Source organism: Dipodomys spectabilis, unplaced genomic scaffold, assembly GCF_019054845.1.
Source record: "Dipodomys spectabilis isolate Male_0828 unplaced genomic scaffold, ASM1905484v1 ptg000001l, whole genome shotgun sequence".
Lineage (NCBI taxonomy): Eukaryota > Metazoa > Chordata > Mammalia > Rodentia > Heteromyidae > Dipodomys > Dipodomys spectabilis.
The window spans coordinates 3773170-3917348 of record NW_024870678.1 but is presented as its reverse complement, the minus strand read 5'-3'; the positions used below and the strand labels follow the sequence as shown (position 1 = coordinate 3917348).

General features: G+C 37.3%; 3 protein-coding genes and 1 pseudogene across 5 annotated transcripts in view; 3 read left to right on the top strand and 1 right to left on the bottom strand.

The window, feature by feature from the left end:
- Nucleotides 1–25450, top strand: part of Mettl24 (methyltransferase like 24) — a 95729-nt gene extending 70279 nt beyond the window's left edge. The window contains exon 5 of the mRNA XM_042687352.1: nucleotides 24392–25450. Within this exon, the coding sequence (XP_042543286.1) occupies nucleotides 24392–24706 (315 nt within the window). The 3' untranslated portion in view covers nucleotides 24707–25450. The remainder of the gene's footprint in view (nucleotides 1–24391) is intronic.
- Nucleotides 25451–28799: 3349 nt separating this feature from the next.
- Nucleotides 28800–72283, bottom strand: Cdc40 (cell division cycle 40). Of its 2 annotated transcripts, XM_042687229.1 has the most exons (16): nucleotides 71948–72035; nucleotides 68586–68732; nucleotides 64221–64307; nucleotides 55356–55485; nucleotides 50514–50597; nucleotides 48627–48766; nucleotides 47483–47579; nucleotides 45777–45916; nucleotides 44552–44626; nucleotides 42676–42721; nucleotides 40626–40727; nucleotides 38255–38370; nucleotides 37911–38044; nucleotides 33871–33947; nucleotides 32365–32509; nucleotides 28800–30692 (listed from the first exon to the last, which is right to left on the bottom strand). In XM_042687229.1, exons 2-16 carry the CDS (start codon nucleotides 68592–68594, stop codon nucleotides 30515–30517), a joined length of 1560 nt encoding a protein of 519 aa, XP_042543163.1. In that variant the 5' UTR covers nucleotides 68595–68732; nucleotides 71948–72035; the 3' UTR covers nucleotides 28800–30514. The 2 variants fall into 2 exon arrangements, with proteins under 2 accessions (XP_042543163.1, XP_042543103.1); XM_042687169.1 differs by lacking the exon at nucleotides 68586–68732 and having other exon boundaries at nucleotides 71948–72283.
- Nucleotides 45233–45471, top strand: LOC122114343 (annotated as a pseudogene).
- A 687-nt stretch (nucleotides 72284–72970) lies between the features above and the next one.
- Nucleotides 72971–115588, top strand: Wasf1 (WASP family member 1). 2 transcript variants are annotated; one of them, XM_042692479.1, is made up of 9 exons: nucleotides 72971–73140; nucleotides 99685–99845; nucleotides 106289–106423; nucleotides 107297–107450; nucleotides 108537–108654; nucleotides 110023–110192; nucleotides 112220–112399; nucleotides 113490–114118; nucleotides 114764–115588. In XM_042692479.1, the coding sequence occupies exons 2-9, from the start codon at nucleotides 99713–99715 to the stop codon at nucleotides 114919–114921; spliced, it is 1677 nt and encodes a 558-aa protein (XP_042548413.1). In that variant the 5' UTR covers nucleotides 72971–73140; nucleotides 99685–99712; the 3' UTR covers nucleotides 114922–115588. The 2 variants fall into 2 exon arrangements, with proteins under 2 accessions (XP_042548413.1, XP_042548350.1); XM_042692416.1 differs by having other exon boundaries at nucleotides 110020–110192.
- Nucleotides 115589–144179: the final 28591 nt, after the last annotated feature.

Sequence of the window (144179 nt, the reverse complement as noted above, 5' to 3'; positions counted from 1 at the left end):
TAACCAGGCCACAGAACTAAGCAATAGTGACTACTTCAGGTTTCTTCTTAATAATTGGTTATTACATGTTTGTTTTGCTCTATTGGCTTTTGGTGACAGACAATTAATAAACACTGATGAGTTTTGTCATATGGGAAATTACCCTGATGCAATGTAACCTCTACATACATGACTAAGTAAGCTATCTATATCCAAGATTATAGATGCTTGAATTACATGCTTTATTGAATTAATTGAAAACACATAGTGGGAAGGAAAGACAGGTGTTTGTGGAGGGTGACACTTAATAAGCTGGTCATTCTCCCTCTCCCTTTTTCCTTTCCCTACTCCTTTCCTCTCCCTCCCTTCTCTTTTCCTTCCCCTTTAATTTCTTGTTTCTCTTTCTACCTCTTACTAGCACTCTCTGCTTATGGTGGAGCTTGAGGATCAGAATTAAGGCTTGGAGCGAGAAGACTCAAATGGAGCAATGGAGGGACAGGTGCTAGGAATGGCTATGAATTTTATCTAGTACAGTATCCATGGAGTAGGATAGATCTCAGTGATGGTTGGCAACTGAGAATCTCATGAATATTGAGTGACTTATATTCCTCATGCATATTTAATGCTTAGTAACCACTTCAGTGCTCAATCAACATTTCTATCCCTTTCTACACTTAGCACTCATGGACTGCTTATTTTATATACCTAGTACATCTCATGTATTACTCATTTGCCTATACTTACCACATTCTGTAAACGTCACATGTCTCATTTGCTTTCTCATACAGAATGAAATATTCCCAAATACAACAGATGCACATTGCTAATTCAAAACTTAACATTGATAAGTTTGTACAGAGAGTAGCTTTGTTTTCACTATTAATCCACTTGTGTATTTAATCACAGTGAACCTAAAGCTCTTATTGGTTAGAGCTGACATGAATAAAACAGAGAAAGTAGGTGGAGAGTTTGGTAATCTGGTACAATCATTCTGAAATTTACTCATATGGTGCAGTAATAGTTGGGCAACACAGGACAGGATGTACCTCCATCCAAGAACTTCCCTGGAAATTGTCTCTCCTTTCCTTCCTCCCCCCACCTTCCTCCTTTCTCTGTTCCCTCTCTTCCTCCCTTCAGAGAGTCATTCTATGTATCTTAGGTTGGCCTCAACTCACTATGTAGCCTAGGCTAGTTTTAGGCTCTCCTGTCTCTGCCTCCCAGGTAACTGGAATTACATGCATGTGCCACTATGCCTAGCTGTCCTCATTTTTTTTTAAATGAAGTTTATTGTGTGAATCTGTCCTCATAATTAAATTTCCTTGAAACGGACTTGCAGAAAAGTATTTTGGCATTGTTAGGACTTCAGCACCGTATGTTAGGACAATGGAGGAGAAGGGAAGGAAACAGACTGGATATCTGGAGATCTTCACACGCAAGGGCTGCTTATTGAGATAGAACTGCGAGGGACACAGCCTTCCCATGGGCTTGGAGACTGTAAAGGAGCTATGACAGAAGCTGACTTTTATGAGGTCTGAGCAAGGAGGCAGAGGTTAATGAAAAAGCTATTAGGTCTAGGGAGTTGGTGGCTTTTCTGTTTGGCCTACAGTGGAATGTTTACAACTAGGCTTAGATAGATTGCACTGCCTGCCCATGAAGCATATCCGTGCATAGTTGGGGTTTTGCCTGGTGTCTATATGTGCCTGGGACAATAGGGTGGAGCTCAATCCTTCAGTGCCCAACACAGTGTTGTGACAAGTAAGAATTTTATTCTTGTGATTCAATTCTAGTTAATGGAAATTTAGAGAGCTTCTACCAGAGGACTTGTGGGCTTGAGGTACAAACTCTCCAGTCTCAGGCATAGTAGAGCTAAACTCTCAACACTTCCTAGAAAATTATACTCACTCAAATCACCTAGTATGGAGCTGGGAAGGTGGCTCAGTGGTAGAGTGCTTGACTTGCATGCATGAGGTCCTGGGTTTGACTCCTCAGCACCACATAAGCAGAAAAAGCCAGAAGTGGCACTGTGGCTCAAGCAGTAGAGCACTAGCCTTGAGCTGAAGAGCTGAGAGACAGTGCCCAGGCCCAGAGTTCAGGCCCCATGACTGGGGAAACAAAAAAATCACCTAGTACTCCTTCTTCAATTACTGATCTCAGTTTCTTTCCTCAGTCTAGATTTTAATACAAGCTATTTCCAAAAGGAAAGAATAGACCTAAAGTTTTCCACCTATCAGCTTCCTTGTAGAAAGTGATAAGATGAAGCCAGGTGTTGGTAATCCTCTAGCTACTTAGGAGGCTGAGATCTGAGGATTGCAGTTCAAAGCCAGTCTGGGCAGGAAAGTCCATGAGACTTTTTTCTTCAGTTAACCATCAGAAAACCAGAAGTGGAGCTGTGGTTCAAAGTGCTAGAGCACTAGCCTTGACGAAGGGCTCAGAGATAGCCCCAGGCCCTGAGTTTAAGCCCCACAACAGTCCAAAAAATAAACAAATAAATAAATAAAACATAAAAGAAGAATGAAGAAAGTGATAAGATGTAAAAAAAAAAAAAAGCCAAACCCATCACTGAGGAATGGAAACAGGAAGTATATCTCCCAGGTGAGGGGGATGCCCTCACTCACTAAACACAGGGGACCAGAAACAAATGACTCAGCATGCCCAGGAAAGGAGTACATGGCCTGAGAGAATGATAGAAACAGAAAGGACAGGAATTTGGCCAGTAATATGACTTCTAGACAACAAACCCAAACCCCCAATCATGTGCTAATTATCATTGATAGCACTTCCAAGAAATAAACTTCTCTCTCATGTTGAGCTTACCATAATCAAAAGTTAAAGAGTATTTTCATGTGTAAAAAAATTTAGATACCAAACCCTTGCTTTCACTGTATTTGATGTTGGTATAATTTGTGGAGGGGAAGGGCAAAAACAAATCATTTAACTAGGGATACAGGTGGACTCATTGCAACAATGAGATGTACAAGTTGTTATGTCAAAAAATGAACTTTACAACTTTGGTGTGTGAGGGGAATCGGGTGGGGGGAGGTGGGAGGAGTATGGGAAGGGATGGGAGGGGGAAACAAAAAGGAGGCAACAATGCTTGATAAGACAAGTACTCGTTACCTTGCCCATGTAATTGTAACTCCTCTGTAAGGTATTCTCATACACAAAAAAAACTTAGATACCATTTTGTTTTGCTCCCTGTATGCTCTTTTTGATAATACTCTTTTCTTGAATGTCTGGAGGCAAGTCAGAATAATTCTACATGGTTTCATTCAGGCTAGAACATTCCTATTGATATATTTTTTTTACATGATAAGTGTTTTTAATCAAGACCAATTCATTTATTTATAAGAAGACTCCACATTCAGGAATTAAAATGAAGGATAAGATAACATGCCTGAGAAAACCTCCAGTCCAAGTAGAAGGCAAATTTATTAAGGCAGAAAAAGATATTAGAAGAGCGTTAGCTTTCTGTATCATTTTCTGGACAAAGTTTCCCTTACTATAACTTAAACTGCATTTTTGGAAGGGCTTTTCCACTTAGAGTGGATTTAAGAGCAATAGATATAATACAGGATAGCAATTTCCAAGAAATTATTGGACAGCAAAGGATAAATGGATCCTGTTCCCTAGGCAACCACATGGAAGGGATAACATCGCTCAAGCTCCTAAAGTAAAGTGTAAGGTTGCTACTATTTTTGGTTTCAGCTTCCTCTAAAAATGGTTTTTATTCTTGAAATTATTCTTTTGTGTAATGAAACCTGAGCCCTTTCCAACTCTTCTGCCTATAATATTAGTCTTGTATGTAGCTCCATCCTTGATCTCAGCATGTGTGGCTATGAGAGGAATAATCACCCTGGCAAGCAGGTCAAATTGAGGCCTAAAACTCATGAGAAACGAGGGCAGAGCCAAAGCATTTCCAGGCTTGTTGGGTTTTTGTGATTTCATAAGGAAAAGTCCTTGGAGTTTTCTGATGGAAGCAATCTTTTCTGAATTGTTTTTCCCATTTTCTTCCAGCTGGTGTGAGATGAGCACTCAGCTTTAGATTAAAGCCATTTTAATAGAAAAAAATGCTAAAATGAGTGTATTTCTGATTATTTCAGTAGGCTTTCTGTGCCAATACCAAGGGCCATCTATTTGAGTGTGGAATCTTCTATGTGGTTTCCCACCGAATTGCCATCCTTTCTCATCTGACACAATTCCCTCAGCTTTTTAAAATCTCCTATTCTCTTCGCTCTGTTTCCATTTATCTTTTAGTGATTACCCGCCCCCCCCCCCCACACACACACAGGAATTCAGTGACACATATACTAAGCAATTTGATCTTCAGAGCATTTTCCCCATCCCTGACCCCCTAGGAATCCTGCAACCTTTCTGTGTGAGTTCTGGTTACTGATCCCATCTCTCTGCCATGCTGGGGCTGGTGGTATCTTTGACCCAGAAAGTCCCAGGGATGTTTAGAAGGCCTCCCATAAGCATATCTCTCTAGTGTATTCTACTGGTTAGATTATTTGTTAATTAGCACTATTTGAAAAAAAAAGTTCCTCTCTGGAGAATGTGCTTTTTTCCTGCCTGAATATCAATCACTTGTTTTAAATCATATCATCTAATAGATGTCTCATGTAGGTGTTTTAGGACACTTGGCTAAAAGGGATGGAAATTGGCCAAGGTGGACAAAGAGAAATGTTTGTATGTGGCTTATTGTATATGCTATAATAAGAACCTTTGAGCAGCCAGCAGGGCATCTGATGGTGAATGCTGTGCGTGCAAAGTCAGGAGATTGGGGGAAAAAAATACAGTAGCAGGTAGAATCATTTATCTTCTTCGCAATTTCATTGGAACTACAGAAATTCCCCTAGTAGAATATTTTTCCTCCATGAGCTAGTCGTAAGTCAGAAATGCTTGACTACTATCAAATATGTTTCACTGTGTGCTATAGAGGAAGAAGAGAGACTAAACCTCATTATTGTGTGATTTTGCTGAGCAATATTACAACTACTTAGTATTCTTTAAACCCTTTTTAAAGATCTCCTGTGCACCATGAACTCAGCCAAGGACAGGGGGTCAGTGCTAAAGATTCTTGCCCTTAAAGTCATGATAGGGAGAGATGAACAGTTATACAAAAATTTTGTATTTGGTACCTCACAAAGAAGCCATTTTTCTTATGGAGTTCAGGAAGGACAGGGGCACAAAGAGATTATGAGTTTTTATTTGAGATGGCTCTTACCAGTTAAATAGGAGTTTACCAAAGGTAGAAGGAAGAAGCCGTAGCATAGAAGTGAGAAAGAGGAAGTTGAATTGTGGGAGAGGGAAACGCTTCAGCATGGTTGGCACAATGGGTGATTTGAGAAAGGAGCCAGGACGCAGGGCAAGAAAGGGAGGTTGGGTCTAGGTTTAGAGGGAGCTGGGGAGTCCTAGGGAAAGAGTTTCATTCTGGAAGTTAGTAGAGGCCCTTAAACAGGGAACTTAAATAATTAGGTTTAAATTCAGACAAATTCTGGAAGCATGGTAGAAGATGCACAGTTCAAGACTAAGATCTTGAGAGAGTAATTATTAAAAATCACTGGGCAGCATCAACTGCACTGGACATTGATGAAAGTGAACGAAGCAACTCAAGGGCAGTGATGGGAGGGGAGGAGTGAGAGAGAAATGCGGGACATCTGATACTAAGCAAAAGGAGAGAAATGTACATAGCACCTGACCTGAAAGAAATAGTTTTATTGTAACTGTTCGTAGAGTTAAACTTTTTTTTTTTTTTTTTGGGTCCGGTCATGGGGCCTGAACTCTGGGCCTGGGCGCTGTCCCTCAGCTCTTCAGCTCAAGGCTAGCACTCTACCACTTGAGCCACAGCACCACTTCTGGCTTTTTTCTTTTTGCTTATGTGGTGCTGAGGAATTGAACCCAGGGCCTCAGGCATGCAAGGCAAGCGCTCTACCACTGAGCCAGCTTCCCAGCCCCTAAACTTTTTTCTTATGTAAAACTTGTTTTGTGCTTTTCCTTATTCATTAGCTTTGTAGATTAGAATGATAGTGCTTATCATTGTGAATGTTAAAATGTGTTTGTGACTTTAACTAAGTATAAATATGCCATGGTACTGTGAAATTCATGTAATTACTTAATCTCAATAAAGAAATCTTTGGGAAAAAATCACTGGGCAGGGCTGGGAATGTGGCTTAGTGGTAGAGTGCTTGCCTACCATGCATGAAGCACTGGGTTTGATTCCCCAGTACCACATAAACAGAAGAAGCCGGAAGTAGTGCTGTGGCTCAAGTGGTTGAATGCTAGCCTTGAGCAAAAGCTCAGGGACAGTGCTAGGCCCTTAGTTCAAGCTCTAGTTAAAAAAAAAAAAATCACTGGATACAGCAAACAGTGAAAAGATTCATACTAGTCACTGTTGAAGGAGATGACGTAAGTTGAGCTTGGCATTTTTGTAAAAGCTGTCATATCTGTCATTAGGCCCCAAATGTGGCAGGCATGGTATTTCTTAGTATTATTTTTATAACCAATTTTAATAGTAATAAGTTTATTTTTGAAAAAGAGAAAATCAAATCTCAATGCAATAAAATTAAAGCTACAGCCTGAAACTTTTTAAAGCTTTATTTAATAATTCAAGTAATATTTCAAAAAGAAATATTTATTCCTAAAAAATTAAATTCCTGTAAGAATTGCTATGAACAAATTTTAAGTGTTGTTTGTTTGTTTTAAATCTATGAAGAAAACAAAGATATGTCACATTGCTCAGAAATAATGAAAACTGTCTTTGCCCTATCCATTTCCTCCAGGGATCCTATTAATATAAACTACACAAAACACCAAATTAATATTTGATATTTAGCTATGAACTCTGTACATGTAAGTGCTTTTGTAAATGGGTTTGGAAATCACAAGAGATAACTAAGAGTTTGTTTCTCTTCAGAATGTAAGTTAAATAATTGTGAGGTTTTATTGTTTGTTTTTGAGACAGGGTCATCTTACTATATAACCAGGCTGGCCTGGAACTCTGCATGTATCCTGGGGTGGTCTTCATCTTTCCCAGTGCTGGGATTATAGATATGTGCCACCATGTCCAATATTAATAGATATTTTATTTATTTATTTAATTTATTATTTGTTTATTTTGCCAATCTTGGGTCTTGAACATAGGGTTTGGGCACTGTCTCTGTGTTTCTTCTGCTCAAGGCTAGCACTCTACCACTTTAGCCACAGCTCCATTCTTTTTTTTTTTTTTTTTGGTTGTTAATTGGTTGTAGGAGTCTCACAGATTTTCCTGCCTGGGTTGGCTTTAAACCATAATCCTCAGATCTCACCTTCCTGATTAGCTAGGATTATAGGTATCATATACCAGCACCTGGCTGTTGATTTTAATATGTACTATAGGCACATTTTTTGTCACTACTTCCCTGGGAACTATTTTTTTCTAGTTCAAATGTATATCTAGGTGAAAATTTCTAGCACATAGATTAATAATCTCACAATTGATATAGGTAGTCCACACACTTAATTTTTTTTTGAGACAACAAATTGAAAACATATTCTTTTGAGAATATCAGAAGCAGAATTCAGCTTGAAGTTAGTAAACATCCAAGTCATGAAATTAAGTTACCAAATTTATAGCAACTGCACTTTAGAAGATCCAAGAGGATGTTGTTTTCCCTCCCCTCGTGCAGGATAAGGCAATTAGAATATTAGGATACAATTGTCTTCTCAAAGTCACACTGGTTTGAGAATCATTAGTAACTTGAATTTGGAGTAACTTGCATTGCTAGTGTATGTTACACCAGCAACTTGGCAATTCTTCTAGAGAAGAAAGAGGAATAAGAGGAACTTCAAATGCTGTTATGATACCTAGGAAAAAAAGCTATTAAATTTGTAACAATTCTTATTTTATTCAAGCTAATTTTATTTAGAACTATCCTGGGAGCCTGAATAATGTCTGCCTGAAACCACTCATTCTTTGGAATCTAGAGTGTACATTTTGCTTTGAGGAGGTATTCATGGCAACAAGCTAACAATCGGCAGACTGCTGAGCTACATAAATGGTGTCTGCATGTTGGGGCATCTGCATTCTACCCTATGCTTCCATTGTTAAAATACCACTTGGAAAACTCCTCGAGCTCTAAATCATACTGCATTACCTCATGTTTGAAACCTCCAGGCATCAGCAATTCTTCTGAAGAAGGAAAATGAATAAGAGGATAAGAGAAGAGAATCCTGGGAAGTTCAATTAAAAAAATTTACAGTACCACTACCACTGAAATAAAGCAAGATGATGATGTTCTTGGCTGAAAACCCATAAAACTTTGATGATTACCTCCACTCTCTCTGTTCTGCGCCAACACACATCCTTTAAAAAAGCCCATTATACATATTGATCTTTTTGATTCAGTTAGAAGAGTGAATTTTTGGATCATTTTCAAAAGGAGGTTTATTTGCCAAAACTCCCTCATGTCAGTTCATATCAAACAAAGCTATGAGTACTAGGCACTGGTGGCTCACATCTTTAATCCTACCTGCTTAGGAGTCTGAGAGATGAGGGTCTCATTCCAAGCCAGCCAGGCAGGAAAGTCCCTAAACTCTTATCTCCAGCTAACCAACAAAAAAGTCAGAGTTGTGGCTCAAGGTGTACAGTGCCAGTCTTGATGAAAAACCAAATGAGAGTATGAGGCCCTGAGTTCAAGCCCCAGTACTGGCACAGAAACAAAACAAAACAAAACAAAAACCAAACCAAAACAGTGCATGCATCTTTTCACTTTCATGACTCTGCTAGCACCTATCCTACTATTTTCCTTGCTGAGGAAGGAGAAAGGTCTCAGGCAGCCAGAGAGAAGAATTTGAAATTCAAGTTCCCATACAGCATTCTTACCCTCCTCCTCCTTTTTGTTCGCATCCAATTCTTCTACCTCCCTCTTATCAAACAAACGAGGCTCCTCTGCATGTATTGCAATCTCTCCTTGCTTTTCAATTTGCAATTTTTTTCTGCTTGTACAGTTCAACAATTGCCAGGCACAAAGCAGTAGAGATTGTGAAACATGAAAAAATAAAAAATTCTCATTCAATTCAAATTGGCAGGACAATACAGTAACAGCCACATTTTTTTCAGGAAGGCCAGCTCCCATGTTGCCACAAGGGTGGTGGGGGTTAAATGGTGGGGGAACATCTTCACCACTACAGGACAGAAAAGTCCCCGGACAGCTTACTAGATGACGCTTATGAGAATCTCAGACTGACCGCACAAGTCTTCCAGACTGCTCAAGTCAAGAGGCTCAAATGATCTGTGCCTAAAATATAAAGGAACTCTTCATGAGGATTAACTAGATGACCCCCAAAGGGTGAACCAATTCAGCAGTGAAATCCCCTAGACACTATTTTGGAAATGAATTATATGACTTGGAGGGAGGGAAGTCGGGAGGAGGAAAACTGGGAGAGACTGAGGCTGAAGGGTGACACTGTTCAAAAGGAAAAGTACTCATAACTTGATTTTACAATAATTTCTAAAAAACTTAAAAACTGGAAGTGGCACTGTGGCTCAAGTGGTAGAGCACTAGCCTTGAGCACAGGGACAGTGTCTAGGCTCTGAGTTCAAGTCCACAATAGACAAAAAGAGGAGGAGGAGGAGGAGAAGCAGGAGGAAGAGGAGGAGGAGGAGGAGGAGGAGGAGGAGAAGGAAGAGGAGGAGGAGGAAAAGAAGAAAAGATAGCAAAACATTAACAGAAGGAAAACACTGACCAGAGACTGACTTCAGAATTATAAAGACTATATGATCCCAATTATTTTCTAGTAAAAAGGTATTGCAAGAAGTAACAAGTTTGATAAGAAAAGTACTTACCTGACTTATGTAACTGTAACCCTCTGTATATCACCTTGATAATAAAAAAAAAGAACAGCAGTCATTTCTCCTTGGAAGAGGAAGGTTAAGTAATCAAAAATATTTATTGTTAAGGTGATGTACAGAGGGGTTACAGATTCACAAGTAAGGTAATGATTACATTTCTTATCTAAGTTGTTACCCCTTTCCCTCATTTTTCTTCCTCTTTCCCTCTCCTTCTCCAATCCTCCCCCTGCTCCAGTTGTACTGATCATTTCCAACATATTGTTTGTATCAATGTTGCATTGGTTCCCTCTTTGTCCTTTGTCTCACCATTTTGTTGTTCCCCTCCTCTTCCCTAATTCAGATAAACATATATACAATAGCCAGAGTACCAAAATCGAATACAGTGGCAACAGGGGATAAACCATGGGAGGGGGAGGGGAAACTCAAAAGAAAAAGAAATCATGGAGTACATTGAGAACAATAGCGACAAAAACCTCTTATGTCAAGAAATTTTTCTTCTCCCCTCTGCCTTTTTAAAAATTTTCCTAATTTAAAAAATACTATGCCTGGCCGGGCGCCGGTGGTTCACGCCTGTAATCCTAGCTACTCAGGAGGCTGAGATCTGAGGATCGTGGTTCAAAGCCAGCCCGGGCAGGAAAGACTGTGAGACTCTTATCTCTAATAAACCACCAGAAAACCCGAAGTAGTGCTGTAGCTCAAGTGGTAGAGCGCTCGCCTTGAGCTGAAGAGCTGAGGGACAGCGCCCAGGCCCAGAGTTCAAGCCCCACGACCGACAAAAAAAAATAAATAAAAAAAATACTATGCCTTATTTTTAGGAACAGAAACAAATGTACAGCTTCCCAAATTGTCCCTTTCTTTTCTTTTTGGTGCTGCTCCTGGGTCTTGAACTCAGGGCCATGGCACGGTCCCTGAGCTTTTGTGCTCAAAGTTAGTGCTCTACCCCCTTGAGCCACAGCTCTACTTCTTAGCTCTTTGGTGACTAATTGGAGATGAGAGTCCCCTAGACTTTCCTACCTGGGTTAGTTTTGAATTGCAATCTCAGCCTCCTAAATAGCTGGGATTGCAGGCATGACCCACTGCCCCCTTGCTCTTTTGTCATTTTCTAACGATGGAGAGTCCCAGAGTAGGGTTAGGATGTCACTGAGAGTTTCTTGGCAAATTAGGTCTCAAGTAATGTTTTCTTTTTGACAAATTAATGTGCCTTCCAGTTAGACCTCAACCTGAATTTAGGAATTGAAGCGAACAACACAATCCATTTTTAGAGGATGTGGAGGAGGATGAATGAGTGGAAAGAAACATTCTGTAGCAGGAAAAGGGGCTTTGTGGCAGTCATCTGGGCTTCTATCCATGAAACTTTCTTCCTATTAGGTAACCACATCAATGTACATGGAACCTTACAAAACATAAAGTATCAAAGAAAATGGTTCAAACTCCAAAATGTCATCTGGTCACTAAGAAACCATGAAATTAATATGGAAAAGGAAAAAAAAAGTACAAGGAGCAAGGAAGTCAGGGGCAATAGCTCCAATGATAAAGTAAGCTACAAGTGTGATGAATTGTGGGTCTTGACTACAGCCAGGCCCGATTGCTGCCTTTCACCCCCAGAGAAGGCAGAGAATGAGCCATGCATGTTGGGACCCTAGCAGGACTTGTTAATAAATACTTCACATTTGCTTTTGTCTAGAAAGACAAAAGAAACTGAGAAATCAGAAATCCTCAGTACTGTGATACTTTGTATTTGAGTCCATTAGTACTGAGAAGGTGTAAGAATGTCAGTTTTGATGTAGGATCCTGTGAAATTCCTGACTTGGCCACTGAATGACCAATCTTGGATAGCTGTTTGGCAACTTTGAATCTCAGGTTTCTCTGGAATTGTTTTTTTTTTTACTTTGTAATTTTACTTGGATTTTTTTTCCCCTCTAGTACTGATGCTTGAACTCAGGGTGCTGTGCATTTGCTTGGCTTTATTGCTCAAGACTGGTGTTCTACCATGGAAGCCACACCTCCACTTCTGGCTTTTTGCTGGTTCGTTGGAAACAAGATATCTGGGATTTGTCTGCTTGACTTCAAATTGAGATCCTTAGATTTTAGCCTCCTGAGTAGCAGGGATTACATGGATGAGCCACCAGTGCGAGGTTCCAATACTATCTCACAGCCATCAATGGTTTAATTAATTACCACCAGCTGAAGACCAGACTTTCACCAAATGAGCCACAAGTATGGGGGAATATACCATACTTAAACTACAGTATTCTACCATTCTCCAAAAGGATTGTTTTCCTTATAATGAAACACTATTTTCACAATAAAAAATTATGTAAAAAAAATCAGTACGAAAGGGGGAAAAAAAAGAAAAATGCAGTCTATCTCCAAGGGTCCCCCCATCTCCACATTTTCATCATTGCTCAAAAGTCCAAGTTCAAAGCTACTTCTGAGACTTGATTAGAAATCTCGTAATGGTAGGCTACTCTATACGCTTTCCCATTCCAGAAGAGAGGAATAGAAAAATAGCGATGAGGACTTGGCCTACAGGAAGAATGCAATCCTGCATGGCAGAAATTAAATCCTATAGCTCCATGTCTGGCATCCACAGCATGTGGTAATGGGATATGGATACCAAAAGCTGTAGGCAGCCCTATCCCGATGACCTTGCCTGCTGTAACCCAAAGGCCTTTCCCTGAGTTGACTACTTATTGCTTATGGTTTTCCTCAGCAGATATGTCTCATTCCTGGCATCTTTAACTTCATGGGTCTTTATTATAGTTTCAGCTCCATTCTTACAGATTCACACATCACCCTTTTAGAGGCTGTCTGCAGGGATCTTGACCCTAGACATATATTGCTCAGCCTCTCTGCCTTTGAAATCTGGGTGGAATCCTCTAGGATTACAACAACTCTTATCTTCAGGAATGGGAGGAGGGGCAGGGAGAAAGAGAGAAAGACAGAGAAAGAGAGAACATGGATATGTGGGCAAGCAACATCTATGCTATATATCCTTAAAATAAAAATTATAAATTATTTTCCCATTTTATAAAATATGTCTTAGTGTGTGTTTTATGGGCTCGGAATTTTATTAATGTACAAGCTTGTATTGACCAGAAATAAATTTGGAAAATACCAGATTGTGCTTTTCTTTGTGCTTCTGGTGTAAAGAGATTCTTGACAGGGAGGGTAGGAGGGAAGGGGAGAGAGAGTGAGCGAGCGACAGAGAGAGAGAGAGAGAGAGAGAAAGAGAGAGAGAGGAGGATGGGTGTTGAAGTACCTCTGTATACCTGTATCAAATTTTAATTTTGCCTCTGAGCTATCTTCCACACATAGCTGCTATGATGTCTATAAAGCACATTTTGATGTCAGCCTAAGTCAGACACTCTTAATGTTTTTTGGATCATAGACATCAGGGAGGAAGAACTGGCAGAAGTAAGAGCCAACACTGATGGAGCTTAGTCTGTGCCAGGTTCTTTCATGTAGATGCAATGTGCGTTGTGAATATTCTTTCTGTTACTTTCCCTCCGAATCACTAAGTGGAATGACAACCTGCCTTAGACCCTTTGGTGGGATAATTTGCCCCGACCCAAGGCCTTTAACCCTCTTACTGTTCTTAAAAAAAGTCTGTATGCACAAATGACACACTTGTATTCCAGGGAATCTGACTCTTGCTGAAATTTTGGCATTGTATTTAGGAAACCGACCATAATTAAGAGAAAAAAAAAATCAGCCTCTTTAGAAAACCACCATAGACTCTCCAAGGCCAATGATCACCAACATGAGGAAACTGGCTGCATCTCATCTGCTGATGACAAGGGGGCGAAACCAGCCTGAGCTGAAGCTGAGTGTCCGGGACACACACAGTATCCTGAGCCAAGTACAGGGATTCTCAAGGTGTGGTTCTTGGACCAAGTCACTAGGCTTCTTTAGAAATACAAGTACTCAGGGCCACTCTAGATTTATCTGCCTATCCATGGATCAATCATTATCTATCTATCTATCTATCTATCTATCTATCTATCTATCTATCTATCTATCTATCTATCTATCTACCTATCTACCTATCATCTGTCATCTGTCTGTTTTTCAAGCCCTCCGGGTGATTTAGATGCACATGGTCCTGAGCAGCACTAGCCAGTGGACCTTTAAGTCAAGACTTCTCTACCCCATCCTCTGTGATAGTCACTGGCCACATGTAGCTACTGAGCACTTGAAATGTGGTGCATGAACTGTAATTTAATCTCATTACTTTAAGTGGCACATGGTGAGTGGCTACCATGTAAAGGATGAGTATTATTCTTCATACACCCAGGCCTTCACATCCAAAGAGTTGACTGTCTTAGATGCTCACAGCGAAGCAAAACAAGAATATTTGGAGAATTATATATTAATGACATATATTTCCTTATTCAGTATTGATATCATTTAATCTGAAAATATTTGAGATGAGAGTCTTGCAGGTTAATAAAGTATTCCATAACAGAAAACTAACTCATATGTATTTCCAAGGACTGTGAGCACTTTATTGTAAGTTGTACTTTCTTAGATAATTGCCCATGCCTTAAATCCTGAGGAAAAGAGCTTTAGAATAACATAACAACTCAATTTTTTCTTTAAAAAAATAAAACCCAGCCTGTACTTGAAGGAGAGTTGTGGGATTCTGTTTGTTGGTGGAGAGGAGAGATGGCCAACAGGACTGTTTGGTTTGGCACACAATGAGGATGGCACAAAAGAAGGAAAATTCATGGCATCTTGAGGAGTAGCAAGTTACATTTGGCTAGGCTCAGGTGGGTAATAGTGCTGGAAACCAAGACCCTGGTGCATATGTGTGCCTAGTGGAAGAGTAAGTTCCATTACTGATCTCTCTCCTAACTTCTAGCCTTTGACTTTCTATCTCCTTTCTTTCAGTCTGTGAGGTCTGAAGTAAGGTCCCCCTGAGTACAAAGTGAAAGATGGAGGGAAGAGCCAGACTGAGAGGTTATACAGACAGATTATTAATTATTATAATTAGGCAGGTTATGGACAGGGCAGATCCATTGCAGGCTAGGAACTCTGGTAGGAATTTGATACCCAAAGGAGAACTAGGAGTTCTTTCCCCAAAGGAGCTTACAGCTCATATGAGAGAAAAGAGTGAGAACCAAGCTACCTGATTCTTTAAAAGTCTGTACAGTGTTCAGAAATGGATGGTGTCAAGGTGATGCTGGCTTAGTTGTTGAGATGGCATTGACTATAGTCCTAGCATTCATGTCTTATACGGTCAGGAGGGAAGGAAAATTCAGGGCTTTGAGCCATGAAGGAAGATTTGCTGGGGTCATACTGAGTTATGCTGGTGAAAACAATTTCTTACTTTTTTTTAACTTAAGCATTCTTCACGTGTGTGTGTGTGTGTGTGTGTGTGTGTGTGTGCATGTGTGTGGCATATACAATGTGAGTGCCCACATTCTAAGACCTCTTCATGTTTCTTCATCTTTTCTCACTTATGGTTTCTAACATTTGATCTTGTTTATTACTGAGATCTTTTCCTCACTTTTTATCGAAAGGACAGCTCAGCTGTTCTTTTCACTTAGATTTCACAATAGCTTTTACAAAGACAAAAAATGTCCATGATCAAATTAGTTTATTTTATGTCCCTCTAAATTAGTACTTTCCTTTTGGGCCATGTTGCACACACACACACACACACACACACACACACACACACACACACACACGTGTGCTAAGTCACATGACTGGCCCCAGCACACTCTAGGATTGATCCAGACTTACCATAAAAAGTTCAAAAGTATCCAGGAGAGAGAACATGTTTCTCTGAAATGCACTTGATTTGGATGTTCACTTGATTATTTATTTGTTTATACACCTGTACATTTGGATTCTTTGGAGAAGCTGGATATGTGGCCCCCAAATGCTTTGCAAATGTTTTCCCTCATGCCCTTTTAAATCATTTAAGTTCTGTTCCATAAGTGTATATGTTTTAGGACTCATTTCCTTCCCAGAAATACTTTACAATGTTTGCATAAGCAGTATAGGACAAGAAAACCAATGAACCAGGTGATGTAGCTCTATCTGTCAGAGGCAGACTTGTTTTCAGCTGTTTCTATCCCAGAGGTGGGATAGAAAGCTCAAAACAGCTGGTTGGTGCTGTCCTTGGTCCTGCCACTGACTTTCCACCCAATTTTGTCTTTGGTCAGGTCCCTCACTGCAACCTGGATCTTATGTTGCTTGGTACCTTATAGTTGCATATTACCAATGACCCTCTTAGTGGCTGACTTCTTCACCTGTCAGCCTGGGTCTGACATGAGTGCATCACCTGACTCAGCTCTGAAGCCAGCAGCCGTAGGTCAGATTCTTTGATCAAGTTGGTTATTTGGTTAGAAAAAAAAAGTCCCCATAAATGTTTTCCTCATTTTCTTTTAAATTCATTTGCAGAATGTTGTTCCCTGCAGAGGTCATTTCTGAGAGCTGATTACTGCATGAAAAATATTTTCCTTTATTATTAGTTCAGGATTGCTTTTAGATTATCTCGGAGTGATTCCCCCATGCTTCTCATAATGCGTGGGGCAAATCTCATCTCCTTCCCTGGTGGTAGCAGATGTTTTGTAACATTACATTTCTGCCAGTTCACAGTGATAATTGAACCTGATTTAGTGTGCTTAGTGTCTAAGGCTCTCCAAGAGACTTTTAATCCTCTTGTTCATTCGAGGTAGATTAATTCTATTTTTCTATGATACTTCCTTGATACCATATTTAGCTTTTAGTTTGTAGGTGCAGATATAAATTTGACATAAGGAAGTTTAGATGTACTTTATCATTAAATAATAACTTTTCTTAATTAAGCCTAAAAGCAAGAAGCAGCAATTGTTTTAAAATTATGATTGAATTTTGACCCAAACTGTGCCAAATATAGAGAATGATGACTTGATTTGCTGGATGGTACATAATTGATGATAATTAATTTTTTTAAAAGTACTTATAAAGAACTGCACTAATGAATCAAATAAACATTTAAAATATAAGTTCAATTACATCAAAACTCAATTTACATACAACCTTTTCTTTCTTCCTTTTTTTTTTTTTTTGTCGGTTGTGGGGTTGAACTCTGGGCCTGGGTGCTGTCCCTCAGCTCTTCAGCTCAAGGTGAGCGCTCTACCACTCGAGTCACAGTGCCACTTCTGGTTTTCTGAGTAGTTTATAGGAGATAAGTCTCATGGCCTTTCCTGCCCGGGCTGGCTTTGACCCAGGACCCTCAGATCTCAGCCTCCTGAGTAGCTAGGATTACAGGCGTGAGCCACTGGCACCCAGCCATACTACCTTTTCTTTCTTTCCTTTTTTTTTTTTGTTCTGAGACTGGGACCTGAATTTGGTACCCAATGTTTTCACTTATTGGCTAGTGCTCTACTAACTGAGTCACATTTTCAACTTCTACATGCTGATTTTTATGGAATTTATCTCTTACGAATGTAAGTACATCTGCAAAAGTCTTATGTATGGTTGTGGCCTCCAGTACAGACAGCTGATATTGAGGTGAGCAGTGTTGTTTCCAGTTCAAGTAGAACCCAAGTGGAAAAATCTCTCATTCTAAGATAGGTAATTGAATGTGCTGTATGGTGTTACTTATATAGCTTCAGTTGTTAGCTCCAGATTTTGATTGATGTGATGGTTAATTATCTTTATAATTATCTTTGTAATTGCTGGTAATAGTCACTAACAAGTTGTAATATATAATTTCCAGAGAGGAAAAAAGAGTCTGTATTTATTTAAAGATTCACTATAGAGCAATTGAAGCATTTGTTATTAAAATAATTTAAATCACAAATTATATAAAAATGACTTAGCATGTATGTAGTTTACCTACGCTATTTTGCTTGCTCTTTCTAAACAGGGCATGCAGGTTTTTGTATAACCCAGTGGATCTTTCAGACTAAAGGCACAGGTGTGTTTAGAATGCTCTAGAGTAGGGCTTGGCGTACAACTCAGTGATAGAATGTAAAACATGTTAAAACATGTTAAACCAAACAACAGAACCAAGTCAGGCTCTAATGGCACATGTTTCTCATTCTAGATATTAGGAGGCTGAGATTTGAGGACTGACATTCAAATCCAGCCTAGGTGGACAAATCTGGGAGACTGTCATCTCCAAATAACCAGCAAAAAGCCAGAAATGGGGACATGGCTCAAGTGGTAGTGTGTCTGCTCACATATACATTTCATACAGGTATGAAATAAAAGTGAATTGGGTAGAGAATTTGAACCTTATCTACTTGATACAATTACTCCTTTACCAAATTCCTGTGAAAGCTTTTGGAGACTCTGCTTAGAAGACATGACAGATAAACATGTATTGTCATGGAAAGATATTATGATCTGTTACATTGAAAAGTAAATTTAAGATGAGAGGTGTAGCTCGATGGTAGAGCATTTGATGTTTAATATATGAGCCCAGATTTCAATCCCCAGAACAGGAAAAACAGCAAATAAACAACAAATATTTGGAAACATTGTAATTTCAGGTTTATAAAAATATATGGTCAATTGTATCAATATATGTTGTGATGTGTATTATGTGTATGTTTGCACAGAAAAATGTGCTTAGGTGCTCAAGAGAAAACTTTTCAAACTGGATTATAGGTTTTTAAATTCTTTCTCTTTTTGCTTATTATAGGCTTAATTTTAAAATAATGACCATTTATTACTTTACAATATATACTTTGGTAAGTATATATTAATTTCTAGATGTTGCGATTTTGTATTCCACAGTATTTGACACAATGCGAACAACTTCTAACTTATTTACTTGGTACCATGATGGTTTGAACTCAGGACCTCATGCTTATCAAGCAAATATTCATCATTTGAGTAGTCATACCCCTAGTTTTAAATCTGTGTGTGTATGTGTGTGTGTGTATGTGTGTGTGTGTGTGAGAGAGAGAGAGAGAGTTGGTCACATTTTTTAAATAAGGTTTAGAGTTATGCTCAGGCTACCCTGGACTATAATCCTCCTATCTGTGCTTCCTTCAATCAGTGGGAATGATGGACAAGTACCACTGAGTCCAGCCTTTGTGCTTTCCCGGTTGCTGGGGTGAAAGCCATTGGTTGGAGTCTTGTGAAGTTTTTTGGCCTAAAGCTTCAGTCATTTGACTCCATCTCCCAAGTAGCTAGGATTACAGGCTTGAGCCACTATAGCCCTAACTTAGCCCTTAAAAAGAAGTTTTGTGGGCTGGGAAGGTGGCTCAGTGGTAGAGTGCTTGCCTTGCATGCCTGAGGCCCTGGGTTCGATTCCTCAGCACCACATAAGCAAAAAGAAAAAAGCCGGAAGTGATGCTGTGGCTCAAGTGGTAGAGCACTAGCCTTGAGCTGAAGGGTTGAGGGACAGCGCCCAGGCCCAGAGTTCAGGCCCCACAACCGGACCCCCCCCCCAAAAAAAAAAAAAGAAGTTTTGCATGAATAGCATTTTGTTTCTATTCTTTTTGGTGTCTATTGTTGTGTAAGTGAATCAGCCCCTAGCCTTAACTTTTAAGAGAATAATAATTGGCCATTTGTTCTCTCATAGTTTCCATGGGCTGGTTTTAGAAAGGCTCTGTTGGATGGTTCTGACTTAGGGTCTGTGGCTAGGTGTTGCCAGGGTTTTTCACTCACTCTTTCTTGTCCTCTCCCTTTCCCTCCCCTCTCCCTCTTCCTCTTCCTCTTTGAAACAGGGTCTTGTATGTGCTTGGGCTTTCTTGGAATCCTCTATGAAGGTCAGGCTGCTTTCAAAATTGCACTTCTCCTGTTTCAGTTACCAGTGTGCTGATAACAGGGGTAGGTACCATCATGCCTGAACGTAGTATTTTCCTTATTAGTTATCCTAGTCCATCAGATAGCCCAGGTTCTCTGTCAGTTTCCAAGGAAAACTAATCTACTAGCAAATGCATGTTTTAATTATGGTCCCTCTCTCCTTTGTGTGGGGTGGTGTGTGTATGTGTGTGTCTGTGTGTGTGTGTGTACGTGTGTGCACGTGGCATGCACGCATGCTCCAGTTCTGGGGCTTGAATTCAGGGCCTAGGTGCAGTTTCTGAGCTCAAGGCTAGTTCTCTATCACTTAAGCCACACCTCTGAGATAAGAGTCTCCTGGACATTGTTGCTCTGAATAGCTTTGAACTTTGATCCTCAGAGCTCAGCCTTCTGAGTAGCTAGTCTTACACAAGTGAGCCATTGACATCCAGCAGTGGTCCCTTCTTTGATAACATTTTGATGAATATTATTCATTTTTCCTGAGCATTGCTTACACCCAGAAAAGACTGATTGATTTGGCCAATTTTCTGAAAAGATGGCCATGAACAAGTTCCTCACCCAACTAACTCTGTGCATGCCATCCTCAATGGCTAGAACTTATTTTGCCTCCCTTTGGAATCTAGGTTGACTTTATGATTTGCTTTCACCAATAGAATGGAATGAGTGATGCTTTATCATGCCCAGACTTGCTCTTACTTGAAAGGTACTGTGGAGATTATTTCTTCTGTCCTTGAAAGCCAGCCAGCTTATAATGGCAAAATCTGCCATGCCGTAGGAAAGCCTGCTAAGGGAAACATTTTAGGTAGAGCTTAGCAGTAGAGCTAAGGGTGTGGAGTACCTGAGGGGATTCAAGAGGGAAAGGAAGGAGGTAAATAGAGAGTGGAAAAGATCAGAAATCCAGACTCTGGCTGCACCTGCTGGGCCAGGTTGAATGGCTGAGAATGAAGTAAAGAGATTTTTGCATTGGTGGTTTCAATTGGCCTAGGGGGCTTGTTGACTTGCTCTGAGTCTGGCACTTAGCAAGGTTGTAGTTGCCAGTGTTGGCTGATAAGGGGACTAGCAGAGCCACATCAGTAATTGCCTCTGACAGTCTCAGACCTTGGATTCCTTTAACAAAACACTTCCGAAGCACTGGCTCTCGAAGTTGGCTCCTGAACACACACTGCCTTCCAAAAGTCCTATTTTGATGGTTGCCTTGAACGTTGTTAGTGATTCAACTGAGTCCTTCCTCTATCCCCCATATGAATATGTTTCAGAGCAAACCTCTAGTGACTCAGAAGGTAGCTTTATTTGGAAAGATGGTCATTATAGATATACTTACTGAAAATGAAGTCATCATGGAGTACACCAGATTCTAATCCAATATGACTGATGTCAGTATAAAATGGGGAAATTTGGACACAAACATGGTCATACAGAAAACAGCATATGAAGATGGAGGTGATGTGGGAGCCAGGAAATGGCAAAGATTACCAGAAAACACCCAAAGCTGTCTCCAGGAAGAAATGGGCTTCTAGACTTAACAACTGTGAGACAATACATTTGTTTTATTTTGGTTTTTGTGCCAGTGCGGGAACTTGAACGCAGGCTGTTCTTGAGCTTTCTTAAGGCTAGTGCTCTACCACTTGAGCCACAGCTGTACTTCTACTTTTTGGTGGTTAATTGAGGTAAGAGTCACAGACTTTCCTGCCTGGGCTAGCTTCACACCAATATCCTCAGATCTCAGCTTCTTGAGTAGCTAGGATTATAGGTATGAGCCACCTGTACCTTGCTAATATAATTCATCATATTCAGTGTCACCCCTTCTGTTATTCCTAGCCATCGCCCCCAACCTTACCCGTCTCCTCAACTTACCTGGTTCCATTTTCATAAATGTACATTGAATATTGTGATTATATTCTCTTTCTGTCTCCATTTGTCTGCCTGAGGAAGATCCCTTTGAAATCATACCAGATGGCTTGTTTCATCTACCATCTTTGAGACTCTACTACTCATGAATATGTTGTCTTTTATCCCAAAGTTTGTAGGAAATTAACAGTTCCTTGATTTCCTCTAGAAACTTGTTTGTATTAGGATTGGCACATTTTTATTCCAATATGATCATTTGCATGATTTTTAGGATCATAATAGTGGAGAGCTCATATTAAAATCTTAAAAGTGGCACATCTCATTTAGAAATGTTTAGTACTTTTTAATAATACTGATATTGGCTGCATTATGCGATAATAATGAAAATCACATTTGCAAAGTAGTAAATGGTAATGGGGCATTCTGAAATGCAAGAAACAGAAAATGTACCAAAAGAGAGGGAAACATGTTTTATTCACAGCTTTCTGGGTGTCCATGTTCTTGGGTCACAACATAAGGAAGAGATTAACTATAGTGTAACTAGGTGTCATAGTACCCCTAGGGTGAATGATTTTGATCAACCTATACAATTCTAGTCAAAGAAGGAGATTTTTTTTTTTCAGTCATCCAAATCTAAGAGGATGGAGGTGTAATATTTAAAATAGTTTTTCTTTTAGACTATATTTGAATTATGTATATTAAAACTGGATCTCTATACCTTAGAGGTATACCTTAGAGTATACAACTCCAGGGCCTATCTCAAAAACAAGCTATGTCTATGGTGGCTCATACCTATAGTCTCAACTACTAGGCAAGTGGAGATAGGAGGATTGTAGTCTGAGGTTGATTCAGGCAAAAGTAGAAAACTAAAGCAAGGGCAGGAGATATGGCCCAGATGAAAGAGAAGAGTGTCTGACTGTAAACCTCAGTACTACAAACAAAACAGATTTCTAAAGCAAGCCAACTGTATTTACTATAATTTAACTTAATAATTTTGTTCTCTTCTGTTTATAATTTGATTGATAATTTACCTAAAGTCTATTTGGAAACAATAGAGTATGACTCCTCCATCTTACCAGTGCAGTTTTAAATCAATTTTAAGCTAACTAAATTTACCTTTGTGTTTTCCTTCATCTCTCCTACCCTCTTGCTATCCTCTTTTTTTTTTTTTCCTTTTTCTTTTTGTTGCTGGGGATTAAACTCAGGGCCTCACACTTGCTAAGCAAATGTCTACCACTGAGCTACATCCTCAACTCTACCCTGCCCCTTTAGTATTTTGCCTCAGGACCCTCACATGCAAGCCCACAGAAAACTGGTGGATGTTGATCTGTAAGGAACCTAAGAAATCCCTGGCTGCGTGACTTAATCCAACAAATGCTGGTGTATGTGAATCAGAACATTTTGTGAAATTTTTAGTATTTCTTTTGGCAGTTTAATTGCTCTCAATTCAGGAGCACTCTGCTTAAAACCACTAAGATTAAACAAAGCCAGGTAAGTTCCTGGGCAGTAGGGATCTACTCACAGAAAAATAGATCAAAAGATGGATGGATGGATGGATGGATGGATGGATAGATAGATAGATAGATAGATAGATATCCCCAGGGAACATGCCTTTGCTGTTATTTTCATAGAGAATGTTATGAAAATGGAAGAGAAAGGAAAAGGACTAGATTGAACTTGATTCTCAATAGGCTTGGACTGTTTATTGAAGAGTAGGAAGGGGCACAGACCTTCCTGCATGTATGGAGGCTGTGCAGGGGAGGTGGGGTTGGAGTAGGGCTTTTATGGGGTCTGAGCAAGGAGGCAGAGGTTAAGAAAAGCCATTAGGTCTAGGGCTGTGGGGACCTACAGTGGAATGTTTACAGCCCGGCTTAGATAGATTGCCCTGCCTGTGTCAAGCAGTCTGTGTATATCTGGTGGCTTGCCTGACGTCTGTATGCACCTGAGATAATGGGGGGTGGGGGGGTCAATCCTTCAGTGAATGGTTTTTCCTTTCACCTTTTCTCTTCTCTTTGATTTTTGGAATCATTGGCCCACAAGCTGGTTCACAGACATCTAGCTTTTTCTAAAATTTCTCAGTGAGTTGGGAATGCTATCTTCACTCTTCTCAGACCAGAAGGTACCATTTAATGCAAGAAGGTGAAACTGTCCCATCTTCCACACGGTCTCAGGGCATTATGTAAAGCCCATTCTCTTGAATCAATTACATGCAAATTCTGTGTACTTGCTCCATCCTACTGAGGTCACACAAGTGACCTTGGAGCTTCACATTTCAGCCTCATAGGAGAATGTTACCAGATATGCACCAAGAAAAGAGGCTGAGCTGGATTAGTCTTGGTGGCTACCCATTCTCTAAACCAGCAAAGACATTGTCATTTCCATGAGGCAAGATATTAGTGACTTTGGCAGCTTCTCGAAGGGCAAAAGTCTTGAGGTCACTTCACAGGGATGTAACCTTTGAAATAAGGAGACTGATTTCATTGTTTTCTGGGATTGAAAGTTTTGTGATTATAATTCCTTATGCAAAGCCATCAAAAAGGTGCTGACTCTCAGAGCTTGATTGGTTGCAAAACATTAATTTCCCATTCCTATCTTCTTCCTTGCGGTAGCCCTCATTCTGTCATGGCTTAGTTGGGTTCGTTGGAGTAGCACCCAGGTTGTAGGGAAAGGCTGATACATGTGTTCTGGCCTCTCGGGTAGAAAGCAAGATGTTCCCCAGGGCAGAAAGCAAGATGTCTGCTATGATTTCTACCTGGTATCTCATCATTTCTGAATTATTAACATGTGGTTTGAAAATGAGGTTGGAAATTCACAACTTAGACATATCATTCATGTTCATTCTATGAGAAGAGGACTTCCAAATCTAAAATTCTAAAACCTCTGCTGCCTTGGGATATAGCTATGAGGTTTATGATATGAAAAAGGTATATTTAAGCGATTTATTGAACCTGTGAATCTAATTTCATTGCTTTGTTACAGATTGATGTTCTCAAGGCAGATCTGGAAAGTGCAGAATGGAAAGTGTTGGAGAATCTTATTTTGGAAGATGTCCTTGATCAGATTGGACAGCTCATCTTTGAGATCCACCTCCACTGGCCTGGCTTTGAGGTCAGCGGCAATGACAGCAGTGTGGTGCGGTTCTGGTACAGCCTCTTCAAAGAGTTAGAGTGGAAGGATTTCAGGCTTTTTCACAGTTATAAAGATTTGTCTAAACCACAGCTCTTCTTGAAGAAAGACATTTTCAATGCTAGTAGCTGTTACACTCTAAGCTGGGTGAACACGAGATGGAAATAGAAGCAGGACCTCATCAAGGACATGTTTGCAGAGGGATCTTTCCATTCTCCTGGCTACAAGTTCACTCCTCCCTCTAGCTAGCTGTCTAATCCTTGCTCAAGCAGGGATTGTGGTGTTGTCTTTACAGTGCATATAGCCTGGTGCTCAATGTGTGAGAGGTGTTTAGTTAATACTGGTGGAAGGGACAAACATGGATACCCCCATTTATCCAGACTTGGTTCTGTTGTCTTTGATAGAATGTGGGGGATGTATATAATTTTTCCTTATAAACCCATTATGTCTCTATAGTCTGTGAATTCACCAATGCTGAAATTATATAAATAATCCACTTTTACTAGTTTGATGAGATTCTTAAGTTCATTGTTCACTGTTCAAAATTGGGGCTTTCATTTGACTTTAGCTCACTTCTTTCCAGATTTTGCTCGTTCATCTTAGAAATATGCTTTTCAACCTTGTGAATTTCAGTCAGTCCTTCTCAGTCCTTGCTGACACCACACTGTGGCTTCATAAAAACTATTGCTTCTGGTTTCTGGAAACTCAGATCCCATATTCTGTCCTGAACTTAAAAGGGACTATGAAGAGCTTCAAGATTCTTTCTGTACCCAGCTTTAAATCCCTTTCATTTCCAGTGAAACTAAGCACAAAGCAGGATCTGAGAGTCATCACTTTCGCATTCCCTCTGCTTCAGCCTCAGCAGAACATGTAGGTTGTCAAGAATCAAATTATTTCTATCAGTTCTGTTTACAGAAATTCAAATTCTCTATTTTGAATAAGCAAATCAAAACCTGATTTTCGCCACACTTCATCCCTGCTCCCAGATTTTTCTTTGTAGAAACACTTGCCTAAACATTTTTCTCAGATGTTCCTGGTTGCCTTTTTGTTTTTGTATAGCTTAACAATGATCACTTCTCATGTGAGAAATGAACACATACTAGGATACATAGGATAATTTCACTAACTTGAGTCCAACATTTCTGATAGGGTTTTTAAAAATGTTTTAAGAACTCACTGCACTAATGAAAGCTGTTGAACTGAAAACAGGTTGGATAGCTGGGCACTGGTAGCTCATGCCTGTAATCCTAGCTACTAGGAGGCTGAGAGCTGAGTGAGGATCATGTTTCAAAGCCAGCTAGGGCAGGAAAGTCCATGAGCCTCTTATCTCCCAATTATCATAGTATACACATGTGTGTGTGCACACACACAGACACATAGACACAAAGTTAGAAGTGGAGCTATGGTTCAAGTAGTAGAGTATCAATCTTGAGTGAAAAAAGCTAAGGGTCAACACCCAGGTCCTGAGTCCAAGCCCCTGTAACAGCACAACAACACCACCACCAACAACACAGCAGCAGCAGCAACAATAACAAAACCCAAAAAGCAAAAGAAAAGGAAGGAAAATAGTGGCTCAGTAAAGTATCTCAGTTAAGCATTTTAAACACTATGAGTTTGCATGGAAAAGTTAACTTCAGTCTAGTTTTGTTTATATTATATTGCAGATATTTTTCATAAAAATTTATACACTGAAATATATACATAGTAAATATTTTATGCTAAGGTATAAGATGTGTCGACTTTTAAATGTCCAGTCTGATGAACTTTTATATACAGGTATACATAGAATTAAAGATTTGATTAGTGAAAGCTATTTTGTATAAGGCAAGTTAACCATTTATGTTAGATTGGTGGTGCAGAACATTGACTTCATCACACACACTATATATATCACACACACTATGTGCTGTTAAAAAGAAATTCAAACACACCCACTCGTATCCACCTACTATGCAGCCTATTCAATGGTTATTCCTACTTAATGTTTGAAAGTTCTGATGGTTGCTATGGTTTCCTGTTTCTAGAAATATGCTCATCACAATCAAGTTAAGATTTCTTAAACTTAGCACTATTACCATTTGGGGTTGGGTAATTCTTTGACAGGGGCGTGAGAGATGTTCTGGGCAAGTAGGGAAGCTTAGCAACAGTCTTGGCTTCTGACCCCTAGATAGTCCTCTAAGTTGTGACAGATATGTCTGTAGACAGTGCCAAGTGTCTCCTAAGGGATGAAGTCCTGTGAGAAGTACTGGTATAAGTTGGCATAAAAGGGGACAGATTATGACCAACCTACTGAACTGGTGATTGCTTGCAGAGAACAGGAAACAATACAAGATCTTGTGAGAAGACAAAACATCCATCACCAAGAGACTGACCACAAAAGCAATACAAAATACAGCAAGCAAACAAAGTCAAGAATTACTAGTACTTCGAACTCACCATGTGCCAGCCACTTTGCATGGATTATTCCTAATGCTCTCAACAATTTAACAGGAGTCATTTTCCTGATGTTTAAGTAAAGAAACGCTGAGAGATTACACAGTTTCTCGATTACTACGAACAGGAATTTATACTTCAGTCAGATGCCCAAAAGGCCATGCATGGTCCCCACCCCAGCACAGCCTCCATTGGTAGCCATCACCAAATTAATACCGCTTGGCAGAAAGACACTCTTTTATTTCCCTATGAATATAAGGCAAAAAGTTACAAATACATTTAACTCAGATTGTAAGTCTGTTAGAATAGGGGTAATTCTGTGGTACATGGGTTTGCTTCACTCAAACCATCTATTTAATTAAAAGTAGCTTATTGAAGAAACACAAGGACCCCATGTCTGCCAGAAAGGGTCTTGGAGGGCCTGGGAGGAATACTTGCTCTGCCAAGTACCAAGTCCCAACACTTGGCATTTTTTACTTGGGCTTTAGAAAGGCCACAATCACTTGGCATTTTTAAATGACTGTTCTTTGCTTAAAATGTCTTTTAGCCTGAAGATAAATGAGATAGATGTGAATATCTTGACATAAATCTGCTTAATTAGCCACAACAAGGGTAGTGTTTCATAAAAATACAAATTTAATAATGCTCTTATCAAATGATTAAAAAGACTTGCGCTTCTTCAGGTGAATGGATACATGAGGATGTGATTTGGAAGCTGCCTTTCAGAACGAACTGTGCCACACACTGAGGTGAAAGTCAAAGATAAACTAATTCTCCCTTGCCTCTTTTTCTAGCATGGTTATGTTTGATGTCATTGTACTAAGTTGTCATGTACGTATTTATAGTTATTTGACATTTTCACATGAAGAGAGCCAGGGAAAAGTGAACAACTTTTTATAAGAACTGACTGTAAGTCTAGTAATATTTACAACAGGGTAGAAAACCAGTAAATCCATGAATTTACAGGGCTCAGTTCAATATGTTACTGGACTATCTGTCAGCATTTCTGCCTTGTTAGCTTTTAGTAAATAGTCCAAAATTTGAATTTCTTAGTATTAAATGTTTGGGTTTTGCCAAGTGTGGATTAAGTCAGGAAGCCAAGCTCAGCATAAAAGGAAGGCCTCACTTAAACAGATGATCTGTACTTGACAATATGATACCTCCAAGCTGAATTAGTCATTATTGTTTGTGCTGGCTATACATTTGTTGGCTCTTTTCTTTTTAACAACAACAACAAAAAAATGGATTGAACCCAAGGCCTGGTGTGTATTAGATAAAACTTCTACTACTGACCTACATCTCTAACCCTTTTATGTTTATTTTGTACGTAAAAAAATGGCCTAACTTTGGAGATTGTTAAACTTTAAAAATAATATTACACTTAAGATCTTTAGAAAATCAAGTGGGCTTGATTTTCTTGGTGCTTCTCAATGTATTAAAATGTTTTCGAAAGCCGATGACTTCATCTACTTTTCACACAAAATAACTTTATTTTTGTAATTTGTATACTAAAATTGGAATGAAGTATTTTTCTGGCCAAGTTTGAATTTTAGTTTGGATTATTTCAGTAGAGAAGCCGAGTATGCCCAGTACTGACCCCCATTGCTGTGTATCAGCTACAGATACATATTGTGTATCAGCTGTTGTTCAGAATAGTGGTTATAATAAATAGCAATATGTTGTAGACTTAAAGACTGCCAAAAGAGTAGATTTTAAATGTTCTCACAAAAGTATGTAGAATGGATGCAAATTAGCTTGATCTAATCATTCCAGTGTTTACATTTACAAAAATGTCTTGTATAATTCACAATGAACACTTCAAGAACACTTTATATAAAAAATGCTTTATTTAAAAATAGGATCTTTTCAAAAACAGAGAAAACTTTTATATACAGCTACTTAGCTTAGAAAGTCAAAAACACAAAAAAATAAATCCAGATTTAGAAATTATGATTTGTAACATACACAATATTGGTGCTGAACAACAGTTTAAATCCCATCACATTTCAATAGTCCACATTTATTAAAACCAGTGCTTGGGACTAAAGAAATGTTTTATCTGAATTCCTTCCTCTTACATTCCACCCTTCCCAAAAGATACAGAAATGGCAGCAGCTAGGCAGTATGATTGTGTGCCTATGATTCAATATGCCTATGCACTTTTATGCTCTTTTCCTATTTTCTTCTTTGAAATTCATTCATACGTGACAAAAAGCCTAGTCCTCTTTGCCAGGCGTTCTTAAATTTAAAAACAGAAGCTCTCTAAGGGCAAGAAACCTGTGCTGCAAGGATAGTAGCACACGCCTCAGAGGTGATGTTCTTAAATTATCAACACTCAACATGATTTTGCTCTCTAAGACAGCACTTGGAACAGCTATCAGCCAATTTTTGTCATACGGTCCTTCTGAAATATTTCAAGCCATTTAAACAACGAACATAGATTTGTAAAGCAGGAGAAATAACTTGTCAGACTAAAGTGCTATTAGTGACTATACTCAAGAGGCTGTTGAGATTTCATAATCTAAAACTTTTTAACTATACTGTCATTATTATTACTATTTTTTTTAAAGCACAGTCATTGCTTCTCAGACTGGGGAACTCTAGATATCTTCCTGTAGTGTCATTTTTCTCCCCCTAAATACTTGGAGAGAGGTTTCATTTTTATATAATCCTAAAAAGTTCTGTTTTTTTGGATCCACAAGCAAAATGAGAATGCTAAAATGTCTTTCTACTCTGCCTCCTATGAGGAGATTTCAGGAGTAACATTTGTGTATGACACACCAGCCGTGATTTCTGAGGGTGTGGCCACATCCACACTGACAGTGAACATCAATTCAGAACAGTGGCTCATTCTCTCGAATTCCAGCTTCAGAAATAATGTAATTCTTTGCTTCCTGTGCACACTGATGAGGAAGTATCTGATTTTTAATTTTACATTGTTTAATAATTTCAGGGATGTTGCAATCAAAGACTGATTTACAACTAAAAATATAGAACGTATGTAAAAACACCGTGAAATTCATGAAGCCAAAGATTAGAACTTGTTCCACTGAAAGTACTGGGAACAGTAATTGGAAGAGATTGTATTCTTTGAGTATATATTAAATTACACTATCCCTGTTCTCTATCACTCTTTTAGTTGAACTGGTAAATACATGTTATCTTTCTTAGTCATTCACTACATTATTTTCTCTGGATCCCAAACCCAAGAAGGGGTTCTTTCTTGACACCAAAGAGATCCTTTCAGTAATGACATATGGGGATAAATACAAACTGCCCAGCAACAAGAATGGCTTGTCAAATAGAAAGTCAATGGTCATTCTTTGTTTAAATAACACCTATAAAGAACAAAATGAAGTTACCAATGAAATTATATGAGGCAAATTTACAAACTTTTTTTTGAACAATGGTTCAATTTCATAAGGCCATACAAGGAAAACATTATCTATAAATCAAGTTGTCAACTAACATTTAATAATTAAATATAGTTAAATATGACTTTGGATCAAAAAATGATCCTAGGTAGTTGAAGGGCTATTCCCATTAATCCCACAGTTTGATGAGACCATCCCACCCGCATGTGATGACCTTGGAAGTTTCATGTGGATGCCACACTGCACCTATGCACACCTTATCATGAGCTTTAAACCGACTGTACAGTTTTGTGGTTTTCCAGTCCCAGATATTTAATTTTCCATTTCCGTCTCCTGAAATCACATAGCTGCAACAGAAGAAAAATAAATTCACATTATTCAAACATTTTAAAGGGCTAAATTGGGTCAATAACCAAAATGTGTCTTTTTACTTTCATTAAAACAAATTAATGAAAATATACAACACTCAGAATCATAAGATAGGCTATAATTTGAATTTCTACCCAAACTACCACCCAATTGAGCTAGCAATCTAAGAATAGGAAATTATTATTATTATTATTATTATTGTTTTGGCAGTACTAGGGTTTGAACTAAGGTCCTCATGCTTGTTCTGCTACTTGAGCTCCATTCTTTTGTTTTTAGTTTAGTTTTTTTTTTTAAGAAAATAAGGTTTTGTACTATTGGGTCAGCTGTCTTTGAACTGTGTTCCTCCTACCTATGCCTTTGGAGTAACTAAGATTACAGGCATGAATTACTATATGTGGTCCTAGAAAATTTTATTAATTTTTCTGGAACCAAGTTTGAACTCAGGACCTGTGCTTTCTCTTCCTTAGCATTTTTGCTGATAGCTGGTGTTCTATCAGTTGAGAAACAGCTCTACTTCCAGCTTTTTGGTGGTTAATTGGAGATAAGAATCTGGAGAATTTGTCTGCCTGGGCTGACTACAAACAGAGATTCTCATATCTCAGCCTTCTGAGTAACCCAGAATATAGGAGTGAGTTAAGAGAATTATTTGTAATTAGACAAACTAGGAGTCATAGAGGGCCATAATGAATCACAATCAGTGTGTAAACAGTCTGAAATAACATACAATCAGTTTCAAAAACATCCAGTGAACATATCAGATATACAGTACCATGTGAACTTTATTACCTTCTTAATTATATTTTTACTTCATTGTTCTATGAATATACCCAAAACTGAATCAAAGGTAAGCATAAGTACTAATCATCATGCTAAACACACAAGGATTTCTAAATTTCTTTTACCTATTTATTTTGGCTAGGAATGGGGAAATGAATGAGTAATTTCACTCTTAGTAAGACTGTAGGCTTCACAATTAGTGTGACCTAGAAATATCAAAAGCTGGATTTCAATTTTCAGCACTGATAAATTTGCTAAAGTTACTTTCATCTGAGTTATAGAATCAATCATTTTGGTGTTATTCGGTCTATAGCTTTGCTTAGAGTAAAAAGAAAAATAAGCTGGTTGCCAGTGGCTCACATCTTTAACATTAGCTACTGAGAAGGCTAAGATCAAAGGAACAAGGTTGGAAGCTACCTGAAGCCCCCTCCCCCTCCTAAATTAGAGAGACTCTATCTCCAATTAACCAGTAAAATGCTGGACTGGAGTTTGGCTCAAGTTGTAGAACTCTAGCAGTGAGCAAGCAAGCCATGTGAGATCTTGAGGCTCTGAGTTCAAGCCATAGTAAGAGCACAAAAAGAGAGAGAGAAAGGGAGGGAGAGAGGGTGAGAAAGCATTGGTGACGTAGCTAGCCAGAGATTTACTGGGTGGTTAAAAGGCACACAGGCCTACGTAATATGAGGAGATATACTGAGGGGCCTAAAGAAAAGCAAAATATAATTTTGTAACTTGTTCTTGCCTTTATTTTGACAGATTACCTATTTCTCAAACAAATAAATACATGTGAAAGTGACTTGTAAAGTATTGTTATTTATACAAGAGCTTGTATCATATCATCATATTTGAATATGAGAATAGATGATTTAAACTTACCTCATATCTGGTGAAAAGTCTACCTGACAAGCATAGCCTGCAACCATATGGCCCTTAAAAATTTTTTTCTTATTTAACCTGAATCTGTTCTGTGCTCCAAAAATTAAGATCTGGTTGTCCATTGATTGGCATGCTAACCATTTTCCTGTAAAATTCAAGAAATAAGATATTTTAGAGGAAGAATAAAAAATTAAGCAATATTGTAAAGATGTCCACTGCCATTTTTTTGCTCCTAATTATTTTATAATAGAAAATAAAGCTGGTGCCAGCTGTAAATTGTTATAAAATAAATTATTGGCAGGCAAAAGGTATTTTTATCTGAAGTAATAGATCCTGTACCTATAATCCTATTACTACTGACTACTGCTCATATAAAAGCTTTTTTACAAAATAGTAAATACAGTAACTCTAAGGAGCTAAATAAAATATTTGAGTGGAATTAATTTATAATATGTATAGAAAATAGAACTTTGAGGAAAAAATCAACTTCCCTATCTGTGGCTAACTATGAGGGAAAGATTAATTCTGGTGAGAAAAATCCACGATTATCACCAAAGGACACATTTGATTAACAAAACTATACTGTTTTTAAAAGGTACATAGCTTTCATGTACCCAAGCATCATAAAGCTTTTAGACCTTAAAGTACAGTATTTACTTGCATCCTGTATTCTTGGGAAGGTCCTAACACTGCCTGAGTGAGCAAATGATCTTATTCAAGATGGGCATAGGATGTGAAATAGTTTGGTTTTAAAAACAAGTTACATGGAATGTAGCTGCCTCAAAGTATCAAAGTAGGATCCAGACAGGCTGCTCTTGTCCTAAGAATGACAGGACAATTGAAAACTGACACCGATCTGCCTGTGCAGATGTCCAGATGGAGGAGCAAATTCTTTGCCTCCTAATCCTTGTTCTACACTTACAGTAGTTATATGAGTTAGCTTCAAAGACAATGGTCCCTAAATCTCAGGTTTTCTGCTCAATACCCTCATGTAAAGCTATAATATGGATATAATGCCATTGTGTGTGCAGCATGAAGTATCTTGTTCTTAAAAGGCAATGAACTATTGAATGAAAAACAGTATAAAATATTTATCTTTTTTTCTTTTGCTTGAGAAAATCTTTTTTAGTGAATTGCTCAGGCATTCTCATTGAGAATATGACTGAACTTCCTATCCCTTTCAAAGAGAAGAGCTTACTGAATGATTTATTGAATTTGATCCTGTTGGAAGAATTACTAGAGAAAAAAGGAAGGATTACCAAAAATCCTTAGATGCTCAGTAAATATTAGTTGTAAGTCATTGTTTCTTTTATTTTCACTTTTCAAAATGAGGTAAGGTGACTCACATAAAAAAACAAATTCTAATTTTGAAAAGGTGTCCTGATACTAATATGGCACTGTGACAAAGTTACCCTGGGAGGTAGTGGCCAACATTCTTATGACACTTAGCAATACACTGTGTAGTGGAAGCTCAGTTAATAGGAGCACATTCTATGCACAACTCACCATTTGGAGACAAAGTCACTGCAGGCATGGAATGCATGCTAGGTTCTGCTATGTATTTGAAATCCACAGGGATATCCCTAAAAAAAAAAATTAAAAACAGTATATCAGGGCAAGTAATTTATAAAAATAACTTTAGAAGAATTATCTTCAAAACAAAAGAACAGCATCTAAGAAAAAGCCAATTCTTGAAATTACATGTTTACTAAAACTTTTCATTAAACTTCTTGGATAAAGGAAAATCACAAAATAACACTGCAGTGCTTTTTAAAGCTTTTGCTTTATAAATGGCTTCCTATGAAAAGTGTAAGAGTGCCAGAGATTTTTATTTTCTAAAAGTTAGATTTACGCTTTGGCCTTTTAGGTTAAAATTTTTGTTGCTAAATGTTCTTTAATAATGAATTCATCTTAAAATGTACCACAGTAGCAGAGGCAAGATGTATGAGCAAGTCTATAGGGAATGTTACTTCACCCGCCAGCCAACTTCAACTCATCACCCTGCCTGCAGCTTCTGGTGTGCTAATGCCCTTGGCAATGTAAATGGACGACAGGCAGCACTGTGGGCACCTGAGAGCTGGTTTAACCTCTCTAGAAATAATAACCAGGGCCACGAAGATTAAGTGCTTGGTACCTAGACTATTTACTTCTACATGTAAAGCATGTAGAAAGTTTATGGTACAGGGGGGAAAAAACACTAAAATAAAAAAAAAGTGAGTGATATAAAGGATAAAAATAGGGGCTGGGAAGGTGGCTCAGTGGTAGAGCGCTTGCCTTGCATTCCTGAGGCCCTGGGTTCGATTCCTCAGCACCACATAAGCAAAAAGAAAAAAGCCGGAAGTGGCACTGTGGCTCAAGTGGTAGAGTGCTAGTTTTGAGCTGAAGAGCTGAGGGACAGTGCCCAGGCCCAGAATTCAGGCCCCACGACCAGGACCCACCCCCTCCCCCCCAAAAAAGAATAAAAACAAAATGCAAAAAGAGGCCACTGGCTCATGCCTGTAATCCTAGCTACTTAGGAGGTTGAGATCGGAGGATCATGGTTTGAAGCCAGCCTATGCTGAAAGGCCCCGTGAGATTCTTATCTCCAATTAACCACCAGAAAACTGAAAGTGGTGCTGTTGCTCAAAGTAGCAGAGCTCTAGTCTTGAGTGAAAGAGGTCAGAGACAGTGCCAGGGCCTAGTTTCAAGCCCCAGGAGAAAAGAAAAAGAAAATGCAAAAAGGGTCATCTAAATTTAGAACTATCAAAAGTTCTACGCATCTTTTCATTTTTACTATTCTCCACAATAAAAAGAATTATGTAATTTTGAAAGGAGTTGATATTGCTGATTCTCATGAACTAAAAACAGTTTTTACAGTAATGTGTGCAAAATGGAAGTTGATGACTGGGATATCAAGCAGCAATTTCAGTTTCAAGGTAGGGCTCATGTTTCAATACTTTTATTAAAAAACAATGAATATTTGGCTCCATGTTAGAATATTCTCCATCTATTTACTATGCCACCTAGGAAAAGGAGATGAAAAAGCTCTCAGGTATAACAAGGAAGGTGTAACTTTTGTCAAATCTCCAACCCTGTACCACTCTAAGCCATGGTAAACATGGACCTAAAAGAAATTCATGTTTTTGTCCTCATATTTATTGTTAGTTGCTAACAATTTAAAACAGATTGAAGCAAGAACATTTTCTAGGTTTATAATAGTGTTTTCCTAACCATAAACAAAAAAATCAAATGGATCATTATTTCAACGAATCTTAAATTGAACTGAATCTGAACTACCATGAACTTCATTACTTTTAGTAAAAATGTCTGCTAGTCATAGTTAAATTTAATAACCACAACACTATTTTCTAATTATACTGTAATTCAGTATAATAAACTAGGGATTCATCTTCAAATAATCTGTTTGGAAGTGAATTCATAAAAAATGAACAAGGGTCTATGAAATTGTTAAAATAAAAATGTAATATTTATCAAACTTTAAAATTTTCTATTAAAATATATTACCAAATAAACATTTTTGGGAATAGACATGTCTATGACATTTCATGTAGTTAGCTATTGAATACATAACTCCTAATTCTCCTTCAGAACTAAGTTGCAGCCTTTTGTTGGCACAGTATTGCTTAACAAGGCCCAGTTTCCTCTTGCTTGTGTTCTTGTATCATTGTGCTGCTCAAAGCAGGTACAGGAGACACAGGTCTTGTAAACATGGTTTGGGTACAGGCTCCAGTGCTGCCTTCCTTGCTGCTGAGGTAAGCTCTCACTTTGAGAAGGTTAAGGCCTCCATTCATCTCTGCAAGCTGCCAGATGATGGGTACCACTAGTCATACTCTTAGGGGTATCTGTGAGAGCTCTGAGGATCCCAGCTGTTTTTGTTTCTTATTTGCTTTTGAAGCAAGAGTGAGCTTCACATTTATTGCTCTCTCACTAACTGAACTAAATTCAACATTCTTCTTCACCAGCAGTCCCTTCATGTATCTACCTAGCCATAAAATCATAAACTCCAAGTTTTTGGAATCAGTATGACCAAGTTTGAATTCTGACCCATTCACAAGTCCTATTTAATAACCTTAGGCAAATCACTTAACTTATTTTAGTAACTTATATAGAAAATGGAAATAATAAACATACCTATCTTGTAAGACTGCTTTGCATATTAAATCAAGAGCTCAGGGAAAAAAAACACTTATCATAATGACTGCTATATAGAAAAAATTTCATAAATGCAATGTCATTAATGACTACAAGAATCGTACTTAATGGTTAAATGAAAATCTAAAGGAGGTTCATAATTTCTAACAAAACAGTACCATGTCTCTATAAGAGTATTTCCTAAGATCAGAGGTGAAAAAAAAGCTAACATTATATCAAATTGATTTAAGCAAAGCAAACTCTGCTGTCCAAAGTTCTAAAGTAGAAGAGAGATATTAAGCCTTGTAACTGGTATAACACTTAAATATTTGCCAATTTCTTTTATACCATTCTACATTTAAAAATGGATCTTAAAATAGAAATGTTTAATGTAATTGAACTATAATTACCTCAAAAACAAAAGAATACTGTGCACATGAACTAAAATGGTTTATATAAAACCTGGTGTTCATATCAGATACTTGGTAAGAAGCACCATTTCTGTAGTAAAGAAGATCTTAGCTATAAGGCATCTCAAACCATGGACCGACCTTAAGGATAACACTGTACGTTAAGATTACATATACAGCATGGGCAACTAGTTGGATATAACCAGAAGGGGTATAATGGTGGTAGTGTGGGAGAAATTTCAGTTAAATTATATTACAGTTTTAATTCTCCAAATTGTCCTGACAATAGTTAGGGCCCAATCACTGCAAAAGAACTCAGTCTTAGGAGGAACTGGCCAATTATCCTCAAGACTGCCTACTCTCCTTAAAGAATCATAACTTCTGGGAGAAGGAAGATACACTTTCTAGTTCTTGCAAAGTCGTAGCCACTTCTTAAGCTATGCTTCATAACTATGAAAACAAGTTGAGCTCCATCCAAACACTGATTTTAACAAAAAGTTTATCATGTATTTGTTTGCAACAAAATCATAAAACATGACCTATCATACTAAAGGAAACTAGCTTTGCTATTTCTTGACTTTAGGAAAATTGTTTTCTTCTCTAGGAAAGCAAAATAAACCACCATATTCTGATTATATTCAACAAGCAAATATTTGTACAAAGGTGATGACAGGGAGTAACTTGTACAATAAATAGCTATTATTACTACAAGAAAAGCAATTTAAAATACATGTCCTCTGGAAAAAAGATCCAAAGGCTGTGAAGAGTAGGAAGCTTAGATTTTAATTTCCAAACTGAGGACATTAAACAATGTATTGTACACATGTTCTAAAATAGTTTACATAAAATTTGGTGCCCAGGTTATATTTGAAGAAGGATCCTTGTTGTAAGAATCACAGATGTGAAAATATTCAAATGGCTGCACATTATTGGTCTTGTCTTTGTCTAACAAATTTTAAATACCTTGCTGTGTATAAGTCAGATTTTCTACTGATGAAAACTTACCACTCCCAAACTCTAAGGCTCTTATCATCAGATGTGCTCACAAATCTCCTATTCTCGTCCACAAAAACAATGGTGTTGACAGCACCCAAATGCCGATCATATTCCTGGACAATTTCTCCACTTCTAATGTCCCACTGTACAAGCACGAACAATAAAGTTAAAGACAGAAGTGGAGTGACAAATCAACAATGACATAATTTTCTCAGATTGAGAGGGAAAAATAAGTCATACTTCTATGCATTAACTGCTTTCTCCCAAGTACCAAGCATCAATAAAAAGTAGCAAACATTTCCAATACACTTAAAGCTCAGGAATTTAACTAAAAATAATTCAGAAAGACTTACTTGTACAATCTTTTTATCAGACATCCCAGCCACAAAGAGATTTTGCTTATCTTCATCAGGATTGAATTTGACACAATAGGGCACTTTTCGGTTTGTAAACCTTGATATACATTGTCCTAAAAACAAAGACTCAAATTAAGTAAGGAAAATAAATCAGACCATGAAAAGAGGACAGTAGCATTAAGATCTAGTGGTCATTTGTTTAATATATTTGCTTGTATTTTACTGTTCCTTTCCACAAATTTTTAATGGTTAAAATATTTTTTTTAAATGTTATTTTATTGTTAAGATGTACATTTATGGCTCACACCTAGCTACTCAAGAGGCTGACCATTTGAGGATTGTGATTCAAAGTTGGCCACACACACACACACACACACACACACACACACACACACACACACACACACACACACACACACACACACACACACACACACACACACACACACACACACACACACACACACACACACACACACAGGGAAGCTGTGGTTCACCTGGAATAGCCTTAGCTTTAGCTACTCAAGAGGCTGACCATTTGAGGATTGTGATTCAAGGATTGTGATTCAAAGTTGGCCACACACACACACACACGCACGCACGCACGCACGCATACACACACACACACACACACCACAAAGGGAAGCTGTGGTTCAACTGGAATAGCGTTAGCTTTGAGCAACAAAGCTCAGTGTCAGTATATAGGAACTCAGTTCTGGGCCTAGCGCATGCACACACACACACACACACACAAAATCATTTTTTCAAAAGTAAATTTATACTATCAATTGTTGAATAGATATGTTATGGTTTCATTCATACAGTGGAATATTTTGAGCAATTAAAAAAACAAATGATTGGTATAAGTCACACAAGTGAATCTTAGATATTATGTAGAATGAAAAAAGCTTAAGATAAAAAAAAGGGAAATATGCTATGATTCCATCTATCAGAGGCTTCAGAACAGGCAAAATGCATCTGTGATGAGGGAGTAGTTACTGTGGTTACCAGGAGTGGGTGCAAAAGAAAATTAGAAAAGGCATAAAAAGCCTGAGTGAGTGCTGGAAGTGTTCCATATTTAGATCTTGGTGGTAGTTAAAGCAAGCTCATAGATATGGTTGCCATTAAAAAAAAAATCACTGTAATGTGTATGAATTTTACATACTTTATATTGTAGCTTGATTTTTTTTTTTTTTTTTTGGTTGGTTGAGGGTCTTGAACTCAGGGCTTGGACTCTGTCCCTGAGCCTCTTTATCCTCAAGGCTAGCACTCTACCACTTGAGCCATAGTATCACTTCTGGTTTTTAAGTGGTTAACTGGAGATAAGAATCTCACAGGGACTTTTCTGCCTGGGCTGGCTTCAAACCACTATTCTCAGATCTCAGGCTCCTGAGTAGGTAGGATTACAGGTGTGAGCCACCGTACCCCACACTGCAGCTTGATTTTTAAAAGAGCTGTAGAAAGGTTAGCCTTTGCCATGGCTACATGGCAGAATCACCTAGTCCACAGCCTGGTCCAATCATATAAGGACCTCTGAGGTTACATCTAGTCACTGGTAACTTTAAAGGTTTTTAGCTGACTATACTGTATAAGCTAGACTTGAGAACTGTTGATAAAGAGGGAGGAATACGGATTTGGCATCAGAGGGCCCTAGGTTAAAGCCCAACTTCCCTAGCCACTTACCAAATATGTGGCTCTGGGAACTTACCTTAAGCCTCAGTTTCCATAACTATATTGTAATATTAGTATGTATTTAAGAAATTGTACTAAGATTGAATGACATAGTACATATAAATGCTTAGCATAATGTCTAATAAATATATTATCTCATTCAAATTGAAGATTTTTTTCTTTTGTTTTGTTTAGTTATATTAGACACATATTGGCATGTGGCCTAGGCTGTTCTAAATTTGCGTTCTTCCTGTCTCAGTCTCTTGAGTGCTAGGATAGCAGGAATTTTCTAATATGCAGTTATGGGTATGCACACATAAAACTGGTCCCTGTGAGTTTACACCTATATTATCAATTTGAGCAATTAAATTTAATCCTGCTCTTCAGACATTTATTGTTTCTATTAAGTGTAATGGACCATGCTAAGTGACATAGGGAAACAAAGAAATCAATCAGAAGATGGTCTATAGGATATTTTAAACTTGTTGTGCATCAATGTTTGCTTTGCAAATTATATGGGGGTGGAAATAAGACCTACTTAAACAGCTGAGTTTCAACTCCATACACATATTAGAGATACCAGCTGAAAGTCAGTGGTGTGAGAAGATACCATTTAGTCACCGAAGACCACTTTTCCTGTCTCATGTATAAACACTAATGTAGAAATTAGAGATGCACTAGAGCAGTGTACTCTTACCTGTCTCTGTGTCCCAGAGTTTAAGATATCTGTCATAGGCTGCACTAAGAAACTGTGTTCCTGCAGTGTTGAAGCAGATGTCTCTAACAGCTTTGCTGTGACCTAAAGGCAGAGACAACAGCAATGGCAGTGAGATAAAGTATTGCACCTTCATAGAAACCATAAAAGAGAAACAACATTAAACAGTAGTTCCAAGGAAAGCCATGACTCACCATCACTAAAACCCCACCTCCTGATTTATTGACAGTCTGTTATTAGATAGATGGGGCTGTGGCTGTTTTTCTTCCTTTGAGAAGCTCCATGGATGATTTTGATAAATACCACTTTGGTAGGAACCAAGAAAACATTTTTTTTTCTTTTTTTAAAATCCTTGTCATGGCAATCTCTTAAAAACAGTATAGGCAACTGATGACTAACTAGCAAATACTTTTTGTGGAGATATAATAGACCAATTTTGACATTTTGAAAGTTAATTGTGATTGCACCTGGCTAGAAGTAAAAACAGAAACCTAGATCTAAGGTCCAGGAAAATGTAGGCTGAAGTCAATAATTGCCTATTTCTGTGATCACATTACTTAAGTTCATAGAAAGTGATGTAATATTTAAGACAGTAAGCATTTTGGAAAACATTGAATCCTATTTTGTTATACAATAGTATTGTGACCCTAAATTAACTTTAAGGTGCTGATTATGCTTTACTTGGAAATCAATCTTGTCTGTCCAATAACTCTAGAAAGTTTTAGGGACAAACACAACATGGCTAAACAAAAGCAGAAACTGCTATTTCTCACTACCTCTCCCATGACCAAACATGAGACAAGCATGCAAAATGAGTATGGAACAAATTGTCAACTCTGTCCCACCCTGCATGGAACTCCAGTCAGAAGTATGTGCCATGACCATTAAGCATCCTTTTCTCCAGCAGGAGTCCCACTCATAGCTACTATCATCTCCTAAACTAGGAGAATTTCCATTTTCCATTGAAAATGATCTGCTGGAACAGGGAGGCAGGTGGGAATCAGGCTCATGACATCTGACAGACATCTCATTCCCCACCGAATAGCCTTGCTATAGAGTATATGGCATCTTGGACTATATTTATTTGCATGAAGAGCCTAAAATGTTAGCAAAGCACAGCAGGACAGAGTCCCACTTTAATCTCAACATAGCCACTATAATCCAGTGTTTCAATGTGGTATAGTTAAATTTGGAATGAGTAACTTCACAACAAACCTTTTTCTACCAGAAAAAATTTAGTTTGTTGCACGGCTATTTTCCCTTTGGCCCTGTTCTTTTCTTTAAGGAGTCTTCTCAGTCTCATCCCTTTTTCGTTAGCTGCCAACTCCCAACCTTGCTTCAAAGCTTGATATTGTTTACTGAACAATGGCAATTGTTTACTGAACAATTTTACATCATCATCTCATAGCAGTTGAGATCCAGTGAGTCTAAAACCTCACCATTTTCCCACGTGGCCTTCTCAGTGAATAGCACTACCATTCACCCAGCCAAGCCACCTGAGGATTACCCTAGATTCCTGCCTCTCATTACTCACATGCTTCCTTCTCTATCTCTGTTGGTTTGGTTTAGATTCTTACCTTGTAAGAGTCCATACCAATGAAATAATTAATTCATTTTCTTCAAGTTTATTCTATTAAAGCACCTTCCAGGTTTTTCTATTTAAGCTTCCCATCATGCTACTTTCCTGAAAGAGCTGTGTAATAACTCCTCACTGCCATGAGGTAGAGTCTAACCCTTTATTAGTGGCACGAAGGGTTCTTTACACTCTTGCTTCTCTCTTGCTGTTTCTCCACTTTTGCCTGGAATACGTGTCCTGGCAGTTCTGCCTCAAAGGAGATTCTCCAAAACCAGCACGATTTCTCATACCACTTTTGCTTCCACTGTTCTCACTACCTGGGGAGATTTACTCCTTTTAGACTAAGCTTAAGACTATGAGCACTTTCCTTACCAGGGAAGTAAAATTATGATAGACGATTTTATCTTACATGAAAAAAACCTTCCCTAAATAGAGTTAGAGATAGGAAAGAATTACCAATAAATGTTCGCAGACAGCGCCGGTCTCCATAAACTTCCCATAGCTGGAGAAAAAAAAAAAATCACATGTAACTATTATGTGTGTGTGTGTGGGGGGCGTTATTCATGCTAAGCTATACCCCCAGCCCCAGAGTTACTAAATTTAATAAGTATGTAATCAATAACAATAGTTGTATGCTTGCTATGTGTTTGTATCTGTGTATATACATGGGATTTAATTATTAAATATTGCTGACAGTGTCAGTTTATGTGATATTATTTGGAACACATATACTAGTTTAAAAAATATTTATATCAAAATATCAAGAGAATTTAACTACTGATCAAGTTTATTCAGGTGGTTCTGCCATGTATTTAACATTTTGATACTGATTTTTTAAAAATACTTTTCTGAAGTAACAAGTATAACAGAAATTATATGAAAGTAATAATTTCTACTAAAATAATAATCTCATAATCCCATAGTTAAGCTAAACTGCAGAATGAGCTTTTTTCCCTAGATTTTCTCAAATCTAATCCTTGACAATATTGCCAGTGTTCTAAAATTGAAACTATTCCTGGCCCCTTACTGCCAACTGGATCAAATCCTGGATCCCATAGCAGGCCAGGCAAGGTTTTCTGGGACCAGGCGCCTTGCCTATGGCTGCAATCATTCTTTGTTCCTTCGATTTTATGCTCTGGCAACCACAAAACTGTTATAGGTTTTAGCATACATCATGCTGATTCATTATGCTCACTATTCTCAAACATACAATACTCTTCCCTGTTTGCTTAGCCTTCCTGCCGAGGCATCCTTCCTCTTTGAAACCAGAATATCTACCTGTACCTCGGGCCTGTCAGTATAATCACTACTTATGCCAGAATAAAATGATCATCTAACAGATTGGGACAGTGACTTCATAATTTCTATCCTCAGCCCCTGTGCACTATAGGCACTTAATAAATACTTCTAGAAGTGAATGAAATAGAACTCTACACTTTTTTAGTTGGTCAGAGAGATTGTAATTTTAACATCATATATATAAAATACAAATGAAAGAAAATAAGAAATTTTACTATAAAATGAGTCAATTAGAGATTGAGATAAAATGTTTCTGTTAGTGAAAAATGTCTAAATGGTTGTTGTCATCAAAAGAAACTGCCTTTATATATTGCTAATATTCATCAATTATTTAGGAAGGCTAAGACTTTAACGATCAAAACTTACAAGCCACGAGCACATTGTAGGGTTGGTATTTATTGAACCACCATAATGATCTAGATGCAAAGAATACACAAAAAGATATGAACTATCCTTTCAGATTTGTATTTTTTTTCAGGGCTTCAAGTTGATATGATTGCCAACTAAATTTTTTCTACCATATATTCTATAGCTGAACAGAAGGTAAAACCATAGCTTCATTGATTACTGAAATGGGAAAAGAGGCCAGGAACAGTCACACTGCTTGGTGCTTGTAGTGTTCAGAAGAGAAAGGATGAACTACACTGCCTACGTGCTAAAAACTGGGGTCTCTACCATGTGTCCTATCTACCTCAGACAGTTCTAAACAGTGAAGAACTCAGTTACATATCTAAAACCTCTATAAAAAATGCATTATTAGTGATTAAATATTTATGTGCCCAATGCCAAAGTGATTGGATTACATTCTAATCAGTTGTCTAAGCTTTAAAAACAGTCTAGCCAAATGGACCACACAACCACATTTGAATCTACAAGGTTGGAAGTTGTTCATGAATAGCTGTATTCAGAGGGCCTAAGAGAAAATAATTAGCCTCTAATTACCTAACAACCTCAAATTTATTTATAATTAACTGAACAGATTTAACCAAAGTACTAGCGCTACAGCACTCCCATTCTGTTACTGCCAACTCACCTTAATTTTACAGTCCATGGAACAAGACAGCAATAAATGGCCAGAGAGAGGAAACAATCTGACTGCACTGACTCCCTGTAAAAAAGTACAATTATCACCCAGAAACATTTAAAATATTGACTAGAACTGAAAATAAGGAAGACAGAAAATTTTAAGCAACCTAATTTACTATTTTCTTCACACCAAGCATTATGTCCTAGAATAGCCTTCATTAGTATTCCAACAGCAGGCTTTATTGACATTAAGCTTTTGAAGGTTTTTTTTTAACTTTTAATTTTGACTTCCTCATCCAGAGGAATCCTGAGTTGATCAAATTGTTAATACTTCACGTTTCTCCCTTCTTTTCCATAATTTCTTTGCTCTCCGTAAAGAGCTGAAAATTAACAACTGGAATTGTGTGGAGGAAAAAGAATATTAACATTTCAAATTTTCATGTGTCTTATTTCTGCATTAGCTGAAATATCTCTTCAGATTGTGGAAAGAGGTATCTAATCTCCAGCCTTCCTTTGGCTTCTTGAGGAGACTTGACACTGACTTGATGCCCCACTGTGGCAGAGACTTGTGGGAAAAGGGTAGGCTACAATAAGGGCAGAACATGGAAGTGTGAATGCTTATGTTCTGGTCAATCATATGGCTTTTGAAGACTGATTAAGGCGCCGAGTGACAGAAGCCCAGAACGAAATGCCGGTGGCCCTGTGTCCCTATGGGCAGTTACTGCCCAGCTGCTTCTATCATGTGAAGATGGGATTTGTGATGGGTTGCACTTGGGCATAGTGGCCGGAGCGTTCTTTGGCACCTTTTCCTGTCTCAGGATTGGAATGAGGGACTGGGAGGTGATAAGTGGCATTGGGAAAACCATGATGCAGAGTGGCAGCACTTTTGGCACATTCATGGCTATCAGAATGGGCATACGATGCTAACCAGGGCAATAGATACCTGCTACATCTATACCTCCTCATCCCTCACAGCTCTTGTACTATAATAAAACGAAGTTTTTGCTTCTCGAAAAAAACCAAATCAAAACAAAACTGATCAACTAATCAGTGACTGTTATGGGTAGGTATCTCCAAAGCCTAACTCAAGTTTATCTTTAATATGATGACTTTCCTTTTCTATCTTAACTTTCCTGTCTTTACCAAAAATACTTTACCACACTCATACTGAAACATTACATTGGCTCCACTATTATAACCTTATAGTAAATGGAAACATCCAACTTGCTTACCTTTGTGTGTCCAGACCACACATGAATTTGTTTTTTGGGAAGGTAACACTTTTCAGGTGGTACAGATGACCTCAGGTTAACACCAACATCTTGAGGTATGTGAAGGTAGGACCTGCCTTGATAGTCATACATTTCTTTAACTGAAACAAAAAGGTAAAGAAAGAAATGTAAGCCACAGTTAGGAAATCTGCATTCTTAAAATGATAACAAATTTTCCAATCATAGAGCAAGTGTCCTTATTAAAATAGACTATGTTACAACACTCTGATGATGTCAAGATCATGAGTTAGCTGAAATTTAGTGGCCAAATCCTTGCTATCATTTAACAAGTAGCATTTTGAATTCCAAAATACCAGACAGTATTAGATTTTCAAATATGATCTCTATTTTTCTCTCACAATTTTCACACACAATTACACGTCAGTGATATAGAATAAAGAATTCACTGCAGTATAATTACTTGTTGAGTCACTGGTAGAGAATCAGAAGCAGAACAGAATAAGAAGGATAACAAAATATATCTTCTTTTCTCTGGCTTTCTGCTTTTATGCTCTTCTGGTTCCTTTTCATTGGTCTTCTTCCATTCTTACCATAAACCTTACAGTCAGTCATATGGGTATCTTGGGTTGCAGGGTGAATACAGCATAGTAGCATGTCTGGCAAGGTGGGTATGCAAGCCATGTGGCTATTATTGCTGTCATGAATGGAAGCACCAGTCATAATAATAATAATAATAATAAAAAACAGAGTCCTTGACATAAAACTGGAGCTTGTGAAGCCATATCTTTGATGTGACAAAACATTAGAGTAAGCAAAGTTCTGTCAAATTATTCTTTACAGTTTTAGGTAGTCCTTATGTATCTCCTAAATGTAACTCTCCTTCCTTTCTTCCCTTTTCTGGGGGGAAAGGTAGCCAGTACTGGGGCTAGAATTGAGGGCCTGGGTGCCATCCTTAGCTCTTTTGCTCAAGGCCACTGCTTTAACACTTGAACCACAGCTATATTTCAAGTTCTTTGGTGAATAACTGGAGGCAAGAATCTCATTTTTCTGTCTGGGCTGGCTTCAAATTGCTAAGCTTATAGGTATGAGGCATCAGCACCCAGCCTAAATGTAATTCTTAATGAATGGGTACATTCTAGAACATCTGTAATTTATTTTGGTGAATATATACCTGTTCCAAAAGTCAAAGTAAGTATGAGAATCTGGGTGTGGTGGTACATGCCTGTCATCCTAGTTATGTGGAAAGTATAAATAGGAAGAAAGGCTGGCTTGGGGCATGACTCAAGTGTAGAGTACCTGCCTAGTAAGTTCTAGGCTCTGAGATCAAATCCTACTACTGGAAAAAAAAATCACTAACTCTACAAAATTTTTTTTGTGGCTATCACTAATCATGTTACTTTTTGTTCTTTATTAGTATAAAGAAGAGTCTGCTGCTATGCTGTGTTTGGGCTGTGAAGTATTAAACATACTTATTCTTTTCTAAATTTTTATTTTTTTGTTATTATAAAGGTGATGTATAGAGGAGTTATGGTTACATAAGTCAGGTAATGAGTACAATTCTTTTGGGACAGTGTCACATCTTCCCTTCCTCCATAATTATTCTTAATATCCTTATAGAAGATGACACTGTATTTTATGATCAGAGAATGAAAAATATGAATGTTTTTCATAAAAGTGCAGAAACACAAAAAATATTTCAATCTTACCATGTAGGATTGTTTTCTCCTCCCCAGGTTTCTCATCTTCCTGTTTGCCTTTTTTCTGCCTCTTTGCTGTAATTTCATCCAATTCTTTTTGTTCTTCCTAAGAAAATGGAGGTATGAACTTTAAAATTAAAGTCTGAGAACCCTCTCATGTTCAAGGCTGATAATAAATTCTTTATAATGAGGTCTACATTTCTGTGAAACAATGGCTACAAGTGTGTCTTTTGAGATAACAACCTTAGCTCTCCCAGCCCTAGATTGATTACCTCTCTCATAGATTCCAAAGTGCCATTACACACCTGAGATACTGCATAATATTTTAAATTGATTTTTATATAAAGTTCATACATGTGTGATGTTAGTTGTGCAAGTGAAAAGACAAGGCAATCAGAAAGGCTGGTTCCAAAAAGGAACTGAATTTTAGTACACGATGTTGTTTTTTAGCAAACAGCTTTTACTGAGTCATGAAGATATAAATGACAATCATGGAGTATGACCAAAGTTTCTGGGAAGAACTGGGGAGGGAAGATGGGAGGAGTAGTGAATCTATATTCATAATAACAAGAAATAGTGGCATGTGCACATAACTAGCTACTAGAAATATAAGGAGAAGTTAGAACACATGCATCTATCTCATGAGGACAGGCTTTTCTTAATCTTGTCCACTCAGGACCTAGAGTATGGCTGACTCTTGAAGCAGTGGTTATATAGGGAGCAGGAGAAAAGGAAAGATGAAGTCTTCTTCTTTTACTTTATAAACTTCACAGTTGTTTTTTGAAAAAAAACATAAAGTTGGAAATTTATGAATAAAATAAGTAAACTCAGAAAAGCTGATTCTGTAATTACCGCCTGAATGAAGTAAAAACAACAGCTAGTATGGTAGCTTAAGAGCATTATTAATTTTTATTATAAAATATTCAAGATTCTAAGTTAATTTTTGAAAGTACAGAAAACAAAGCACAGAAAGAGCAAATAAAAATAATGCAATGAAAACCAATATTTTATTGTATTTTCTCAGTCAACTAGAACAGAGAAATTTTGATGAGTCACTTGGTTCCCTAAGCAAATCTCAAGTTTATTAGTATAGATATGCTTCATAGAGACACAGTGTACACCTGAACTGCAAACGAAAAACATCAAAGCTTACTTCTGAAGGTTTAGCTACATCTTTTTCATCCACATATTTTGCCCATGGTCCCAAGAAACCATCAATATTAGATGCATCATTTTCTTTGAACTTTTTCCTCTTTTCTGTTTTCTTCTGGCCAGTTTCAAAGACAGTTAAACCTGTATTAGCAATAACAAAGCGGAAATATAAAAATGTGTAGTTTCTTTAGAAATAGCAGCACATATATAAAGAAAGGTAACTGTGGAAGTGCTCAAACTCTAAACCAAAGAAAATATGTATGAAATCTGCCACATATACCAACTCATGCTAAAACAGAAAGGGATTCAACCTCCTGGCTGGGGGAGTGGGAGGGAAATCTTTCTTTACTACACTGTTTTGAAAAGTTTGTGTAAACTGTGTAAAGAAATGAAGAAAGATGATGATTTTGAGATTTTTTTACTTGATTACTAAGAAGTGGAATACTATTGATAGATATTCAGACTGCAAGAAGAAAGGGTTACAGGTGTCATGGTCAAAAGTTAACTAAATGTGGTTTAACTTAAAGGAAAAAAAAGAATGAAATCAGTTTCCTTTAGGCTGTTGTGTTAGAACAAAAGCATGCTAAAATTCCTCAACAATAGTCAAACTCATACACAGAAGAGAACTCAATCACACAGGGTGGTCCCTGAGCAACTAGCATGTTCTTTGTTTAGTGGCTTTTATATGTAGGATTCTAATGTTCTCATGAGTTTTGCTAGCACTGAGTATTACGTTTTGTCTTCTTGTATAATAAGTACAAAATAAACATGAGCAAAAATATACTTAAAAAATCTTCAGATTGGGGCTGGGAATGTGGCTTCATGATAGAATGCTTGCCTAGCATGCATGAAGCCCTGGGTTCGATTCCTCAGTACCACATACATTTAAAAAAAAAAAAAAAAGGCCAGAAATGGGGCTGTGGCTCCAGTGGTAAAGTGTTAGCCTTGAGCAAACGAAGCTCAGGGACACAGCCCCTGAATTCAAGTCCTAGGATTACCCCGACCCCTACCCCTACCCAAAAAATAAAAATAAAAATAAAGATTCAAGCAGGAACATCTTAGAAAAAAAAAATTCAGACTGAGCTATCAAAACAACCTTTCAAAAATAATCTTTCTTGAACTCAGGGCCTGCACACTATCCTTGAGCTTTTTATTTTGCTCAAGGATAATACTTTGCTCTATGACTTGAGCCATAGCTCCTTTTCTGGCTTTTTGGTGGTTAAGTAGGTGCTGGTGGCTCATGCCTACAATCCTAGCTACTCAGAAGGCTGAGATCTAAGATCATGGTTCAAAGCCAACCCAGGCAGGAAACTCGGTGAGACTCTTATCTCTAATTAACCACCAGAAAATTGGACGTGGCACTGTGGCTCAAGTGGTAGAGTTCTTGCCTTGAGCTGAAGAGCTCAGGGACAGCACCCAGGCCAAGAGTTCAAGCCCCATGACCAACCAAAAAAGAAGAAAAAAGAAAGAAAAGATTCACGTCATGGACTTTCCTACTCAGGCTGGAAACCACAATCCTGAATAACTAGGATTACAAGCATGAGCCACTGTTACCCTACCTGAAGACAATTTTGACAGACATGCAAAATGAAAATTTTCTGCTGTGCTAAATGTAGCCTGAATTTTTAGTCTTGAGAAATCATCTGCTGAAACCACTTATATTTGAATTGTAATTTACTGAAGGATTCCTACATAGTATTAGGTATTCAAACAACCAGAGATATATATTACTTCTTCCTTGCAAGACAGCATAGCTAGGTGGTAAAAGCAAACTCTAAACTATAATAACACTACACTATATTTTTCTTCTACTGATACTCTAAGACACTAATTATAATAAATATATTAAATATTAACATACTTAAAATGAACTATTTCAAATAATTACCTTGATTTTTTTCAGCCTCTTCTACAGAGCCAATGTATTTAGCAGATACTTGGTGATTATCTAATGAAGGGTCTAATGCATAACCTAGAAGAGGAAAAAGTGCAAATGACTGACTCCATGTTCTCATTTACAATTCACTTTATTACTATATACATACATTTCACATTTTCCTTCCTTGTTACAAAAACAGTCTCTTTGAGGGTCAATCCATCTTTTCTAAATTCCATTTCTATTTATATCAACTAACCCAAATTTCAGTTATGAATCATGATAACTTCAGCAAAATAAGAAATATCTTATAGGATGAATTTAACAAGTAGATATAACACATTATTAAGAGCCTTTCTAGACACAAAGACAGATTTCAAATATCGACAAAATTTTGTTCAAAGGCTTAGAAACTTTCCTTTTTTCTTTTGGTAATGGGTGCTACATTTTTGGATATTATTAATTATTAAATTAAGAAGGTAAGAAGTCAATTATATGAAATGTAACTATTATTTTGAAAACGTCATTTTTGGCAAGATGAGTCTTTCTTCTAGTCTTAAACATAATGCATTTTTACTTCATAAATCATTCTACATTCTATTGTATTCCTCCAGTCATTCACAGAAGTTACTACATATATAAATGTTTTCTTCAGTGGTCCAGGGGAACTCAGAGAAAGAAAGTATACCTAAATAAACTCATATCAGTTTCTTTTTCTCTCAAGTGGATATATTAGTACAATAAATTAATCCAGCATGTTCACAACTGAGACCAGGTCATTTTTTAGTCAATGGCCTACAATCTATGAACAATCACAAAACACATAAAAGCACTAGCCCATATTTTAAAATTGTTTTATGTTTTTCTTTCTTTGTGCCAGTTCTGGGATTTGAACTCAGAACCTGGGAGCTGTACTTGAGCCAAGGCTAGCGCTCTGCTCTAGTACTTGAGCAACAGCTCTACTTCTGGCTTTTTGGTAGTTAACTGGAGATTTGAGCCTCAATTCTCAGATCTCAGAGTCCTGGGTAGCTAGGATTACAGATGCCAGTCATGTATACTCAGCTTAGCCCATATTTTAAAATTGCATGTCCTAATAGGTATCTTTGACATTTTTATTTTTCATATGAAGATTAAAGAGAATTTCTTTGTGGGAACAGCAAAAGATTTGTCATGAAACATACATTTAAAACCAGCTAAAGATGTAGGTGTTCAGCTCACCCTTGTGCTATCCCAGAATAGAACCAACCAGCTGGCTATTAGTTCCTTTGCATATGTTTTTTCAGCATTAAAATATGTGTTATTTTTTGGGAAGAGGAGTTCTGGGAACTCAAACTTGCTATCTGATACTTTTGCTCACTGGCTGGCACCCTACCGCCTGAGCCATGCCTCCAACCCCTAGAATATGTTCTTAGCCCAAGGAGAGAGGTGGATGGCAGAAAAGGGGCTTTGGAGTAGAATTTCTGAAATCATAGGTTCACGTTCCATAACTGATTTTAGATTTAACTTCTTTGATGTACAGAATAGTGTTCTGTATATAATTTTTTTTTGGGGGGGGGGTTCGGTCGTGGGGCCGAATTTTTTAAAGATGAGACTTTTATAAAGCTCATAAAATGCAGACTAACATACCCTGTATTATAAATTCCTCCCTCAATCATATAAACTTACCAAAAACGTAAATTCAACTTTGAAAGAAAATTTAGGTCTATGTAAGTGGCACTGTGGGCTATATTTGGAGGGCTGGCTGAGGAAAAAAAAGAAAAAAGGGCATGGGTGCCTGGTCCTTCTTGTGTCTATCAGCACCACTTCCCTGGTTCATCTGGCCAGTCTGACTCATGAGGAAAGGAATATATGCCTTTCTCCTGTTTCATATCCTCTGCATGAAAATCTTTTACTTCCACTTTCATCATCCCTTCTGTTGCCTCCCATACCAGGTGATTGTAGACACCATCATTTTCCTTTTACAGAAAGAGAATTAAGTATTTAGCCCATATATCCCACTCCAAATATGCCAGTGATAGCCTAAGAGCTAACTTACACCATAGAATTCCAGTCCAAATAGTTTTGTTCCTTATCTCAAATAAATAAATATATCTGCATGATAGTTCTGAAATATTGTCTTTCTGAAGTTTATTTTCCCTCTTACCTTTTTAATTGAGTTAATGTCTTTCTCCTAGTAGTCATATTTAAAGTTATAATTATATAATTTTTATTATACTTAAGACTATCAATAGTAATGTTCTAAGATAAACTATAAAGGATTTGCAAAGGAATGATAGCAAATATATAAAATGACCTTCACCCTCATTAGTAGCCTAGAAAAATCAAATGAAAATAAATGGAAATAATATTTTGGATATCTAATAGAGGAGAAAACAACCTGTTGGATCTTGGGTGAAGAGGAATTAAGCTTTTATACATAGGTAGTAGTGGTAAAACAAGTTGGGAGAATTATTCCTTATGAGATACCATACTTTTTAAAAATTTTAAAGTGTGACCAGTTGGTAAAAATGAAGTTACAATATGTCAATAATGACTATAGTGAGACTAAAGGTATTTATCTGACATTTTATTTTCTAGTTCTAGACTGGTATAGAGAAGATTCTGAGTAAAAGTAGAACCAGGGGGAAAAAAACACACTAAGCCCCAAGTGAAAACAGCAAGAGAACATACAGGAATTTAGGAAACATAGAAAAGGTAGCAGCCAGGGAGAATGTATGGACCACAGAGTGCTGTGGTGACAGAGAAGCACCACACACAGGAGCCGGTGACATAGCCATCACGCTGTCTTCACTGAGAAGGACTCGAAGGCGGGCTCTATAGTAAACCAAATGTACTACAGTATAAAAATCCTCCAGAAATCATTCACTGAAACTATTACACACTTAAAATAGGAAGAACAGGGCCCTAGGTTCAATCTCTAGTACCAAGGTGGTGGGGTAAAAAAAGAAAAAAAAGAAGGAAAACAGGACCAATAATTGATCTATATTCCAATAGCCATATCCAAGAGTTATTAACGTGACACTTGGTAAAACTGAATTGACCTGCTATCTCCTTAGTACAAGATAGAATAAAATATAAATCAAAATAAGAATTCTCTATAGAAAGTTATAACCTGATCAAACAGAGCTATACTATTCAGTATTTCAGCATAAAGACAATAGAAAAGGCATTAAATCTGAGGCTGCTTCATTTGTAAGAAATATCACAAAGGAGGCACACCATGACTGTCTTGGTTTTTCAACTGGCTTCTCCATTTATTCCAGGTTGCTTAATATAGTATAGTTCCACATTCACTCTTCTAAGTAGTTCACCCTATGTCTGAGCTTACCACTTCCTTTTAAGAGGGGCAAAAAACAACTGCATTTCTTTTTATTATTATTTTGAAATAAGCTAATTTATATTTTGGGGAATTATTTTTTTGTATATTTTTTAATTGTAAAAATATTGTACAGAGGGATTATAGTTACATGAGTAAGGTAAGGAGTATATTTCCTATCAGGCACTGTTACCTCCTTCTTTGTTTTTCCCCTACCATCCCTTACCTCCCTACTGCCCCAACTCCTGCCCCCACCAAGTTGTAAAGTTTGTTTTCAACATAGTGTTTGTACATCTCATTGTTACAATGGGTCACCTTGTATCCTTATTTCAGCATTTTGTTATTTCACTTCCCCTCCCCAAACCAGTAGAAAAGAGTTATACCATGGGGGAAGAACATAGAAAAGAACAAAAAAAAAATCACATGGTACATTATAAATACATTAAAACAACAGCAAGAAAGATAAAACTACTTGTGTCCCTATCTTGAGGTTCATTTAGCTTAGCATCATCTTATATGGTCATATGTACATAGCTTTTGACCTATTCTGCTTGTCGTAGATATATACTAGTTATTGCAAAAATAAGGAAACCATGGAACCTATGTTTCTTTGGGCCTGGTAAAATAAGCCAATTCCTAAACTCAAGGCTAAAAGCCAAATGTAAATGTATTTTTTTTTGTAAATTGTAAATGCTTATTTTTGCTATAAACTAAGATATCAGAATAAACATAATTAGACTTTTTCCCTCTTGTTTTATTTTATCTTCTTTATTTACTTTATTTTATCTTCAATTGTTACATACGCTCCTCTAAAGTCTAGAAAAAACCTCATTCCTTAAGTGTCTGTTATAGTATCCACTAGAATAAATAAGTTCATAATATAACTATGTTGATTTTTCTATGCTGTACATTATTTTAGACAGTGAGAATCCTTACATAAACAATGGAAGTGTCATGGAAGTGTCAATGAAGTCTTCTGCGGTTTTTAGTAGTATACAGCATTAACTGTGACATTCACACACTCCAGATGTACTAAATCAAATATGTGACCAGCCTTCAAGTACATTAATTTTTTTAAATCCCACCTTTGTTAGCACATGATAATGTTACCCATGAATTTGTTGCTATTCTATTTTCTGAGTTCCTTTAGTGATCAAGGGAAAATATTTCAGAGATAAGATTTGAGAAACAGAGTAAGATCAACTAGAGTATAAGATAAAAAAAAATGTAATCTCTTAATTCTATCCTTTTATGGGGGACATTTAATCACAAGTGCTTATTAAGTAGTTCAACGACAGAAAAAAACTGTTCTCTCTATAGAGTATATTTCCAGCACACAGAATATAATTGGACTTTAAATAGTAGCTGGAAATATTAATTCACCTTTCCATTTGTATAAATATTTATAGATGTATATAAAAAGGTATATAGTTACCATTATTGAAGGATTAATAAATTTTAAAAGTTGGAAGGTAAAATAGATTATTGTACTTAAAAATCACACTTCTAATTAAGTCAAATGTTTATCATAATCTTACCATACGTAGCAAAAGTTCTTCTTTGCTGTTCGAACATGAAATCATTGATATGAGCTGGTTCAGCATATCCAGATAGCATATTTCTAGGGGCAGCCATTTGCTGTGTCCTAAAGGGATTTTCTGGTCCAAACTATGATGTTACAAAGGAGAAAAGAAAAAAAAAAAACAAGTTCTCATTGTAGGCAAGATAGAATTATTGAAATTACTGTATAATGTATTTTCAATTCAAAATCACTGGGAGCTTATTAGCCTATATGGAAGCTTGCTAGGCTCCTATGGTCTAGTGCAACTGGACAATGGTGATGAACATTATTCCTTAGCCAGAGATAAAAGCATCCCACTCACCCAAGCCTAAACACGACTACTATTTTAAGAGCTTGTAGCTACATGTGCTTATTGGCTACTGAAGTGACATCACTGTAGTAAGTTGATAGTATTGCCCTGGATAATTGAGGATTACTATGGATTTTTCTATATTATGATTTGGGTGATATTTAGTGATATTTTACCAAAAAAGCACTGAAATATAATTAAAAAAACATTTTTTCCTCCACTACTTATGACTTTGTCAGAAGTAGAGAACCAGAATCTTCTATGTCTACCATAGTGCCCAGCATATAGAAAGCATTAATGAACAAAAGATTAATCAGAATCCTAGTTGGGGCACAGGATAACAAAAAAGACAGTAAAATTAAGTGTTTGAAACTTTGAAAAGTCCCATTGTGACTTATGGAACCAAACAGTGCCATCATTGCCAATATGTTTGTAGTGCTTTGGTTTTCCAGAAGATCTCTGAAATAGGGGCTGGGAAAGTGGCTCAGTGGTAGAACGCTTGCCTTGCATGCATGAGGCCCTGGGTTCGATTCCTCGGCACCATAGAAGCAAAAAGAAAAAAGCTGGAAGTGGCACACCGTGGCTCAAGTGGTAGAGTGCTAGCCTTGAGCTGAAGAGCTGAGGGACAGCGCCCAGGCCCAGAGTTCAGGCCCCACAACCGGACCCCCTCCCCCCCAAAAAAGATCTCTGAAATATTACTTAAGATGGTTTGTGTAAAAATAGTAGAAAGTTAGATACTTTGCTTCTTATGACACAAAGTAAAAAGCCAAATATGATATATTTTACCTGCCCAAGGGGTAAAAACGTTTTACCAACTAATAGAACCAAGGTTGAACAATATCAAGCATCTTTTCACACCATAACATTCCTCAAATAGACAATCATAGTCTCTAACTTGTAAAAATGTAGATTCAGATGTACCAGAATACAAGTTCAATCTTTGTTTTAAAATGAATAAAATGAGCTTTCCACTTTGGAAAGAATGAGCACAACAATTTTTCTTACTTGAACTCTGGAAAATCGACTGTACTTCTAGAATATTTTAACATCAGAACATCTTGGGTCAGCATCATTAGGAACAATCTTTTTTTGTGATACATTTCTAGAGCCACAAATGTAAATTACTGATTTTCTTCTAATAAGTACCCTATCTTCTCCAGATCAACATTGTAAATGTTGATAAATCTGTAATTGTTATTCTAACCAATAAAGAGCTGTGTGTGGTGGTGTGTGCTTATGACCTCAACCACATAGGAAGTATAAATAAGAGGAATGCAGCAGAGGCCAGCTCAGACAAAAGTGAGACCCTATTTTTGAAACATAAGAGCAAGAGAGCTGGGGTATAATGTAAATCATAAATCACCTGCCTGGCAAGTCTAAGGCTCTAAATTCAAATACCAGTACTGAAAAAAAAAAAAAGAGAGACAGAAAACCTAATAAAAAGAAGACTTATGAATAAGTAGATGGGAAAAAACACATCACTAATCTCAGAGAAATGAAAATTAAAATCAGCATGAATAATCATCTCATATCTGTTAGAATGCTATCATCAAAAAGACAAAAGATAATTAGTGCTGGCAAGGATGAGGAGAAAAAGAATCCATCCACATTGTTTGGTGGAAATGTACAGGCAACACACTATGGAGCATTCTGGAAAATTAAAAATAGAACTGCTATATGATCTAGCAATCTGCAAGGTTTATATACATGTCAGAGACATCTATACGCCTATGTATAGTTCAAGATTATTTACAATAGGTGAGATACAGAATCAACCTAAGTGTCAACTGATACAGAAAATACAGTTTACCCCCCGCTCCCCCACATACACAATGGAAAAGCATTCAGCCTAAGAAAAAAAATAGGAAGTCCTGTTATTTGTTTCAAGACAGATGAACCTGAGTTACGTGCTGGTGGCTTACGTCTTATCCTACCTACTCAGGAGACTGAGATCTGAGGATAGCAGAAAAGTCCACATGAGACTCTTATCTCTGATAAACTACTCAAAAAAACTGGAAATTGTGCCGTGGTTCAAGTAGTAGGGCACTAGTCTTGAGCACAAAGAGGCTCAGGGACAGCACGCAGGCCCTGAGTTTAAGCCCCAGGACGGGTAAAACAAAACCACTAAATAACACACACACACACACACACACACACACACACACACACACACACACACACACCACACACACACACACACACACACACACACACACGAACCTGAGGATCTATGTTAAATGACTAGATGATCTTTTTTTCTTGTTTTAATTTTGATTTAATGCACTATTAATATAATTTATGCTATTATATTCAGTGGGTATTACTTATTTTTTAACACATTTTTATTGTAAAAATACTGTACAGAGGGGCAAGGCAATGAGTATATTTCCTATCAAGCATTGCAACCCCCGCGCCCCCTCAAACTGTAAAGTTGGTTTTTCAACAGAGTGTCTTATGCATCTCATTGTTACAATAGATCAACCTGTATCTCTATTTAAGCATTTTTTTCCCTTCCCCTCCCCAAATTAGAAAAATGTATATACAAGATGCAGGGCATGGGAATCAAATACAGTGAAAACAGGGGTTATACCGTTGGGGAGGAACATACAAAGCAACAACAAAAAAAATCACATAGTACAGTATAAATACGTTAGAAACAATAGCAAGAAAGAAAAAAAAACATTTGTGTCCCTATCTTGGGGTTCATTTAGCTTAACATCATCTTATCTGGTCATATGTACATAGCTTTTTACCTTTTCTGCTTGTCCCAGACATATACTAGTTATTGCAAATAAGGGAAACCATGGGACCTATGTTTCTTTGGGCCTGGCTTACTTCACTTAATATAATTTTTTCCAAGTCTTTTCCATTTCCTAACAAATGGGGCAATGCCATTCTTTCTGATGGGTTGGTTCCATATCTTAGCTATGGTAAATAATGCTGCAATAAACATAGTTGTGCTGGTAGCTTTAGTATGGTCTTGTTTGTGATCATTTGGGTAAATGCCCAAAAGGGGGATTGCTGGGTCATAAGGGAGCTCTATGTGGTCTTTTGAGGAACCTCCATACTGCTTTCCAAAGTGGTTGAACAAGTTTACACTCCCACCAACAATGCAGTAAGGTTCCCTTCTGGCACATCCCCTCCAGCATCTGTTGTTAGAGTTCTTGATTATAGCCATTCTAACTGGGCTGAGGTGGAATCTGAATGTTGTTTTGATTTGCATTTCTTTTATGGCTAGAGAGGTTGAGCATTTCTTCATGTGTCTATTGGTCATTCTTTATTTCCTCTTCGGAGAAGTTTCTCTTTAAGTCTTTAGCCCACTTATTTATTGGGCAGTTGTTTCTTTGAGGATTTGTTGCTGGGGGGATTTAATTTTTTGAGTTCCATGTATATTTTAGATATGAGACTCTTGTTTGTTGTATGGCTAGTGAAGATCTTCTCCCAATCCATGGACTTTCTATTGATCTTGCTAGCTATATCCTTTGCCATGAAGAAGCTCTGCAGCTTCATGCAATCCCATTTGTCCAACCTTTCTTTGATTTGTTGTTTCTGGGTCTCTATTAAGAAAAATTTGGCCTGTGCCAAGGAGACCTAGGGTTTCTCCTATTCCTTCCTATAATGTTTTCAGGCTGTCTGCTTTGACTCGGAGGTCTTTGATCCATTTGGAGTTGATTCTGGTGCAGGGTGATATATAAGGATCTAGCTTTAGTTTTCTACAGGTGAATAACCAATTTTGCCAGCACCATTTTCTGAAGAGGCTGTCTTTCTTCCATTCTTTTTTTTTTTTTAGCTCCCTTATGGAAGATTAGGTGTCTTTAGGACTGTGGGCTCATTTCTGGGTTTTCAATTCTATTCTATTGGTCCTCAGGTCTGTTCAAGTGCCAGTACCAGGCTGTTTTGATTACTATGGCTTTGTCGTAGAGTTTGAACTTTGGTATTGATATTCCTCCAGCACTATTCTTTCTGTTACGGATCGTTTTGGCTATTTGGGGTCTTTTATTGATCCATATGAATTTTTGGATTGCTTCTTCTATTTCATTGAAGAATGAGGTTAGAATATTGATAGGTATTGCATTGAATTTGTAGATACCCTTGGGAAGTATTGCCATTTTCATGACATTGATCCTTCCAATCTAGGAGCATAAGAGGTTTTTCCACTTCCTAAGTTCTGCTTTGATTTCCTTTTTCAGGTTTTTAAGGTTTTCATCGTAGAGGTCCTTCACTTCTTTAGCTAATTCCTAGGTATTTTATTTTTTGTGGGGCTATTACAAAACGATTTGCTTTCCTGATTTCAGCCGTGCTCTTTTCATTGTTGGCATACAGAAAAGCCATTGATTTCTGAGGGTTAATTTTAGATGATCTTACTATCTGTAGAATTACACAAAGTTGAAAACACAAGCAGAGAGTAGAGTGGTGGTTACCAAGAGCAGTGGGGTATAAGGCTTATGGATGATGTTGACCAAAGAATATAAGATTTCATTACAGAGGAGGAGTAAGCTCAGGGAAACTATTGTGCTATTTTGGAATGGCATTCTTCTAAGACAGGTAAATCATCTCTCAAATGGTAGAAGTGAAAGAACTTTACTTATAACACATTTTTTAATGTGAGAAGATGCTAGTAGATAACTCAGAGATTTAGTATTATGAGGTAGTAATTTTCAAAAGTCTTTGAAAGAAGAATTCTTAAGAGCCACTATCTTAGAAATATCTCATTATTACATAATAGACATTAAGAAAATTTATACTAAAAAACTAAATACACAAAATCATAACTGTAAGTTCACACAGGGAAAAACCCCAAATATGCAAATTAGTATTATATACAGATTTTTGTTAAAATTTTAATATATATTATTTTTTTTTGTCTGTCATGGGGCTTGAACTCTGGGCCTGGGTGCTGTTTCCTAGCTCTTCAGCTCGAGGCTAGCACTCTACCACTTGAGCCACAGCACCACTTCTGGTTTTCTGGTAGTTTATTGGAGATAAGAGTCTCACAGACTATTCTGCCTGGGCTGGCTTTGAACGGCAATCCTCAGATCTTAGCCTCCTGAGTAGCTAGGAATATTTATAGCAGTCATTAATGTTTAAAAATTTACAAACATATTTTAAGGTGGGATGTGCCTATTAACTGCATTATTTCTATAAATTAGAAAAAGATAACCACAATTCAATTTTATTGAAGAATACTTAAAGCTTATAAGATAAGCAAAATTTAAACATTATTTGTATAAGAAAATTTCTTAATGCTAGTTCTTATGACCTTGGAGCCCAGTTTCTTATAAAGTAAGAGGTGAGCCACATGATTTCTAAATTCATTTTGGTATTAACATTTATAGCAGCCCTTACAGCCACTTTTAACAGTTAACTGGTATTTTTCTTTTTCCTTAGCTTTTATATTTTTTTTTATTGAAAGTACTATTATTTAAAGGAGTCTAAAATTCTTCCTGAGATCTGTAAGTTTAAATAAGTTAATAAATACATTTTCCCCTAAGATACTAAAAAAGAATTGAGTGAAATAAAAAAAAAATCACTAGATGGGAAAAATTAGGCTATTATGAATTTTATACAGCCCACAATTTAAGAAAACTTATCTAGATAAATAGATAAACCAAGGAAAACTCCTTAGTTGGAAGGAACATTGTTTTACAAAATAAGAATTTGGTTAATTTTCAGAACTAGCAAAGTCAAAGATATAGCAATGTACCCAGCAAACTCCATCATGGCCTTTCAACTGATCTGTCAGTTATAAAGAGAAAATGAGAGATTGGACCTGAATCTTCGAAAAATTTCATTTGCTGGCAATATAATCAGTGACCTGGTTTCCTTGCTATGAAATAATGATAGACCATTTACTTCATAGGGACATAAGCAGAACAAAATGAGCAAAGTTTTATTAATCCCTCAGTAGTAAAGTAGTTCTGTATTATGCAAACCCTTAACAAATAAGTCTCCCTAAAAATTCAGTTTTGATGATGTGATCTCTCTATGTAAGAGCCTCAGAAATCAGAGACATAGCTATGGCTCAGGCCTCTGTTGAAAGCAGAAGGCCTTGAGTTCAAACCCTCGAACTACCAAAACAATCAATCAAAACCCTCAGAAATCTATCAGCTATTCATCAAGACCAACTTTCTCTTGGCTCCCTAAACCCTGAACAGTATTCTACAAAGTACCATTCTAGGGTTTTATGGTTTTTTTTAGGTCTTTTAATTTAGATATCTGCTTTCTGAGTGAAAAATCTATAATAACCATTCATATAAAAATTAGCGACTTCAGTACTAATGATACCATACAAAACATTTAATAACTTTTACATGATCCATTCCAGTTATTTACATTAAAACAGCCTCCTGGAGACATAATAATCTAAATAACCACACAGAATTTTAGATACCTTCCCAGACTGGGATGTATACATAAGAACAGAGGATCTTCTATTGTTATCAGCCTCTCAATCCACTTATATAGGTTACTTACAGGCACGAGGTACTGTTTTTAAACAATACAAAGCATACATGCTGATGGAATATTGCTGATGAAAAATGCAGGTATCACATAAGAAAGATAAAGGAAAAACTTTTGCCTATTTAATTTTGTAGACTAAATCTCCTAATAAAACTTTAAAATTAGTAGAATCTAAATAGATACATACACATAAATTATGACATAGTTCCATATTTTACATCCTGTTGAAGTATAATTTAAAAATTCTTAATGCTGTTTGATTTTTAATAAAATCAAGTCAAGGCCTATTTCCTTCACAATATTATCACAAAAATTTTACCTGATCTTTAACTTTTTTCTTGAAAGTTCTGAAAATTATAATTTTATAAAGCAATATTTGGTTCTAAATAAGACTAGCAAACTGAAGAAAAACAGACATCATAGAAATATGTTGACATCACAGTGTCATATATGACATTACTTCCAAATTTTCTCATTTTCTTAATTTAGGAGCTCATTTAAAAATCATGAAACATATATGTAATATACAACCTCTCTTCAGTGAGGCAGCTGAAATGGTGCCAAGGGAATGAGAAAGTCTATATCGTTCACTAGTCTAGAGAGCCTTAAATAAGCTTAGCTTAAAAGCTAAGATGTCCTAGAGGCTCAAGAGCATGAGAATAAGACTGTACTCACTGCCTCTAGAGAGTAGCCGGAGCACTATCTAAATATAAGCACTGCCATTGTTGGCTATGCTACACATTTTAATGGCCACCTTTGAAGTACCATGGAAATCTAGGCCAAACACATGAAATCATTCTTGAACTCTGAGATAACAGACAAAAGACAAGGACTATATGTTATTAAATGAAAAGTACTAAGAAGATAATAGTACTTCACCTGAACCTTTAAGGTGCATGCCAAAGACCCTGCTTCTAAAGCCTAATTTCTGTTTTATAATGACTATTTTTTGGCATCTCTATGTGTTAATCAAGCATCCTTTTCCATTTTAATGTTTAGGAGTGTAATTTTTTTTTTTTTTGGTCGGTTGTGGGACTTGAACTCTGGGCCCAGGCGCTGTCCCTCAGCTCTTCAGCTCAAGGTGAGCACTCTACCACTTGAGCTACAGCACCACTTCCGGTTTTCTGGTGGTTTATTGGAGATAGGAGTCTCATGGTCTCTCCTGCCCAGGATGGCTTTGAACAGAGATCCTCAGATCTCAGCCTCCTGAGTGACTAGGATTACAGGCGTGAGCCACCAGCGCCCGGCTTAGGAGTGTAATTTTTTAATATAAACTTTCCTAAGTAGATAATAATCAAAGATGTTCTTAAATGGACAATGGAAATTATTTCTGCCAGGTTTTTCTTCCTTCATTTTTGTTTTCATGCTCTGTTAGTGTTTATTACCAGAGCTTGGGGTGGGGGTGGAGGTGGGGGAGAAAGTAACGGACAAAACCCCCCAAACTCCATGCAGTTAGTTCTTTGCTTTACTAAGTGCATCAAATACTGTGACTACTTTCCAGAAGTGTTAGTATGACATATCAGAGGCATTTGTAACTAAATGTTTTATAACACATCAGTTTACTTTATGGTTAATTATAATACTTCTTTATCAATGCTGAGAGGAAGAATCAGATATCTATGGGCCTGGGAATGTGGCTTAGGGTAGAGTGCTTGACTAGAATGCGTGAAGTCCTGGGTTTGATTCCTCAGTACCACATAAATGGAAAAGGCCATATGTGGCACGGTGGCTCAAGTGGTAGAGTGCTAGCTTTGAGCAAAAAGAAGCTCAGGGATAGTACCCAGGCCCTGTGTTCAAGCCCCAGGACTGGACAAAAAAAAAAAAAAAGGAATCAGATATTTTCATATTTCCTTTTTTAAAGGACGTAGTTTACCAGCTATCTATAGGTAGATAAAGTATCCTTACAAAAAAAAAGTACTATTTAGATTTTTGGATATCAGAAGGATCTATGTTCTAAAAGTTCAAATAGTAAATTTTTGTGAGAAAACTTTAAAAAATTCAGTAACTCTTAATCTACCTATATACGATTTAAATATTTCAAAAGGGAGAATCTTGAATATGTTTCCTTACCTCAGGAGCAAACATGGTCTCATAGGTAGGATTGTATTGAACTTCTTTCACGGCAGGGTCAAGGTGAACTCCAGTCTCCAAATCTTCCTAAAAAAAAGCCAAGTGAACATTAAAAATTTCACATGTAACTATTTCATTTTAGAAATTATACCAAAGCTTCTAAACACCAGCCATTTAAATCACCAATTATGATAATTATATTATTAATATATACTACTGATATATATTATTGATAATTCTAAAAATAAAAAGATTAATAACAATAATATTTGAATGTATATGTATGGCTAGTTTTAGAGGTATCATATGTAACAAATCTTCTTTTCAAAATATTTACTTTAGCTAGAGATGTGGTTCAAATGGTAGAGCTATTGCTTAGCAAATGTAAGGCTCGAGTTTAAACCCTAGTAGGACCAAAAAATAAAAGACAAAAAACTCTTAGAAATAAGTTAATTAGAAGATTCTAATTCTCTTTGTGTCTTAATTAACTCAGAAGTCTTGGTTCTCTTGTTCCACAGTCAGAAGAGGCACTGTTTTTATTTAGCAAGCCTATTAAATGTGTGAACAGATGGTTCTTGGTTTGGTACTGTAGAGGAAACAGAAGGAAGTGGCAGGGATTGAATCTTTTTAACCTAAAGTCTTAGAATCCATGTCAATGCTTCAACTTTTTTTCAATTCATTCCTCAGTTTAATGAACATTCTGGAAAAATCACTGGCAGTTCCTTTTGTAACTCTTCCACTAATAAATTTATAATGGTATCCCTAGTCTGGCCCTGTCTCTTGAACTGTATAGACTTGTATATCCAAGCTTAGCCTTGGGATCTTTTCTTAGAATATCTAACATACATCTGAAATCATTCTTGGCCTTGTTTCTCCTAATGACCTTCTAGGGTCCTCTACATTACTGGCAATTACATTCATAAGCAGTTGCTCAGGTCAAAATCTCTAAGTTATACTTGACTATTCTGTCATACACTATATTAATCCATCAGCAAATCTACCTTCTGTATATATTCACAACAACTTTTCATACCCTCTTTCCATCAGCTCAGTTCAATGAGCATCTTGCATCAGGATTACTGTAATGGTCTCCCTACTTTCTACACTTGCCCACCTACAGCCTCACTGCACATAGAAGCCAATGCAATGCTTTCAAAATACTAGTCAGAGTATAATACTACTTTGCTGTAGTCCCTTCATTTCCCAGTAGCTTTTCCACTCAGATTAAAAATATAATATATGTCTACAAAGCCCATTACAGTTCTTGGAAAGTAGGCCTGGCTCCCTAGAGTAGCTTTACAGGGCATGTTCCTTTTTCACTTTTGTCCTCTCTGAGCATCCACATATTTAAAACTTGTTATTCCATTATAAATATGTTTCCTTTAGTTAAGGCATGCTGATGTCATGCTGAAGGTAGGATATATCTTGTCAAGGTGATACAAATTAATGCTGCAAATTTTGCATACATGTGGGGTTTATAAAGTTAACAGTTATACTAGAGAAGAACGCATACCATGAATGATAATTTGCATAGTTATACAGGCCAATGATCAAAGACCAGAAAACCAATAAGAAAAATGCCATAGACATAGTTATTGTTCCAAAATCTTCCACTCATAAAATGTTTGCAACAACACTTATATTACAGGATATTTAGTTTCTCTAATCAAAGATAGAGTTCATCAGAAAAAGTGTCTTCCTTGAACTTCACTCCTCGCTAGTTCAAAACTGTCCATTTCCTTACCCATTTACCTTCTCCTTATAACTTCCAATTGCCACCCCCAATCCATCCATTCTTCCTTCCTTCTCTCTTTCCTTTTGTCTCACAGCCCTGATCCCATTCTTGGTCTCTGGATTCTCATATCCAATTGCCTACTGAATTTCATTATATGTGGATGTCACCATATCAAACACTATGCCACAGAACATTCGCTCTTCCCATACTTTATCTTCAGGCAGTCTTGCTCATTATGTATATTTCTCCAGAAATCCCATTCCATTCTTCCTTCTTCATATTCCACCTACTTCTGTCCTAGTTCAGGACTCTAATTTCCCCACTTTTGCCATATTAAACTAACAGGTGCTTTTAAAAAAAGAACAAGCAATTCAAAGCTTTCTGTACTACTTTGTGTCATAAGGCATTCCCTTTGTTAGCTGGTAACATCATCTTCTTATTTTCCCTGATCTGTTCCCTCTGCTTGCCCGAGGAAAAACACTTGAATGCTCACAGTCCTAAAGTATTTTTCACAGTATTTGTGACATTATTTGTTCTGTGTAACTTTTACTTATACTTACATGTTATATCCTTACTGCCTAGTAGAATTCAGGCCATTCAGTACATAAATATTTGTTAAATTAAAAAGCTGAAAGGAAAAAGCAATCCATGGAGAAATTAAATAGGATCAGGCTGACTAAAGGTTGCTGCGTTCGGCAATACAGTACAAAAAGATGTCTTCCAGAGTGATTTTGGTACTGACATGAGTCATAAAAAGATAGTTGTAAGGAGCATTTGTACAAATAAAAATATAGGAAAACAAGATCAGATTACTTTTTGGACTTTTAAGATGTTTGGCATGTGTTAGGCTGGCTTTGGCCTTCAACCTTCTGCCTTAGTCTTCCAAGTGTTGAGATTATAGGTATGTACCAGCATGCTAGTCCTTTCCTTATTCTTGGCCTGTGTTTCTGCCTGCTGTCTTCTTTCTTGTAGAAGTATGATTGACTATATCTTTTCTTAAGAAGAAAGAAAATTAAACTTAATTTTTTTCGGAAACCCCTCCCATCTGACATCTCATCTCTTGAAATCAATATTCCACATTGTGTGATGTTGTACAACTTCACATGCAGTTTAATTTTGTTGCTCGAATTTCTTGTATCACAGTTGATATTTATTTATTTATTTATTTGGGTTGGTCGTGGGGCCTGAACTCTGGGCCTGGGCACTGTCTGTCAGACATTCAGCTCAAGGCTAGCACTCTACTACTTGGGCCACAGCACCACTTCTGGCTTTTTCTACTTATGTGGAGCTGAGGAATCAAACCCAGCGCCTCAAGCATGCAAGGCAAGTACTCTACCACCAAGTACTCTAGCCCCATAATTGATATTTTTTGTTTGTCCTCTCAACTCCTGATATATATATATATATATATATATATATATATACACATATATATGTATATTAAAATCTCCTACTGTGATTGAGCACTTATCATTTTCTTATAGTTGTTAAATTTTGCTTAAATATTTTGCGCTTTCATTGTTATATCCCTCTTTGTGAATAGAATCTTTTATCATTATGAACTATGATTCATAAAGGAATAATTTGATAATACTGGACTAAGTAGACAATTCTATTCATCAAAAGGCAGAAAAAACTGTTAGGGGCCAAGTTACAAACAGAAAAGAATTTTTGCAATATATATGTCTGACAAAGGCATTCATAATACAAACATGTCCTACAGAAAAAAATGAAAAGACAGGGCTGGGAAGGCAGCTCAGTGGTAGAGTGTTCACCTAGCATGCATGAAGCCCTGGGTTTGATTCCTCAGCACCACATAAACAGAAAAAGCCCGAAGTAGTGCTGTGGCTCAAGAGGTAGAGTGCTAGTCTTGAGCAAAAGAAGCTTAGGGATAGTATTCAGGCCCTGAGTTATAGCCCCAGGAGAAACAAAGAAAGAAAGAAAGAAAGAAAGAAAGAAAGAAAGAAAGAAAGAAAGAAAGAAAGAAAGAAAGGAAGGAAGGAAGGAAGGAAGGAAGGAAGGAAGGAAGGAAGGAAGGAAGGAAGGAAGGAAAGAAGGAAGGAAGGAAGGAAAGAAGGAAGGAAGGAAGAAAATTATTTTTGAGAGAAAAAAAATAACCAATAACAAATATGAAAATATAATCAATCTCACTAGTGCTCACTGCATAAATTTATGTTTTGAGCCAAAATACTTGCTATTAGTCACAATACCAATTAGTTAAGTACTAAAATAATGTTTTCCTGCTTCATTTCTCCTTCTTTGATCAATTTCCAACCAATACATTTACTATATGCAAGTTTCCTCCCTGTCTACATCATATAAACAAGTGCTAATTCTCAAACCATCTATAGATACACCACTGCTCTCCCATCAGAGAATGGGGACCATTCAGTGTGGGGGGTGGGAGGGGAGGAGTAGGGATAGCCCAGCTCTGCATCCTTAGATGCATCTCTGGTCTCTGGTATCTTTATCTTACATACTTTATGTAATCTTTCCTCCTGGATTTCCTTACTTATTAATTTCTTAGAGCCTGAAATAAGCTCTAGAGTGCCCCACCTCTGACACTGCCAGCTCAGCTTTGAACTTCAGATTCTCAATGTATATACTTCAAGGTATTCTTTTTCACTTACTTTTTCCATTCTCTTTCCAAATACATTTCCCTTAATCTTGTATTCCAGGATTTGGAGATGCAAAGGAATAGACACAACAATCTCTGGGCCCCAGAATCAGTCGAGGTGAAAGTAAAAAGTTAACAAATCCCAGCAATGTGGCAAGTCCTGCAGTTGAGATATAAAAAGGAGGGACTCAGATAGACACAGCTGAGGAATCTGGCTCTGAGAACTGAAGGACAGTGGAGTCTGGGGTGTGGGATAGTAGCACAAGGCACGGGATTTTTGAGCAGAAAGACTAGTGTGAGCAAAATCATGACAAGAAAAAGGAAAATTAGACTTATGGGGCTCTACAGAGTTCAATATGTGGGAGAATGGCAGGCTTTACGAGGTACATAAGAAACTTAAAACTTCTCTAATAGGCAAGCAACATGGATTAATAATTCTCTAATAGGCAAATTGGGATTTAGAAACAACCTTCACACTGCATGTGGAGAAGAGAATGGGATGTAAAATTGGGGACAAAAATGGACTAAGTAGAAGGAAAAGACAAATGATGAAAAAATTTGAACTAAACAATGGCAGCAATAAAGTGAGTTGTTATATGTCACTAATTACAATGGGCAGGACCTACCACCCCAAAGAAAAGCATGAAAGAGAAAAGAAAGACCAATAGTTACTGGGAGAATTAAGAAAGGTATGAAAGTTATGCTAATGAAAAGAGAGAAGATACTGCATTGAGAAAAACTAATGACACAGAAATGGAAGCTAAATGACTAGCTTCAGGGACTGAGGACAAAAAGAAAAGGGTGACCCTAAGGGATGGAAGTGGAATGATTAATTGAAATGGGAAAAACAAAAGTGGGTTTTGAGGGAAAGAAAATGTTAATTTGGGGAAAGAAAATGTTAATTTTCCAGCATACTGAACTAGAGGTACCAGAGAGCCATCTGGGAAAGATGTTTACTAGGTCTTAAGCTAGTGAAGTGTTTAGGATTAGAAAAGAGAGCTGACATTTAATCACTATTTACTGCTAAAATTGCTTTCCATGGTTTATGAGAATTCTTATAACTCCATGAGATAGGCTCTAGTGTTGAACATTGCAGTGAAGATGAGAAAAGACCGGCACAGAGTACTAAGCAGGTTATGTATCCTAGAATCTTGACTCAAACCTAGGCTTAATGGTTATTTGTGAGCCATCAGCAGCACAGACTGAGTTTGAAGATATAGGAGAATTTGTGAAGTACAAACACTAATTTATTGAAGGAAAGGGCAGAAGAAAGGGGAGACCAGAAGGCTAAGGATAGCCTCTTGGAAGTCCTAGAGAATGTTTTGAGAAAGAGGAACAATTTAGCAGTGTTACTTCATGTGCAGATTCAAGTCAGGTAGCAGAACTTGACAACTGGAAGGCCTGGGGCATTGTCTAGAAGAACAGTTTTCCATGTAGGACCACAATGCATTGGGTTGTAGAGAAAATGGAGGTGAAGTAGTAAAGCAAGCTCCAAAAGCAGGGCTATAAAAAGAAGTTTCTGAAAGATTTAACTTAGGAGAGTTTTGTTTTGTTATGTTATAAAAACCAGTTTCCCAGCTGGTGATTCACATCTGTAATCCTAGCTACTTAGGAGGCTGAGACTTAAGGATCTTAGTTTAAAGCTAGCCTGGGCAGGAAAGTCCATGAAAGTCTTATCTTCAATTAACCACCAGAAAACTGGAAGTGGAGCTGTGGCTCAAAGTGGTAAGAGTGTTAACCTTGAGCAGAAGAGCTCAGGGATAGCTCCCAGACTCTGAGTTCAAGCCTCATGATCACCACCACCAACAAAAATACCAATTTTCCAATATTCTTTAATGCCAGATGTCCTAATAAAGAGTAAAACTCAGCTGGGCCCTATGGCTCAAGCTTATAATCCTCGCTACCTGGGAAGCAGAGAAGGAAAGTGGGTTAAGGTTCAAGCCCAGCTCAGGCATAAAAGTTTGTGAGACTTCATCTCAATCAACTGCTGGTTGAGATGGTGTGTGCCTGTTATCCCAGCAATGGGAGAAGCACAATGCCTGTGACTGTCATCTACAGAGACGGAAAGAAGCCCAAGTAGGAAGACTGAAGCCTAGGTTGAGCTGGGTAATACTACATGGAAAATTAACCAATGCAAAACAGGACTGGGGGTGTGGCTGAGGTGGCACAACACCTGCCTTGCAAGAGACCCTGAGTTAAATCCCCAGTAGTGTTAAAAAAAAAAAAAGGAGCAAAATTCATAACTAGGTCCTTAAAAGCTGGTTAAAAGACTTATGTGATAAACTAGGTGGGAACACTCTCTGATTACCCATATGGAGCTCTAATGCCAAGTGATGGATGCTCTCAGCAAGTTACAGACATACCATTATTTTCCTTATTCCTTAACCGCTCTGAGCTGTCTGCCTTCCCAGGTTTCCTAGTCACCTAAGCTTGGGAACTCCTCCCTTAGTCTACGTGGGACTGACTTCTCATTCTTTGAACTGTCTTTTTCAGAGAGGACTTGCCTGACCAACCTGTCAAAACCATACTCCTTCTTTGTTCCTTATTTTGGTATCTTATATAGTTTATGTTATAGTATTCAATCCAATCTGGAGCTACTTTATTTGGTCACGCTTAATTGGCTGCCTCTTCCCCTAGAACGTATGTATCCTGAGGAAAAGAAGGCTGGCTTGTTGGTCTCCATGGCTTCACCCTTAAAAAGGTACTTGGCAAATAACACGTGCTCAATAAGTAATTGCAAAATGAATGATACAACCCACTGTCTCCCTTTAACATCCTCCTCTTTGGAGATCTTGCATGCGGTTTCTAAGTCCAATGCACGTTTGCTATTGTATTAACATAGAGACCACAAGAGTTAACCTCTACAACACTATCACTAGATATCTGGCTACAGACTATACGCCTGAAATCTTTACAATACTCCTCTGGCACAGAAAAATGCTTACCTCTACTACAGACGGGAGCAAACAGGATAGTTGCATGTATCCTTCGCTCAAATTCACACAAGTGGTAGAGCCAGAGTAGAAACTAGTTCTCCCTAATCAAAACAAAGTCAGGCTACTTTGGGAAATTCGGATCGTTTTATTTACGTCCTGAGACTACACTGGCTCTAAACAGCCCAGGTCATGTAGTCCACAAATTCAAGTTTTACGCTCTCTTTGACCACTTGTTTTCTGATGGACAGACGCGCGGGCAGAGCCGTGGAGGGTTGTCCCAAACGTGCACTTCTCCCAAAGATGACGAGCGTGGGAACGGGCTGGAGCTACGTGTTAGCAGTGATCTCTCAGCACTCTGGGGTGACCCGAGAACTAATGGCAAGCGACGGGGATGGTACCGAAGCCAATTCTCCCAAACACCAGTAGCCAAAACACTTACCTTAACGGCCACCTCCGGAGCCGAGTCCACCGCCACTGCCAGCGAGGGCTTGGCCGAGGGAGATTTAGTCAGATGCATGAGGGAGTCGGCGGCTGGCAACGGACACCGACCACCCTCACTGTCCGAGTCCGATTCAGACCCCGAGCCCGAACCATAGGAAGCGGCTAAAGCTGCGATGGCAGCCGACATGACGGCGACTGTTTCTCCACTACAGACACCAGGCCCGGGCGGAAGAAGCAGTGACTCCCAGGTCCTAGCAGATTACTAGAGAAGACATCATTTACTTCCTTCGCTAAGAAATCACTTATCAAAGTTTAAAACAATATATAATTTTTTACGAGAACTACACTCAAGCACGGAATTCTCAAACTTTTATCTAGGGAAGCAGAGAGAATCCCCAACTACCATAACTTTCAGGACCTAGTTGGGTTAGATTAAAGGCTGAGTTCTAAAATACCTTGCGGCCTGGAGGCTCCCGTCCTGCAGCGCGGCGGGAAGTGAGAGATGGATGATGGGAAATGTAGTTTGGAAGCGAGGGGCGGGGCTACGAGGGCAGGCTTCCCTTCGACCCCGCCCCCGAATGGATAGTTCATTCAATTGGCTATCATCTTCCCTCAACCCCTAGCCAAGCAGGGTTCTCTCTGTCCCCCTCCCCCCAAATGTGAGGATTGGGTAATACCACAGAGCCCCAGGAAAGGGGGGAAAGCCATCTTTACCTCATCGGATGGATAAGTGGGCGGGGGCTGGGTTGGTCACCAGGGCCGCACCTGGGCTCTGGGGGCTGCGAGGTTAGGTGAGAGTCTTCAGTGAGAACACCTGCGGCTGGGCCCGGAGTCGCTCCTGGGAGAAAGGGTCGGACGTTAGGGGGAGCGAGCCGCGGCTCCCCCCGCTGCGGGCGAGGATCTCCGCGCCCGGTTGTGGAGCGTCGCGCGCGGGGAGGGGGCGGGAGGAGGGCCGCGGCTGCTCGCGGTGTTGTTCGCCCGCACATCCCGCACACCGTGGGTCCGGCGGCCGGCGGGCGCCCCGGGCGACGTACCCAGGGGCTCGGGCGCTTCGGCTGCTTCCTGGAGCCGGTTCCCTCTCGGAACCCGACGCTCCCGGGGGCTCTAGGTGGAGTCCCGGGGCTGAGCGGGACGGGCGGCCGCCGCCGAAGCATGCAGAAGGGGTAAGGCAGAGCCCCTCACGATTCCACGGTGAGCACGAGTCTCTCAGGGATTTTATCTTTCGGGGGAGGGGGCCTAGGAAAGGAACACGTCCTCCTCGCCGGAGACCGAGCGCCAGCCGCGTGGACCTCGGGTCTGCCAAGGTTGCGGGAATGGATGGGCGCGCCACTCCCGCGACGCCCCCCACCCCCATCCCGCGTCTCCCCGGCTCCCGCCGCCCGGGCTGGACGCCTCGGGAGACCCAGGCTGGCGCGCCGGGGTCTGCGTTGCAGGACCGGCCTGAGGCTGCTCGGGGAGGAGAGACTGCGGGTCCCACCTGAGGTGTGTGTGTGGGGGGGGTCTGCGCTCAGCTGCCCGCCCGCCCCCACGACCCGCCCCCCGGGCCTTCGGGTTCTGGGGGAGGCTGCAGCCCGGGGGTGGCCCGGGAAGCCCTGCTGGCGCTACGTGCCTTGCTAAAGCCGTCTCTGCTTGCGGACGCGGCGACGGTCTGTCTGTAAAGGCGTAACGGTAAAGCGGGCGCCCACGTCCCTTTTTTATTTTATCTTATTTATTTATTTGTTTTGTTTTGGAGAGGAGGCAAAGCGGACCCCTCGCCTTGGATGCCTGTTAACGGGGAGGTGCCCGGGGCAGAGTTCGGGAGCCGCGCTCCCAGCTCTGATGTCGGCTGAACTCGCCCATTGTGCCACCCAGATAATTATTCAACTATGCAGCATCCATTGCACCTTTGCCATTTTTTCTTTTCCCCTTGCTACAGCATGCCCCCTAGCTTCGGTACTTCGACACCTTCTCTTGCACTTGGGGAGGATGAACGAGAATAATGATGAAAAGAAAGCACATCCGACCTGTCCTGTAACCGGTTATTAATTAATGAGTGCCCAGTTAGGCTAGGTACTTGAGTACGACGCATTCTAACCCTAGCCTTTTTCTAACATACGCCGTGTCTTAGATGCTGTTTTAATTTCTTTTTGGTGTTGCATTCACGTATTCGCCAAGTCTTATGTCTGTTTGGAATTTATTGTCGTCGATCTCTCAATCCGTCTAATGTTCTTGCATGCAATTTATATGGTAAACTTTCATCTTTCTAAAATTTGATAGCACTATACCATAATTACAAATGCAATCTCAGTTTGAACTCTGAGAGCTAGGTTAAATATTTATGCCTTAAGTTTCTATTTGGAAAGAAATATGATTATGTATCTTGAATATTTGAATAAACTTTATATTAAATTTCTCAAGCTTTGAATAAGAAAACGTTTGTTGTTATTTTCTCGGTAGCAGAATATTTGATTGCTAATCACAATCTTCAGTTGAATGAAAGGCAGGATTTGCTATTTAAGATGGGGTTCTTAACTGCCTTATTGCTTCTTAGTTTATCGGAATTTAATTTGTTATTCAGTTCCTTGTTAGAGGTTTTTATATCCTTTTTCTAACTTTTATCTACAAGGCTGTATTCTACCTGAAAAAAGAAATATTTGTCTGAAGACATAATAAGGAATGGTTGGTTTATTGATTATGTTAAAGACTGCAAATCTCATCGAGAAGAAAGAACTAAAAAGTAAAGGTTTACTTTTTGTAATTGTCCCTTTCTGGGTTAAGCTTGTTACATTAACCCTTTTGCTCAAACCAGAAACACCTATAAACGTTGCAGAGGCCGTTTGAATACACAGCAAGTGTTTAATGGAAGTGGCTCACTTGGAAGTTGATGGTGTAGAATCAGTTAACTTGGTTAGGAAATGACCTTGCAATTTACAAAATGGACAGCTTTGTGTCTTGGTTTCCTGATGTGTAAGTAAAGATAATACTCATTTACTCCACAAGGTAGTATTCACAAATTGAATGAAAATGTTTTCCTATTGCTTTTAAAGAAAATTTAAATATTTTGGCTCACGGGTAAAGAAAGAATTCCTATGTAAAAATACAGTAAAAAGATTTCTTTAGGATTTTCTTTGGCACTTTAGGATGTTTGATAGTTTTTGCTTTGGAGAGATAATGGCTCTAAATTGTATGATTTCTCATTTATAAAGGAGTTTTAATTGCAGATTTAATGTTATAAAGAGTATATATAGTTAAACCATAGCCATAGTTAATACCAATAATAATTGTTACTTAGTAAAAAATGGAATATTAAGTTTGTGAGAAATAAGTACACAGAAAATGTTAAAAGTTTTTTTTATTAAAAACATTATAGGTGGCACAATCCAAAATACATAGTTGTGATCATTTATAAGGAATAATATGGACATATGTGGTTTAGTATTCAATCTTGTAAGTATCTATACATTTAGAGTTAATAATTTTATATTGTGAAATACTATAATTATAGTTTTTCTTACTTTTAGGAATAATTTAAGATATATTTTCCTAGTGCTTGATTATCATTCTAACAGTAGTTAGTAAATTTGATTCCTTAATGAAAGCCTTGATTCAGTCAACTAGCATTAGCAAAACCCACTATTGTAAGATCATGTTAATAGACCTTGTTTCAGACCAGTACTTTTGGTTATTTTGTGTGAGAATTTTATATAGATAATAAGACTCTTAAAGTGTGTTTAAATTACTGTTTGTTATATGGAGTTTCTTTTTTTAAGATTTGATAACAAATTTATAATGTTTAAACTAATAAGCTAAATTTCAGCTATCATTACTTGAGCAAATGCAGTTAATTCATGTTTTCTTTAGCTCTTAATAGTTCCTATCTTGAACTTACTGTTATAAATCCAAAGATTCTAGCATAGCATTTAATGAAAAGCAAAGGCTCCATCTTTTTGGTTGTTGTTGAACAAATAAAATAAATAATAAATACTATTTGAACTATTGTACTGAATGAAAAATTTGAAAATATATTTATGAAATATTTTAATTAATAGAAAATATTTTATTGCCAGAGAAAAGAGAAAAAATATGTTTGGATGTTCTCTGTAACTTCTTTTTATCTCCATTTATAATCCTTTTACATTAGTGAATTAGCACTTAGACATTGAATAATGTCTATGTTATATTGTATATGTTGGTAACCAAAATGAAATGATATTAACCATTTTTTCCTTAACGTTATAGCTCACTTCATTAACTTTTCTTGCTTTTTCAAAATTAGATAGATGTAGAAGTATTTTTCTTTTTGACTTTAAATTTTCCAGTGACATCTTAATAAAAAGAAGTATATACATTAAATTGTGTGCTGAGTACATAATTTAAAAAATAAACGATCCCTCTAGGAAATGGAAGAATGAGGTTTTTTATCTTTGTTGCTGTTTTTTCTTTTCTTTTTGTCTTGTTTGTTCATTTATCTATCTTTGAATGGGTAAAGTGGGGCACAAAAATGAGGGACAAATGGTGAACGAGTGCAGCAGTGATACTCACTAGACACTGTGTTGAAACTGAACTATACAACTGGTGGGTGGGAACAGAAGGGAAAAAGTGGGAAAGAGTGAGGGAAGGTGTGACAATTTCCAAAAAGAAATGTAGTCTTTACCTGACTTCTGTAACTGTAATCCCTCTGTACATCACCTTTATAACAACAGTAAAACATTTTTAAAAAGATAAATGATCCCCAAGGAAGAACTTTTTTTTTTATAGAAATAAGAATCTTTTTTTGTTCGTCACAGTCATCTTCTGATTCGGAATTTCAAGTCTTTCTGAATTGGTAGCCCTAACTTGGATTTATTGTATTTTAAAACATATAAAACGGTTTGGGTCTCAGGACTTCATTTCTAAAAAATAGCCTAATAGTTAAAACTCAGAGTTCACTAACATCTATATAACTCATGATATGCTTGAATTATAGGACTATTGTTAGTAACACTAGAGAAATATCAAATTACACTAATAACTAATGCAAATACTATATTAAAATACAACACTCTGACAATCCTTTTATCTTAGTAAGCCTGACAATATTTTTAGGAACTTGCCTTCTTTTACCCACTGGCCATGAAGCAGGGGGATATTCCTCAGTTTACTGTGTGGTAAGAAGTTAGCTGAAAGGAGCTCAGATTTTGTACCTCTCAGGGTCTTTACTTTTATCAGTTGCAAAATGAGATGATTGAAGTAGAGACTTCTGAGGCCGCTCTTGATGACCAAAGTCTAATGGACTTGGAAAATATGTGCCACTCTGTTTTTCTTATGAGCCAATCTCCCACCCTTTCCCCGCCCCACCTCCCATTACTGCTTATATGCCTCTTGTCAAAAATTTCTCCTTCCTGGAATCTACCTCTGAAGAGAGGGAAAACATTCCTGTTTTGGGAAGGAAGAATGTTTTGTTCTTTGTTATATTTTTTATATTGTTCTAGAAGTGATATACAAGGGATTACCTTTACATATATTGGTGTTATTATATTTTTTATTTGGTTCTTTAATTCTTATATAAACTCCCAGCACAATCAAGAAATGGAATTAAGATGGCATGGTTTGGGGCTTTGATTTGGATGTAATAGAGCTGGAGGCAGACTGAAAAAGTGAGCTTATGAATTCTTCAGGGATAGGGCCAGTTCTGTTTGTTTGGTGGCTTGACTTTGCTTCATTTTGATTCTAGTGCTTGTTTTTTAGTTTAAGCTAAATGGATTTCAAGTGGGTTCTGTGGTGACAGAATAGCAGGCAAGTCATTATTTTAGGAGAGTGGGAAGATCAGAGTGCCTGAGAAAGAGTCATGAAACACAGCTACATTGGACATGTAGATTGGAGTATTTTGTATGTGTTCAGTTAACTTATTTTGAGATTACTGATTTTCAAGGATAACATATGACTTTATCTCCTAAGAGGAAAGAAAATAATACTGCATGCTTGCTTATATTTGCAACGATGGGGGTACTATTGCAATTATTTGATTTAATTGATACTATCTTTCAAGAGGATTTTAGGGAAGGAGGTTAACTGAGTTGAAGAAGTTATTTTCTCTAGCAAATTGAAGCCCAGGTTCTGAGAACATCTTTCACTCACCTTTCACCATTTAGTTACTGTTGGAGCACTCATTTTCATAACTTGATAATGACAGTGATGCTCTCTGCTACCCTCCCTGTATTTGCAGTTAATTGATCTAGTGGTCATTACCAATCTGCACCATACTAGATAAATTATTCACTTAGCACCTTTAGGACCAACTAGATGCTAAAAGGGTAGATCTCTATCTTCTTAAATCCATAGTAAGAGAGACAGATAATGAACCAATACACACATTTATAATTAGACATTGTATTGAATGCTATGAAAGAAAATGATGAACCTAATATAGTTTGAGAATCAGAGAAGGCTTCTTGGAGGCAAGATTAGTGAAAGTTAGGTAAGGGCTGGGAATGTGGCCTAGTGGTAGAATGCTTCCCTAGCATTTATTTATGAAGCCCTAGGTTTGATTTCTCAGTACCACATAAACAGAAAAAAGTCAGAAGTGGCGCTGTGGCTCAAGTGGTAGAGTGCTAGCATTGAGCAAAAGAAGCTGAGTTCAGGCCCCAGGATTGCCCCCCCCCAAAAAAAAATCAGTAAAAGTAAAAGATCATGACTTGAGGTAAATAAAAACTTGGATACACAGCACCCACATAAAATCTGTTTGTACAAGGGCTGTGGATTTTAAAAGTCTGTTAGTGAAGTCTGAGGGCTAATGACTGGAGCAGATTTATTTTTTTTAATAAAGACTTTGGAGGGACTAGAGCGGTCAATCACTGTTGTTTCTTTAGTTTATTAGCCCAGTCTAGACAATTGTCACCTTACTAGTCCAAGTCACTCAGCATTTTCCTGGGCCTTACGTGCCCATGTGTTCAATAAATTTGTTATTCTCTCCTGTTCACAAAACTATAAAATACAAAATTCTAGCCGGGCACCGGTGGCTCACACCTGTAATCCTAGCTACTCAGGAGGCTGAGATGCGAGGATCACGGTTCAAAGCCAGCCTGGGCAGGAAAGTCGGTGAGACTCTTATCTCCAATAAACCACTAGAAAACCAGAAGTGGTGCTGTGGCTCAAGCAATAGAGTGCTGGCCTTCAGCTGAAGAGTGCAGGGACAGCACCCAAGTCCAGAGTTCAAGCCCCACGACCTACCAAAAACAAAAAACAAAAATATATATAAAATTTTGAAACAATGATCTGTTTCTTGTTCTTTGAACTAGGTAACAAGGACTTAAGGAACAAAAGAATAAGAAGAGAAGTAAACACAAAGTCTTAACTATAATTTGTATTTATCTGTGGTTCTGGGATTGAGTTAACCAAAAATAGTACTTTCATTTTTTTTTTTTTGGGTGGGTCTTGAACTCTTGGCCTGGATACTATCCCTCAGCTCTTCAGCTCAAGTCTTAGCGCTCTACCACTTGAGCCACAGCACCACTTCCAGTTTTCTGGTGGTTAATTGGAAATAAGAGTCTTACCGACTTTCCTGCCCGGGCTGGCTTTGAACCTACATCCTTAGATCTCAACCTCCTAAGTAGCTAGGATTACAGACATGAGCCACTGGCGGCCCAGCCTTAATGTAGTATCTTTGTAAGATTGGATTTTAGCACAAAGTAGTTGAAATTGTATTTCTGGTACTTATCCACTAATAGTTTCCTATCAGTTGGATAGTTGTGCAAGATTACATGTTAATAGAAGGTTGGAGTTTGAATGTGTGTAATTTCAAAACCCTTCTTTTTAATCCCCCATTACCCTGTGCTGAAGGTAATGATCCTAAAGAAATTCTCTAGGAAAGGATATTGAGTGTACACGTATCTCTTGGATGATGAAGACAGCAAAGTTTTGTGGTTGTTTATCTGTTTGGTGTGTTTGACAGTAGTATAGCCTCTCCGCATTTTTTTTATTCTTGAGTAACTTACCAAGGTCTCCTCCAATAGATCAATGGTTCTATATTGACTGAGTCATTTTAAAGGGAGAAAAGCTTATGTGTCATACATGAATTAATTTGTTTGATTCTTCTATCAGAATTGCTTTGTCATATTTTGGTTTTGCTGGGGATTAAACTCAGGGTGTTGTGCCTGCAAGGCAGGCAGGCACGCACTCTACCACTGGAGCCATGCCACCAGCCTCTTTGACTTATTTTCAAGACAGAGTCTCCTCTTATGCTTAAGCTGTCCAGGATTGTAGTCCTTCTACTAGTGCTTCCTGTATCTCTGGGGATGACAGATGCATGCCACTTTTCCCAGCCATTGTACTTCCCTTGTAGCTGAGATAACAGGCAGGCACTCTTGTCTAGCCAGTAGCCTATGAGATGGAATCTCAGGGAATTTTTTACGCCTGCTGCCCTTGAACCTCAGTTCCAGTTTCTGCTTCCCAGTTAGCTAAGATTAGACTTTAGCCACTGAGCTCAGCTTTTTTTTTTTTTATAATGTTTTAATAGAAACATTACCTAAATGCCTTTTTTGTTGTTGTTTACAATTTCTTACTAACATATTAGTTTTCTTAGGATGGGGGATTTCATTGTTATATCTTCACATATCTTTTATTCCAATCAAACTCGTCACCTCTGTCATACCACCTTCCCCCCTTGTTTGTAATTTTTTTGGGGGGCGGGTCCGGTTGTGGGGCCTGAACTCTGGGCCTGGGCGCTGTCCCTCAGCTCTTCAGCTCAAGGCTAGCGCTCTACCACTTGAGCCACAGCGCCACTTCCAGCTTTTTTCTTTTTGCTTATGTGGTGCTGAGAAATCGAACCCAGGGCCTCAGGCATGCAAGGCAAGCGCTCTACCACTGAGCCACCTTCCCAGCCCTTGTTTGTAAATTTTTATAACCTACATGCACTAAGGGTTACTCCAGAGAATTGTTGGAGAAGGTTAAGAAAAGAGAGAGAATAGATGAAACATTTTGTATTTCACTGGAGGATAAGAACTAAACTAAAATACAAATTCTGTGTGGCTAGGATGTTATTGGTATTATTGACATTTTGAAAGAATTCTCATTTGGTCTCACTGATTTTTTTTCCTCTATTTATTTCTTGTCTCATTGATTTCTTTCCTAATTTTTACTATTACCTTTTCCTTTTGCTTGCCTTACGCTTCTTATAGTATTCTTTCTCCAGTTTTCTAAGGTGACAGCTTTGAATATTGATTTTTGAGCCTTTTTAATACATGCATTCAGTGCAATAAATTCCTTCTTATTACTGGGACTGATATATTCCACAAATTTTGATAACATTTTCATTTAGCTCAGAATATTTAAAAATTATCTTGAGACTAAAACTATGTTATTTAAAAGTATAGTGTTCAATCTCCAAATAGTTTGGTAGTTTCCCTCAGTCTTTCTACTATTCTACTATTGCTGTCTAGTTTAATTCTTTCGTTGTCTGATATTGTGTCATTTCTATTTTAAAATTTTAAAGGAATATTTTATGGCCCCATAATTTGCTCTGTCTTGGAGAATAGTCCATCTGAATTTGATAAATATATACATTCTGGGATTGGGCAGGTGGCTCAGTGGTAGAGCGCTTGCCTTGCATGCATGAGGCCCTGGGTTTGATTCCTCAGCACCACATAAGTAGAAAAAGCCAGAAGTGAAGCTATGGCTCTAGTGGTAGAGTGCTAGCCTTGAGCTGAAGAGCTGAGGGACAGTGCCAAGGCCCAGCGTTCAGGCCCCATGACTAAAAGAGAAGGAGAGAGAGAGAGAGAGGAGATACACATTCTGCTTTTGTTGGGTGAAGTACGATATGTGTGTCAGTTAGATCCAGTTGATAGATGGTGTTATTTAGTTCAACTGGATCCTTACTAATTTTCTGCCTGTTGGGTCTATCAGTTATTAATAAAGAGATGCTGATGTTTCCAACTGTGATTGTGGATTTAGCCATTTTTTCTTGTAGTTCTGTTAGTTTTTGTCTGATTATTTTAATGCTCTGTTGTTTAGAGATTACATTTTAAGACTTGTTACTTTAAGCTTCCTTTAAGTTTATGCTAACATGGTATATCTTCCATCACTTTACTTTTAATCTGTGTATATCTTTATATTCACTAATGTTAGTTTCTGTCTTTTAATTTGTATATTTGGACAATTTACATTTAAAGTGGTTATTGATATAGTTGGATTAATACCTGTCATATTTGCAACCATTTTGTATTCACTTCATTTGTTCTTTTTTGAAAAAAAACCTTCCCCTCTCCCATCCATTGTAACACTGCTGCCATTCATTTCACTTAATACCCTATACCTTTATTTGATTATGTTGAATAAATAATTATTTATTTAATAAGAAATAGGAAGATTTTAGCTTCATTTATTCATTCTCTGACACTCTTCATGTTTTTGTACATCTGGTATATATTATTTTCTTTGCTTCCAAAGAAGTTGCTTTGTTGCACTTTTCCAAGCATATTTACTGAGAATAAATTCCTTTGCTTTTATCTGAGAAAGTCTTTATTCATTTTTGAAGAATAATTGAGTACAGCATTCTAGAATGGTAAGTAAGTTTTATTCTCCTTCAGCACTTGGAATATTTTATTCCACTGTTGTTTCAGTGGTTAATGATGAAAAAGTCCAATGTAATCTTTACACTTTCCCCATCTATAGGTTAAAGTGGTTGTTCTGTGGCTCCATTCAGGATTTCTCTCTCCCTCTCTCTCTCTCTCTCTCTCTCTCTCTCTCTCTCTCTCTCTCTCTCTCTCTCTCTCTTGTCTTTCTGCAGGTTGAATGAGGTGTTTTCAGCTTTTTTACTGAGGTTTAAACTCAGGACACTTAAGCCACACCTCCAGTCTGTTTGCAGTTGGAATATCATGTACCTAACCTAGATTTTCTGGCTTTTATCCTGCCCTGGTATTCTTTGAGCTTTATAGATTTGTTACTTGGTTTGAATTACTAAAAGTGGAAAAGTTCTAAACACATATGTGTGCTAGGCATCATATTTTTGTGATGTAATCTTTACAACAACCTGTAAATAAGGCTAATTCTTAATAGTTAAGGCAAAAATTAAGATTTAATTAGAGATTGGGAGAGATTTGTTTTTACAACAGTAAACACTATTTAACTGCATCATTCTTGCTCCTGATTCAGTGTTTGTTGAGATAAAGAGAAAAAAATGAATTACTTTGACTTACTTTTTCAATAGCAGTTTTAGAGATAGTTATTGTGAACTGGATTCAGTGTTCAAAACATATGTATTTGCTCAGATTAGTCTACCATTAAAGGAGTTGAATGAATATGACACTAATATATCTTTTTGATGAGAATGCAGCTATTTTGCCAGTATTTGCAAATAACCAGGAGTTGGCTGAAATTGAATGTGTGATACATACCTGTAATCTCAGCACTAAAGAGGCTGAGTCAGGAGGATCGTGAGTTCCAGGCCATCCTGGGTAACAATAAGACATTGCCTTACTTAATTTAAATTTAGTTTAAATCTTAAGCGATTTGGAACTATTACTAGAAACTGAAGCTTAAAGAATGAGTAAATTTACTTTTTGCCAAAGTAGGGAGTCATGGCTAATGAATTTGATTCTGAATACATATGTTGGATTTGTGATAGTGATGTCTCCTTGTAGCTGTCTGGCAGACTGATAGCATGGGACTAAATATTGTCTGTAGCTTTAATGTTATTTAAGGGTATAGAAATAATGTAGTGGTGGTAGTTCAAAATCTGTGAATAGGTGGATTTCTAAACAAGGGAGAGTAGATACCTGGGATATATCAGGCCTATTTGCTTCTGACTTATGTTTACAGAGTAGGAAAGACAGGAGAGATAGAAGAGGATTTGAAGGTGTGATGTGAGGAGACATATGTGTTGCATTCTGATGGGATTACTCTCTTCTCTTTTTTTTTTTGTGTGTGGGGGGGGTCTGGTCGTGGGGTCTGAACTCTAGGCCTGGGCACTGTCCCTCAGCTCTTCAGCTCAAGGCTAGCGCTCTAAGATGGGATTATTCTCTTGAGGCTTGGGACTGTTCTCAAGGACTAAGGTCTGTGGTCTGAGTAGATCTCTGAAGAGAAATCCGGAATGCTAGTCATTAGGAAGGAAAGCAAAACTAACTATATGTTAGTGGATTTTAAAGTAGAGGAGAATGAGAGGATTATAGGACTTGGTGAGGCCTAACAAGTTTTCTAGAGAAGAAATGAAGAGAGAAAGGATATTTAGGTCAGAATTACATTTGTCAATGTTAGAAACTTCAGTTTCGAGCAGAAGTGTTTTAAGATGTGTACACCAGTACTTGATGTGCTTAGTGGTACAGGACAAGGCATTACTTCTTAGTCCTAATGGAACCATCAGGACAGATGGGGTACACTTTTAAAAGTCTTGTTCTTGTCCAACATTTTCAGTGTTCCGATGCTTCTAACGCTTTCACTGGAGTTGGCATGTAGTACAAGCCTTAGCATTTGATGTGGGAACCGTAGAGGGATGAAAAGGATCTTGAATTACTACCGATTGCTCTATTACAAATGTATTTTCTTTGCTTGCAAAAATAAGACTTTCATTATGGTAGAAGCCATCAACCACGCTGTACCTTATACAGTAGATTAGTGTTAATATCGTAAAAGTCATCACTTCATTGTCACAGAAGGAAATGAAATAGAGCTTGTCTTTTAATGGATTCCTATATAAAGAACTTAGTTTCATTCTTAGCATTAAAAAGAAAATGTAAATTTCCTTTTGTTATTTATATTAAAATGACTTTAAGACCTGTCATGGGCTGAACATGAATTTTAATTCTATTTCTAGTAGTAGGGACTGATTTGTGAGTTCTCCAACTGACTTTTTAATCCTATTTTAATTTTTTTCTTTTGAAATGGAATTTTGCTATGTTGCCAGGCTAGCCCTAAACTTCTGTACTCCTGGGTTTCATTTGCTGATATGCTAGCTTCAGCCTGCTGAGTAGTCTAGTTTCCAACTAATTTTAAGTTCATCAAGTTCACACATTAAAGAACTGTTATGTAACAGGTTATGTTAGGGCTAAAATCTTGGTAAAATAGTATTCACTATTTTTATGAAATCTTTGGGGATAAACAATTATTATAAAATAGCTTTGAAGTAAACATAGTAATGTAATTGTTGTCAGTATATTTTAAACCAAAGGAGTAAGACTGTAGGTAGTCCTAAGGTTTACATGAAACATCCAACATGGTATTTAAGTTACTGCTCATCACTATAATTTTGTATTTCTTTTGTTTTTCATCATTTAGTTCTGTCATTTAAAAAATAATTTTTTAAAAATAATTTTAAAATAATTTTTTAATTATTTTTAAATGATTATATTTAAACTGATTTTTTGAATTTGACAATACTGGAATTTGTGCTTACTAGGCAGGCAGACACACTACCACTTGAACCATGCCCTGGCCCTATTATTTAAAATTTTTAAGTGACTATACCAATCAGGTAAATTCAAAGGTTATAATGATATATAAAAAAATTAAGTCACTTATATATATTTTGTATTTATATTTGTAAATATATTTTTTCATTTTTATTTGTAGCTACCTTATCAAATTAATGTTAGAATTATTTATAATTGACTTTATTTGAGGATGATAGGTTCTAAGTTACATCGAAGAGTATATTCTCTAAATTACATAGAAATATATCTCCCAGTGAGCTCAGATGTAAGTAGGTTAAATAAACAGAAGAGACCACTGATTGTAACAGGTAACTGATATTGGTGAGATGTGTGGCACAATTGGGAGTGAAAGCATGAATAGGACAAATTTAAAAGTGAGAAGTGGAGGAGGAAAATGAGAGAACAGATTGAAGATATGTTGATGTAAAGGAGAATAGAGAAATTGGGAGAAAGGGAGGTACTTGGAAGGAGAATGGGACCAACAGAAGTTTTTGTTGTTAGCTTTGCTAGGATGGGTGAAATTTTATGCTGAGGACAGTGAAGGAGGAAATGATGTAGAAGTAAGATAGAATAATTAATCCCTACGGCTAAAATAGGACTTTGCAGCCTGGCCTAGAACTTTGCCATCATGTGAAATGGGATCTGAGGAGAGATTTTTTTCTTTGACCAAAACAAGTTACAAGAGTCTAATAACATAATTCAGCTACTTTATAAAATTGTAAGTTATATATGGTGATGATATTCTGGGTATTAAAGACACTACTTTCTACTAGATGACTATTTATTTTCAAGTCAGGAATGGAATTGAAACATGTTGAGAAAAGATAGCAAAACTCTTGGTGATATCTCAACTGGTCTAAATTTGCTTCAGACCATTAATGTTCAAGATTTTCTACTTGTCATTTCCAGACTTTTGAAAAACTACGTATTGTACTTTCTCACACATTTTAAAGTTGATAGCTAACATTACTAAGTTTAAATCATTTATTTTTGTGATGTTGTAGAAAATAACTTTTTATATCATGAATATTGTCTATAAAATGGAATAGTTAATTCTGTTTGACTCGATGAATTTTTGAGACCTCTGATGTATTATGTACAATGAGTTAAGTTTGACTTATGGATTTACTTAGTAAACCATCATTACAATTAATATAAGAAACCCTCAATGTTTCCTATTTGCCTTTGCTAATTGCTATGACCTACCTCTCCTTACTCCTTCTATTTCAACACTTTGCCTAAACAACAACTAATCTGTTTTCTGCTACTGTATGTTAACATTTTATGTGTATATGCTGGTTCAGAGGTTTGAACTCAGGGACTTGTACCTTCCCTTGGCTTTTTGATTAAGGCTGGTGCTCTGTCACTTGAGTCACACCTCCATGTTGGGCTTTTTTAGTGGATAATTGAAGATAACAGTCTGAGGGACTTTCCTGCTCTGGTTAGTTTCAAATCTCGATCCTCAGATCTCAGATTCTTGTGTAGCTAGAATTACAGGTATGAGCCATTGATGCCCGGCTAGTTCACATTCCTTAAAAGCTTGTTTGGCTTCTTTTGCTTATAATAATGGTTTTTAGGCTTCATCTTTGTTGTATCTATTCATTTTATGCTGAATGTTATTCATTGTGTAACTACTATTTAAATGAATAACATTGGTATGGATTTGTTGATGGGTGTTTGGATTGCTTTCAGGTTTTGGCTTTTATAAATACAGCTCTTTTACCATTCCTGTACAATTCTTTTTTTTTTGGACATACACTTTTAAGTCCTCTAAGTAAATACTTAGAAGTAGAATGCCTAGTTGTGTATGTTTAACTTTAAAAGAACTGTCAGGCTTTTAGAAAGCAGTTGTGTCATTGTGCATTTGCACAGGCAAGGTGAATGGGGTTGTTTCACACTCTTACTATTTTAACTTTAGCCATCTGCATTCTATCTGGAGTGTAATGATATCTTGTGGCTTTTAGGTGCATTTCCCTAATGACAAATGATTTGACTCCTTTTTTAATATGTTCATCATGTACTTTGGTGAAGTAATTGTTCAAATTTTTGCTCATTTATCTTTTGGGTTGTTTTCTTATTATGGAGTTTGGTAGTTATTTATTCTAGATATCTGTACTTTTATCAAGTAGGTTATTTGCAGATGTTTTCTCAAGCTCTTTGATTTGTCTTTTCAATTCTTAACATTGCTTTTCAAAAGCAAAAGTTATGTCAGTGTCTCATACATGTAATTCTAGCTACTTAGGAGGCTGAGATCTGAGGATCATGGTTTGAAACCAGCCTAGGCAGGAAGCCCTAGAGACTCTTTATCTTCAATTAACCATCAGAAAACCAGAAGTAGAGCTGTGTCTCAAGTGGTAGAGTGCTAACCTTGAGCACAAAAACTTGGGGACAGTGCCTGGCCCTGAGGTCAAGCCCAGGACAGCAACCCCCCCAAAAAGTAAAACTTTTTAAGTTTGGTGAAGTCTGTTGTGCTCTCAACCCCTTATCCCCCCTGCGTGCCCCCCACAGTGCAGAGGTTTTTGAATTTAGGGCCTCCTTATGCTTGCTAGGCAGGTGTACTACCATGTCTCTAGCTCTTTCTTACTTTAGTTTTTTTAAGGTAGAGTCTTGGGTTTTTGCATAGGGGCATCCTCAATCTGTGCTGCTCCTACCTAGCTGGGACAACAGGCACACTTCACTAGGCCTAGCTCATCAGTTTAGATGGGGTCTTGGTAACTTTTTGCCCAGGCTAGCCTTGAATTGTGGTCTGCCTCCTGAGTTTTTGGGATTATAGGTGTGTACCACTTTGCCCAGACTGATGAACCATTTAATAATTGTTTTTTCTTGTAATGATTTTTATTTATGGTATTTTTAATCTAAGAAGTCTTTGCTTAACTCAGATAGATTTTCTGTTCTATTTTAGAAGATTTATAGTTTTACATTTAAATTTGTGACTTGTGATGCATTTCTGTTAATTTTTGTACCTGGTGTGAAGTAAGGATCAGAGTTCCACTTTATTAAAATACACATGTGGAATTATAGTACCATTTTTAAAAGAACAATAGACTTTCTCCACTGAATTGCTCATGCATGTAAGTCAAAAGTCAATACATAACATGCGTGAAATAATTTCTAGAATTATTTTGCTATTCCATATACTATTTGTCCATCTGGATATCAGTATTACACTGCTTTAATGAATAAAATTTGTAATACTGAGACAGGCAGTATAAATCCTCTTTCAAAGGGCTATGCAGAATGTTTCTTCTTGAGTTTTGATAGTTTATGTCTTTCAAAAGGACGTGTACATTTCATTTAAATGTTAACTGTTGGTATTAAAGTATGAACTCAGAGCCTCTAGCTCTATCATTTGAGCTATATCTGTAGCTCATCCTTATTTATTTATTTATAGTATTAAGGGCACTTTATTATCCACTTCAATAGAATCTCCCCGAATTTTACCCTTTCTTTCTTTTATTTTTTAGTAAGGAAAAAAGCCTCTCACTTCCATTTCCCAGATTTCATTTCAAAAATGTTATTTTATACAACTAGATGCGCAAAGGCATAGTACCTTTGTGTTCCTCTTTATCCTTAATTCTTTTTTGTCCATCGTGGGGCTTGAACTCTGGGCCTGGGCGCTGTCCCTCAGCTCTTCAGCTCAAGGCGAGCGCTCTACCACTTGGGCTACAGCGCCACTTCCGGTTTTCTGGTGGTTTATTGGAGATAAGAGTCTAACGGTCTCTCCTGCCCGGGCTGGCTTTGAACCGCGATCCTCAGATCTCAGCCTCCTGAGTAGCTAGGATTACAGGCGTGAGCCACCAGCGCCCAGCTTATCCTTAATTCTTTTAATATCTGCAGAATCTACAGTGAAGTTCATCCCTTTCTAGATATCTACAAACCTATCACATTTTTTGTCCTTATCCAGTTTTAATGATGACTTCAGGCAACCATCTCTTAGTTTCATCAATAATCTCTTTCTTTCATTCTTTCTGTTTATTATTTTTTTCATTAAACTCATCTGCATTTTCTCTTACTTGTTGTAGTTTAATGTGCTCTACTTTCCTAATTTCTTGAATTAAAGATTGCTGAGGCCATTTATTTGAGAGCTTTTCTACTAGAAGCATGTTAGTGCTATTTTCTGCTGTGTGCCTCTTAGCTATTTCCTTCAGATTTTCTTCATTTTCACTAAGTTCAAACAGTATTCCAACACTTCCTTTAATTGTTCTTTGAGTCAGAGGTTATTCAGAAATACGTTACCTAGATGTTATTTTAGAATTTTCCAGCTGTCTTTCTGTGACTGATTTAATTCAGTTGTGTCTAGAAAATTGTACTTTACATGAATTGAATTCTTTTTAAACTTACTTTGAATTATGGCACAGAATATGGTCTATTTTGGTAGCAGTTAACTTACACATTTGAAAAAATGTGTATTCTGCTATTCTGTAAATTCAGTTACTGGTTTTCTGTCTTCTAACAATTATTGAGAGGAATTTTAAAGTTCTGATGATGAGTGTGGATTTTGCAGGTATTTTTTTCTTTCAGTGCTATTTTTATTTTCCTTCAAAGTTGTGTCTCCACCCTTTATGTCTTGATCTTCCTTGTCCTTTGCTCAGTAATTTCAATGAAAGTGATGCTTTTGAGATCTGAACTTGGGGTATAAACCTTGGGTATTTATATTAAGTTATCTTAAGCCTCAGCTAACTAACTGCATAGAGACATGTAGACTACAGATAAAGATGAGAGATCATGTAGAGCAGAGAAGGCACATCTGCCAAGCTATCTTGGGTTAGCTAGTCCCCATGCTACCTGGAAGCTGTCCACAAACACAAGTGAGTTCAAGCATGATTAGTAGAACTTCCCAGCTGTGCTTAGCCTAAATTGCTGACTTGTCGAATCAGTTGTTATTTTAAACCATGAATTTGCGGGGTGATTTGTTGCAAAACAAAAACCACCAGAAAAACAATGAATGTCCTTAATAAACCTTACTAAATAATAGAGAAGTTGAAATTTTAAAATGCTCTATTATTGATAAATGTATATCTATTTTAAACAGTCTAGAAAAATGTTATTGGCAAGGAAAGACTTTCACAAAAGACTAGTTTCATAAAATGGTGAGAAATAAGTCCTCTCTTTTGTATCTTCATCCATTGACAGAAAAGAAAGTGAAAATGTTTCATTGCTTTTAACTTTATAATCTCTAACTCAATTTAGTTCAATAAACTTTTATACTGTGAGGAATATAAATATAAGATAAATGACTAAAGTATATCTGCATTGCAATTCCATAATTGCTTCTGTTCTGCTGAGTCTTAAAAACATTTGGTTATTGATTATGTAAAAGACCAGGCGAATATCTAACAATTCAGCAAAACATTGTTTTTATAGGCATAGACATAATGGATTTTGTGATCATACAAAATAATAATTCATAAATCCAAGCTTTGGTTCAAATATCTTCTAATATAAAAGAAATATAATTCTATAAGATAGGCTAATAACTAACCATGGAAGATTCTGCTTTAAGAAATCCTTCCCTCCCTCCTTCCTTCCTTCCTTCCTTCCTTCCTTCCTTCCTTCCTTCCTTCCTTCCTTCCTTCCTTCCTTCCTTCCTTCCTTCCTTCCTTCCTTCCTTCCTTCCTTCCTTCCTTCCTTCCTTCCTTCTTTCCTGTTTTTTTTCTGACAATCCTGGGGCTTGAGCTAAGTAAGGGCCTGGGCTGTCACTGCACTTTTATGCTCAAGGCTAGTACTCTTGACTTTGAGCTACTGCAGCATTTCTGGCTTTTTGGTGGTTGATTGAAGAGTCTCACAGATTTTCCTGCCTGGTCTGGCTTTGAATTGTGATCCTCAGTCTTAGCCTGTTGAGTAGCTAGGATTATATAGGCGTGAGCCATCAGTGTCTGGCAGTTTCAAATGTTTTAAACAAGAATGCAAGTATTTTTTACTTCTGTGTACTCCATGCATTTCATTTAATTCTCAGAAATGATTAGGTTAAGTAAGTAGGATTAGCTTGAGATCTTCTGCACAGTTTATAAACTTTAGAGCCAGAGTTCAAACCCATTGGTGTTTAGATTCTGTACTTTTAACAACTGAAGGAACTATCCTTTAAGTTTTACAGATTAAGTATATTAGCAGTGATTTTGCTACAGGGAAAAAGAAGCTAATTTTTTTCAGCTGTTGCTAGACTATACAATTGGCAACATTAATTTGTTTTAATATTTATATGACACTAAAACTGAAAGAGGCTTCATCTCATGAAGATCATTTGTTGAACTTTACTTTCCATGAGATGAAGATACTATTCTCATCAGTAATTTGGATATTTTCTATACAGATTATACTTTTGCTGGGTAACTAGAATTTGGAATGGAATTTGGAATACCTTTGGTATTTTAAAAAACATTATAGTTCCAGCACTGTTCAGACTATAAAAGAAATATTTTGGTTAGAAATACTGTAGCACATCATTTTTCTCATTAAGAAAGTCCTCTTCCTATCTTCTTTCTTATTTGTTTTCTTGATCCATTAATCTTTTCTTTTTCATAAGCATTCATCTGCTTTTCTATTTCTTATTTCATATATGATACAAGATAAATACCCTATTTTGTTTAGCTTACTTTATCACTTTTTCTCATGTATAATTTTTCCTCCTACTTTGTTTTCTTTTTCAACATTGTGTTGACTTTTCTGGGTCTTTGCCTCATCATATGAACTTTAAAATAAGTTTGTTAATATTCACAAAATAACCTCCTGGTTGATTGGGTTTATGCTGAATCTATAGTTGAATTTGGGAAGAACTGACATCTTGACAGGATCGAGGTCTTTTATTTTTATTTTTTTAAATCTACTATGGGCTGAATGAGGGGTCCCATCTCACTAGTACATATGTTGAAATCCTAACCCATAATATAATACTAGGAGACGGGACCTTTGGAAGTGAAATATAGGTCATGAGAGTAGAACCTTTAGTATCTTTATAAAAGAGATGAAAGAGAAATCTCCTAAGATTTCTGTTGTATGAAGACAAAAGGAGAATTGGACAGTCTGCAACCTGAAACACGGCCCTCCCAGGAAACTAGCCACAGTAGCACCCTGGTCTTTGGCCTTCAGAACTATCAGAAATACATTTTTTTTGTTGCTAAGAGATATTTAGTCTTGGTATTTGGTTATAGCAGTTCTAAATAAGACACTATCTATGAACTTCAAATATATTTTCATTTATTTAGTTCTTCCTTGATATCTTATGAGTTTGTAGCTTTTTTATATATACCTTGTACATATATTGTTAGATTTATATATATATAGTTAATTTTGAGAGTACATTGTAAAGGCCGTGTTTCCAATTTTACTTGTTCATTGTTGGTATGTAGGAAAGCAGTTAACATTTGAATATTAAGCTTATATTCTACAGCCTTGTTATAATTGCTTCGTTCCATTTTGTTGTTATTCTTTCACATTGTCTATGCAGATAGTCTTGTCATCTGCAATTTGTATACCTTTTCCCAATTTGTAAACCTTTTGTTTCCTTCACTTACTGTATTAGCCAACATTTTTAGTATAATATGGATAGATTTCCTTGTCTTGTTCCTGTTCTTAGTACATTGTTTATGCTATCTTTTTGTCTGCATCTTGAGGTAATCACATTTGGTTTTTTTAGCCTGTTGATTCCTTGAATTAATTATGCTCATTGAATTTCAAACATAAAACTAGCCTTGCATACTTAGATTGAATACAATTTGGTCCTGGAATATATTTTTTAATACATTGCTAGGATCTATATGCTATTTTTTTTTTTTTTTTTACGAATTGAGCCTCTATGTTTATAAGTAATATTGGTCTTTAGTTTTCTTTAGTTGTCTGTGGTTTTAGTATTAGTCTACTAGTTGTTTTATTATATCTTGTGAAACAATAAATATGTGATTTATATGAAAAATCTTAGTTTATATCTTGCTTGTTTTGGGAGTACTGAATACTGAAGAAGTTAAATTGTGAGTTGGTCACAGAAGAGACTTAAAAAACAGGGAAGGAAAACTGGTGGCTCACACCTGTAATCCTAATTACTTAGGAGATTGATGACCGAGCATGAAAGTTCATGAGACGCTTACCTTCGATTAACCACCAGAAAATCAGAAGTGAGGCTGTGGCTCAAACTGGTAGAATGCTATCCTTGAGGAAAAAAGCTCAGGGACAGTGCTCAGTTCCTGAGTACAAGCCCCACAACTGACAGAAAAGAAAAATAAGAGACAAGAAGCAGAATTTGTTTCCTTATGTTCTAGCACTGCATCCCCTCACAAAAAATTCTTAAGTATAATATTTATTCATATTACTTTTACTGTAGACACTCTGAATACAAAATACACTCGCTGAAGTGCTCACTATGTCAGTATGACAGAATTAGTTTTACCATTTTTGTGCTCTTTCAGAGTTACTAAAAATAATCTTGAGATTTTTTTTAAAGCCCAATTGTGATAACAAATTCCCTCCCATTGTGTGTTCTCTTTAGGTTATTTTTTATTTTTATATTTGTTACCCATATTAACTGAAGACTTCTCATCTGTTAGGTCTTGACTCACATGTCCTTTCAAAGAGGCTATATATAGCTCATCCTTAGTTTTTCCTGCTAAAGAGCCAGTTCTTAGAGAATAAACTGGCATTGTTTAGTGGATTGAGAACTCTAACAGGCAGGCATCATTACAGCAATGCATTGAAAAGATACAATCTCTGGGGTTGTAGTAGATAGCAAAAAAAAAAATAACTTTATACTTATTTTTGAAAAAGCTTTTCTTAACAAAATGTAAAAAAAATTAATGGAAGTATAATAAGCAACAATATACTGTTCACTATAAGCAGTAGTTAAGTAAGAGCTCATATATCTTGAACATGTAAAATATCTGGGTAAGTAAAGCTTAATCTAGTAAGCTAAGTTATGTTTGAGCAACAATCCCCTATTATCTGAGAGTCTTACATCAAAACAAAGAAAGAAAGGAAGAAAGAAAGAAAGAAAATCAGCTCTTTGGAGTTGGAGGTATGGCTCAGTTGGTAGAGTGTCAGTGATCAAAAGCATCAGGTACTGCGTTCAACTCCTGGTCTCAGACCTAGAGGGGCCGGGGGAAGGGGGCCCTGGGGGTAGAGGCTTATGTGACTATGATAAACATACTCCTAACAACCCCTAGAAGAAGATAGGTTGCTGAATTTGTTCGTCTAACGGTATGGAATTTCTGGATTAGTTTGGTTGCTAGTTAACAGAAACATCAACTAGTGCCTTTTTAAAAAAGAACGTTAATAAATGAAATATTATTTGGTAGAAAATATATGTCAGTTATAGCCACATATATAAACTGTAAGATACATTAAGACATTTAAATGTTGAATGAAGTATATTGCTATTTCTGTGATATAACCAGTACAACTTTTAGTTTCAAATATAATTTGCTTTTATGTGACAGAAATATATATTGTGTTTTCAAATTAGGCTTAATATTCTAAGAAAACCTGTCAAGATGGTATTCTTGAATTCAAAACATTTTCATTTTAATACATAAACAAGAGTTGAAAATTTGCTGAAGCTTTAATTGTTCTAGAGCCATTTAAAGAAAGTTGCTTGTTGGTGATTGTGGCCTTAAAAGTAATACTGCTTTCAGTTAGTTGGCCATAGCCCAACACTGGGCTCTACCGAGCTCCATCTGGTGTCAGTGGGAGTTGATATTTGAAGAGCCCTATCAAGTGCCAAAAGATGAAATTGAAGATGTGGAAAGAATCTTGTAATGTCATTCCACTTCACTGATAGCATTACTTTTCTCAAAATCTGGCAGTGTCCCTTGGTTGTCTCAACTTCATTATGCATCTTTGTCAAAGGATATATAACAGGATTGCATGGAGTTTAGGTATAGAACCTCGCTTTCTTCAACACAAAGTTTCCTCTTCCCTAATGCAAAATTGACTAGAAATATATCTGTACATAATATTAGGATACAATCACAGGCTTCAGGGAGTTTCTCATATAAATAAGGCAAGGTAAATAAGGCACGAGCATGGAAAATTGAAATAATGCTTTTAGAAGAAATTCAAAAAAGGTAATGAGGCATTAAGTGGTTATTTGGTTACTATTAATAATAAAACTAATTCAAAGGTTCTCAAATAGTGAGCTGTAATTCAAAGGAAGTAAATAACTCATTATGAACTGGGAATATTGAAAAAGTGTTCATGGAGAAGGATTTATTTAAGGACATTGGCTTGAACTACAAGACGAGGAAGGAGACACCTTTCTAAGTAGAATAGCAGTTCAAAGAACAGTTTGTCCATTAACTCCAACGTGAATCATGTAATTTTAAGAAATTTGTCAAGCTAATGGAGAAACCAACTTAAGTTCATTATAGATTTTTAGCTTGAGGTTAATGAAACTCATGTGATAGTTTTTTTTAATTCATTCCCTAAAATTTACCTTTGGCCCTATATGAGATTATAAACAAGGTATCTTAGAAATAGTGCTGTCAGCTTCTCATCTTTTGTAACAGCTTCCTTTCCAGAGGCAATCAACTTTTTTATGGACATGTCTAATACTAAAAAAGTTTTCTTAAGTTTCATCAGTGTATTAGTTCTAGATTAGCTAATTCTAGATCAGCCTCACTTCAAACTAGGAAACAGTAATGACCAAATCTACATTTGACTCTATAACAGATAAGAAGCAAATTTAGAGCCAAGTACAGTAGCTCAAGCCTGTAACCCTAGCTATTTGAGAGGTAGAGATTGGGGTATCACAGTTCATTTGTGAGATACCATCTTAAGCAGTGGCTAGGTAAGTTGCTGTCATCTCAAATTATGGGGAAACACAATGACCAAGTACAGGGGCATGTGCCTGTCATCCCCACAAGGAGTAGCATGAATAGGAGGGTCATAGTGTAGTTTGGCCCATGAATAAAGTGAGATCCTATCCTAATGAATGCAAAAGGGAGCTGGCAGAGTGGTTTAAACAGTAAGAATACCCACCTACCACACACAAAGCCCTAAATTCAAATTCCAGTACTGTAAAAAAAAAAAGCATACTTAAGTATTCATTGATAGTATATGATATATTGGTTTCAAAAGAAGGAGCGATTTAATAAGTACCCTCGTATTTAAGAAAAGCTGTAGATTGAATCAATTGTAGTTATTCTACCACAGGTGAAATTGGGAAGTGAGCAAAATTGGGAGGTTGCCAAGTTCTGTTGGTATATGAACACCAGGTTCATACTTTTGGGTATCCTAGCTAGACATCATCCACTTCAAGGTGTCCTAGAGGTATCTAATTTAGCCCTACCAGATACCCCTTTTGTAATTGTAGCATATTATGGCCTGCCATCCTTGTTGCCATTAGGATGTTCTTAGCAGATTGTTTTTTTCAGATTTTTTTTTTTTTATCGTTTTTTTCTTCTGCTGGTCCTGAGGCTTGAACTTAGGGCCTGGGTGCTGTCCCTGAGCTTTTTTGCTCAATGCTAGTGCTCTACCACTTAAGCCGCATTTCTTCTTCTGGCTTTTTGGCAGTTGATTGGAACACAATCTCAGGTGCTTTCCTGCCCAGACTAACTTTGAATTGTTATCTTCAGATCTCAGCCTCTTGCGTAGCTCAGATTACAGGTGTGAGCATCTAGTGCCTGGCTATTCTTATGTTTGTATACTCTAACAATCTCTTGAGTTTTTCCCTCTGTAATTGACAGTTTAACTGCTAGGAGCACTGGAAAATATTTTTAAAATCTGGGAATTGCCTTAGTTTTTTTTATATCTTCAGTATACTTGATCACTTTTAGAAGCACTTGTGTTGCATGGTAGTTGCACAAATTTTGGGGTTATTATGGTAGTGTCATTAGCTGTGACCTAAGGGAACAAGTGAACAATTTCCAAAATTAGTTATTTTATATTCTAGTACAATATAATTTGGTGTTCTTGTTAGGTAACAGTTTCTTTTCAGTAATCAAGTTAGACATTGTTAAATTATGTTTAATTGGTTCATTTTGTGCAAAATTTTAACAGAAAATATAATTTTTTATATTTAAATCTGAAATGAATTTGATTTATATTTGCTTGCTAATTAATTTATACCTTTCTGGAGTGAGAGTTTTATTTTCACTCTTCTGAATCTGAAAAAAGATGCCACATTTTTAAAGCTGGTATTGGAACCTCAATTGGAATTATATAGTTTTTCAAGATTAACAGAGTACATTTTAAGTCTTTAGTGTGTGTAGTGTGTGTGTGTGTGTGTGTGTGTGTGCGCGTGCATGTGTGCATGCTGATTCTGAGGTTTGAACTTAGACCCTGAACCCATTTCTGAGTTGTTTTTTTTTTTTTTTGCCTGAGCTGCCTTTGAACTGTGATCCTCAGATCTCAGCCTCCTGAGTAGCTAGGATTACAGGCGTGAATCACCGGTCCCTGGCTGGAAAAGCCTTCTTTACTTTTTTTTTTTTTTTTTTTGTCAGTCATGGGGCTTGAACTCTGAGCCTGGGCGCTGTCCCTCAGCTCAAGGCAAGCGCTCTACCACTTGAGCTACAGCGCCACTTCCCATTTCTGAGTTTTTTATTCAAGGCTTTCACTCTACCCCTTGAATCAAAACAGCTCCACTTTCGGGTGTGTGGTGTATAATTAGAAGAGTCATGGACTCTCTTGCCTGGACTGGCTTCAAATTGTGATCATTAGATTCCAGCCTCCTGATTAGCTAGGATTACAGGTACAAGCCACCAATCCCAGCTTTATTTAACTCTTTACAACTAAGATTTTGATAGCTGAGTTTGACAAGTGACTACTAACATTTCTAAGAACTAAGAACTAATGAGAAAATGAATATGGTAATTAAATTGAAGTAAAGGAAAAATGTTATTTTTGCATTGCATCTGTAAGACTGTTTTAATCACAGTGAGAGAAATTTTCTAGATGAGAATAATACTTTAAACTGTTTATGTTGTTCAATATTCCTCCAAGTTTATGTGTCTTATCTCAGTAACCTAAATAATTTTATTTACATTTGTGTGCCTTCCCCCCGCCCCCTACTTATGCATAGTTCATCTGTCTGTATCTTGGAAATACAAGGGAGACAAGATTTTTTTGCCCTCTCAGGTCTATCATTTAAGCATTGATCGGTAAGCAAGTAAGAATAATGTAGTTGAGTGTAATTGGTAGAATTTAGATAGATTCATATATAAATAAAAACTTAGAGTTTCAAAAAGTAGCTGGTTCCATTTGCCTACTCTATTCAGCCAGGCTTTAGAGGATAGGTGATACTTGAGTCTGGTCTTTTTTTTTTTTAATTGTGAAAAGGGGTTACAATTACATGGGCAAGATAATGAGTACATTTCTTATCAAGCATTGTAGCCTCCTCCTTTGTTTCCCCTTCCCATCACTTCCCATCCTCCTCCTGCCCCCCCCCCACCCAATCCTCCCTGCTCCCCCTCCCCCCCCACCAAAGTTGTAAAGTTTGTTTTCCACATAACGACTTGTACATCTCATTGTTGCAATGGGAGTCTAGTCTTTAACAAGTGAAAAAAATCTCTATAAAGATGAGAAAGCAAAAAGTAGGCAGAGAGTAGCATGAGAAAAGGTGTAAATGTAGAAGACATGAGTATAAGGTGGGAAGATACTAAGAAATGAGGTCAGAGGGGCTCAAGGAATCTTGTAGGCTTGAACTTTATCCTAATAGTAAAAAGGCATGGGTGTCTATCTTGCAAGAAGTAGATATTGTCAGATTTTAAAAATTGTTAGTATACCTAAAACAAGCAAACAAAAAAGAATCAATAAGCCCATAGCAGTTGGGTTTATCATAAGAGTATTTTAAATAAAATAAATATTATATAGTTCACTCCATTAACAGAGTAAGAGTAATAATCAGCATAATAAATGTAGGAGAAACATTTGACACAATCAGTATTATTCATGATTCAAAACAGTTATTTAGTTTTGGATTATTTGATCTGTGAGTTGTTGAATATCCATACATTTTAGATTCTTTAATCCTCTTAGGAGATATATTAACATTCTAGAACAAAAGCCTCTTCATGTAAGCAATGGTTTTATTAGAATAATTGTGATGTTACTGTTAATTCATTGTGTGGCACATTACTTTGAAATTAAATGTTTGAAAAATAAAAAAACAAGTTACTGCTGGATGTGCCATTGAGTGCCTGTAATCCCAACACTCAGGAAGTCAAAGCAAGAATGGGAATTTGAGGCCAATTTGGGCTAAGAAATGAAAAGAAAAAGCCTTTTTTTCTGTATATTGATATTCTATTCATTCAAAACAAAACAGTTTTTGATTCCGTTAATTAGGTAATTCCATTTTTGTTGTTAAATTTAAGAGTCTCACTATGTACTGTTTCAAAATGAATAAGGTTAATTTTTTTTTGTTTGTGTTTTACAGGTGAACTGGCGTAGAGATCAGTCTCAAGATGCCATTAGTGAAAAGAAACATTGATCCTCGGCACTTGTGCCACACAGCACTGCCTCGAGGCATTAAAAATGAACTCGAATGTGTAACCAATATCTCATTGGCAAACATAATTAGACAACTAAGTAGCCTAAGTAAGTATTTTATATCAATCCCCAAACTATAGTATTTTATCTCAATCCCCAAACTATAGTATTTTATATCAATCCCCAAACTATAATGTATATAATTACATAATCTATAATTAATTTGGGAGGATAATTTGCTATAAAGACTATATCCTCAAAACATTTATTTTAAATATATTAATGAGTTTTAGGGTGATTCCTTTTGTTTTTTTTTTGTTTGTTTCTGGGCAAAGAAAATAACAACCTTTAAGAATAGAATCACCTGATGTTTGAGAATTACTGAGGTAGTTTTAAAAATATAATTTGATCTATGTAAGGTAGAACCAGAATAGTACTTTTGCTTGGCTGGTAATCTCTATTACTGTCTATAGAGGCTTCAATTATTTGGTATTGACACTAGTATCTCTTGTAAAATGTATTTTATTAGTGTAGGCAAATATTTTCATGTCATCAGAGATTTAAAGTGGAAGGTGTGAGGTCATCACTAGTCAGAGCATTACACTAGTTGAGTAAGTTTTGCGTAATGGACATGAGAATGTGAGTTAGGGGTCTTAATAATATAGTACAATGTGGAAAGAGAATGTAGACTTGACTGCTGACAGAAAGAAGCAGATTAGCCAGATGCCATCAGAAAGTGCAGAGAGGAGACTTTATAAGAGTACAGTCCTTGGTAAAGAATTAAATTATTTTTAAGCTGGGCGCTGGTGGCTCACGCCTGTAATCCTAGCTACTCAGGAGGCTGAGATCTGAGGATCACGGTTCAAAGTCAGCCTGGGCAGGAAAGTCTGTTAGACTCTTATCACCAATAAACCACTAGAATACCAGAAGTGGCGCTGTGGCTCAAGCAGTAGAGCGCTCTCCTTGAGGTGAAGAGCTGAGGGCTAATGCCCAAGCCCAGAGTTCAAGCCCCATGACTGACCAAAAAAAAAAAAAAGAATTAAATTATTTTTCATTCTAAATGTAATCAGGTAAGGAATTTTAAACAGTAAATCTGATCTGTCTTCAAAATTGAGGGGCTAGCTTTTAGTCAGACAACTGTATTTCATTTTAAAGGTAAAAACAATGTGTTCTTACACTAAATATTTTCCAGCTGGTACTACTACTATCCTGTCAGCCATACTCATCAATATAGGTTCTCTAATAGTCGTTGGGTTTTTCTTTTCCTTTTATTTAACTTGTTCTTCCTTTCTGTAAGTGAGTATAGTCATTCCTTGTGGCGGGTTAGTTTCAGGAATATTTTGGGATACAATATCTACAAATACTCAAGTTCCTTAGATAATAGGGCATAACATTTGCATATTACTTAAGTACATCCTGCCAGGTACTGCACTTTAAATCAACTTTAGATTGCTTATAACACTTAATATACTAGAGGTATTATTTAAGTAGTTCTTATGCTTTATTATTTAGGGAATAATAAATAGGGGGAGACCTGTACGTGTTCAGTACACAAGCAACTTTTTTCTAAATTGCTGTCTAAAATTGAATCTGTAGATATAAAACCTATGGGTACAAGATCAGTAAGGGCTAAATCTATGCAGCACAGGATAAGTCTGTTTTGGGTATCGAAGTCTGACCATCTGTCCTGGAGGGATAGCAATATTGGAAGTTACATAGATGATGATCCTCTGCGTGTCATGGAATTACATCCAAATAACTGTCATAAGTTGAATTTACCATGTTGAAATGCATTACCAAACATCATAGCTTAACCACACAGAATACTATAGAGTATCAGTTGTTTCCCCTTAGGATCACATGGCATACTGAAAGCTTTGGCTTGCTGCTACTTCCCAGCATTATGAGAGAGCCATTGGACCATGTATTGCTATCCCAGGAAGACTGATGTTCAGAATTTTCCAGTATGATTTCTACTGAACCCTTGTCACATTTATATAATTGTAAAGCTAAGAAAAATTGTCAAGTTGAATCATCATGAACTGAAGAATATTTACCACTGCAGTCATACCACCAGCTCTCAGGAGTCTCTGGCTCCTGTGAGATCAGTAAATTTTTGCACTGCCTATGAAATACTTGTAAAAATAAATATTGTCTGCATTTGTTTTAATTATTATCCTTATTTCTGTTGGTGGTTATTTCAGATTAGTTCCTGGCAATCACTAAAATATTGCATTGCTGATTTGTTTCTTCCTTAGAACAGCTAATATAAAATGTTCCTTAAGATGAGTCAAAAAAGTGTTATAATGTATTAACTATATTGTTTAAAGAAATTTTTGGACTTTTTTGTCATCTTAAACTGATTGACCTAGTGTAATAAGACTCCTTATAAATATTTTTTTGTTGTTGTTTGTTTTTCTCTGTTGTGGGCTTGAACCCCAGGCATGGACACTGTCTCTGAGCTCTTTTGCTCAAGGCTGGCACTCTTACCACTTGAGCTATAGCACCACTTCCACTTTTCTGGTGATTAATTGGAGATATGAGTCTCATGGACTTTCCTGGTCAAGCTGGCTTTGAACCACCATCCACAAACCTCAGCCTCCTGAGATTAGGCATGAGCCAGCAGCATCTAGCAAATCTTTTTTTTATATATACACGACTGCATCAGTATATTCATACCAAGACTTATGTTAACAGCATGGAAATAACAGTAACTTTGGACAAAACATTCATTAAATGTATAATGAATTTTGAATCTAATATAGCCATCTTGTTTTAGAAACATGCCCAATATAGAATTTAGAATTAACATGATTAAGTATGATAATTTGCATACCAACATTTCTTAGGTAACATAGATGAAAATGTAAGGATTTCTTGAGTCTGATAGAGTCCATATAAGCATCATCTGTCTAGTAAGCACATAGTCACATAGCTACCAAATTCTGGATATAAATATAGTACAAAAGTATGACTAAATTCGATTTGAGTTGTTTCACATCAGAATTAGAGACTTTATAGACATTTTCTAAACAGTTCATAGAAATTTAGAATCAAAGAGAATATTATAGCAAGATATAGGCACAGTTTATTACACTGAGATTAACTTTTCTGGCAGTTTTCCCACTTGACATAGTTGAGAACTTGGAATTAAGTTTAAAAGGCCTCTTCATAGCTAGAATAAATAATCCCCCACACTAAAGAGCCATGTACATAAAATAAACAGGAGATCTCTGACTCAGGGCCTATTTACTTTTACTTTGGTGGTTCAGATAGATTTGATTAAATGATTTGTAAATGTGCTTCAGAGAACTTAAAAGAGAAATAAGAGGGAGACTAAGTAAAAGGCAGCATCACTGAAAATAGGTAGCTTACAGCAAAGAAAAATTGAAGAGGCATGAGGCTATTTAATGTAAGAGCAAATAGTTACACATTTCAAGGCTGTTTTCTAGACTAGGATAAAAAAAAACAAAAAAAATTGATTTTCCTAATTAATTCATGGCAATGAATCCTCAAGAACAGGCTAAATTGTATTTGAATTTGTATTCATTTTATTTAAGAAGACAGGAAAATTTAGAATTTATTTCACTATTGTTTTATCTGGAATAATTAAGATAATCGTTGATAACATTTAATAACCTTGTATTATTTAGAAACCCAATTTTTAAAATCTAAAATGGTTCTCAATAATTGAGGTTTTCACTTTATTACTAGCACCAAAACTGCTTGAGAACACAGTAATAATAAACTGGGTTTACAGGGTTCCATGTGACATAGAAACTAATAGCTGCCTGGCTTCCTCTGGAAAGTATATGCCCAGTCATATTTTATTAGAATTTTTTTCCTTCTAGAATAAAATTCTTTGTAATAGGTAATTAGTAAAAAAAAAAAAAAAACCTATGAAATACTTCTAAATTTCTTTACCATTTTATAGTTGTTTTTATTTAGAATCTCTGATGTCCTAAAGAATCTTTTACATTCTCTTTCTTTGTTTTTCTTACCGAATATAGTTGATCCATACTGCCGGGAAGAGCTGATAAAAATCACAAACATAATTTAGAACATAGAAATTTTTGTTAGTCCATTTTCTGTTGCTACAGCAACATATCTGGAACTGTATACTTATATAGAAAATAAGCATATTTGACTTGCAGTGTTGAAGGCTGGATATCCAAGATTGATTAGCCTTATCTTATCAGCCTCTGAGGAGGCCACTTGTGACTGGGATACAACATGATGAGGAAGCAAAAAGGGAATGGAAGCACTTGTGTACATAAAAGGCTAAGAGTATGTTAGCTTGACTTTCTCATAACCCACTCTCTTGAGAACTAATCACTCTGTGAGAACAGTATTAATCCCTTCTGAGAATGATGTACTAGCCCTAAGTTTAGATCTTACCACCATTGACACTACACCAAAGACTAAGCTTCACTAAGCTTTATATAAACCATAGCATTATAGATAAATAGCAAGCTAGAAAGAGAGTAAGAAGATGGATAGGGAAATTTTTACTAGACACATAGAAAAGTAGATAATGGACTTAACACTATACTATATGATTAAGGCACATGTTTTTTGTCCCAAAATAATCTATCTCATTTAGTCAAAGAATCTCAAATATGGTAAGTAGAGAAAATATTCTGAACATTATGGTCATTATGGTCATTCATATATTAACATGAACATTCTAGCATGAATTTTAGATAATAATAATTGGTTTAAGGAATATTCATAGATGAAATCATTAGGGAAAGTCTGTTGAATGAAATGTGACTTGAATTGGGAAAAATAGGAAAGAAAGTCAACATGTATGACTTAGACAAATGGAGGCAAAAATAAATGAATACATATTAAAAGGGGGAGAGGCTAAAGAAATAAGTGATAGACTGAGATGGCTCAAGTCTAGGAAGTGCTAGGCCCTAAGTTCAGTGCAAGATGAGGGCAGGAGGACATATATACAGAGGAGAAAAAAGATGATGTAGGACCTAGTCTACTAGGTGAGAGGGTTTACATGCAGCTTCATGGAAAGGGAAACACTGTAGGTTCTTAAGAAGTAGCACAATACATTTCAGGATAGTTGACATTCAGATATGTACATAGTGTTTCACATTGCAGACTTCATTCTCACTTCTCTGAGAGGGAAGAGAGCTAGATTGGAAAAGTAAGAATGGAAAAAGAAATGAGAAAAAGAAAAGAGAAATGGATGAGATGTTACACACTAATGTGCTTTGATGTTTTAACTTGTGTCTGTCATAAACTTCTGAAAGGTTTTTGAAAAGCTATAGACCTTCAACAAAAATGCAAATACACTTATCAGGTATGTAACACAAACTATATTAAAGTAAGCACTTGGAGAGATAATATTGTCTCTTCCATCTCTATAGCTCAAGCATTTTGTACCCATATGTATTCACTAAGTGGAACCTACCTTTTGTTTTCTAGGGAAAGTCAGTACTAAGTCATGCTTGAAAGATAGGTACTTCTGTCTCTGTCCTGTTGCTCTTACCTGATACTCTTAAGAGCCACTTGATTTTTGAACTCCTAGTCTGGATGAGGTACAGGGTCTCTGTGTCTTCTTAAAACTTCTTTTGGGGATTGGAAATTAATTCTTATTTGTTAGTGGTACTAATTTCTCATAGTAAATGGAACAAAGATTTGGACTTTTATTAAATTGCTTTCATGTTTTTTTAGTGTTTATTTCTCTTTGTTTAAAACTCCTAGTTTGGCTTAGTCTTTTGAGTTACAGGGTTTTACATGACTAGAAACATTCAAGAGTTTTAGAATTTTTTAATGATTTTTTTTTAGAAAAAAATTAGAAGACAAATATCTCTTTTTCAGTTTTCTGAATCTTCGTTTAAGCATATCTGAGACAAGGCATCGATTGGTCTATGAAGAATCTTATATTCTATCACCTAGACTAAAATTCAGTTCTAATATAGAATCAATGCAAACAGTCCTGATTTAGGATTAAAAGATGTGTTGCTTGTATGTACTTTTTTTTTTTTTTTTTGCTGGTCTTAGGGCTTGACCTCAAAGCCTGAGTGCTATCCCTGAGTCTCTATGTGCTCAAGGCTAATGCTCTAACACTTGAGCTACAGGGTCACTTCTGGCTTTTTCTGAGTAGTTTATTAGAGATGAAGAGTCTCAGGGACTTTCCTGCCTGGGATGGCTTCCAACTGTGAGCCTCAGATCTCAGCCTCCAGAGTAGCTAGCATTACAGGCATGAGATACTATCACCCCGCTGTTTGTATGTATTTTGCCATCATAATTTTCTCTAACCCTTAGCAGGTAGAGAGATATGGATGTCAAGTTTAATAATTACATTTTAAACACAAATCATCAGCACAAAGTCCTGTTCCCAGAGTTTGTATTTTCTTCCCTCATTCTCACAGCTGAATGACTGACCTTAAGGGTAAAATTTAAAGTTTAAGATTGTCCCAAATTAATGACAGATTAAACAGGATGGCATTTTTAAATGTTAAAAGTGTTATAAATATATATGATCATGACTACATTACATTTTATATGATATATGTCTTATTTTTGCTTAGGTAAATATGCTGAAGATATATTTGGAGAATTATTCAATGAAGCACATAGTTTTTCCTTTAGAGTTAATTCATTACAAGAACGCGTGGACCGTTTATCTGTTAGTGTTACACAGCTTGACCCTAAAGAAGAAGAATGTAAGTTTATTTGTATATTTTATTCCACATATGTATTTTAAGATAAATGAGACATGTATGAATTTATTGTACAAATTTTTACCCACGTTCTTTGATGCATATACTATAGTAAATCAGTTATCTATAATTACCATCAATATGACTTTCTTATCCTCTCAGTTCTTTTTAGAGTCTCTTTGTTTTGTACACTACTTAATTTTTTTTTTTGGTTGATTGTGGGCTTGAACTCAACCTGAGTGCTGTCCCTGAGTGCTTAAGGCTAGTGCTCTACCACATTGAGCCAAGTGCACTACTTTTGGTTTTCTGATGGTTACTTGGAGATAAAAGTCTCATGGACTTTTTTGCCACTCAGGCTTCAAACCATGATCCTGAGATCTCAGCCTCCTGAGTAGCTAGGATTATAGGCACGAACCACTGGGTGCCTGGCAGGCACCACTACTTAATTTTTTGACAAAGAAGGTATTTTAATAGGAGTCTTTCTTCAGTGCTTTTTCTCTTTGTTCATAACATTTATTGCTGATTACAAGCTAACAAGAAGGAATCAGGGAGTTAATATACAAAAGATTACAGAAGAAAATAGGAAGAGAACCATAAGCTGGTAGAAGCCATGAATAGCAGGTAAAGAAGAAAAAAGTATATATTTATTGGGAAAAATAGATATGCTTCCATTATCATTAAGGCCTTCCGAGTCTTAAAATCAAAATTGGTCTCCAAAAAATAGGGAAAAATATTATGATAGAATATGTAAAATGATTTCTGATTTATAATTAACTTTTAAGCAATCTTGACTTTTAAGCAAATGCATACTATGAATTCATCTTTGAAGTTAAATAATCTTAGAAAACTAAAATGAGTTTTTGATTTTTGTTTTAGTGTCTTTACAAGATATAACAATGAGGAAAGCTTTCCGAAGTTCCACAATTCAAGATCAGCAGCTTTTCGACCGCAAGACTTTGCCAATTCCATTACAGGAGACATATGATGTCTGTGAGCAACCTCCACCTCTCAATATACTCACTCCATATAGGTCAGTAAAGTAATAAGTAAGGAGCCCCGCTATTTATCTCAGAGTTCAAATTTGCAGGTTAAAGTCCCTTCCCCCCATGCTTCATTTCATTGAGTCTGGTCAACACAGAGAGCCCTTCCTACCCACTACCTTCAGATATTCTTTGCTTCACTCACTTGGTGAGTTTCTAAGGTTCTAGCATATGATTCAGGACACATTCACAGAAGTTGTTTTGACATGGACTGAGAAAAGCTACTTGTAAACCTATTAATATGAAAGGCCAACGAATTGTTATTCTTTCAGTTTATTTTAGATCAAAGGAGAAATAAAAGAGCTCAAAATTCTACTCAGCTAAAATTAATCATTTTTAAATTTTTTATATGTTGTATATGTAGTATCTTTTAAAAATGCTTTATACTACTCAAAATGAAATACAGAATTATTCAGCCCTTCTTTAAGGTTCTTTCACATGATTTGTTAAATAGGCAGTTTAGATGCATAATACATAGCCTGAGCTATTGCTATTACATTCAAATAGCATTTGAAACTATAAATCAGTATGCAGGACATTGGATATATATTTTATTATTAGAATGACTACCAAGAGATACTGAGAGTTAATAAGTAATAAATTAGAAGAGTGACAGAAAATTGTAAGTTTTTCTGTTCTACATGATATGACTGTGTTTCTCTTTGGCAGATCTATAATTATTGAGATCTCTTGAAGGACTTAGAAAGTTTGGTATTCAATAGAAATTAGGCATTAAAGATGCACAGCTATCCTTTAAATTATTAGTACCAACTCTGGAAAGCATACTTTTTTGAATAAGGAATTTTGTTTTACTACAGTATTCTGTTTTGACATTTATTTATTCACTTATTTATTTAGAGGCATGATCTCACTTGGTAGCTCAGGGTGGCCTAATAATCACCTGCCTCAGCTTCCTAAGTGCTGTGATTACAGGCTTAAACCAACATGGTCAGTTGGCAATATTTTAGTATGCTACATTTTATTTCTATGAAAGGGAAAATATTCAAGTAAAACTATTTCTATTCTGATTACTTCTGTATCACTACATATATTTTAATTGCTATGTTTTATTTCAGAGATGATGGTAAAGAAGGCTTGAAGTTTTATACCAACCCTTCATATTTCTTTGATCTATGGAAAGAAAAAATGTTGCAAGATACAGAGGATAAGAGGAAGGAAAAGAGAAAGCAGAAGGTATTACGACAGATTAAAAAGTGGATTTTATCATTTATGTGTGTTATATGTATAAAACTTTGTCAGTCCTCTACTTTGACAATCATTCTATTGTATCAACATACTGAAGGTTTTATAACTATACAAATCTGTCACAGGGAACATGTAAGCAGTTAGGTTATTATACTGTGATATGATAAGTATCATATAGAAGTGTAGATGGAGGGTTTGTATAGAACAAAATAGCATCAGCTTGGTTAAAGAATGAACAGGAATTAAGTGAAGCAAGTAAGAGAAGGCAATGAATCAAAGGAGTATTATGAAGAGCATATACAGTAAATAAAGTATGCTAATATTTTCTTGTCATAGAACATCTCTGAAATGTTTTGGAGAGGTTATTATATTTTCACTAAATTTCTGTTATCTGCTATGTTTTATTTTCTACTTTCAGCCACAGTTCACTTTACTCTTTCTTAGTTCGTATTAGGAATAACAGTAAACATAGAAGGAAGAGAAACAAGTTAGGCAGAATTATGGAGACAGAGTATGACTTTACCAGTTTTCTATTTCTTTATAGATACTTCTGCTTTTCCTAACCCATAATGCCTTCTTGTGCTAGACAGTATCCCTGTGTTCTAGCTTGAGTTTGTAAGCTACACAGTGCCTGATCTAGATGGGTTTTTATCTGCCAAACTGAAGTTTTATAATTTTTCCACTGAACTTCCATATGTACAGGTATCTATCTAGTTGACTGCATGCTCTGTCTTACACCTGATTAGCTTCATATGTTATTTGCTTGGCCCACTTGGACATTTGATATTTATTATACATACTCTACTTTTTTATGATTTCTTCTTTAATTTTAGTCACTTTTGTTCTGTTGTTAAAAATACTGTTTTCTGTTGGCTATTTTGGGTTAATTGGGTAATTAAATTTTTATTTTGTTATGTGCCAGACAGCTAATTTGCCCACTTCCCAGAAAAGACAACTTTGGTAATTGTTTGCATTTTGGTTAGGGGTGGACAATGCTAGTCATGGTAGAGATTTCAAACTGAAAGATGGGGATGAGGGGATGATGAATTGTTGTTTTTCATCTAAAAGGACTTTCTGATTTCAAATTTTATTACTTAAGCATACTATTTTGTATCTAGTGCAGCAGTTCAGAATTAGGGCTTAAAAAGAAAAACATAGCAAGAATCCACTATTGCAGCAAACTGGTAAGATTTATCTGTGAATGTACAAGTGAAATGCCTCTGTCACTTTTACTGTGTTATGATGAATTTTTTTTTTGTTTTTTTCAATATTGAATTTTGTTTTGATTGTTGTAACCTCTTAAAAAAAATTAGCACTTCAGCATTTGGCTTTGTTTCAATACATCTGTTATAGCAGAAAAATCTAGATCGTCCTCATGAACCAGAAAAAGTGCCAAGAGCACCTCATGACAGGCGGAGAGAATGGCAGAAGCTGGCCCAGGGTCCAGAGCTGGCTGAAGATGATGCTAATCTCTTACACAAGCATATTGAAGTTGCTAATGGCCCAGCTTCTCATTTTGAAACAAGGTTTCTTTTCTTTGTTTGTTTTCTTTTTTTAAAGAAATTACTGTTGAAACATTGCTTTTAAAATATAGTATCTGTACTTCTAATTCTTGGGTCCTGAATTATTAAATAACTGGAGGATTTTGTTGTTAACTATAAAGATGGTTTTGATTTTGACCACTGAGTCTACTGAATTTTGTCATCTAAAGAAAGAGGTGTACTCATTACTTTACTCATATAACTGTAACCCCGCTGAACACTATTTTTACCATAAAAAACATTAAAAAAAGAGGTGCTATAATATAGGTGGTGTACAGTACATGTATTTAACTTTCATCCAAAGTTTTAGCCCTCCTTCCCCTCAGTATTACAGAGTCTTTTAGACCTTTATAATAGAATGGGGTCTGCAATTTAGTATGAAATACTATTGACTTACTGTATATTAAGTTGAAGTTGAGAAGGGGTTCTACTTTGTCATATTTCTGTCATCTGACTACTTCTATGGTATATTGCAACCTCAGATATATCAGAGATTCTATGTTATATTCCAGTCTCAGATATTTGGGAGGTTTTGAAAATTAGTCATCCTCTTTTGCTGAAACATAGATGGAATAGATCCTATTTGTTTCTCAGTGACAAGGGGCCCTATCTGAAAAACATGCTACCATATAAATGCATCATACTGCATAGCTCTATGAAGATAGGTATTTCATGTTAAAGTTTTTAATGGAACATAATGGTTTCTTTTAAATAGTAAATTGTTAGGCCATATATGTGAAATATGTTGGCCTATTTTAAAAGAAATGCATATCTGAGAGATGAGAGATCCCATCAAAATGGAAAGAATTTGAGATTTTTTTAAATTAATAAACTGTAGCTGAATAAGACTATACATTAGTAATAAGGCACTTATGTAACCCATAGACACATCTGATATCCACCTTTGTCCCCAGAATGTACTGCAATCAATAAAATACAAACCTTTACATACCCAAGCTAAAATTTTGCTAAAGTTTAATCTAAGTCACATATTGTGATACTATGCAGCTATTTTTTGAGTATTTTTGCACTTTTGAATATATAAAACAGATAAAAATAAGATAGCCATGTCTGGCTAGAATGAAGGAGGTATTTCTCCCTGGTGCAAGATTTTTTGGAAGTCTTAAGTTTAAGGGTAGTAAATTGAATTTTCATATTCTACTTGTCACTGGCAAAGAAAACAACGAAATAGAGGCAGATGATTTTGAGTATGAGTTTCTAAAAGGTTTACTGTTTTCATGTTTATGTTACTAATGTAATATGTTCAATTCTTATTAAATTATTATTCTATTATAAAATAACAAAATAGCTGATAATAGCAAATCTAATTTAGCAAGTAATGGATATATTATGAGCAATATTGTTTATTTTAAAGAAAAATCAATGCATAAGTTTCCGTAAAAAGTTTTTCATGGCCAGGCGCTGGTAGCTCATGCCTGTAATCCTAGCTACTCAGGAGGCTGAGATCTAAGGATCACGGTTCAAAGCCAGCCTGGGTAGAAAGTCCATGAGACTCTTATCTCCAGAAAACTGGAAGTGGCGCTGTGGCTCAAGTGGTAGAGTACTTGCCTTGAGCTGAAGAGCTGAGGGACAGTGTCCAGGCCCAAAGTTCAAGACCCACAACCAACAAAAAAACAAAGTGTTTCATGCTCTTTAGTGTACTTAAAATGTTAGGTTCAGCCAGGTGCCGGTGGCTCATGCCTGTAATCCTAGCTACTCAGGAGGCTGAGATCTGAGGATCACAGTTCAAAGCCAGTCCAGGCAGGAAACTCCATGAGACTCTTATCTCCAATAAACCACTAGAAAACCAGAAGTGGTGCTGTGGCTCAAACGGTAGAGCACTCGCCTTGAGCTGAAGAGCACAGGGACAGTGCCCAAGCCCAGAGTTCAAGCCCCACAACTGACAAAAAAAAAAAAGTTAGGTTCAAAGGACAAGGTAAATATTTCATAAAGAGCACTTTTATTCTCCAATCATTCAAGAAAGATGTAGTAATGCTTTGTGTTTATTTTAGGCCTCAGACGTATGTGGATCATATGGATGGATCTTACTCACTTTCTGCATTACCGTTTAGTCAGATGAGTGAGCTTCTAACTAGAGCTGAGGAACGGGTCTTAGTCAGACCACATGAACCACCTCCACCTCCACCAATGCATGGAGCTGGAGATACGAAACCTATACCCACCTGTATCAGGTATGTTGGGACGGGCACATAATGTTTTTGTTTAATCATAGAGGTCGGAAGTCTTTGGTAGTACATATTTTTAGACTTTGTGGGCCTATGCTTTGTGTCACAAGTACTCAATTCTGCTCTTATGTCTTTTTGTAAAACTTCACTTATAGAAACATGGAGCTGGTCACATATGGCCTGTGAGATGTAATTTGCCATCCCTTAACTACTTAAGGGACACATTTTCCTATAGAAATTTAGCTAATAGGATATACTGTAAATGAGAAGCTGTTGCCATTTTGATTATTGCTTTGTTATCAGGTATACTATGTACAGCATATTACAAATGTTATAGAATGTGATGAAGGGTCTCAGAAGTGGGAGCCATAGATATGGTTATGAATATTAATTTGATATTGAAAATAATACTTTAAGAATTTCAGACAATAAGCAGTTACTTATAATAATCTTTTAGTAAATGCTATTTTGGAGTTTTACTGTGGTCAGTTATCCATCTTTTATGTTTTTAAAGAGAAATATAAAGAAATTTTCTGGTAGAGAAGTACAGACTAGCTTTACAACTTTCAGTTAAGAAAAAGCAACCTTCTACCACTAATTCATTTAATATTCCAGCCTCAGGAAGAAAGAGGGCTTTAAACTTCCTTTTTGTGGTTTTTAATTAGCTGTCACTGACTTCACTGAAATGACATATGATGAGCCTTAATAGCTGCAATATAAATACAGTTTTGTTATTAGCCAAGTGTGGCTACCCATATTGCAATATGATAGCACTGAGTCATTACGGAGGCTTCTATTGCAGTGTAGAATCAAGCATTTATTTATCAAAGTAAGCATAAAATATTTGAGTGAATATGAAAGTTGCATGAGAAAAGTAGACTGTTTAGTATATTACAAAGCAAAGCCACCACTCTTTAATTTTCTTGTTGCACTTTTAGTTTTAATTTTTTGAAATAATGTTGAATTTAAATTGTCCACACAGGTGTTAATGCATCTAGTTTGATATAATTACTGATAGTCACTTATAGTTTCTACAGTTGTTTTCTTTTCAGTGTTTCTGTTTTAATAACTTGCTAGTATCTTTTTATCACTTCAGTTCTGCTACAGGTTTGATAGAAAACCGCCCTCAGTCACCAGCTACAGGCAGAACACCTGTGTTTGTGAGCCCCACGCCCCCACCTCCTCCACCACCTCTTCCATCTGCCTTGTCAACTTCTTCATTAAGAGCCTCAATGACTTCAACTCCACCCCCACCTGTTCCTCCCCCACCTCCACCTCCCACCACTGCTTTGCAAGCTCCAGCAGTACCTCCTCCTCCAGCTCCTCTTCAGATTGCCCCTGGAGTTCTCCATCCAGCTCCTCCACCAATTGCACCTCCTCTAGTACAGCCCTCTCCTCCAGTAGCTAGAGCTGCCCCAGTATGTGAGACTGTACCAGTGCATCCACTCCCACAAGGCGAAGTCCAGGGGCTGCCTCCACCCCCACCACCTCCTCCTCTGCCTCCTCCTGGCATCCGACCATCATCACCAGTCACAGTTGCAGCTCTTGCTCATCCTCCCTCTGGGCTACATCCAACTCCATCCACTGCCCCAGGTCCCCATGTTCCATTAATGCCTCCATCTCCTCCATCACAAGTTATACCTGCTTCTGAGCCAAAGCGTCATCCATCAACCCTACCTGTAATCAGTGATGCCAGGAGCGTACTGCTAGAAGCAATACGAAAAGGTAAGTTCCTTAGGGCCATGGAAAGAACTGTCATGGTGTCATTAGAAAACATCTAAGAAATAGACTGTAATGTATTCCTTATTTATAAAGTCTTAGGTAGTGATGTTTTGTACAAATGGCGGTGTTTGGGGTTTTTATTAGTAACAAAAGAAAAACTTTTCATGTTAATTCAATCAAAATTTTCCTAAACTGCTCCTATATTCCAAGTACCAATGATGTAAAATGAATAATAGTACCTTCAAGTACAAAGTACTACAAGTACAAATCCCAGAAAATACATCCGTTAATGTTTAATTTATTTGACCATAGAGGTAACAGAAGAAATATGTCACCTGGTTAACTTCCTTGAGCCTTGGGGGTAAGGGGTGGGCAGGGGAGATGATGTTAAGTAGATACATAGACCATGATAGATAAATAAGTTGGAGATAGCTACTAAGATTATCTAGTAAGTTTCCCCAACAAATTCACAAATGATAATGTAATGAAAGATTTAATGACTCACAATATTGTTTCTTCAAAATTCCTTTTATTAGAGCTTGCTTTTATTTTCCTATTAGTATTTTTCATATGTATTTGATTTGGTACAGAAAATATTAGTAAGTATGTAGCATTTTGACTTAAAATGGTTTGGATTTACAACATTAGGTATTCAGCTACGCAAAGTAGAAGAGCAGCGTGAACAGGAAGCTAAGCATGAACGCATTGAAAATGACGTAGCCACCATCCTGTCTCGCCGTATTGCTGTGGAATATAGTGATTCAGAAGATGATTCAGAATTTGATGAAGTAGACTGGTTGGAGTAAGAAAAATGCATTGCTAAGTATTACAAAACTGAATGCAAATGTCCTTTGTGGTGCTTGTTCTTTGAAAATGTTTGGTCATTCTAGTGTTTTGCTTTTTATTCCTTATAATAAATAACCCTTTCCTCCATAATTTTTGATTTCTAAGAAAAGTATTAGCCTACTTTTCAAAGTAAATATTTTACAGTGGCTTATTTTTTTCCCTGATAAAATTAATTTGATCCAGTAATAAACCACTAAGTATTAAGCATGGACAGCTGTTAGAATAGCACATTCAGTTTTTTTTTTTTATATATCTTAATTGTGCACTTTGTGACCTTTAATTTAAAGAAAGCAACTGAGATGATATCTTGAGGGCAGCTGTATCTATTAATGAGCCTTATTCAATTTCTTGATGTTTTAAAAGAAGAAACACTGCCTTGACTATAGGAAAACATTCAGAAAGTACATTTAGCTTGTAGTGTTGAATTCTCTTAAAGGAATGCTTAAATTTTTTTGTTACTATTTTATTGTTTTAAATACTTGCCTTATTTGAATGTTTAGCAGTACCTCTTTCCCACTTATATATTGTGTGGTACAATTTTGCTTGCCTATAGGAGTTTAAAATTTTTCCATGTAAAACTCTGAATTAAACATACATGTAACTTACATAACTGTTAAGAATAACAGTCTGATTTAATAAATGGTTCATTTTAAAGGTTCATGGCTATTGCTCTTTGAGTTTATAAAATAGACTACAAATACCCGATAGTAATGAAAGTTTAGGAAACACTTCAACTACATAGTTTTCCCATTGTTCTAATAATCATACTGCCTCGTATGTCACTTTTTCTCCAATGTTCCAAAATCTACATTTCTCTAGTCCTTGTGATTAACCTCAACTTCTCATCTAATTTCAGCATGTCTTGTTTTAGTTTAACATTGTTAAACTAAGATAAAAGCAGTCATTTGTGTTTACATAGTCAGATTTGGGGGTAAAGGGGATACATATCAATATAGACTTTTAAGAAGATTTAATGAGCAAGGCACACACTTGTAATCCCAACACTCAGGAAATTGAGTCAGGAATATGGTATTCTGGAGGCAACGCTGTGCCTAAAGAATAAAAATAAGAGACAAGTGACTACCATCTTCAGTTTGCTTGTATATACCCCTTTCTGCAATGTAGTTTATAACTCTTCCCATCAAGAGTTCTGTTCTCTCCCTTGAATCTGGGAGTCTGTAGGACTTGAGTTGGCCAAGAATCCTAAAAGTGATGTGCAAATTCTGAACCTAGACCTCAACTCAAGAGTCCTTGTAAAGTTCACTTTGCTCTCTCTTAGAACCTTTTTCTTGGCCTTAACAAATCCAAGCTAGCCTTCTGAATCAGAAACCTGTAGAGGGAAATTATTTCAGGAAAGACCATCTTAAACCAGCCAAACCCTCACTTAGCTGTTGACTGATCATAGACAGGCAAGCAAGCCTGGCCACTGATTCATAAGGTCATGAACAAAAATAAATGCTTATTGCCTTAGACCTAAGATTTGAGGTAAATTATTGTATTTAGCATTATTTGGGCAATAGATGATGGGCAATAGATACATGAGGTCACTTGGTAACTTGATTGAGATTTATTTAAGCAAATAACCAGTGATCTTTGCAGAGTATAGATAATGAACCATGTTCAGTTATAACAATTCAATTTGGATATGAAAATATTTCCTACTGGTTTTAAGAAATAAAAAAATGTGATTTGTTCTTTTGGGTAGCTTAGCTTTAGAATAAGAACTTAAGATACCCACTGTAAAGTCCCCTCCTGGATGGCTAGCAGACTCCACCCTCCTTGCAGCAAAGTCTCCACCCAGTATCTGGGTTACCTAGGCAACTGGGACACCTGGAAGAGGTCACATGTGCATGCGCTGAGGTCACATCTGAATTTGATGTGGCCACACCTTACTCCGCCCATACCCTAGATAAGGCCTAGCCCAGCCCCAGAGCTCTCTCTGCTCTTTTCTAGCTCTTTCTCAGCTCTTTCCTTCTCTTCTCTTTCCCAGCTCCCTTCTCTTTCCTAGCTCTCTCTTTCCCACCTTTCCCAGATGCTCTCTTTCCTAGCTCTTTTCTCTCTTTTCTGGCTCTTTTCTCTCTTTTTCCCAGCTCTCTCTTTTCTTTCCCAGCTCTCTCTTCTCTTTTCTAGCTCTTTCTCAGCTCTTTCCCACCTCTTTCCCAGGTCTTTTGCCAGCCGCGTGGAGTGCCAACCTTGCCTGGTCCCAGCAGGTCTACTGAATAAACCTACCCCTTACCTGAATACCACGTGCATGGTGCTATTCTTACTCGGCTGTCTCTTTTTAAAAACCTACCATCCACTTAAGGTTCTTTTTCAGCCTTATAAAAAGGGAGTATCAAATTTAACAGGAAAATATGACAGTTTAAAGTCTGTCATCTAAGTGTGCTTATGTTTAAAAACAGCAAGTATATATTTTTATAAATCTGAACTATGACTAGATAATATAATCATTACTAGCATTGGAGCAGTAAAGGGTTGTACAAAAGGAATTGGTTATATTGATCAGTATATTTTTACATTTCTTTTAGCATATATTGGTTGTACAAGGGAGTTTCATTGTGATTTTTCCATACACCATAATATTGTCCCTGTTTAAGTTCACTCGATTTCTCCATTCCCCTCCCCCTTTTAAAGCAATATCACTGTTCTGTTTTCTTTTGTGTATATAAAATGCTTCAGCCCTTTTTTCCCTCCATTTTCATTTGAGTCTAGGAATTTTTAAAATTCATCCTAATTTCTTGAGTGACCTGCTCATCATTCAAAAGTGTATTATTCAATCCCCATATGTTTGAATGGTTTTATAGTTTTCTTTGCTATTGCTTTCTAATAATTATTCCATTGTAGTCTATTAGGATACAGAGCACTATTGAGCTTTTAGGTATTTGTGGAAAGTTACTTCATTGCCTAAAATACTAGAAAGTTCTGTTCACTACTAAGAAGAATTTGTAATGTTACAGTGTGAAATATTCTGTTAAGTCCATTTCATCAATGTTGTTGCTTTTCAGTACCTTTTAAAACTTTCTTTTGTCTCATTTCTATTGATGAGAATTGTTTGTTGAAGTTGCCTACTACTATTGTATGTGGATCTATCCTTTTATGTTTGGTAATGTTTGTTTTTATGAACATGCACATTTGGTATATATATATATATATATAGATAGATAGATATATATATATATAGTTAGAATTGTAATATCTTCTTGATGAATTGTCATTGTCATTAATATGTAGTGTACTATATATCTTTCTGACTAGTTTCTGCTTGAAATTTGTTTTGTCAGATTTAAGTTTAGTTGCTCCTATTTGTTTTTTGTTGTTTTTGTTTGTTTTGCCAGTCCTGGAGCTTGAACTCAGGGCCTGGGCACTGTACCTGAGCTTCTTTTTGCTCAAGGCTAGCACTCTACCACTTGAGCCATAACTCCACTTCCAGCTTTTTCTGTTTATGTGGTACTGAGGAATCGAATCCAGGGCTTCATGCATACAAGGTAAGCACCCTACCACCGAGCCATATTCCCAGCTCTCTTACTTGTTTTTTACTTCTGCTTGCTTCGTATGTCTTTTTCCATTCTTTCACTTTTTGTCTATGTGTATGTGGTTGTGAGGTATGTTTCTTACACACAAGAAATTGTGTTCTCCTTTTTAATCTAATATGGCAATCTATATTTCAGTTGGGTAGAAAACATGCCACTTTTAGAGTACATACCTTGCTATCCACATGGCATCCAGTCACTGTTCTAACGAGTCATGTACCTGGAATGATTTCACCCAACCTGCAGGTTGGGCCAGGTAGTGGGCTCTTACGTAGCCCTCTTCACTGAAAGGCTCTTGTGGGTAGTTGAATTCATGTCTCTATTCTGACCTCAAGGATGAGGTCAGTCACAGAGAAGTCTGCGTGCCCTTTGTCTCTACATGCCTTTTGGCATGGGCTGGAAAGTAGAAAACTTCATAAGCAGTAGAACATAGATCTGCTCATCAACTGGATGAAGCGATGCCTGCATTTACTAGCTTCCCTGTCAGTCTTGCCCCAGGCAGAGGAATACAGGCACAAGTCAGTTTCTGTCCTGTAGCCTGGGCCCAGCTTTCTGATTTCCATGAAGTTATATACTGTGGTCTGCACAGGTTCTTGTCACAAACAGGGAAAACCAACCACCGTATCCTTCCAGCCCGTAGTGGGAGCTCCTTTCTCCCTTCCACAAGGCCATTTCAGACTCTATCCTGTTTCTTTCGGAGATTTCAAGTCATGTTTTGTGTGTATGTATGTTGTTTTGTTTTGGTTTTTCTCTAGCTACTCTCTGTCTAGAGTTCTACCTAGCTCACTAAGTTGCCCAACTTTTCTTTATTTTATTTTATTTTATTGTCAGTCGTGGGGCTTGAATTCTGGGACTGGGCGCCCTCCCTGAGCTCTTCAGATCAAGGTGAGCACTTTACCACTTGAGCCACAATGCCACTTCCGGTTTTTTGGAGCTAAGAGTCTCATGAACTTTCGTGCCCAGGCTGGTTTTGAACTACAATCCTCACATCTCAGCCTTCTTAGTAGGTAGGATTACAGGCATGAGCCACCAGTGCCCAGCAAAGATGTTTTTGTTTCTGTTTTTCTTTTTGATTTTTTTTGTCAGTCGTGGGTCTTGAACTCTGGGCCTGGGCACTGTCCCTGAGCTCTTCACCTCAAGGTGAACACTCTACCACTTGAGCCACAGGGCCACTTGCCCAACTTTTTTTTTTTTTTTGGGGGGGGGGGTCCGGTCGTGGGGCCTGAACTCTGGGCCTGGGCGCTGTCCCTCAACTCTTCAGCTCAAGGCTAGTGCTCTACCACTTGAGCCACAGCGCTACTTCCGGCTTTTTGCTTATGTGGTGCTGAGGAATCGAACCCAGGGCCTCAGGTATGCAAGGCAAGTGCTCTACCACTGAGCTACCTTCCAAGCCCCATGCTCAACTTTTCTTGAAGCCACATATCTGCAGTTTTATTTCTGACCCATGGAAACTGAAAAGTGGTATGAGTCGATAGCCCACCATCTTCACAGAGCCTCTTTCTCCAAAACTCTTTCTCTGTTCTCCAAAACATTCCTGGAACTTAAAATGTCTGCAGATTATAGAATCCAGATATGTAGTGTTCATTTTAAAATCAAAACAACCAATCTGGATTTGGTGATGCCTATAATCCTAGCTACTCAGGAGGCAGAGGTAAGAGGATTATGGTGTGAAGCCTAAGCTAAGAGCAAAAAGCAAAAAGAACTGTGGGTGCATCTCAACTGGCAGAGTACTTGCCAAACAAGCATAACCTTTTAGTCTAGATATGTGCTTTAACTTGTTTCAAGAATTTGAGGACAATTTTTAAATCACTTAAGGGTCAGTTTTATTACCATCAATGAAAATTATGATAATAACTGAATGAAAGTTACTAGGTAATGACTGCCTTATTACTGAATCATCTTACTATTCAACAAGATTACGCACCAATATCGTGTTGGAAAAAGAATAGATTGTATGCCATGCAGAAGTTTTTGGCCATTCAGAAAGTTGGCCTTTGTTTGAGGTCATTCATTTACCTTTTCAATCCCAAATCCAGTGAACCCTTTTTAGTTTTTAATTAGTCTAGTTTTTACTCTTTGTTCTGCCTCCTTGAAACTCTCAGACACACTTTGGCATTTGTAACACTTCTTTCTTCTTTCTCTTTCTCTGAATGGTGAGGCAAGGAAAAGAGAGATGCCACCTCTTCACAGTGCTGTTTGTAATAAAATTCTGTCTTTGGAGAAGGAAAGGGCGTTTTTCCACCCTTTCCTAGATTAAAGATATTCTGATATTCATAAGCGATTATCTTGGCCATCTGTAACTATAATAATCTGGTCAGGTAAAGTGACATCCAAAGGACTTTCATATTAAGACATAAATAAGACTAATGTTTATTTGGGTTGTGAAATATTTCCTACTAGTTCCATTTTTTTAAAAGCCCTGTCCTTAATAACCATAAAGTCTTCTCTGATTCCCAGAGTTTTTTTTCTTTTCAATTTCTCTTAATTCTTTTATTATAGCTTTCCTCCAGTGATAAGTCACTATTTTGTGTTGTAGTTATTACCTAGGTGAGCTTACCAAGTAGGTTACTTACTCATAAGACAGCTGGGGTGTTGTATTAAGTAGCTCACAAGATCTCTTTATACATAGGTCCTATAATACCCTCTTTTTTTTCTGTCCTCTAGGGTACTTAAAATTATTCCTTCTTAGGCACAGCTCTTGTTTAAAATTTCTTTCTTCATCTACACACAGGAAGTCAGCAAAATGAAACCCACCAGATGCTGTTCGAAAAGGAGGGAGGACAGGAAGAATGGGAGTCTGGTGGAAAGGGTGAATTTGTTTAAAGTGCACTGTGTGCATAGATGGGAAGATCACAAGGAACCTCCTTCATACTACAAATGTATGCTAATTCAAAGATAAAATAATGAAGTATTCACTAATTTCAGTAGCAGTGATAAAACGAGTCATAATGCCTGTCATCACAATGATATATTTAGTAAATGGAAAGTATACAACTCTTGAAACCAAAAGTCATTTAAGGTAGAAAGAAGAGTTGAGCCTGTTTTAATGTAATAGGTAATCTCAGATTGCTTTCAAAACAGAACTTTGAATATTGCCCTTTGTAAGCATAACATACTGCGTGTTTTCACCTCCACTGCATTTCTCTCGACACCAGCTTTTCTTACAAAACAGACTCCCTAAATTGAAAGTATAAAATAAATTATTCAAAGCTTCTAAATGGTTCAAGAAATTCCTTTTAGAATCCATTATTTCTGTAATATTCACTAAATTAAAAAATGCCAATAAGCCAATGTGAGAAGATAGATATTCATCATGCAAAATCAGAGTTTAAAAATAGGTTTTCTGTGTTGAACTAGTGAAATGGGATATCAATCGTGGAATTTTGAAGCTGTGTCATGTAACTGTAATGAATTAAAATCATCTGAAGCCAAGATGAATGTGTGGGCTCTTGTGATAGAAATAATAAGTTTTCTCTTCCTCAATCCATTGCTGTATTAAGAACAAATTTATTTATGTTCCCCATGACTTGGCTGTAGAATACAACAGTTACCTCTATTGCTTCTCAAGCCTGGCAGCCAAGGCTCTGAATAAAGAATGAACACCAGCCTTGAATGAGCAGTTCAGACATTTCCTTGAAAAGGCTAATTATCAGTACCTTTTCCTTACTATTGTAAGGCCAGCTGCTCTTTTTTTTCCCTTTAGGAGAAAAAAAACCTAACAGCATGTATTGAAGTCATATATATATATATATATAATATATAACATATATATAATATATAATTATATAATATTATATATATATTTAAATATTTGTATCCATATGAAAGTTATCCTTGTGGATACCATGTATGATGCTCAAAGACTTTGATAGCCTTTAGGCTAGCCTTTTCAGTGCTACTCTTTCGATACACAACACAGATGTCTACAAGAGTAATAAAATACCCCATTTACCTCTGACCTAGAGACAATATAAAAGAAACAAAATCCATTAAATCACAGTGAGTATTCAATTCTAACAGCTTCCAATATTACTTAATGTCTATTTCATTTTTACCTATGAACACTATTGCAGTACTCCTCTAATGAAGATATATAGGAACTGTTTAGACTAGTCCAACTAAAGGAGCCCATCTATTATTAATGGCTCATCTTAATTTTTATTTCTTTTTATTTTATATTTATTTTTACTGCTTTTCATTTATTCAGTAACATTTCCCGGACGGCTGTAGAGTATTGAAACTATGCTGGGTATTGAGGCCACAACAGTGAATAGACAGAGCCCTACTTTCTGAGGATACTGATAAATTAACAAAGAACAATGGAGGTTGTGTTAGGAAAGCTTAAAACATGGACCCTAGCACCAAACCTAAGCAAAGAGGTCAGGAACGGCTCCCAAAGGGAGATCATATTGGAGGCTGCAAGTGTACTTAGACAGACAAATATTGCACTCAGGTGAGGGTCTCCATGCAAAGGAATTAGGTGAGTGAATGTCGGGAAACATTTGGTGCAAAGCATGCTGAGAGTGGAATAGTAAGCAGGTGGTAATCACGGAAAGATCCTTGGAAAGACTCTTCAGAGGAATCTACATTCTATTCCACAGGCAATAAAATTGCTGAAGTGATATAAGAATAGCGTTTGGAGAAGATAGCAGGTGGTTGCAAAGTGGTCGATGAATTAGAAATCTACCTGGAGATCAGTAGACCAATCAGCTTGTTAGAATAGCTGACAAATGATAGGGTTAGTTGGGGTGGTGGCAGAAGAGGTAGGTAAGGAGATCAAGAGATACTTAGAATCTACAAGAATTGTTCACTAGAGAAGTTAAAGATGACTGCTAGGGCCCTGGCCTACTAACATAAGGAGTGTTAGAGAAGGAGCAGGTTTGGCAGAAGGCAGGCTGGAATTGAAAGTAGGGAGAGGATCACTGGTGTGGTGAAACCAAAAGGAAGAAACAACTACAAGAAAGAGAAAAGGGTAGATGTGAACAATTATATTTGAAGATCTGGTGCCAGAAGAATGGAGATGATGGCATCTGCTTTCTCATTGGAGTAGCTGACAGTGCTGCTCAGGATGAGGGAACATGAATGTCAACATGTTAAGAAAAGTAGAAAGGCAGACCTAGAGGTGCACACCTGTAATGAGAAGCTGAGGCAGGAAGATCATTGTTTCAAGATTCACCTGGGTTACAGATCTCAAAAAAAAATAAAATAAAGATGGATTGGATTAGTCATTGTGAAAGGTGGGCGAGATTTCTAAGGGCATACAAAATTGTCTGCCAATATTGATACAATTGTAGAGATAGGTGACCATGAATTTAGACCCAGAAGCTCCAATAAGCAATGTGTGAATTTTCCCCAATAGAATCCTGAAGACAATTGCTGGACAAAGACAACCGAGTATATCAAGTTGGAGTTTTCATGGATGCAAGGACTATATCTAGGAAACGCTCTATCTCCTTAATATCTTCATGCCATGATTTAAACTCCAAATTGAAGTTCTTGTATAATTTGCTGTTGTACTAATTTGATTTTTCATTAAGTACATTCATGGATTCTTTTGGTCTGTCAAAACATATAAATAAATCTTTCTGTCTTTGTAAGGCCTCTTCCCACTTACCCCGTGTGTGTCATCATGTTTTTCTTTCTACTTAGTCATATAGACATTTTTCTCCTATGCCTGCATAATTCCTGCTTTATTCCCATTTTAACATGCCTCAGATAATCTTTATTTGATTATCTTTCAAATCTGTAAGTCTTGTTTCTAAATACTCTGTCAAAAATAATTCTGCCATGAAGGTTACGTAATTCAAAACAAAAGAAGTAGTAGCAAAGGAAGGCCATTTGGGATTTGATTATCTGTCTATCTCTTTCATGTCTGAGTTATCTCATTTTCCAATTTACTCTGCTGGCAGGAATCTATTTTCTTTTGAAGCCATATTCCTCACCTCAAATGATAAAAACTTAGGCTTGATTATGTTCATTTTAGTTTTTAGAGCATATTAATATGGAGTTATATTTTTAGGTTTGGTTTTTATTCTGGCATTTTAGAAATGTTAGGTATAGAGTATTAGCAAAATGAGTAAAGATAATTCAGTATGACCTGCTTATCATTAATAAAATAAAGAGAAAGGCCTAGCCAAATATTAGGCTCAGAGAAATTACAGTGTAACCACTATCCAGATCTAGATGAAGAACACTGTCATCACTGAAAAAGTCTCTAGTGTCACCTCCTAGTTACCACATTTTTCCTAACTGCAACCTGCAGGTTGCAAAAAAAGTAATCACTATTTCTATTTAGACTTCTCACACCTAAGCATATGTCTCTGACTACTGTTGTTTAATTTTGCCCAGATTTTGGACTTATACAGTATTTTTTTTTCATTATATAAATGTAGGGTTTTTTAAATGTAGGGGGGTTATGTTTGACTTCTCAAAATTTTGTTTGTGAGATTCCACCATATTCTTACATGTATCCATGAACATTTTTCTTTTTTTTCTTTAATAAGTTTTTTTTTATTGTGAAATAAAATACCATACAGAGGGGTTACAATTACATGAGCAAGGTAATGAGTACATTTCTTATCAAGCATTGTTGCCTCCTCCTTTGTTTTTCCCCTACCATCCCGACCCCCGCCCCCGACCTCCACGACTACACTCCCCCCATCTCCCACCAAGTTGTGAAGTCCATGAACATTTCTCTTTGTTTTATAGTCACCCCTGGTATAAATATGTCATAATTTGTCTATTCTGCTGTTAATGAATATTTGATTTTGTGATTTGGTGTTCTGAATAATCTTGCTGTGAACATTTCTGCACATATTTCTTGTTCATATACAGGCATTTCTATTAACTGTATACCTACTAGAGGAACTAAATTATAGGATGTGTGTATTCTTTGGTCTTAGGAGATAATGCCAAACTACTTTCTAAGGAAATGGTACTGTTGATCTTCCTATTGCTTCACTTGCTTGGCATCCTCTGGAATTATTTGATTTTATGTATTCTTGAGGATGTGTGGCAATATCTCATTGTAGTTTCAGTTCTTTTCCTTGATTACTAATGAGATTGAGCATCATAGATATGTATATCATGTATATGCATATCAGACACATACTTTATTGTGGCTTATCTTTTCCCTTTAATGGTGCTCCTTGAAAAGAACTTACTAATTTTAATGCATGTGACTCTTAATATAGTTGGTGTTTGGGTTTTTTGTTTTTTGTTTTGTTTTGGTTTGGTTTGGTTTGTTTTTTTTGCTGTCCTGGAGCTTGAACCAGGATCTGGGTGCTGGCCCTGAGCTTCTTTTGCTCAAGGCTAGTGCTGTACCACTTGAGCAACAGTGCCACTTCTGGCTTTTTCTGAGTAGTTTATTGGAGATAAAAGTTTTACAGACTTTCCTGCCCTGGCTGGCTTTGAACTGGGATCTTCAGATCTCAGCCTCCTGAGTAGCTAGGATTACAGGAGTGAGCCACCAGCACCTGGCTGTTGTAGTCTCTTTTATGGTTAGTACTTTTTGTATTCTATTCAACAAAGATTTTCTTACGATTATGATCTTGTAGAGATTTTCTCATTTAGGAGATAATCCACCTGGAGCTTACTTTTGCATGCAACATTTTATAGGAATATCCAATCAAACCAGCACCATTTCCTTAAAAAGATTGGCCTCCACATGCTCTTCAAAAATGTATGAACAAAGATAAGAAATAAACATATGTTTATGTTGCTATATGACTGCATAATATGACTATATCCTGATGAAAGAAAGATACAAATACATGAGCCTTTGTAGACTTTGTTTTCTTACACAAGTATCATGGTTTTGTTATAGCCTTAAAACTAGGACTGATATCCAGAAAGCATGCTTCTCTCTATTAGTTTTCTTTACATTACCTTTATTGTTTTTGGTTGTCAGTTGCCAATAAAAAGCAAATCAATGTGAAACCCATTTGGGAGCTTATAAAATATAAAAAGGAATAGTAGCCAAAAAAATTAATAGCTAAATTCTTTTCATGTTGAATATCACATAAAATGCAGTTTCGAAATTTTAATCGAGTTTTTTTTCCTGCTCACAATTAAACTGTGTTGTGTGCAGCTGCACTTAAAGACATGTCAAAACAGCAGCAAAAAAGAACTGTGAACAATCCAAGTTATTTTTAACTAACAAAGAAAAGTGTTCAAAAGCACAGATACAGGGGCTTACGTAAGTGGAGGTAGTGCATCCCTGGAGTATTTTGAGGAATATGAATGTTGTAAGTGACAGAGCTGTCAAATAGCTCTCAATTTACTGCTCAGGGACTTACAGATGCTATTCGGAGTTGTACAACTTGCAAAAACTTCCTCATAAATCAAAATTCCCCGCTGGCAATTCACTTAGGAGCATTCTTGCTGAAGGGAGAACAAGTATGTTTTTAATACTTAGATGCTATTTTAACCTTTTAGAGACTATAGAATCTTTTTTGATTATGAATGATATCCTGAACAGTATCACTGACAATATTATCTTCTACTCCTAGCACTTGGTACAATACATGTTTGTTAAAAATAGCAGCTGTTTATAATCCTTGAGAACTAAATCACTCTGGATGAATTTCCTTTCCGGATAACTACAAGAAGAGTTAAATTTTACCCACTATAAAAGAAGTGTTACTAACATTACTACCACCATTCCCCCATCAACCATCTATTATTTTTGTACCAGGCACTGTCCTATGTAGTTTATATAATGTTTTCTCTCATTTAATCCATCTAACAATAAAATGAAATAGGAAATGGTATTACCTCCCTTTCAAAGAAGAGGGGCTGAAATTCAGAGTTGTGACTTGGCTTGTATCCTACAGCTTACATGGTATAAAGGCTTAATGTGAATCCAGCCTTATCTGACTCCACAACTTATGTCCAGAATCATTATTATTCTTGAAAGCCAGTATAAATTTGTCTTTTTAAGAGAATATTATGGATATAATTTTCATTTTAAAATGAAGTCTATAGGACTTACAAAATATTATAGTTATTTATATTACCATTTTCTACTAGACTGTGAGGTTTTTTGGGGGGGAGGGGGGTCAATCGTGGGGCCTGAACTCTGGGACTGGGCGCTGTCCCTCAGCTCTTCAGCTTAAGGCTAGTGCTTTACCAGTTGAGCCACAGCACCACTTCTGGCTTTTTCTGCTTATGTGGTGCTGAGGAATCAAACCCAGAGCCTCATGCATGCAAAGCAAGCATTCTACCACTGAGCCACCTTCCCAGCCCCATAGACCATAGAATCTTAAGGACTATACATATCTTGTTCCTATTTTTGTCCTCAGTCAGTCCTCAGTTTTGGTCATAGTTTGTAAGAGGTCTTCAGCAAATGGCTGTTAAAGTCATGAAAGAATCATTATCTTCAGAATTGCATAAAGGTAATTTTGCAATCTATATACTTGAACCTGGATAGTTTGGTTTTGTTTTTTTTTTTAGAAAAATCTCAGGTGTTACTTCTCCTTTTTGTGTTAATTTTTCATGAATTAATATTTATCAATAGTTACTATTACTATTACCAGGAAAAAGACTATTATGTATTCACAAATAGAAGGAACATTCATATCTGAAGTTATCATTGCTTCACAAAGGATTGAAGCCAGTGCCTATGGAAGGTTATCATAGAAAATTATCTGGCCATTGGTAGGGGTCCAGTCGTGGGGCCTGAACTGTGGGCCTGGGCACTGTCCCTGAGCTCTTCAGCTCAAGGCTAGCGCTCTACCACTTGAGCCACAGCGCCACTTCCGGCTTTTTTCTTTTTGCTTATGTGGTGCTGAGGAATCAAACCCAGGGCCTCATGTATGCAAGGAAAGCACTCTACCACTGAGCCGCCTTCCCAGCCCTGATAGACTCTTCTTAATATTCTGTTTCTATTGACCTCTCAGTATGCCTAATCACTACAGAGCATAGCAGATATCTCTTGTTAGCTTCTCTCCACTTTTTATTTTACTTGCATTGTTAGCTCTTGGAATGAGGTGAAATAGTTTGTACTTTCCCCAGTAGTTACCAACATGGCTGATCATCAGAATCATCTATGGAACTTTTAGAAACTTCTCAAACAATATTCATCAAATATTTTTCTATGCTCTTCTTTCTCATCTTCTGGAATTCCACTTGCATGCATGCTGACAATTTGATGTCATCTCACTCTTATCGCTCAGATGCTCTCTTCTGCCCTGCTCCCTGTTGCCACCACACATACTTCTCTTATTCTTTGTGTTTCAATTTGGAATCATTTCTGATACCCTTTGAAGTTCACAAGTCTTTCTTTGGCATGTCAGTTCTACTAGCATCAGAAGCATTCTATAGCTCTGTTACTAGACTTTTTACTTCTAGCACTTTCTTTCTCATAGTTTTCCTCTCTTTTCTTCAAAAGTTAGAGTTGTTAAAGGTACCATCCAAATTGTCTTATTTCATTCCTTCTTTAATAGTGGATATAACTTAATGTTTCATGTCTTTTACTATTTGGAATGAGTTATTTGAAGTGTTGATAATTTTCTCAAGGACTTTATTTGGTGATGCATAGTTTGTGTTAGAAACCTGCAGGACAAGAATATTAGCTGATTATCCCACATTTAAAATACTTGCCAATACTAGCACTACCCAGGGATTAATTATGACTTCTAGTAAGTATATGGTACAAGTCTTATGTATAGAAATGAAAAGTTACAAAGAAAACAATTCTAAAAGACTGATTTTCTAATGATCTGGGATTCTGTGCACCATTGTGATGCCAGGTAAATAAGACAGAGGGCATTCTCAGAATGTTTTAATGAAAAAATGTAGAATGTTCTAAATAATATTAGTGATACTTTGTACTTTATTAAAATATGATTTTATTATTTTCCAGTAATGATTTAGAACACTGAGACCTAAATAGAGAGGAGCAGAAATTTTAGCTGTTTTCCTGATTCTAGTTTAAGAACTTGGTGTCAGATCTACACTAATTCCATTGTTCTTTTTTTTTCTTTTCTTTTCCGAAAGTCCTAAAGTTTGAAGTCTAGGCGTGGGTGCTGTCTCTGAGCTTCTTTTGCTCTAGAAGAGCACTCTAACACTTGAGCCACAGCACCACTTCCTCCACTGTTTTAAGAAAAGGAAGAGCTGTTTTTATTAGGAGTTAAGTTTCCTACTATGATTTGTATTTAAATGAATGTCAAATAAAAATAGCAGAGGCTATCTTCTTATGAGCCAGAAAATTCTTTCTATAATTCTTGTTTTGTTTATCAGAGTCAGGGGCTTTCTGTATTATTTAGGCTGGTCTCAGAATTGTAATCCATTCCCCAAATCCTGGGACTAGAGACATATGCCACCATGTTTGTGTGTGTGTTTGTGTGTGTGTGTGTGTACATGCAAGCGTGCACAGCCAGTCCTAAGACTTGAATTCGGGGCCCAGGGGCTATCCCTGAGCTTTTTTTTTTTTCCCTCAAGGCTAGCACTATACCACTTGAGCCACAACTCCACCTCTGGATTTTTTTTTTTTTTTGGTGTGTGTTGGGAGCGGGGTGGGGAACGGTTATTTAGAAATAAGAGTCTCACAGACTTTCCTGCCCAGCCTGGCTTTCAGATCTCAGCCTCCTTGTAAGTAATATTACAGGTGTGAGACACTAGCTCTTAGCTATTATGCCTTCTTAAACATAATTTTACTTTGTGGGAAGGCAAATAATAAGTGATTTTATCAAAATTTCAACTAACTTTGATAAAATATCTTAACTACCTTGTTGCAGAAAAGGCAGGAAGGCCTGTTTGAATTTGTCATGTAGAATACACAATTTATGAACCACATAATCAACACTCAGAAGGGTTTGAGGGACAAGGAGAATTTCCAATTAGAGAATAGGACTTGGACTGAGCTCCTCAATTAGCTACTACATTCAAGGCCCTTGAAACTGAGGATAAAAAGCACTTCAAGGAGGTTCACACACAAAAAGGAAGACTAGCAAGGAGGAAAAAAAAAAAAGAATAGACAGGGAAAGAGTGCTGCTTCCCTCCTGACACGCAGAAGAGGAGAGCAAAGAGGCTCCAAAAGGCAGTTCTTTTCCCAGGTATATTTATTACACCTTCTGAGCTGGGGGCTTCAAGCAGAGCCCTTGCCTACCCAGGTGATAGATCACTTAAATACTTTTAATCATTTTTCTAAGTTCCCAAGTTGGGTTTAAAGTGGTCTACTATTAGAAAATGGGCATAGCCCTTTGGGGGCATTCCTTTCTGGTCAATTACCTTCTATTCTCAGAAAAATTGATGTATCATCTAAACTAAGGGGGGATGATGAAAGAAATAGAGGCACAATCAATTCATTCTTGCTGCTCTTAGTGATGCTCAGTTTTTCTTCCTGGTTGTACTTGAATTTCCTTAATCTGAGTTTTTAATGATTTTCATATGACTATAACTATCGTACCTCATAGTGAATATCTGCATATTTCCCAATCGTCTTAAGAAATATACACTAACACAGTTGAAATTCTTGCCAAAATTCTTTTCTCTAACTGAGTTTTATGTGTTTATCATTTCCATACACTTATTAATATTTTATTATATGTATATTTATATGAATATGCATACATGTATTCATAGTTATATTTTATATGTGTGTATATCACTAAAACATATGTGTAAAGAAATGTCTAGCATTGTGGTGCATAGCTTTCAAACTATCCATGGTATACTATGTATATTTCTTTCTTGCAGCCTGCAGTTTTTCAACAATGACTTTTAGTTTCATCCATGGTGATGTGATCATGTTGATTCATTATCATTGTCTGAGTAGTATTTCAGCATGAGAAGAGATGTCAACTGATTTATTTATTCTTTTATGGATGACATTTATTAGGTTGAACCATATGAAATATTTGTTTTCCCAGGAAAAGATGATAACTTTCTGACATGCTTGTGTTTATTGGAGCACTGTGACTCTCATGAAGGACTTCCCTCCTTGGAGTGACTTAGATAGTCCAAGGACAAGTACCAGATCCCTTTTCAGAGAACATGTGGGCCTAGAAATCGACTTTTGGGAAGTATTTCCAGTGGAGAGGCTGGGGACATTCGGCTCACTACTATAAGAGCCTAACAGGTAGGGCAGGAAAGAGTAAATGTAAAGGCTGGAATCTGCTAAGTGGAGTTGGTTGGCTCTGATGAGTACTTTAGATATAGGGCTATGGGTTGGGGCTTGAAGACAGGCTTGTCCACTGGATGATTTCCTAGCAGAACCCATAGAGGGCAGGCCTAGCCAATCTAGAAAAATAGATTTGGTGTCAATAGATTTGGGCTCAGACAGGAAAACATCCTTCTTTTCCAGACAGCCTGTCTGAAAGGGAGAACCCTGTCTCCAATGGGGTTAAAAAGCCTTCAGAACTAGCAAACAGCCCCTTCAACCTCTCCCCTCCCATCTCCACAGAGCTGGAAACTAGGGAAAGAGCTAATGCACAGGGTGGTGTGGATGGGCAGTGTAATCTGTCAACTTTGAGGGTTTTTTTGTTTGTTTTCGTTTGGTTTGGTTTAGTTTTTTGTCGGTTGTAGGGCTTGAACTCTGGGTCTGGACGCTGTTCCTCAGCTCTTCAGCGCAAGGCAAGCACTCTACCACTTGAGCCACAGCGCCACTTCAGGTTTTCTGGTGGTTTATTGAAGATAAGAGTCTCACAGACTTTGCTGCTCCAGCAGGCTTTGAACCACGATCCTCAGATCTCAGCCTCCTGAGTAGCTAGGATTACACGTGTGAGCCACCAGTGCCCAGCTAACCTTGAGTTATTAACGATAATTCCTACAGCAATGATTACAAACACACCAATCATGCCATATTACAGAGGAATGAAAGGGAGAAATGAAAGGGTTCAAGTAAGAGACACTGAAGAAAACCTAGAGCCCCAAGGGAGCTATCTGTGTAGAAGGAACTTACCAGTCTCCCTGGTGATGGTGGCAGAAGCACTAATGAATAGCAGCTAAAAGGAAACCATTGAACCTTGACAAAAGAGTATGGGTTTGGAGGAAGAGGAGGGTGTACCATGAGAAGCAGCTCTGATGTTTTGCCACTGGGAAGAATAAAACACTTAAGGAATTCCTTAGGAAGAGAGCACTTAATAATGCTTTAAGTTGAGAAAACAGGGGTTGGAGGGGTGGTTCATTGGTAGTGTTAGCCAGTGAGTAAAAGTGGCAGGTACCACATTTGAGTCCCCGTCTCAGACCTTTAAAAAAAAAAAAAGAGCTAAAGTTGAAGAAACATTTACATTCTTAGTAATACCACAGACATAATCCCAGTTAAGCAAATATAAACACATAGGATTATCAAATGTGTCAAAATGTCTGTAGGTTGTGGGATTGTCTTTTTTCAATGGCACTAGAATTTAAACGCAGGGCTTGGCACATGCTAGGATTATCTTTTCCTGCAATATGTATTTTCTACATAAAAACTTAAAAAATCACATTTGAAAATAATATTTTAGGGTTTTTTTTAAGTCTATGAAAGACCACTGACGCTGGGTCCAGCCAGGACTGGAAGGACCTAGGAAGGGAAGGGAAGAAACACACAGACTGGCTTTAAACCATTATCCTGAGAGCTCAGCCTTATGTGTATATGTGGTGAACAGGGAGGACTTCACTTTTGGTAGTTTCTAGTCTCTCTGACCAACATAAACTCCCTACCTCATTCCCGGGATGTTCTCTACCTCTTCCCTCCCGCACAGAACTTCCCACCTGCCTCAGTGCCAGGCAGACCCCTCCTATCTCTCCATTCCTCCCATCTCTGGCTTCATCTCAGCTCAGCAACCAAGCCCACCCACCAGATCTGCTTCCTCGTCTCCAGTGGCTTTGTTACATTCTGTCAGTATCACCAAAGAGGTTTATCACTAATTATTTTATTGCCTATAGCATCTTTAATGGGAGAAAAGATTGGAAAAGCTTTTACCAAAACAATGGTAGTTAATAGGTGATTTGGGGGCATTTGGAAAGTCTTAAGTCTAGGTTTTCTGAGTGCTTCTTAACTCATAGCCAAGAGCTGAGATGATGGATGGATTTTATGATTGAGGTGCCTTGGCTGATAAGGGTTGTACCAAAAAATTAAGCTTTAAAGGAAGGAACATCAGGGCTGGGAAAGTGGCTCAGTGGTAAAGTTCTTGCCTTGCATGCATGAGGCCCTGGGTTCAATTACTCAGTACCACATACACAGAAAAAGCCGTATGTGGCACTGTGGCTCAAGAAGTAGAGCATTTGCCTTGAGTTGAAGAGCTCAGGGACAGTACCCAGGCCCAGAGTTCAAGCCCCATGACTGACCAAAAAAAAAAAAAAAAAGGAAGGAGCATCATGCCCAATCCAGCTATAGTAGCAATGGTGCTCTTCCAGCCCCATGTTAGCAGACCCTAAAAAATAACTTGTTTTTTCTTTGGTTACTTATTATTCTAGATATGACCTTTTGAAATCTTTGGATAAATTGACAGGTAGCCCATTATCCAAGAAGAGACCTAGTCCTAGAAATAGAGTAAGAGATGAGATAATGTAGAATAAAGTATTAAACAGAGTGATCCCTAGGCTGGGTTAAACCTAAACTACTTTTCTTATGTACATGTGCCAGTACTAGGAATTGAACTTAGAGCCTTGCACTCTGGCTTAGGCTTTTTCACTCAAGGCTGATAACATTTGAGTCTCAGGTCCATTTCCCTCCTTTCTGCGGGTTAATTGGAAATAAGAGCCTCGAGGACTTTACTGCTTGGGCTGGATTTGAACTATGATCCTCAGATCTCAGCCCCCTGAGTAGTTAGGATTACAGGCGTGAGCCACCAGGGAGTGCTCAGCTTAAACTACTTCTATTGTTGTTGAAGTACAGTCTAATTGGGTAGCCTAGTTGTGGCCTCAAACTCTCATGGTCCTCCTGCTTCAGTCTCCCAAGTGCTAAGATGGCTAAAATATTTCATCCAGTTCCTTGGAAAATTGACTGAAGAAAAAAATTAAATATTATTAGATATGTAAATTTATTTAATATATTCTTCTAGCATGACCAACCTTTTAGACATAGCTTTGTGCTTCTGTAATTTATCAACAAGATTTATTAAACCTCCTAACATCAGTTCATGATTCAGTCTCCCCCCCCTTTTTTCTGGCAGAGAATGGTTTATCTTCTCAAATAAAATGTGCAATCTCTAAATCTAATTCTAATCTAATTCTAATCTCTAATTCTTCCAAAATGCTCCATTTTTAATACCTAAAAATAGAAGTATCATAGTGGACTTTTAAAATCAATAGCAGTACCAAGTGTTTTAACATGCCTTGGGGCTTTAATTATATTTGTGGGCTAAGCTGAAAGATAAAAATACCGAACTCAAAAACAAAAAAACGAACTCACAACAGTTCTTCACTGGAATCCCGCTGAACTGCACAAATCGTTCAAAACCAGATGGAATAGATTTTTTTTTTCTGTTATGACATTTTAGAACTGCTTTAGTGAAATGCCTGAATGCAGAGGTATCAAAGATGGCTCCTTTAAATAAAATATTCTCAGCTCCAATTCAAATGCTGCCGATTACACTTAGCAAGTAAAAAAACACTAATTAACATTTATGTGACAGGCATTTCATAAAGAGAAAGCATCTAGCATAAATATTCAACAAATATTTGCTGTGCCCAGTGGTACAATAATAAAAACAGTATAATGAAAAAAAATCTCTATTGAGTTTCTCAGATGTCATCTAAGTCCCCAGAGCTGTGAGCTTCCTCCAGACTCAGAGATGTTCCAGCTTTTCATTGAAATGAGATGAGCTTTGCATCTCCTTTAGCTAAAGGAACTACTGTTTCCTCGTTGCTCCTCAAATCTTACTTTGGCATACACACTTTAATGACTATTTCACATTCCATGGATCTGGAATGTATTTCCTATGCTGTTTTAAATGTTTTATACTATCTCCACGGACAGTTCCAGCAAACAATGAGGAAATATGGAAGAAACACATTGAACCGCTACTGTTACCTTTTAAAAGAACTGAATGATTGGCTTCACACAATTGTAGCCCACCAGCCCATCCATAGTCAATAGTCAATAGTCAATGATCACAATAGCAGAATTAACCTGTGACTAACCAAAATACTATGTGATCTGGGGACTAACAGCTTGTCTCAAAAAAATTAATCTGAGCTCTCATTAATTTCACTCTGGCTGGTTATTTTTGAAAAGACTGTTTCTTCTTGAGTCTTCTTTTCAAATTAAGTGCCCCTGGCAGAGGGCATAGCTTTTGCCTTTATCAGCCCACAACTGATACTGCTCATCATTCCAGCCGGGGTTAGATGACAGCGGCACTGTGGAAGAATGGCTCCTGAAGTCTGGCAGAGGGGTGACACAGAAAAGGTGCAGAGAAAGATTGGAGCCAAACTCTATTACCTCACAGACTTTCCCATGCTTGGCTGCTTCGAAATTTGATGAGGACAGTATTCAAACTACAAAAAAAAAAAAAAAAACAGCTTTTGAAATCTCTTCACAAAGAATGTCTTGTTTGACAATGATCCCACCATTCTTCTAGCTGCTTGAGCTGAATATCTTGAATCTAAGAGTTTTTCACTCCCTTCTTCCCATTGCTTGACCCTAGTTCATTATCCAGCAACATCACATTTCTCTTTGCATTGTTCCTTCCGTGTACCTCTTCCTTTGGCCTCCAACTTCTAACATCATGGCTCGGACTTTTGCCTCTTTGCCTAAATCACTCACCATGGGTGACCATTCCTCTGAAATGTAATTTCACAAGAGGAAGTCCCTGGGAGGCCTGCTCTCCTTAGCATCTTTTCCACCCTCCCTGTAAATGCAGAGCCATTTTCTAGAGAGACATTGTCCTGAAGAAAGGTCAGCAAAGGCTAAAATAAGGCTCAGGAGTTTGAGGGAGGGAGGAGCAGTAATATTTGAAGAACTCCACTAGGATACAGAAGAGGAAGGAAGAGAGCAGACACCTCCCTACTACTGCACACGGCCCTCAAACACAGGACCAGGGGATCATTGAAGGCTCTAGAACCTCTGCCTAGACCTTGTCATTGCCTTCTTCATTCTCCTTAAAAACAGTTCAAGAGGGATCTATGCAGTTATGGGGATAAAGGAGGGGACAGAAGATCAAGTTACCAGCCAGTGTCCAAAACATTACCACCCAGGTGAATGCACGTGGGCACCATTTACTTATATGTGCATGAAGCATCTGCAAACAGGCATCTCCAGAAAGGAAAGCTGAGAGATGAGGAAGACAAGAGAGTCTTGTTTGCTCCATTATGTGTGCCTTTTTTTGTAATTTTTTTTTTTTTTTACAAAGGGTTACCCTTTTATAAGTCAGATAAAGAGTACATTTCTTTTTGGACAATGTCACTCCTTCCCTTGCTCTCTCCTAGTTTTTCCCTTCTGTGCTCCCTCACAAGTTGTATAGTTCATTTTCAACACAGTGTTGGTGAGCACCACTGCTGCATTTGTTCACCCTTTGTCCCTCCATTTCTGTGCCTCCCTTACCCTCCCAAATACAGATAACTAAATAAACAAGATAAAAAGAAAAGAAAATCCTGTTGTTTCCATTTCCTGAAGTTTATTTTAATAAATATCATTTTATATGTTCAGAGGTAGACAGGCATCAAGCCTTTGTGTTCTTCTCCTCCTTTGGTCTCACTGTGTGTGAATGCCTAGAGTCTTGTATAATTTATCATGTCACAATGTATTTTAGATCTAGTTTCCACATATTAGAGAAATCATGTGTTGTTTGTCTCCCTGAGCTTGGCTTACCTCACTTAACATGATTTGTTCCATCCATTTCCCTGCAAATGACATAAGGTTATTCTAATGGCTATGTAAAATTCCATTGTGTGTAAGCACCACATCTTCTTTTTGGTCCACTCATCTATTGTGGGGCATCTGGGCTGTTTCCATATCTTGGCTAGTGTGAATAGTGCAGCAATGAACCTGGATGTGCAGGTGTCATTATCATATTCTGGCTCGTGATACTCAGGGTAGATGCCCAGGAGTGCTATGACTGAGTCATAAGGAAGATCTATGTTTAGTTTTTTGAGGAACCTCCAGACTGCTATCCAGAGTGGTTGTACTAGTTTACATTTCCACCAACAGCACAGTAGGGTTCATTTTTTCCCCTCACATCCCCACCAACATTTGTTGTTCAAATTCACAATGTTAGCCAGTCTAACTGGTGTGAGATGTAATCTCAGAGTTTGATTTGCATTTCCTTTATGGCCAAGGATGATGAGCATTTCTTCATTTATTCTCTGCCATTCTTACCTCTATTTAGGGACTTTTAGCTTTGGGAGGGATATGTGCTCCTTTTGAATATGATGGCCTGTAAATAGATTTTAAATTTAATAATAAAATAGGAGAGAATAAAAGGGATACATGTGAGAAATTTAAGTCAGACAAGCTCCCTGGGGATGGTGTGTGGGGACCTGCAGTCTGGGCAGGGAATACCTGGCTGGTTTCAAAACCTTCTGCTGACATCTCCCATCAGTCATGGTACAGCAACCTGACCAGTGTGCCTAACTCACCCCATTCCTGTATCTTGTATCACTTACACCATTCCAGGAATGATCTGTGGGCCCTGTACTATTACCTTTAAAGAGACCCTCAGGTGATCCCAGTGGGCAGCCAGATTGAGAATACTGCCCGGATCTAACAGTAGCCACTAAAATCAAGTCTGTGATGATGGAGAACACTGATTGCTTATGGCTTATTATGTGAAAAGATGCAGTCACCTCAAGTTCAGATCTGCCTTGCCATGAACTTGTAGGGGAAATTTCTGTGGAATGGCTGAGCATTGGTGGCTCACACCAGAAAGCTGGGAATATGTTTTTGTGGTAGAGTGCTTACCTAGCATGCATGAAGCCTTGGGGTTGATTTCTCAGTACCAGAAAAAGCCGGAAGTGGCTCTGTGGCTCAAGTGGTAGAGTATCAGCCTTGAACAAAAGAAACTCAGAGACAGTGCCCAGGCCCTGAATTCAAGCCCCAGGACTGGCAAAAACAAAAACAAACAAACAAAAAGATCCTATAGAATTTCACACTGACAACCAGAGAGCATCCTTGTGAACCCAGATTGGGTTGTGAATACAAACTCCAAATAAAATACCAGTTAAATAGCAAGACACATGGAGAAGACTGCTGAAAGGGGTGACATGGCTTAATAAGCATTGTGCTCACAAACTGGCAATTGAAACACCTTTGTACAACTACTTAAAGCATTTTAAAAAGGAAACAAAAGACTCATAGAGCCAAGCTGAACTCCAATGCACAAAGGAAGTATACAATTTCTGAAAACCTGTATTAGTATGTTCCTAGCAAAAGCTGAGTTAACCAGGCATAGAAGCAAATGAGAAAACTTGCTGGTGCAAGAGAGGTTCGTTCTCCAGACTCCATCTGATGCAATGGCCATGGGAAATAACCTTGATAAGAATCTGTGTTGTCTCTGCTCTCTGGCTGTGTGACTTTGCAGGAGTTATACATACTCTCATGGCTCTAGTTTCTCTACCTGCGCTGTGAGGGAAGTGCTCTGTGGGTGCCTCTGCTCCCCCTGCTGTGTGAAGAAGACAGTTCCTTCCTGCATGGTGGTTAACAGCTCACAATTGAGGGCACTGCCAGGCTGTGCATCCAGCTCTGCTCCTGCCATGCCATGTGAGTGACCTGGGCAAGTTTAACCTCTCTAAGCTTTCGTTCCTTCATTTCTACTAATAGTACCTGCTCTGATGGTCATGCTATGAGGAGCCGATGAGAAATGCACACAAAACAGCATAGTTCTTCAGTTAAATAAAGTGATACTTATGAGTGTGGTTATTCTATGGAAAGAATCACAATGGGCCATAGAACAACATAGAGACTATCAAGCCCACCCCCATCTCCCATTCCCTTGTGCTAAACTGTGGCCTGGGTGTGTGTGGGGGGGGGGGTGTTAAGTGATGGTTTCATTCATGCCTTGTATGTTTGGGTCTTGGAACATAAATTAGGGTATGTCCTGGCAGTGCTACTCAGCTACAAAGACTCCATCTGGACAGCACACCGTGGGTGGGAAAAACATAAAGGAGCCAGGTTTATATATTAATTTATTTTTCGTAGTACTGGAGATTGAACCCAAGGCCTTAAGCTTAAACTCATTACCATTTGATCCATGCCTTAGCCCTTTTGTTGGTATTTTGCTTTTGAGATAGAATGTCTAGCTGACTTCCCCTGTCTGGCCTCATACTCAAGATCTTCCTGCCTCCACCTCCTGATTGACTGAAATTAAAGCTATGCATCACTTTCAATTATTCATTTATTTTTAGCACCAGAGAACTGTTCTGAAAAAAAATCCCTTGTTGGGAAATGAGTGAGCCTGGGGCAGATGAGCCACGGGACATGGAACATGAGAAGTAGTTAATATCAATGCTCTGTGAGAGGAAGGTAGAAGGAAAGGTGTCTCTTAGCTTCAAAATTCTATTGTCCTAGTTCTTGTTTTATTTAGCATGATGATCTCCAGTTCCATTGTTCTAATCGTATTCAGATTTATCTGTTAGCTGATTCCTAACATCTCTTATAGAGCTGAGATAATACCACACTTTGCTTCAAATGTTTTAAAATTTTCTTATTTTGCATCAGATTTGTTACAGAAGCAGATAATTTAGTGACAAAATTAAAAGAAGTTTAAAAACCATTGAACCAACACTTGGCATGTTTCACAGAAACCTTTCTGAATATGTTCATTCACTTACAAGCACTAGCTGATCACCTGCCATGTGCCAGCTATTACCATGTTCTGATTCCTTGGAGGGAAAAAAATCACTGGAAAAGAAAAAAATTCCCTGTTTTTATGGACTTCACACTGAGCCAAAGGAAACAAATCCCCATGTTAAAAACCATCAATGATCAGTGTGGGAAAGAAAAATAATTCAGGACAAAAGAATAGAATGAAACAGGGCAGGGATTTCCATAGGCAAAGAGGGTCTCTAGGGTAAGAACAGAAACTTGGAATGAGGAAATGAGAAATTCCAAGAGAAGGAAAACAAGTGTGAAGCCACAATGCCATCTTTATAGCAACTAGAAAACTCGGGTGTCAGGAGCAGAGTGAGCGAGGGGGAGGGAGGGGGAAAAAGCAGGTGGAGATACTGGAAGAATAAGAACTATGGCTTTTTATTCTTACTGTGGCAGGAAAACATTGGAAGATTTCAAGAATCTGATTTATGTGTTAAAAGGTTCTGGCTACTGTGTGGCAAATGGAGTGCAGGAATGAACAAAGGCTACATCTCAGGAGATCACTGGAGCAGGGCAAAAGAGATGGCCGTGGCAGAGACAGGCTGGTGGTAAAGAGGGTGGTAAAGATCCATGATTGTGGAATCATGGATCTACTAAGAGAAGACAGTTGGGGATGGATGGGCAGGGGATGACTTCAAGACTTTAGTTACCTAAATCTGGGCAGAGAGAGGGTCCTGAGCAAGAGAGAACAGGAGAGAATCTTGCAGCCAAGGATTGCATTAAGTCAAGGCAGACATAATAGTGCCAGATGCTTCACCAAGATCAGAGTTGAGCCAGCGTTGGTATGGTATACAAGATACCACACCCTGCCCAGTGTGCCACATGCTTGCCTGAGACCAGATCACTGAAGGTCACAGATTTACTTACTCCTCCATCTATCCATATTTGAGGAGCTCTGTTTGCTTTGTAATAACAATATAGCAGGTGCTGGTGGCTCACATCTGTAATCCCTACTACTCAGGAAGCTGAGATATGAGGATTGCTGGTTGAAGTCAGCTTGGGCAGGAAAGGCTGTGAGACTCTTATCTCCAATTAACCAGAGACCAGGGATAGAGTTGTAGCTCAAAAAGAGTGCTAGCCTTGAGCAAAAAAGCTCAGGGACAGTGCTAAGGCCCTGAGTTCAAGCCCCATGACACACACACACACACACACACACACACACAATTTGATATGAAAAAATAAGCTCACCTTGAGTTGACAGAGATTCACTCTATACCTTACTATCGAACTATTGTTTAAACTGCTGCAACTACAAAAATTTATCTCTGCATGCTGAGGTTCTAGTGTTAACTCCAATCCTTCCTCCCTAAGGTGTAAAAAACCAGAAGCAGACGGAAACATTCCATTCTGAGCTAGCTTCTATTCGTTGTCATGGTCTTGATTGTACATTGATCTTTTCCCAGGTCCCAGAGTAATTTGTATTAGAGTGGCCACAGCTGAACTGGTATATTCTTTCCCCCCAAAAATCTCATTCTGTCTGCAAGAGTTTGAAGTCGACTCCCTGTTCAGCTTTCTTCCGTTGTCTTCTTCCTTATTTCTAGCTTGTTCCTTTGCAGACCTGCATGGTATGGAAGCTTCAGGAGGCTTCCTTTCCTGCTGCCTTTCTGGAATGGCTTTTCTCTCCCTGCTATGTGACAGCAGGAGGGCTTTACAGGGTCTACCTGCTTTTTTACTTTGGCAGGGCAAGAACAACTTCTAAAGCAAGTTGCTATGGTTACCAAGCCTCCCCAGTGAACAGCAGCCATTGACTCCAGGCTACCTCCTCTGTTGCTCTATGAGACATTCTCCCTGGGCAGAGCAGCTTGAAGTTTTGTGACTTCATCGCTTCTTGCCTACTTCTGTGTGGGTTACACAGAGCGAGGGTCATCGACACTCTATTATGGGGAGCATATGCAAACGCCCACATTGCTATCCATACATTTTTTCAAGTTTGACGTGCCAGAAATCACAGCTGTCTTCTCAAGCCAAACTTCTTGCCATGGTAGCAGAATGTACATGGAATCATTCTGTGGAATGTTTGTTTCTGTCTCTGGACACAAATTAGATGTGTGGAAAATTTACCCCCAGTTATTTCTTCCATAATTTATCTTTTCTATATCTATGAGAAAATAAAGTACATAGGAGTTGTCAATGAGGAGCTTCATTTACAAGTATTTTTGAAAGTTAATGTTTCCAACAGACCCATGACTGAGCATTGTCTATTGTTGATGTATGACTGTAATTATGAGAAATGGTGACATTTGGAGTCTAATTGAGTTCCTGTCTTGTCTAACAGGCACAAATGTTCTAATGTGGAGGTGTTGTTTGTTCTATGAATGCTGTATGGCCTTTATTCTCACCCTGCTCTCACAGAAACACAGCCAGGTCACAAGCCAGAACAGTAGCCTGTTCAATATCTGGAAGAGCCTGGTGTCATCCAGGATTTCTCTTCCCATTGGTCCCTAACCTCCATCTTCCTGTATCCTTCCCCAGCTACATCACCTGGCCATGTTCAGGGTATTGCTGGGAATGAGGAACCCTAGCCCACTTGCTGGATGTAGAATCTGCTCTGCGTTTCCCTCCAGCCTGCAATGCTGCAGTTGGATTGCAGGTGGCAGCACTGGGGCAGGTTGGTTTGGAGATTCCTTCCTCCCTGCTGAAGCTGGTGGTCCCAGAGGATGTCACCATCTCTCAGAAACAACTCTCTGGGCAGCTGCCCAGAGAGCAGAAGCAAGCTTGCGGACTTCATAACTCAGAGAAGACTCAAGTGGCTTGAGGGTTGGGGGAGAGTGAAGTTGGACAAAATGGCAGCCCTCAATCTGTCTTCCATCAGGCAGGCTACTGTGCCTACATGGGTACACTCCTGCCAAGTGTTTCTATGGAGTTAACTAACAGGTGTGGTACTAAACCTTGGGCAAGTTTCTCCACAGATTTCAAAGCACAAAAGCTCTTCGGAAGAAGAGGGCAGGGGAGAATATAATGTTCTCCTGATCCCTCATTTTCTGTCTCCTGGATCCTGGAAGCTTCTGGAAATGCTCCAGGCAGCTGGCTGTGTCAGCAGTCGGCCTCACCTCATATGTCTCTCTCCTCTCAGGCATCACTGTGCTATGTGGCCTGCTTTCTGGTATGTGAAAACCTGTGCTGTCATATTCCTTGTCTGCTTTAGTATGTACTTAAGGCAGGAAGGTGACTGTGGTCCCCTTTAGTCCCTCAAGGCTACAAACAAAGCCCTGTTTATAAGCACTTCTTTTTCTAGTAACTTCCCTGACCTGAAGTTCTCCTGCTGTGTCTCTGGCTCCCTGGGAGCTCGGCTTGGTTTTCCTTGTCAGCTCCTTCTCTGGCTGTGAACTGTAGGGTTCCTCTACCACTAGCACCTCTTCTTCTTTTCTACTTTATATCTGCTCCCAGGGTGACCCCAGTCATGCCCAGGGCTGTGGTAACTTCTGTCACAAATGAGGTTTCTAGGCTGGCTTTCCTGTCACTGATATTGTCTCTGGCAGCACAAGAATGACTCTAAGCAACTGAGTGTGCTCATCTTTCCTCACACTTGATCCTGTTCTTACCATGTGACCAGTTGTGAAGCCTACTTGCATGTATTGTCATGAAGGCTAGCTTCTCCCTCACCTAATTATCAAATCTATCTATCTATCTATCTATCTATCTATCTATCTATCTATCTATCTATCTATCTATCTATCTATCTATCTATCTATCTATCTATCCATCTATCCATCTATCCATCTATCCATCTATCTATCTACCTACCTAGATATCATATCATATCTATCTGTATATATGTGTATGTACACAAACATACACACACACACACTAGGGCTTGAATTCAGGGTCTGGTGCTTTCCTTTAGCTTTTTCAGTCAAGACTGGTGCTCTACTTTTGAGAAACTCATCCACTTGCAGCTTTTTGCTGGTTCACTGGAGATAAGAGTCTCTCAGATTTGTTGGCACAGGCCGACAAA

What these genes read in the sequence shown, in the direction of transcription:
- Wasf1 (XM_042692416.1), top strand. Translation starts at nt 99,713, where the DNA reads ATGCCATTAGTGAAAAGAAACATTGATCCTCGGCACTTGTGCCACACA. An exon ending in AATATACTCACTCCATATAG is followed by an intron (nt 107,451 to 108,536) that starts GTCAGTAAAGTA and finishes GTTTTATTTCAG; the next exon opens with AGATGATGGTAAAGAAGGCT. An exon ending in GCTAGAAGCAATACGAAAAG is followed by an intron (nt 114,119 to 114,763) that starts GTAAGTTCCTTA and finishes TTACAACATTAG; the next exon opens with GTATTCAGCTACGCAAAGTA.
- Cdc40 (XM_042687169.1), bottom strand. Translation starts at nt 72,136, where the DNA reads ATGTCGGCTGCCATCGCAGCTTTAGCCGCTTCCTATGGTTCGGGCTCG. An exon ending in AGACCATGTTTGCTCCTGAG is followed by an intron (nt 55,486 to 64,220) that starts GTAAGGAAACAT and finishes GTAACATCATAG; the next exon opens with TTTGGACCAGAAAATCCCTT. An exon ending in CTGTCTGCGAACATTTATTG is followed by an intron (nt 40,728 to 42,675) that starts GTAATTCTTTCC and finishes CTCTGCCTTTAG; the next exon opens with GTCACAGCAAAGCTGTTAGA.